The 140,862-nt window shown below is 37.9% G+C and overlaps 31 protein-coding genes across 31 annotated transcripts; 16 read left to right on the top strand and 15 right to left on the bottom strand.

Moving 5' to 3' along the window:
- Positions 1 to 781: 781 nt before the first annotated feature.
- On the top strand, positions 782 to 3,015 carry K444DRAFT_643356 (subtilisin-like protein; the record flags this gene model as incomplete). The annotated part of the gene is made up of 9 exons (XM_024884848.1): positions 782 to 862; positions 910 to 1,125; positions 1,181 to 1,488; positions 1,557 to 1,590; positions 1,639 to 1,813; positions 1,865 to 1,988; positions 2,038 to 2,184; positions 2,243 to 2,426; positions 2,491 to 3,015. The coding sequence occupies 9 exons, from the start codon at positions 782 to 784 to the stop codon at positions 3,013 to 3,015; spliced, it is 1,794 nt and encodes a 597-aa protein (XP_024736472.1).
- A 1,787-nt stretch (positions 3,016 to 4,802) lies between these two features.
- Positions 4,803 to 5,856, bottom strand: K444DRAFT_589937 (aldolase; the record flags this gene model as incomplete). Its single annotated transcript, XM_024878129.1, has 1 exon — positions 4,803 to 5,856. Exon 1 carries the CDS (start codon positions 5,775 to 5,777, stop codon positions 4,803 to 4,805), a length of 975 nt encoding a protein of 324 aa, XP_024736471.1. The 5' UTR covers positions 5,778 to 5,856.
- Positions 5,857 to 6,567: 711 nt separating this feature from the next.
- On the bottom strand, positions 6,568 to 8,224 carry K444DRAFT_529666 (MFS general substrate transporter; the record flags this gene model as incomplete). The annotated part of the gene is made up of 6 exons (XM_024874830.1): positions 6,568 to 7,124; positions 7,175 to 7,339; positions 7,395 to 7,649; positions 7,700 to 7,731; positions 7,858 to 8,068; positions 8,125 to 8,224. Coding segments are annotated over 6 exons (1,320 nt in total), but the record flags the coding sequence as incomplete, so codon positions are not given.
- A 1,562-nt stretch (positions 8,225 to 9,786) lies between these two features.
- On the top strand, positions 9,787 to 12,100 carry K444DRAFT_529600 (uncharacterized protein; the record flags this gene model as incomplete). Its single annotated transcript, XM_024874824.1, has 6 exons — positions 9,787 to 9,974; positions 10,017 to 10,136; positions 10,202 to 10,579; positions 10,661 to 11,098; positions 11,153 to 11,421; positions 11,484 to 12,100. 6 exons carry the CDS (start codon positions 9,787 to 9,789, stop codon positions 12,098 to 12,100), a joined length of 2,010 nt encoding a protein of 669 aa, XP_024736469.1.
- Positions 12,101 to 12,252: 152 nt separating this feature from the next.
- K444DRAFT_613155 (Phosphoenolpyruvate/pyruvate domain-containing protein) lies at positions 12,253 to 13,527 on the bottom strand. The gene is made up of 2 exons (XM_024880294.1): positions 13,059 to 13,527; positions 12,253 to 13,008 (listed from the first exon to the last, which is right to left on the bottom strand). The coding sequence occupies exons 1-2, from the start codon at positions 13,153 to 13,155 to the stop codon at positions 12,386 to 12,388; spliced, it is 720 nt and encodes a 239-aa protein (XP_024736468.1). The 5' UTR covers positions 13,156 to 13,527; the 3' UTR covers positions 12,253 to 12,385.
- A 1,441-nt stretch (positions 13,528 to 14,968) lies between these two features.
- On the bottom strand, positions 14,969 to 15,675 carry K444DRAFT_643352 (uncharacterized protein; the record flags this gene model as incomplete). The annotated part of the gene is made up of 3 exons (XM_024884847.1): positions 14,969 to 15,089; positions 15,138 to 15,373; positions 15,412 to 15,675. 3 exons carry the CDS (start codon positions 15,673 to 15,675, stop codon positions 14,969 to 14,971), a joined length of 621 nt encoding a protein of 206 aa, XP_024736467.1.
- Positions 15,676 to 16,175: 500 nt separating this feature from the next.
- Positions 16,176 to 19,711, top strand: K444DRAFT_589925 (DUF917-domain-containing protein; the record flags this gene model as incomplete). Its single annotated transcript, XM_024878128.1, has 6 exons — positions 16,176 to 16,549; positions 16,602 to 18,114; positions 18,168 to 18,619; positions 18,669 to 18,924; positions 18,974 to 19,414; positions 19,448 to 19,711. Exons 1-6 carry the CDS (start codon positions 16,503 to 16,505, stop codon positions 19,709 to 19,711), a joined length of 2,973 nt encoding a protein of 990 aa, XP_024736466.1. The 5' UTR covers positions 16,176 to 16,502.
- A 1,899-nt stretch (positions 19,712 to 21,610) lies between these two features.
- K444DRAFT_613152 (uncharacterized protein) lies at positions 21,611 to 22,546 on the top strand. The gene has a single exon (XM_024880293.1). The coding sequence runs from the start codon at positions 21,786 to 21,788 to the stop codon at positions 22,488 to 22,490; it is 705 nt and encodes a 234-aa protein (XP_024736465.1). The 5' UTR covers positions 21,611 to 21,785; the 3' UTR covers positions 22,491 to 22,546.
- Positions 22,547 to 23,022: 476 nt separating this feature from the next.
- Positions 23,023 to 23,670, bottom strand: K444DRAFT_629970 (uncharacterized protein; the record flags this gene model as incomplete). The annotated part of the gene is made up of 3 exons (XM_024883135.1): positions 23,023 to 23,060; positions 23,102 to 23,603; positions 23,665 to 23,670. 3 exons carry the CDS (start codon positions 23,668 to 23,670, stop codon positions 23,023 to 23,025), a joined length of 546 nt encoding a protein of 181 aa, XP_024736464.1.
- Positions 23,671 to 25,137: 1,467 nt separating this feature from the next.
- K444DRAFT_643350 (general substrate transporter) lies at positions 25,138 to 27,123 on the top strand (the record flags this gene model as incomplete). The annotated part of the gene is made up of 8 exons (XM_024884846.1): positions 25,138 to 25,355; positions 25,413 to 25,558; positions 25,607 to 25,710; positions 25,763 to 26,194; positions 26,258 to 26,444; positions 26,499 to 26,680; positions 26,737 to 26,827; positions 26,882 to 27,123. The coding sequence occupies 8 exons, from the start codon at positions 25,138 to 25,140 to the stop codon at positions 27,121 to 27,123; spliced, it is 1,602 nt and encodes a 533-aa protein (XP_024736463.1).
- A 3,383-nt stretch (positions 27,124 to 30,506) lies between these two features.
- Positions 30,507 to 32,407, bottom strand: K444DRAFT_643349 (carbohydrate-binding module family 35 protein; the record flags this gene model as incomplete). The annotated part of the gene is made up of 8 exons (XM_024884845.1): positions 30,507 to 30,754; positions 30,813 to 31,111; positions 31,208 to 31,343; positions 31,420 to 31,605; positions 31,662 to 31,714; positions 31,781 to 31,992; positions 32,099 to 32,251; positions 32,345 to 32,407. 8 exons carry the CDS (start codon positions 32,405 to 32,407, stop codon positions 30,507 to 30,509), a joined length of 1,350 nt encoding a protein of 449 aa, XP_024736462.1.
- A 698-nt stretch (positions 32,408 to 33,105) lies between these two features.
- On the bottom strand, positions 33,106 to 33,636 carry K444DRAFT_629967 (uncharacterized protein; the record flags this gene model as incomplete). The annotated part of the gene is made up of 1 exon (XM_024883134.1): positions 33,106 to 33,636. One exon carries the CDS (start codon positions 33,634 to 33,636, stop codon positions 33,106 to 33,108), a length of 531 nt encoding a protein of 176 aa, XP_024736461.1.
- A 1,626-nt stretch (positions 33,637 to 35,262) lies between these two features.
- On the bottom strand, positions 35,263 to 38,207 carry K444DRAFT_629966 (uncharacterized protein; the record flags this gene model as incomplete). The annotated part of the gene is made up of 5 exons (XM_024883133.1): positions 35,263 to 35,360; positions 35,401 to 36,705; positions 36,763 to 36,895; positions 36,949 to 37,548; positions 37,611 to 38,207. 5 exons carry the CDS (start codon positions 38,205 to 38,207, stop codon positions 35,263 to 35,265), a joined length of 2,733 nt encoding a protein of 910 aa, XP_024736460.1.
- Positions 38,208 to 71,497: 33,290 nt separating this feature from the next.
- Positions 71,498 to 73,748, top strand: K444DRAFT_629965 (HET-domain-containing protein; the record flags this gene model as incomplete). Its single annotated transcript, XM_024883132.1, has 3 exons — positions 71,498 to 71,500; positions 71,548 to 71,773; positions 71,827 to 73,748. 3 exons carry the CDS (start codon positions 71,498 to 71,500, stop codon positions 73,746 to 73,748), a joined length of 2,151 nt encoding a protein of 716 aa, XP_024736459.1.
- A 4,821-nt stretch (positions 73,749 to 78,569) lies between these two features.
- K444DRAFT_629963 (uncharacterized protein) lies at positions 78,570 to 80,502 on the top strand (the record flags this gene model as incomplete). The annotated part of the gene is made up of 3 exons (XM_024883131.1): positions 78,570 to 79,403; positions 79,452 to 80,226; positions 80,285 to 80,502. The coding sequence occupies 3 exons, from the start codon at positions 78,570 to 78,572 to the stop codon at positions 80,500 to 80,502; spliced, it is 1,827 nt and encodes a 608-aa protein (XP_024736458.1).
- Positions 80,503 to 82,071: 1,569 nt separating this feature from the next.
- K444DRAFT_405961 (uncharacterized protein) lies at positions 82,072 to 82,949 on the top strand. The gene is made up of 2 exons (XM_024872561.1): positions 82,072 to 82,297; positions 82,377 to 82,949. The coding sequence occupies exons 1-2, from the start codon at positions 82,150 to 82,152 to the stop codon at positions 82,715 to 82,717; spliced, it is 489 nt and encodes a 162-aa protein (XP_024736457.1). The 5' UTR covers positions 82,072 to 82,149; the 3' UTR covers positions 82,718 to 82,949.
- A 232-nt stretch (positions 82,950 to 83,181) lies between these two features.
- On the top strand, positions 83,182 to 86,990 carry K444DRAFT_629962 (uncharacterized protein; the record flags this gene model as incomplete). Its single annotated transcript, XM_024883130.1, has 5 exons — positions 83,182 to 83,763; positions 83,809 to 84,113; positions 84,162 to 84,328; positions 84,374 to 86,220; positions 86,271 to 86,990. 5 exons carry the CDS (start codon positions 83,182 to 83,184, stop codon positions 86,988 to 86,990), a joined length of 3,621 nt encoding a protein of 1,206 aa, XP_024736456.1.
- Positions 86,991 to 88,150: 1,160 nt separating this feature from the next.
- On the bottom strand, positions 88,151 to 90,240 carry K444DRAFT_652910 (alpha/beta-hydrolase; the record flags this gene model as incomplete). Its single annotated transcript, XM_024885843.1, has 5 exons — positions 88,151 to 88,552; positions 88,611 to 89,254; positions 89,322 to 89,690; positions 89,750 to 90,088; positions 90,216 to 90,240. 5 exons carry the CDS (start codon positions 90,238 to 90,240, stop codon positions 88,259 to 88,261), a joined length of 1,671 nt encoding a protein of 556 aa, XP_024736455.1. The 3' UTR covers positions 88,151 to 88,258.
- A 2,336-nt stretch (positions 90,241 to 92,576) lies between these two features.
- On the bottom strand, positions 92,577 to 94,049 carry K444DRAFT_643344 (glycoside hydrolase family 27 protein; the record flags this gene model as incomplete). Its single annotated transcript, XM_024884844.1, has 4 exons — positions 92,577 to 93,064; positions 93,119 to 93,540; positions 93,596 to 93,869; positions 93,974 to 94,049. The coding sequence occupies 4 exons, from the start codon at positions 94,047 to 94,049 to the stop codon at positions 92,577 to 92,579; spliced, it is 1,260 nt and encodes a 419-aa protein (XP_024736454.1).
- A 398-nt stretch (positions 94,050 to 94,447) lies between these two features.
- Positions 94,448 to 95,240, top strand: K444DRAFT_643342 (FAS1 domain-containing protein; the record flags this gene model as incomplete). Its single annotated transcript, XM_024884843.1, has 3 exons — positions 94,448 to 94,652; positions 94,757 to 95,067; positions 95,115 to 95,240. 3 exons carry the CDS (start codon positions 94,448 to 94,450, stop codon positions 95,238 to 95,240), a joined length of 642 nt encoding a protein of 213 aa, XP_024736453.1.
- Positions 95,241 to 95,727: 487 nt separating this feature from the next.
- K444DRAFT_723143 (Aldo/keto reductase) lies at positions 95,728 to 96,887 on the top strand (the record flags this gene model as incomplete). Its single annotated transcript, XM_024888582.1, has 3 exons — positions 95,728 to 95,741; positions 95,801 to 95,951; positions 96,029 to 96,887. 3 exons carry the CDS (start codon positions 95,728 to 95,730, stop codon positions 96,878 to 96,880), a joined length of 1,017 nt encoding a protein of 338 aa, XP_024736452.1. The 3' UTR covers positions 96,881 to 96,887.
- Positions 96,888 to 99,805: 2,918 nt separating this feature from the next.
- K444DRAFT_643340 (kinase-like protein) lies at positions 99,806 to 102,031 on the top strand (the record flags this gene model as incomplete). The annotated part of the gene is made up of 1 exon (XM_024884842.1): positions 99,806 to 102,031. One exon carries the CDS (start codon positions 99,806 to 99,808, stop codon positions 102,029 to 102,031), a length of 2,226 nt encoding a protein of 741 aa, XP_024736451.1.
- Positions 102,032 to 103,120: 1,089 nt separating this feature from the next.
- On the bottom strand, positions 103,121 to 103,426 carry K444DRAFT_629956 (uncharacterized protein; the record flags this gene model as incomplete). The annotated part of the gene is made up of 1 exon (XM_024883129.1): positions 103,121 to 103,426. The coding sequence occupies one exon, from the start codon at positions 103,424 to 103,426 to the stop codon at positions 103,121 to 103,123; it is 306 nt and encodes a 101-aa protein (XP_024736450.1).
- An 8,770-nt stretch (positions 103,427 to 112,196) lies between these two features.
- K444DRAFT_529753 (uncharacterized protein) lies at positions 112,197 to 112,388 on the bottom strand (the record flags this gene model as incomplete). Its single annotated transcript, XM_024874839.1, has 1 exon — positions 112,197 to 112,388. One exon carries the CDS (start codon positions 112,386 to 112,388, stop codon positions 112,197 to 112,199), a length of 192 nt encoding a protein of 63 aa, XP_024736449.1.
- Positions 112,389 to 116,011: 3,623 nt separating this feature from the next.
- K444DRAFT_663646 (uncharacterized protein) lies at positions 116,012 to 117,648 on the top strand (the record flags this gene model as incomplete). The annotated part of the gene is made up of 3 exons (XM_024886851.1): positions 116,012 to 117,027; positions 117,132 to 117,348; positions 117,407 to 117,648. 3 exons carry the CDS (start codon positions 116,012 to 116,014, stop codon positions 117,542 to 117,544), a joined length of 1,371 nt encoding a protein of 456 aa, XP_024736448.1. The 3' UTR covers positions 117,545 to 117,648.
- Positions 117,649 to 118,506: 858 nt separating this feature from the next.
- K444DRAFT_405806 (uncharacterized protein) lies at positions 118,507 to 119,327 on the top strand. Its single transcript, XM_024872560.1, has one exon. It carries the CDS (start codon positions 118,552 to 118,554, stop codon positions 119,023 to 119,025), a length of 474 nt encoding a protein of 157 aa, XP_024736447.1. The 5' UTR covers positions 118,507 to 118,551; the 3' UTR covers positions 119,026 to 119,327.
- A 64-nt stretch (positions 119,328 to 119,391) lies between these two features.
- K444DRAFT_652907 (UPF0187-domain-containing protein) lies at positions 119,392 to 121,575 on the bottom strand (the record flags this gene model as incomplete). Its single annotated transcript, XM_024885842.1, has 7 exons — positions 121,114 to 121,575; positions 120,897 to 121,044; positions 120,759 to 120,843; positions 120,236 to 120,705; positions 119,685 to 120,145; positions 119,587 to 119,626; positions 119,392 to 119,426 (listed from the first exon to the last, which is right to left on the bottom strand). The coding sequence occupies exons 1-7, from the start codon at positions 121,336 to 121,338 to the stop codon at positions 119,392 to 119,394; spliced, it is 1,464 nt and encodes a 487-aa protein (XP_024736446.1). The 5' UTR covers positions 121,339 to 121,575.
- Positions 121,576 to 123,350: 1,775 nt separating this feature from the next.
- Positions 123,351 to 125,931, bottom strand: K444DRAFT_629953 (uncharacterized protein; the record flags this gene model as incomplete). Its single annotated transcript, XM_024883128.1, has 5 exons — positions 123,351 to 124,523; positions 124,577 to 124,869; positions 125,278 to 125,396; positions 125,551 to 125,800; positions 125,835 to 125,931. The coding sequence occupies 5 exons, from the start codon at positions 125,929 to 125,931 to the stop codon at positions 123,351 to 123,353; spliced, it is 1,932 nt and encodes a 643-aa protein (XP_024736445.1).
- Positions 125,932 to 129,140: 3,209 nt separating this feature from the next.
- K444DRAFT_663643 (uncharacterized protein) lies at positions 129,141 to 130,854 on the top strand. The gene is made up of 2 exons (XM_024886850.1): positions 129,141 to 129,340; positions 129,435 to 130,854. Exons 1-2 carry the CDS (start codon positions 129,212 to 129,214, stop codon positions 130,698 to 130,700), a joined length of 1,395 nt encoding a protein of 464 aa, XP_024736444.1. The 5' UTR covers positions 129,141 to 129,211; the 3' UTR covers positions 130,701 to 130,854.
- A 726-nt stretch (positions 130,855 to 131,580) lies between these two features.
- On the top strand, positions 131,581 to 133,303 carry K444DRAFT_613139 (acid protease). The gene has a single exon (XM_024880292.1). The coding sequence runs from the start codon at positions 131,610 to 131,612 to the stop codon at positions 133,029 to 133,031; it is 1,422 nt and encodes a 473-aa protein (XP_024736443.1). The 5' UTR covers positions 131,581 to 131,609; the 3' UTR covers positions 133,032 to 133,303.
- A 912-nt stretch (positions 133,304 to 134,215) lies between these two features.
- On the bottom strand, positions 134,216 to 134,536 carry K444DRAFT_529575 (uncharacterized protein; the record flags this gene model as incomplete). Its single annotated transcript, XM_024874821.1, has 1 exon — positions 134,216 to 134,536. A coding segment is annotated over one exon (321 nt), but the record flags the coding sequence as incomplete, so codon positions are not given.
- Positions 134,537 to 140,862: the final 6,326 nt, after the last annotated feature.

Here is a 140,862-nt window from a genome sequence, read left to right as displayed (position 1 = left end):
TTATAGTTATAGAGTTATTCGCGGAATTATAATATAATAACATATGTAATACGAGCAAAATTGCGTCTTAGTAGTGCCTGCTTAAAAATCACGTTTTCGCACTTGTTTGACATATCGCTTGCACCAATAATCAACCTAAGTAAATGCTTTCCGGGAGAAAGCTGTGTAAATTCTCATTTTGATTCTATAATTCCTATCCATGGAATTTCAGATAGAGATCCATAAATGCTTAAACCATGTATTTCATTCGCGTGATTACATACTTTCTGCACTGACCCCTTTTCGGAATGTCGATTGACAAATGGTGAAGATGACTTGGACCAGCCGTGTCAAGGTCGATGTTCTACAGAGATCATGGGATTAAAGTTTAAACATAGTGAGCTTCCGCCCGTCGCTGGTGACAGCACCAAATTTGAGATTTGATTTTGTACGCCAGCCAATAGATTCTTGCGTTTTACCACATCAGGGACTGAGGCTTGCCGTTTTCAAGCCACTCAATTCTTGGCAATAGAAGTGCCTGTCAGTGGCCACATTTTGATTGGAAAATTAAAGACTTTGCCGTTTTGGGCGAATGAGGAGACCATGTTGGCGCCGATTCATCGTGTAATGTGAGGTTCACAAGTCTGGGATAGAATACTTCAGGCTTTCATTTCTCGTTCTTTTCCGCTACAAGGTCATAAAAGATAGTTGGATCTGGCGATGAGATAAAATCTCTACTATTTCAAGCACAATTTTATTCTCGTCCAGCTGCTCGTTCCCCTGTAGAGCGCTAAAAAGAAAAATGCGTCTTGATGTCTCACTTACTGTAGAATTGGGCCTTTGTTCTCGAGGATCAGAGACACCTCATCCCACACTTCTCCAGGTCCATTTCCACAATATATAGTGTCCATGACCCCTCATTAGCGATAGTTCGGAGAAGCAAGCCCAAATTACGGAAAGCATTGGACCCCACAACAGATTGCAGAAACCTTCGCCCCATCCTCAGAAACCATCCGTGAAGTGACTACATGGCTGTTAGCAAGCGGAAATACAGAGGGGCATATCTCGTTATCTGAAGGCTCGGCATGGATTCGTGTCAATGCAACAGTTGAACAGACTGAGTCTCTCCTCCATACAAAGTATAAGGTGCGTGACTGGGAGCCTCCAGATCAAGCAAAGTTGATGTTGACTCGTTCTGCAGGCATTCGAGCACACTGAATCTGGAAAGCGAACGCTGGCATGCGACGAGTACAGTGTTCCCCAAGCCCTCAGGCATCATATCGATATCATCACACCAACCGTTCACTTCGCTTTGAAGACGAATGGAAAAGAAAAGAGAGATCGTGTTGGAGCAGTTGGGCCTACAACGCAAGTTCAGTGGCGACCAATGGCTATTCAACCTGCTGCTGGAGTCACTGAGGTAAGTTTCAACTACTCGATTTGTGCGAGCATTGTGTATCCTCAGTGCTTGAGGGCACTTTACAAAATGCCAGTTGGGACCATGGACAAGTGAGATGACCCCTTGACCTTCTGCGCCAATGTTGAAAGCGCCGAAAATAACCACTAACTGCCAGCAGGTCATCGTTTGCAGTTGTTGAATACACTCCCTATGTGGTTATCTCTCAGATCTGATCGAATATTCTGCTGACTCGTTCACAGGCCTACAGTCAAACTGATTTGGATTTGTTCTGGGATTTTGCCACTGGCAACGCTGTACCTAAGGGTACTCAGCCAAGCGTAAAACTCATTGATGGTGCTGTGATAGATCAAGTGAATCTACCCATTGACTATTATGTAGAGCCTAACCTTGACCTTGAGGTTGCTATCCCCCTCGGTATTTCTAAGGCAATTTACTCTGTGAGACTTCAGACTGACTCTTTACTAGTATACCCTCAGAAGGTAAACTTATATCAAGTGGGGGATAACTACATGGGAGCTTCATTTGGAGATTTCCTTGATGCGATTGATGGCTCCTATTGCACGTATGCTGGAGGAGATTCTCCTATCTAGTAAGCGTAGAATCTCTTTTTTATGATCTTGAGTTGACCATGCACTCAGCGATGGGACATACCCAGATCCAGATCCTAGAGGTTACCAGCACAAGAAAGCTTGTGGAACTGTGAAGCCAGCTTCAGTGATCAGCACTTCATATGGCTACAACGAAGCTGACCTCTCGCCTGCATATGAGATGAGACAGTGCAATGAGTAAGCTCACGAGTCACCACGATCGGATCCTTGTCCAATACTGACTTGGATTGATTAGATACTTGAAGCTCGGTCTGCAAGGTGTGACGATGTTGTTTTCCAGTGGTGATTCGGGAGTTGCCGGAAATGGAGGCCAATGCTGCACCTCGCCTCAATGCAAGGATGGAGTATATAATGATGGAAAATCCGGTGCTTTCAATCCCAGTTTCCCTTCCACTTGCCCATATGTTACTTCTGTTGGCGTAAGTAATTTTTAATAACAGTCCAAGAAAGTGACACACACATTTAACTGATTCGTCATTTTAGGCAACACAAATTGCACCAGGTGCACCCATTACTGCCCCCGAAACAGCCGCCGAGAAGGTCTTCTGGTCTGGTGGCGGATTTAGCAACGTGTTTTCAGCCCCATCCTACCAAACTTCAGCCTTAAAGTACTACTTCAGCCACAACAGTCCCGATTACACATCTCGCCAGTACAACAACACACAACACGCTCGGGGGTTCCCCGATATCTCCGCCAATGGATTTCAATTTCCTTGCAGTCTTAAAGGCTCATTCTATTACTGCTATGGCACATCTATGTCAACCCCAGTCGTAGGCTCGCTGATCACATTGATCAACGAGGAGAGGATCAAGAAAGGGAAGGGATCCGTGGGATTTTTGAATCCAGTGCTGTATGCCAATGCAGGGGCCATGAATGATATAAAGGTTGGGGGAAATAGAGGTTGCGGGACGAGCGGATTCAGGTCCGTGACAGGATGGGATCCAGTCACGGGGTTAGGGACGCCGGATTATGAGAAGTTGTTGAAGGTTTTCATGGCATTGCCTTGAGATGATTAATGGGAAGTGTTGTGAGTTTAATGATTGCCCGTTTTCGAGAAAGCGAAGACGTGATAATGCGGACCATGGAAAATCAAACATATGTTCTGGTAACCTCGAATCAGTCTATTCGCGAATAAACTACGTCCACTCGTGAATTTCCTATATAAATTTTTACCATTACGACTAGACTGGTCTATTCACAAAGAAAATTACCTCATCTCACTTATTTACTTGTATATAAATTTTCCTTATCATTTAATTATAGTGTTAAGAGACATGTAAAATATTCACAGGTAGAGTAATTTGCAGTTAGACCGGAAAATATCCAATGGCTAATGGTATTACAAATACTAAACTTATAATAGGCATATAAACAGAGTAGTTAGAGACAGAAAAGATTACTTTTCTTGGATCTACTATAGGGGGTCAAGGTGACCTTGCTCCACACGCACATTCACCTTATCTCCGATTACAAGTCAATATCCGAAACGATTTCGATCCAGCCAGGACTTGCTTCGAGTATCGAATAGATGAATAGCGTTACTTGGTGCCGCAATAATTTATTCCGGATGCATTAATAAGAAACCGTCAAGTTGAATGACTATAGAGAGGATGATCTAATTCCCTCGCTCTTGTTAGAACATAGGGCATTCAGTCTTTTATTGTCCAAAAAAATAAAATAAAGAAGAATAAATCTCATCCCGTGTAATATATGTTTTTCCGAGATGCCCTCTTTCCAGTTAGTTCATTCTCAGTCGGCTCTTATAAACGGAAAGGCATCACTAAAACTATGGAGATCGCGGCATAAAGAATTGAGAATACAGGGCATTGGGTAACCTGTAGACCTTCTAGCGTACAAATCAAGGTAGCAAACTCTTGCCCTAAATTCATGCCCTGTAGAGCACCAAGGGTCAAAATGCCCTATATTCCCAATACTTCATGCCGCAATCTCCCTAGTATTACCAACAGCGCGTATGACTGCAATTTTATAGAGCTTAAAAAAAATAGCAGAGATATAGGAGCTGCTTTGTGATGGATTTCTATATGAAGGTTCATGAAGTTTTTAATTTCTGCACCACTTTCTTCTCCTAGTCATACAGGAACACATTGCTAATCTATCTTCAAGCATTACCAACTCTTGTGAAATGCATCGCACATTTCGAGCACATCGGCCACTATACTCACTTCAGATCTATTCCTTTGTACATAAAGGCGTGGAGAGAGTTGGCTTTCTTACATGTTGTCTCTATTCGGCGAACATTGATTATATAAGCTCCGAACAAAGAGATGGCATCTAAAATTGCGATTATTTTGTGAGGAGGAATTTCACTCATCCTTGGCCTGCTCCGCTGACTGCCCATCACTGCAGCACGCCACCGGAACTCCAGGCGGTGGCTAGGGTTCAACTCCTATTGTAATGCTCAGTACTCTTGCCCGCCCTGGGATCATTTAGACTCCTTCATAAATGCGGTCCATAAAAAACTGATAAATTTGTAAATTCTGTCTATCACCAGAGTATCGTCGGTAGCATCAAAGTTTAACAAATAAAAGGTTGGAGGGAAGGAAAGCCGTCAACCAACGGCATTGGAGGTTGACATTGCTGAGGTCCAAGGGTCGGCATTTTTTTACGCACATAACGGGTGTTTTTTTGGGCTAACAAAACAAATGGTGTGCCTCAAACTCAAGCGAGAGAAATTGAAAGACGAAATGAGATGGTGTTTTTTCCATTCGTTTTTATGAAAGCACGCCAATGCTAATAGGAAGATCTACACAAAAATATTGATGAAGCGAGTCTACTATACAACAGCAGCTTCAAAGTTCATCTTGTTCACTTTAACAAGTGCCTCAGCTACTTGTAATTTTACTGCTTCCGTCGGGCCGGTGTACGGCTTGCGCGGTAGCAACTTCTCAGCGGCGTTTTCGATGCCTGCGGCTGAAGCCGAAGAGATAGCAACCCCATATTTTGTTGCTGCAATCCCCAATTTGCAAGGACTTTCAGCCAGCGCGATCTCCTGCTGCAATTTCAATGCCTTCTCAAATTCCCCCACCCGATACAACCTGTACACCTCGGCAGCAGCTCGAGGAGCAATATTTGCAAACGCTGCTATGCACCCAGCCGAACCAGCAGCCAGGCCGCCGATCAGGAAGTCCGATTGCCCGCCGAAGATAGCGAACTCGGAAGGCGGGAATGTGGCAGCTAAGCGCGTAGTCTTGCCCACGCTCCCGCATGTGAGTTTCACTCCAACTATATTCCGGTTCTTCTTCGCTATCGAGGTAATTAGGCCCGAGTCCAAGTCAACACCATTGCAAACGCCAGGGAAATTGTATATTACAAGGGGTAGCTGTGAAGCGGTCGCCACATCATCGAAGAATCCTTCGATGACGGCTGGAGTTGTTGCTTTCCCAAAATATGCGGGCGGGAGACAGAGTACATAGCTGGCGCCAGCTGCTGCTGCATCTTCAACAAATTCTAGTGTTTGCTTTGTCGAGTGCGAACCCACGCCCGCCACCAGAGGAAAGTCGGGTCCAACGGCCTCACGCGCAGCGGCTATAAGTTGGAATCTTTCTTTGGTGGTAAGTATAAAGGCTTCTGCGTTGGTCCCGAGGATAACTAGGCCCGCTAAGCCGGTCGTGGCTAGGTAGGAGAAGTATGATTTTTGTGCAACCCAATCAATTGTGTCTGTGGCTCTGTCGAAGAATGTGATTGCTGGGCACCACACTCCATGTTTTGGGATGTGGGGTTGACATTTCGAATTGCCCATGGAACCCATTGTGCTACGTAGATTGACGGGATATGGAAACTGTTTTTGCAAAGAAGATGTAGTCCTGATGGTAAGAGGGGAAACAAAGAATTGGCTGTATGGAGAGGGTGTGAGTCCGAAACTGTATGAGATTAAAGGTTTTCATTAGTGGGGTGAGCCAGGCGGGGATGACGAGAGGCTTCGGGTCAATTGGGCAAAATCCCCGAGAACATCTCAAGGTTTCAATAGACACCAGTTTAATCTTCGATCCTTTTCCAACTGTTTTTCAAACCGTCCAACAAGAAGAGAGCCTAAGACAGGGTCTTTAAAGTCCAGGCAACAAGGGATAACTGACGGACCGATATAACCCCACTCTTGGTTTGATTAGAACGCATGACCGCGTCCGATTCTTGTCTCCAAAGATTGGACTGGCGATCTTTGCATCTCAACTTTATATGTCGTGACCCTAGCATTCTCCTATTTTCGTCTCGCTTAAGACGCTGTTTGGAAAAGGGGGCTATTTATATCACGTGATATAGATGTTATTCTTTGTACAGAATTTGCCTACAAATGTAAAGCGTTGTAGGTAGGAAAGACGAAGAAAGTATGCGAGGCTTAGGCGTAACTTCAAATGTAATGATGCAAACAGGTTACATGATACAAAAACAAGAGCAAGTGATGTCACATCCCGCTTATTCCCCACGGGAAGCTGCGCCTCGGAGCTCTGCCCGCTCGAGTAACAACCACCGGAGAAGTCCAACTTGATCAGATGACAGTACCTGGAAACACCCCCTCGAGCATTCAACCGCTTTCAACATAGTTAAAGGATGTACCGGAAATTAGGATGGAAGTCCAACAAATCACTCGTGCTCTTCTCAGCCTCAATGTCATTTGTGCCCAGCGTTCGAAACTCTTCAGCTCTCGCATCCCTCTTCCTGTTCTCCCTCTTCATCCAAAGGTAATTGCAGACGATAGCGCAAAGCGCCAGCGTGAAGAATGCCAAGAGGGTTCCGTGTCCGCTCAGATACCGAGGTGGATGCCTGTAAACTTGCGTTCCAATGATGCTCAAGCCTTGGCCCGTGATTTGCGCCATCGCCCACGCGGTGCTCCGCTTGGTGTAGCCAGAATGGTTGATCGTGATCCAAGACACTGTTAGGATGACACCCGGGTAGAGCCCTGCTGTCACAAAACATGTACCGGCAATGAGAGCGACTTTGTTGGTGGTTGACATTAGAATGATGAATCCGGCGGCAGAGGTAGCCATGCAGATGAATAATACTGGGCCTTTGGTATTGATGCGATCTGAGATAAAACATACGGCGAGGAGAGTGACGGTTGCAAATGCATAGGGAATCATGGTGAAGAGTTGAGTTTGCACTGAGTGATATTAGTTAGATGCAAGCGTTTTCAGAATTATGAAGACTTACATTTGTCGAAGCCGAATTGTAAAATGAATGTGGGGAGGAACGAAGTGATTGACGCAATTCCTAGGCACAGTGCGCCGTATATGATAGCGGTGAAATAGGACTTGGGGTCTCTCAGAGCGATCAAAATTTGAGAATACTCGATTTTCTCATTCGTGACACTGTTGGCTGCAAGGGTTTCTTCAGCGTGAATCCAGATTACGTATTTCTAGCTGGGACTTACATTCTGCCATCCGTTGGAGAGCCAGTTCTATCTCTGCGTTGGTAAAATACCTACTCCCACGCTTGGCGATGATGTCTGGGAACGATGGAAGGAAGAAGAGTATTATGAATCCCAAGCCAATAGCAGGGATACCCTCAACGATGTATAGCCACTGCCACGCCTTAAAACCGTGGACACCATCCATATTTTTGTCAACTCCGTACGCAATCAGGCCACTGAAACAACCCGATATTGTTGCAGAAGTATAGTAGACGGCTAGAGGGAAAGTTAGAAGCTGCCAAGGAAGTCTCATGATATTCACCTACCAGCTCGTGTAGCAACCTCGTCTCTTTTGTACCTGATAAATCTCGCAGTCAGCAAAGCCCAATTAACAAGAAATGTGGGTGATGGAAAATGTTTCGGGGGTGTCGCCCCTCTTAAGACATATGGGAGAGGCAATCTGAGCTCAGAGAAGATAACATACCAGAAACTGAAATAGAGCAAGCCAACCTGGACAAAAGCTTCTCCCATGCCAATGAGAACTCGCAGGCCCATGATAGTGCCATAGTTTTTTGAAGCCGATAGACACGTCCCGCACGCACCGAAGAAGATGACTGCGATTCCAAGTTGACGCGGCGGACCAATAATCCGCATTCCGAGATTTGCTGGAAGCATGAATACCATGTACCCAACAACTAATAACATAAGCTTCAACTGGAAAGCAAGGTGCAGAGGCCTTGTTTGAACGTACAAAACATCATCAAACAGTTGAAGAATTGCTCATTTGACAGCTTGAGGTCTGCTTGCATTCCCATGATCCGAGCATTTCCAAGATTGTTTCGATCCTTTTGAAATTAGCAATGTTTGAGCTTCGTTCAAGGTGACTTGCCATATATGCTATGAAGAAACTGCATGCCAGAAGAGGGACAATTGCCAAGTCCATCTTGAGCAACAGACGTTTCTCTTGCTTGGATTTCTTTCTCTTTGGCTCAATCAATTCTGAGGCGGGTACATCATCCGCCCATGTTTGCTCTACCTTTTCTGCCATGATTGTCTTAATTCCCGATGGTACGTGGCTTGGTCGTTGAAGAAATGGCGATGGAAGAGAGAAGTATCTTGCAGCCTTGGCGCTGGCGGGGTAGTAAAGTCTGGAGACTGGAGTCTGGAGTGTGGAGTGTGGAGGAATGCGGGGAGAGAGATGGGGAAGGCATTTTTATATAGAGAGGACCTCCTCAAAGAGCACGCTAAGTTTCAAATGAAGTCTTCTCCGAATTATTTTGTCGTTTCGATATCTATCACCATCGCGCCGACTGCCAATTTCGCGCCGATACAGCTCCCCCATCTCCGGTCCAACCCAATTGGACCGCCCAGGTTGGACCTGCATGCTCTTGCAGCAGTGGCTGCTCTCGGTGGCGCAAGGAAATCCGGGGAGTACCACAGAAGGACAGAGCATAAGTTTCTACGCCTTAGAGTGGCGGTGAATGAAGCCTGGAAATAAGGAGGTTGAAACGGAAAGTTGCTTCCTCAAGTCAGCAACGGAACCATGCTTCCTGAAATCAGAAACCCCGCCGTGCACCAGGTGACTGCGGAAAGCCACCGGGATCACTAATCGTGCGTCAGGACTTGCACCAAAACCTCAGGTCCGGGACGTAGGGGCTTTGGTGCAAGTCCTGACGCACGATTAGTTCAGGTGAACTTTGCGAGAACACGCTTTCATAGTTCACCTTCCCCTCCTCGCCTACCCCTATACTTACATATAAGAATTAAAGAGAGAGGGGAAGATTCAATTTATAGTAGAGCTTAGAGAGGGGGGAGGGGCGTGGTTGTGGGCTTGGGCGTGGGCGTGGGCGTGAGCGTGGTAGGAAAATGGGGGCGATTCTTTTTAGCACGGTGAAGCAGTAAGCCGGATGCGGATTTTGCGTTTCGCGTTGACACGTCACGTTCCTCACGGCTTTCCATGGCGCTGGGCCAGGTGATCCTTACTAGTACGAAGACGAGCGGCATTTGAAATTCGTCCAATACCCTAAGCGAGGACGGGTGCAATTTTGACCTTTACAATACAATACAGTACAGAATTTCTCACCATTCCCCCTTATATTTGACTATCGTAAAAATTTCGCGAAAGTTAGATCTGCTTCTTTTCTCTTACGCAAAGACTTTTAATGAGTTTCGGGAGTTTCGTTGAGATTTGATGTGATTTTCCAAACGTAGCGATTTTGGTGTTCCTCGGGGTTTTCAACACCGCCTGCCTTCGTATACCAGGGGCGCTGAGTCAGCCAAGCCCACACGAACACACCCCAGTGTGGCGTCTTGAAGTCAAACCAAGACCTCGGTAGAACACTTTCTGTAATCTGTACTGTGCCTTGAAGAAGGAAACCCCAAGAGAACACCCACCCAAAGGCCATGTGCTACAATGGACGACCTCGACGCCCATCGAGCTTATGGCCCTCACAACCACCTCTCCGGCGATGATGCTCATGATAGTCCCGTGACCAGGGACGACGCCCCAACAGCGAATAGGAGCAGGGGATACAAGGGATCGCGGAAGCAGGAGGGTATCAAAAGGGCATGTAACGAGTGCAGACAACAGAAGGCAGGCCCGTCCCCCTTGTCGGATTTTACTTGGGTCACTCGCTAATCTAGCTTTTGTGGTCAGCTCCGATGTGACGTTGTGAGAGAACCGTTTTCCTCCTGTTCGAGATGTCGGCGACTTGGGCTCAGTTGCAGAATCGAGGCAACATTTCAGAGAGTGGAGAAGAGGAAGTAACACAACCAACCCACTCTTTGCCAAAAACATCCCTGTTGAGAGCAGTTCTGACCACCTTCAGGAGCAAGCGAGAGCTTCAACGAATGGAGGGTCATCTTCAGACCCATACATCACCCTCACATGCATCTCAGCCCAGTCTGCCATTATTTGCCGACATTCTTGACCCCCGACCGGTTCCTGAGGCTCGTGCCTTCAGCGAACCAGCCACGCCGGCCCCTCCGACACGGCCCGAAGACCTTCCGCTCTCAGAAAACTCGTCGTCCATTCCACCCACCCATCCAACACTAGCCGAAATTTCTGCACTTCATTCACCGTCCACCAATGAAGTGCAGCATTTGAACTGGAGTGTTCCATCGGCTGCAGTTTCAGCAACGCCCGTGACCCGGACATTAGACGCCATAGAGCTATCCGTAAATGAGATTCAAGGTCTTTTCAATGGGTAAGAACTATATACCCTTCTTCACTTCCCTCCTGCCTAACGCTCTTGAATGTGTGCATGCTTACGTGTATTTTTTCATAGATATTTTCAACATTACCACAAATTCTTGCCATTCCTTAACCCCTTGAAGCCTCCCGACTATTATTATCGGTCCTCTCATTTGCTATTTTGGGCTATTATTGCTGTTGCTTCTCGTCGCTACAACGAGGACTTGTCTCTTTTGACCTCTCTGTCGAGAAGTGTACCTCGACTGCTGTGGTCAGTTTTGCAGCCTGTCCCTCAGAGTTACCACGACGTAAAAGCTCTCTGCCTACTTTGTACTTGGCCTTTCCCACTAAGTAGCTCATCTCGAGACCCAACACTCATGCTCAGCGGGACTATGATAAATCTGTGTCTTCATTTTGGGCTCCACAGACCCAATCACGCTCAAGATTTCTCAAAATTCAAGGTCGCCCTTCCTTTCGAAGATCTTCAAGACCGTATGACAACTTGGAATACGTGCAAAATAGTTGCTCAAAGGTTTGTTTACCGTTGCAATTAAACGATGCTGGTTATACTAACTACTGGATTGAGTGTTGCAACAGGATATGGCCAGCCATCTTTTGTTCCGCTCGAAGACGTTCTCATTTCTCAGGCGCACAATGTTCATGCCCAACAAATGTCCCAGGAGCTCAGGGATCGTTTGCAAATTGAATCATTTTGCCAAAGAACCGCTAAAGCCTTAGATTGTATGTCCCATAGTCGTGAAGCTGTCCCAAACGACGAAGTGGTTACAACTATGCAAGCATTGAAGGAAGACTTATCTCAGCTTCAAAAGTGCATGGATAAATCGGAAGCAGGAGGTAGGGAAATTTTTATGCACTTCCTCTATGCTTCTAATGTGCTGAAGCTAATTTAGTCTCAGGCGTCCTAGCCGTGTACCTTTGCTGCACGCAGCTTCATCTGCGCTTATATACTTTGTTCAGCAACACCAATTCTCACGACTACATCGAATCGCTCTTATCGCTCTTCGAAGCTTGCAGAGAACTAATTTCACTGGTCCGCGATCGAGAGGAAGATATCTTGATTCATTGTCCCAATTACATTTTTCAAATGATCCTCGCATCCGGCTTTGCTGTTTTGAGATTGAGTACGAGCCCAATGTCGGAATATATAGACAGTGCATCCAGTCGAACAACATTTAATTCTGCAATTTTCGCTCTAAGAAAGATTAGCGTGTCCAACAATGATCTTCCCGGCCGCCTGGCTGATGTTCTAGCCCAACTCAAGGCTCGAGGAAATAGAGAGAAGAGGGACTGGCAAAATCTTCAGCCCAATGTGCGAAGCAGAATGAGCATGAGTATCACATTTGACTCTCTTTGGGAATGGAGAAAGGGTTTTGAATCTAATGGAAGTAAAACCACAAGTGGTGCGCAATATTTCATATGCCCAATTTATAATTTTGATGTGACTGCTGACGGAGTGCAGAACAAGGGCCGTCTGCCTCAACAGACATCACTCCTAGCCCACGTCAAACCCTAGATAGGAGCCACGGTTCAAGCCCCAGAACAGCACCTCCGCAGGAATTTAACTTCGACTACCTGATGTTCGACGACTTCTACCCATTGAATGGGATAATCCAAAATGTCTCGGATGTTCCAAATGCATACTGGCTAGCTAATGATACGTCATGATATGCCTTTGAGATATCGCCACCAGAAGGTTTTCATAATGGGAAGCGAGGAGAACTACAAATTCAATTCAATTCAATTCCAACAACGACCACGGAATGAAATCTACTGTCTTCTGCTGACCACCCATGGATTCTCACACGCCTCCTGCAAAAGTGGTTCCTCCAGCCTTGGCATCAATCTCCAAGTCCTCTTTGAGCCCGCTCACCTCGAACAATTGTACTGGCGTCATTTGTGCTTCGGCACCAGTGATGCCCTTCGTCTTCAGTCTCTGATATACTTCTTTCATAGCCTTATACGCCGGCGCCAACCCCGCAAACGGGAAAATCACAATCCTGAACCCCATCTCCTGGGCCTCGGAGACACTTATACTTGGCGTGGCTCCATGCTCCACCATATTCAACAAGATCGGCCAAGGAGCCAAATCCTTCACGACAGCCCTCGCTTCCTCCTTACTCGTGATGCCTTCAAGAAAGCCAACATCGGCCCCTGCTTCCTTCGCGAGTCTTAAACGAGCAATGGACTCAGCATATCCAAGAGATTGCAAAGCATCTGTGCGCGCAATGATCACGATATCCGAGCCTACGGCATGGCGCGCAGCAACGGCCGCGCGAATCCGAACCAAGAATTCAGAAGTCGACACGATCTGCTTGCCTTGGAGATGACCGCAGCGTTTCGTCTGGATCTGGTCTTCGATGTGAAAGCCAGCTACTCCGCTACGGGCGTACTGTTGAACTGTTCGTGTGATCATGATGGGACCTATCTCGTTAGAACATGTTAGGATGGAATGGGAATGGCATTGGATTTACCTCCATACCCCGTATCCGCATCCGCAATAAGTGGAACCCTAGCATCGAGGTTGGCAATCATCTCAGCATGCGCTCGCATGTCGTTTAGACCCGCCATCCCCAAATCCGCATGGCCAATTCTTGAGGCACTTGTTCCGGCGCCAGTCTGTCCCCGCCATCAGCCGCCACACCTCAGAACGAAATCTCCCACGAAGAAACATTTGGTGCTCTTACCATGTAGATAGTATCAAACCCCACACTAAGCGCTATTCTAGCGGAGAACCCATCGTAGACGCCCGGAGCCAGAATTATTGGACCGGGAGACGAGATCAAATTGCGCAGCTTGGTGGCTGCGGATTCGTGGGGAGGGGGGCTGATAGAACCCATTTTCAGGATGTTTTAAAATGTCTCGGAAGTACGGCAAGTTCAGGGAACGATGGAGCATGCAAAAATGAAGGTTTGTTTGAGGAATCAAATACACTTCACTGAATCGCAGACCTGTATTTATATAAGTCGATCCCTTTCCGGCACCGACGCCGCACCTGTACATTCCGATCACGGAGCAGCCATTAAATATTCCTTCTCGCGGCATGATTACTGTTTAAATCGTCTGTACAGCGTATTACCAGTGTTAACGTCCGGTTCTGAGAGATGATCTCCGATTCTGTCTGACGACACGTGAGACGCTGGATTTCGGCCCGGTCTGGGAAAATCGGCGCGAATTCCTGCGCCCCTGGCTCCTGGGCGTCAGAACGGCGGGGACCAACCTCGCATTCTTGGAGAGCCAAGAAAGTTGGGGGAAATGGATAGTGAGAATTATGTGAGGATTTCCATTTGAGCGAGATGGGTGACGTTTTTGTCGAGACTCTGAGACATTCGGCGGGAGGAGGTCTTTTATCTCGCCATTATTTTCTCCCCTTTCCCGTCATTCATGGGGATCTGACCAGCTTGTCTCCACTTTCGAACCAAGGATCTTTATACAAATAGACATACTACCACAAATTCCAATTGAAAGGAAGTGAATTAAAACTCAATCCTGCAGCTATAAAACTATAGGGGTATTAACACTCTCGGGTCAGCTATTATTTTGCTTTAATCACCGGGGTCATGCTGTTCCAGTATCACGTGATTCTTATTGCAATGTTTTAGAGGTTGATGACTTGATTTCTCAGCTCACGCGGGGTAAGCACTCTATATATACATCCAGTATATAAACTACTGTGTACCAGCGTACACCTAGTTCCAACACTTCTTGTCTCAAAGGATAATCACGTGACTTGAGACACAACTTGCGCGATTGCAGATATTTAGCTTCACACACACACACACACACACACACACACATTCATTCATTCTCTCTCTCTCTTATCCTTCTCTTTAATTGAAACACCGTTCGTGGGCGGGGGGGGGGGGTTGCCTTGCGGCCGCAGGATTGCTTGTTTTGCTCGACCTCGCTACAAGAAACAAACGAGTTATGTGTATCTTAGCCTTCAACTTAGCAGGGCAGCATGGATAGTCGCAGTGTTCAAGTATTTGAGTAATAAGACATTCGTTGGGAAAGCTTGACATAGGGGCTGCGAGCAGACATCGAAATTATGGGCATTTTTGCGAAGCAAGATGCGGATTGGGGAGGTAAAGCATCAAAGTGCAGATTCTCACTGAAGTAGCTCTTGGACCCCACTCAGCACTCGAAAACCTTTGAGAACTTCATCTAGAAGTAATGAGATGGAGAAGGTCATGTTAGACGCCATTTTTTAAACATGACGTATTATACATACCCCGGAGATCACTGTATCCTGCACCGCTTCCCTGAACGCAAACTGAAACCCCAACACAGGTAGCAGGGACAATCGAATCGTACCAGATGATTGAAACAAGCTGGGGATTGAATGGGATATAAACTGAATATTTTATCTCAACCTGAGTTCGCCTTAATTGAAGCTAGGGGAGGCACTGAGAGCATTAATCTCCACCCTTATCTGCCCCAACCTTCTCTGCTGCTTCTCATACTCCTGATATATCTCTTGACACACACCATCCGCATTTGAATACCTGCCAATACATTAGCATCAAGATCTCTTGCCATAAGATCGCACATACCGCTTCCAGTCTGCTCCACCATACCCTCCATGCTTCTCATACGCAACATATGCTTCTTCTTTTGCAATATACGCCTTCCCACAGTTCAATTGCTTCTCACCTTGCATCTCTCTTATCCTAACTTCTTCCTTCTTCAGCCAAACAATCTTCTCTGAGGTGTTCAATTGTTTATATTCCATCCCCGTCAACTCTCCTCTCCAGTCTTGTCCTTCTCCTTGCCCAGTTGTCCTGTCTTTCTGTCGCCGTTCTGCAGAGTGTAGCTTGCTCCTTGAACCATCCCGACTCGTTTTCCCAGATCGAATAGCCCATATCCAAGAACCATTGATCCCAGCGAGATTGAGGCGAGCTCCCATGGCGAGAATTTGTGGAACCGTGTGCAGAGATCGGTGGCGAGGCCCGTGTAGCCAAGACCTACAACCAAACTATCGAGAAGTCGAGAAGGCACGAGATTATGAGCGGGAGAGATCTCGAGGTGCTTCTGGGCGCAGGTTTGAGTGTGCTTTGTGGCAACTGAGGGACAGCGCTTTGGGTCCGCCATGTTGCTAGTGCTGCTAGCTTGCTGTTGGGGTAAGAGGACGCTTGATCATGGAGGGATGCGCGGACAAAGAGGAACAGAATGAAAATGCAACGATGATTGATGAAGCATTGAGTGTTTAAGAGAATGGAAAGAACTTCAGAGGACGTGAGCTTTTGTAGATATAAATTTATGCAAGGCAACCAGAGATCCACCAAAAACTGTGGGAATAATGACATCAGAAATCACTGAGCATGAGTCGTACACACGAGAAATCAGAGGTTAAGAGATACATTTCAAATTTGCTTGCAAATTTGCAGTGGAATTGGAACCACGGGATATAATAGCAACTCGCCTTTGGATTCGAGATTCGCATATTCAATAAAGAACGTGGGAGCTTGGGGGGGGGGAAGGGCGAAGAAATTACCCTTATTTAGAATTTCAGGGGCACTTACCGAAGATTTGCCGCTTCTCCGCCGACATCCAACATCGCCTCATCGCAAATCTCATTTGTCCACACTATCTTTCAAGTGAATGCCACAGACCCTCCAAGTTCAAGTGAGCCTCCGTACTTGCCGTTGAATCACAGTCTTTTCTTGCCGTGTCCCCCTTCCAGGTTCAGCCTCTAGATCGACCAACTTCAAGCTTATCGTCAGAAGTGGGATAAGTCACAAGTGGGAGTTGCCCGACGGGGTAGCAAGCTCCAACATGTAGTGTTATTCATATCTCATTCAACTTTACATTGCTTTCGTCATTAGACATTGCGGGAGATAATGAATACCCAATAGGGGAGGCAATAATTAGAAGTTGTCTTAAATATTTGCATCCTGTCGAAATTGGTAGACGCCACCATGGCTCGGAGTGTTCGGAATTTCAGAATCGGTGTTGATGTCGGCGGGTCAGTTTCGACATCTAAGTATCAGATTTTCGGCATGTTTACAAGTCAATAGGACAAACACAGATGGAGTAATCCTCGATCCAACGCGATCATCAGAGCGCGATCGAGGGATCGTGGCATGGCACAAAGCATCCACAACCGGAAATCCCAGCGACGGCATCAACAACGCCATCAACACAATGTTCTCAAACTCCAAAATCGACCCAAAAGAAGTGGTCAGTATTACAATTGGCACCACGCATTTCATCAACGCAGTGGTTGAGCGAGACTCAACGCGGCTTGCCAAGGTTGCTGTCATTCGACTTTGTGGACCGTTTTCGAAAGGCGTTCCTCCTTGTATCGATTGGCCTGTGGAGTTGAGGGATTTAATTCTTGGGTACTATTGTTTGGTAGAAGGGGGTCTGGAGGTTGATGGGAATTTGATTGCGGAGATTAATGAGGATGAAATTCGGGACCAGGCGGACATCATCAAGGCGAAAGGTATCAAGAGCATTGTGGTCAACGGCGTTTTCAGTCCTGTTGACGTGTTCTACAATCAAGAGAAATCGGCAGCCGAAACCATAAGGGAAGTATATCCGGAGGCTGATATTGTCATCTCCAAGGACGTTGCGAATCTTGGATTCCTCGAAAGAGAAAATGCTGCGATTCTCAATGCATCAATTCTTCCTTTCGCTCGGAAGACGATCTCGTCCTTTCAAAGTGCAATCTCACGCCTACAACTTCATTGTCCGGTCTTCATCACTCAAAATGATGGAACGACTTTGCTTGCGAGCGCCGCTTCCAAGCTCCCCATCAGAACATTCTCGAGCGGACCAACAAACAGCATGAGAGGGGCTGCTTTCCTGACGCAAAATGACATCAAAGAAGTCATGGTGGTCGTCGATATTGGCGGAACAACAACTGATGTTGGGTTACTGCTTGCAAATGGCTTTCCTCGGCAAGCAGCGGCCTTCAGCGAGATCTCTGGTGTGCGGACCAACTTCTCCTACCCCGACGTCAAAAGCATTGGCCTCGGAGGTGGCTCGATTGTGAGGAGACAGGGAGATGGAAGCCTGACCATTGGTCCTGACAGTGTCGGCTATCAGCTAACTCGGGAAGCCATCGTGTTTGGAGGTGGTGTGGCGACGGCTACAGATTATACTGTTCTGGGCGATCAAAATTCGGACATTGGAGATCGCTCACTGGTTATGAGACCTGAGTTGGAGAACAATTTGGACGATTTCAAAACTGTTGTCAAGAAGATGCTTGAAAGAGCAATCGATACGATGAAGACTTCAGCAGATGATATTCCTGTACTGCTTGTTGGAGGCGGAGCTATCATTGCCCCTGACGAACTTTCTGGAGCGAGCAGAGTAGTGAAGCCCGAGTGGTCAGGAGTTGCAAACGCTATCGGAGCCGCAACTGCGCGAGTGAGTGGGATCATCGACACGATTGAAAGCACGGAAAGCAAGACTTCGAGTCAAATCATGAAAGAGATCTCGAAAAGAGCAATTCAGAAAGCAGTCGAGAATGGTGCGAAAGTAGAGACAGTTCAAGTCGTTGAAATGGATCACCTGCCATTGCAAGTGAGTTGGCGATCTGCGAGAAATTAGATACTGCCCCTGACATTGATATCTAGTATATTGCAAACAAATCCCGATTCATCGTCAAAGCTGTTGGAGACTTCGACTTTGCTCAAGAGGCAGGTACAGAAATTTCAAGTGCGAAAGGAAAACTGGAACGAGATGAGATGACCGAGTTCGAGAAGAACTCCTCCGCAACTAAAGAACAGGAACAAGAAAAGAGAAATCTTGTCAAGATTGATATTCAATCGTACAGGCCAAACATCCATGCCCGAGAGTGGATAATCTCAGAGACTGACCTCGCATGGATCACAATAGGATGTTACATTCTAGGAACTGGTGGAGGAGGTTCACCATACGGCCATATGCTACGACTTCGCGAGATTATGCGAAATGGAGGAGTTGTTCGTGTTATCTCTCCTGATGATTTGAAAGATGGCGATCTCGTCGCGTGCGGTGGAGGGAAAGGGTCTCCAACGGTGTCAATGGAGAAGCTTGCAGGCGATGAGTATGCGGTGCCACTTTTGGGAACTCAAGACACGGCTGACATTCGACAGAATGGTGCAAGCTCAGACCGAACTGTACAATTATATGAAAATTCAACCGAACGCAGTCATTGCACTGGAAATAGGGGGTGGCAATGGTCTTCAAGGAATGATTCTCGGTGCGTCGACGAACATGAACATACCAACAGTTGACGGAGACTGGATGGGTCGAGCATATCCAGTCGCATGGCAGACAACACCTGTTGTTTTTGAAAAGAAGCCAGTCTTCCTGCCATCCACGATCTGCGATGGAAATGGAAATGTTATGGTAGTTCCTTCCTAATCCGATGGAACAGCAGGGAGCTGACTGATCACAGTTTATGACGCAAGCAAAATCTGAAGTGATGGTAGAAAGAGCATTCCGAGCAGCACTTTCCCAAATGGGTTCACACGTAGGCTGTGCTAAGGGACCGGTCACCGGGAAGAACACCAAGAGCTGGGTCGTCGAGCACACGATTTCGCTCTCGTGGCGTATCGGTCGTGCTGTTGCGCTATCACGAAGCTTGAACCAAATCGATACCGTGGCCGAATCGATCATCAGCGAAGTAGGAGGGGACAAATCTGCAAAAGTTCTCTTCAAGGGTAAGATTGTGGGCGTTGAGAGAACCCTGCGAGTGGGTCACGTGTATGGGGAAGTGATCATCCAGGCAATGAACGTGACGGGGAGCGAGGGGCCAGATGGCAAAGGGCGGTACAAGATTCCGTTCAAGAATGAGAATATTCTTGCCATCAGGGAAGAGGAAGATGGTACCGAGACAGTAAGGCTGCTTCCCTATCTCGGCAAGGTTCAGGCTAACAGTATCAAGATCCTTGCCTCGGTCCCAGATTTGATTTGTGTGATCGATGCTCAAAACGGAGAAGCTATCGGCACTCCAGAGTACCGATATGGCTTGCTAGTTATCGTTCTCGGCATTGTTGCTTCAGAGAAATGGACCTCGACTCCAAGAGGTTTGGAAATCGGCGGCCCGACAGGATTTGGCATGGGTGATGTGGAGTACAAGGCTCTCGGAAAGTTCCAAAAACCTAGGAGCGTGATTGATGAATATGGAGCCTAACCCAAAAATGACGGCAGAGTTAGTAAAAAGCTAAACCTCTCCTGTGAATCATTCTTGGATATCTGATCTAGCGCGGCTCACCGTGGACAGAAAAGACGCCACTTCTCTTCAATGTCTCAGATCGGAGTTGGACATTCAAATAAACTTAGAGATGGAAGAGATTTAAGGTTGGCCCCGGTAAGATGTTCGAAGGGGGTGGGCTATGAACGTACCATATCTCGAGGGGATATTGGTTGAGGGCCATTTGCCATGGCCCAGCTAGACCGAGTACATTGAATATAGTACCGCTTTCTGTGCCCATCGCGAAGGCGGTATGGAATGAGGCGTCCCGTGCTTAGTTCCCGCCCACCGGGGGCCGCTGAGCGGTACCCTAGAAATTATATAATTCTAGTTGCCAAATAATAATATAATCTTCTTCAGCTCATATTAATATGGATCGCCCTGATGGATAGCCTTAGTAGCATAATGCAGACCTCGACAGTCGGCTTGAATATTTCTACAACTTCGATCTCCATGACCAAGATCCACCCGAACAAATAGATTATCCAAGAACGAAATGCATTTTTCACTAAAGATGCTCAAGAGGAAACTGGATGCAGCGTTCAAGAAGAGGCTCGGCGAAGAAATTGCATCAGTGTGTTTATTCCCCTCGTTCAAACCTCCCCGCAGCCTCTCGGGCTCTCAGCTAACTCTGGAATGTTACAAGCACAACCTAGACAGCACCCCAGGAAACTTCAAAAGAAGGGATCGAAGAACTGCACCCCAGAACCCGTTCCAAATATGGAAGTAGCTGATGAGGAGTTGAATGTAGAAGCTGAATCAAACTCAGTCAACGCAGAGCCTTTCTCCAGATTATCTATCATCGAAGAAGATGAGGAAGTGCCAGCTCAATGCCAAGTCCCACAAAAAGTTTGCCTCGATGACAACACGCTTCTTCGTCCAATCTCGGGGGTCCGTCTTCCAGCTTACCCATGCCAAGTCCTGCATCCTTCCCTACCGAACAGACGACCCCATGGCCGGGATCACCTGCAAAAAATGGAAGAAGTCCCTTCATACTCAATCATCTCATAGAAATAGAGGAATCCTGCAAGAAGCGTGACTTTGGTCTACAAATGGGACTAGAATGGCTAGAAATGTTCTGGGGTTTCGAAACGCTGCAACGTTGGTTTAAGCGGAGGCATGGCTGGGAGCCTGGTATCGGACGATTTGAAGACTTCGAGGAGAGGGGAAAACAGAATGTTGACTTTTGAATTATGTGGGATTATCCTACGAATTTGATTTGATTCGGCTGTTGGGATGTGAATCGAAGGGCATTGGTGGTGAAATTGTAAGACCGAGATACCATCGTGGTCAATTATAAGTTAGTAAGACTTTTCACTGGAAGAACTTAAAATAACACTGCATATTGTCGTAATGGATATAATACCCTGGCTTGTTGATTCAAAGGTGCTTGCAGGCGCAAAGTCACGGAGGAAAATATCATGTTGCTGACGAAACTTCACATGCGCCGGAAAGGATTTATTTCACTCTGATAACATATGACAGTCTCAAGCAATGCGCTGCTACCCCCGCAACAGCCTAAACACTTGTAGTGGGTCCTTAGTTAACGCCACCCTAAAGTCTCGTCAAAATCCCCGAAAGAGGAAGTATCAGGTGCTTTCAGGATCCTCTATTCGCAGAAGACCCTTGAGTTGGCCAGTGCACGCGTGGTGTTATCCTTGGACCCACTGTACGAAGTAATCCTTTTGTGTTTGGTGGGCATAAAAATCAAGGCTTGCAGGGCGCCTGAAACGGGGCTCAATTGGCCGTTGCGGAAAAGGTCAGACCACTATGAGCCTATGGCAACATCACGTGTTGCTGCGCAAGGAACTTCAACGCCTTTAAATCCAAGATGACTGTCAGACAACACAAAGCATTCACTCTGAGACTTCAAATCCATGAGTCATCGTACTTTTGCGACATCTAGCATAGGAATATCCTGTTGTCATACTCAGACAAGAGCTCAGCGAACACTCAAGCCCGAGCACAGCTAAATTCAAACGCACCGGGAAGGCGAAAAAGGCACACAACACAAATGGTCGACAAGCCTGGAGCATTCATGGCAAGTCGGCCGACGGTCATCGAGCAGAGGTATACTTTCAAAGCCTACCAAGCGGTCTACGCCGTGATCCAAGAGCTTAACCGTAAGGATGCAGAAGCCGTCGTCGAGCTCCTCATCCGGAACGATAAAGGAATGCTCAACGACATCGCAAAATGGTGTTCAACGACCGGATATCAACTGATCTGTTCTGAGCTGGGAAAAGAAGGCGAAATGCGGTGTCTGATTCAGAAAGGAGAGCAGAAGATAAACCATAAAGTCATGACGGTGGTCATATCGACGGCGGATTTGGAGTACATTGCGTATCCGTTTGATAAAGCGATTGGAGGAGCGGTTTCGGGAATGGAGGTCAATCTAATTTTTGAGGGTGCAGGCGTGAGGTTGTTGAAGAGGGGATATCGGGCGTCGCTTTCGGGATTCTGGGGACGGATGTTCACGACGGTTGTGGAGAAGGTGATGAAGGATAAGATTGGATGGCCTTTACCGCAAGAAGCAATTTTATTGTTGGAGGACCTGGGGGCGAAATTTTATGTCTGTGGACCATCATTAGTGGGATATGGAATTACGGAAGAGGAGTTGGTGGTCAAGAATCATGCTCTGGGAGGCGTGATCACTTGGGTTGATCTTTTGGCGAGTAGTAACGTCAGTGTATTCTCGAAATCTGCATTTGAGAAGCCGTAGTGTACAACCATATCAACAGATCTCAAAGCCAACTCTGCTGCTAAGCATTGCCTCAATTCTTTTGGCTCTTCTCGACCATATTGACCGCAATTGAAATCTAACCCCACGCAATTCTCTCGGAACAATTCCAAGCTCATGTGTGCTCGAAGAAGCAGTTTCGACAAGGATATTGGTTCTTAAGCGGAGTTCTAAATGTTGTCAGATGTTGAACATTGTCAAAACACCGGGCAAGTCGAAGGCAGTCCCTCAGCCAACACAACGACCACTTTGTAAGGCTTGTTAGTCTTCCTGATCAAAGCATCGCTGGTAGACTGATTTACGGCCCATATAAGTGATTTTCGGCATCGTCTTTCCCGTATCCGTCCACAGCTTCTCGAACCTTTGTTCCGAGTGCCAATCGTAACGAATACGGCACGCACAGAGGGTGAGATGCGCAAGATTTGGATACCTGGGTAGAAGTAGTGCCGGCGAAAGCTTTGCCGACCCCTGACCCCATCGAATACCACATATAACCAAATTTCGAACATAATTCTCAGTATCCAGCATGTGTTCCAAATCCTTCGCCGTCATCTGGATGCGACGCTCTGTAAGAAGTCGTCCATAGAACGCACGGATTCCCTCAACGTTCGGCAAGTGGAGGGTATCCCGGGTCGCATCGAAATAAACGGGACGCCCTTGGGTCTGTTTCTCGAAGGTCAGACTGTAGTACTTGCTGGCAAATGACCTCGCTTCTTTGTTGACGTGAAGAAGAACTGGGACTGGGCCCGCATTCGCTTTCGCCCTCCAGAATGGACTTGGTCCTGCTCCGATCTCTTGTATCTTGACTGTGGCCATATTTCTGGGATCGTGGGTGATTCTGATGATGCGAGGGCCTGGGAGACTCAGTTTCCATATCTCGTTGCGAAGCTCCGGTGGCAGTTTTGGGAAAAGGCTGAAGGTCCTCTCTGATTGTTTTGGTTGGCCCAATGCTTGCGCCGTCGTCATGGAAATCCGAGGATCGGGAAGCTGAGGTACTGCATCGTTCGTGGATGTCTTGTTTTTGTCTTCTTCGTGTCCTGTGGTCGGGGCCGTCTTTGAAACCTTCCGGGCCCATACCGACAGTCCGGATCGCGTCTAAGCAGTGTCAGAGCGCTACGTTCAATCACGATCTGTGAATAAAATTCCTTTGCCTTACCTTCATGGCTACTGATGATGCTGGTCACCTCCTCACTTAATACGCGCTGTGGAATCAGATGATTGCTGAGCTTGCTTGGGGGAGCCAGCGCGACAGATCGAAGGTGAGGGGATTCGGAGGAAGGAAGAATAAATATACTAAGGGCTGAAATAGAGGCAGCCTTGGCTCGCCTAATGTCGATCACGTGAAAGCACCCCCCTCGCCCCTTTCAGACAAGCCGGTTCACTTTTGAAGTTTGAGCAAAAAGCATTTAAGGTAACCAGAGTGGCACTGATTCCCGATGTCCCAAGTCAAGGTAGACGTTCCATTTAGTGAGACCTTTCAATGTCCCAGAAATTGAAAGGCGTCTAAAGAGACTTGAATTTGAATGGTAGATCTTTACCTTAACTCGAGGACCATTTGGAAACCAATAGCCAAATCCCCACCTGACGTATGAACATTGAAATAAGCGCTAAATTTTCCTATACAGAACAAGCATACCTTACCTGGCAATAACGAAAATTGGTGGAAAAGAAACTGGACGAAACACACCATCATGTCCTGATGGGAAGCACTTTGCTGCTGTAAGATTTTATAAAACGACTTCTGGCTGCTAATTTGCGACCCCGGCTTCTGGAAGTCCGATCCTGTTCAAGATTGCGGTAAGAATGAAACTTATGGATGCCTTATGCCAGCTTTCAATTGGGGTAGTTTCGATTTTTGGCGGTAGAGCCAATTGCGTGCCTCTGTGACAGATTCTGCCAGGCGTGAGCCACAAACGACAGCTAGAACCGCCCTTGAACTGGGTGGCCTCCTGACTCTGAGAACACTGATCATTTCAAAAATCGAGAAATCCTACAGCGCGATTTTCAGCCAAAGGGTGGGATGCGGTGAGTAGATCTGATTATCGGGATCCACAATCTAGGTGGGGTTGCCAAGGATGTGTCGGCGCGTCTCTCCTTTTCGATAAGCGAGAGGCTTCCTCCCCAGAGAATCTTCTGCTCTCAGCAAGTTAACGCAACAGAGACCATTTTCTTTAGACACCTTCTAACAATATCTTCTGCACTTCCCATATATAGACCCGCTTCTGAAGTCTTCCACTCCCGTGACTTCACACGTAAGATCTACTCTAGATGTCCACCTGACTTCCGTCTGTGGAAAAGCTAAATCTTGCTGCAGATCCTTGTTCGGTCCCCCAGTCCCCAAATGCACATCTTCCTTGCAATTCCAACTATTTCGTTCCACTTATGGATCCCTTATATGCGCTCCAATCAACACTTCTCCCAACGAAGTGTGTACCCCCAGAAACAATGAACGTGGGAACTCCAGGGCGATTTAGCTCTCCGCATTTGGAATCCGGGGTGTGACATGTCAAGCTCAATAAGGTTTCCGACAGAGTACAAAGTGTCACAGCATTTCCGTTTTCGCAGTGTATCTCCACAGTACTTGATCTAATTTTGTTCGAGGTTCGTTCCCGACTTAGACATTACAACCATGGCTTCTTCGGCTCCAGTTGACGTTGATGGAGCGCTCGCTGGCAGAAAGGCAGGATGGTTCAACGACAAGGGTATAATGAAGGTTAACCTTATTCTCTTCCTCACTATCCTTTCAGGCTATGCCAACGGGTATGATGGTTCGATGATGAATGGATTACAAAGTTTAGATGAATGGAAGGATTACTTCAATCAACCTACCGCCAGCACTCTTGCACTGTAGGTCACCATTCAAACTATTCACGTTCTACTGTCTAAGATAAACATTCTGTACAGATTGAATGCCATCCAACATGTCGGTCAATTGATTGCATTGCCGTTCTGCGCCTATTCTTGTGATCGATTCGGCAGACGTCTCACACTCATCGTCTCCGCTGGCGTGCTTCTCATTGGCGTTGCCCTCCAAGCAGCTGCTCAAAACAGTGAGATCACAGCCAACCAACTTCACTATTTTTACTGATTCAAGCTAGTTGGAATGTTCGTTTTCGCTCGTGCCCTTATCGGTTTTGCAATTGCTTTCAACTTCACTGCTGCACCACTTCTCATCATGGAACTTGCATTTCCAACCCAGAAGGTTCCGTTTACTTTCCCCCTCGGCGGAAATTCCAACTGACTCAGGACAATAGTCTGCACTCGTCGGATTCTTCAATGCCCAATGGAACTCTGGTGCGATCGTCGCCGCATGGACAACGTATGGAACCTTCCGAATCCAGAGTTCATGGGCATGGAGGATTCCCTCTGCCCTTCAGGCTTTATCAAGCGTGATCCAAATCCTCGGATATTTCACGATTGTCGAATCTCCACGTTGGCTCATCTCCAAAGATCGCGATGATGAAGCTCGTAAGATCATAACAAAGTATCATGCAAATGGCAATCCCAACGATCCACTCGTCAGTGTAGAGATGAACGAGATCCGGGAAGCGCTTCGAATTGACAACGATGTTGCGAAGAATACCTCTTTCTTGTCTTTCCTTCACTCTAAGGGAAATCGACTTCGATTAGTGATTCTCGTGGTTGTGGGATTTTTCTCCCAATGGAGTGGGAACGGTCTGATTTCTGTAAGTTCTTGGAATCCTCCCAGCAGTGTCTGGTGGGATAAATTGTGCTCACACATCATACAGTACTACTTAACATTGATTCTGGATTCCATCGGATATAAAGCTGAAAGCACGCAAACTCTTATAAATGCCGTACTTGCTCTCTGGTCTTTGTTCTCCACTGCCTTTGTTGCGTTTTTCATGGTTGATAGATTCCCTCGACGAACACTATTCCTCGTATCTACTACTGGAATGTTGATCTCTTTCGTTGGTGAGTGAACAGAGTCGAAATAATTCATTTGGTGGAAGTTGACTTGAGCGCCAGTCTGGACTGCCCTCGAAGCTTCATACGAAAAGCAAGTTGACGCTGGCGGAGTCGTGAATACTGGATACGCGAAAGGAGTTCTCGCAATGATCGTTCTGTATAATACATCATTCAACATTGGATGGACACCACTGCAAGTCACTTATGTCTGCGAGATCTTGCCTTACAACCTCAGAGCAAGAGTATACTTCCGTCTCCCTCATTCTACAGTCTTGTCAGCCGTGTTGACAATATCCAGGGTCTTGTTTTGTACAGCTTCGCGGTCGCGCTGGCACTGATCTTCAACCAATACGTCAATCCGATTGCTTTGGCCAAACTTAAGTGGCATTGTTAGTCTCCTCAAGCCTCTTATTTCAGCTTCCAAGGGCTAACAGAAATCTCAGATTACATTGTGTACGACGTGTGGTTGCTGGTCGAGTTGGTTGTCGTTTACTTCCTCTTCATCGAAACCAGCGGCTCTTCACTCGAAGAGATCTCTCTCTTAATCGATGGCCCAGAACTCAAAGCAAAGATGGTTGATAATGTTGCTCAAGCAACGGCAATTAACTTCCCAGAGGAAAAGCAAGCTGGCATGGGAATTGAACACAAGGAGATGAGGGAGGCAGCTGACAGAGAGGTAGCATAGTTGACTAAGTTGACTTGTGGGAGACTCGACTCAAGTCAAGGCTCTCAGAATAGCTTGGAAGGTCGTCAGAGAATGGGATGCGTGAGATGTCGTAGGTTTGGAGGAGGCTTGATGAGTGAACATGAAAAGGAGAGCAGTACATGCAATTTAAACAATTCGAACTTCCTAATATCTTACAAACTCTTCGAGATAGATTCAATGTGTGGGTGCCCCTGCGAACCCCTATAGATCCCTACTCAGCTCGCGTAGCATTCCAAAACCAGGATTGTCCGCCCAAAGTAGTAATTTCCGTGCACGATTAAGGTTAACTCTCTTATATATACATATATATTAGCACCTTTCCAGGGCCTCCCTAAAAGGGTGCTTATGCGAATGAAAATTTGGTTCCATTTTAGCCCTCTTCCCCCTCTCTTGAGGAGGCCAGTTTTTATAATTTTTGTCGTGAAATAAGACTTTCTTTTTCTACTACATTTTAGCCCCTAGAGCGCGTATATAAAAGCGATCAAGAAGCCCGTCCCTCTCAGTTCAAAGGTACTCTCTAGTTCATGAATTCATTGCAAGAAATTGAGGTCTTTGTCTTTAACATTGACTGAATAAGTCAGTGACGAATCCATTGTGCTCTAAAAGGAAACTTAGAAGATCAGGCATTGATATTTCTAATTGGCAGGTGCTACCTACCAGTTAAGGCCACGCATGTATACCTAGTTTCTCTCGTTGCATAGACTCTGCTTTCGTATGGTTTCTATGTGCGACACCGATGTCCTTAGAGGCGGAAACTTCAGAGGCATACATAAGGACCTGTCGTGCCAGCCCGTGGAGGCTGGAGGGTTACTGGAGGTTCTTACCGCCTCTGATTCTGGTTATACAGACCAACAAGGCCAACTCTATTAGTTTCGCCAGAGTCCATCCCTCCCGGCTTCCCACATCGTTCAATCTTTGAGTAATGTTCTCCCACCCCAACCAATATCCTACGCCAAGGGGCCGGCGGTAGTGAGCCCTCTGGTAATAGAGGTCATGGAACGAGTTAATCTCACCATTTGGCCAGTGAACCATTTCTTCTCTTAAGTCGAAGTTGATTGATATCGGTTGGCGAAGAGTCCTTTAAGGAGTAAATATGTTTGAAGTAATGAAAGATGATAGACTGAGAGGGAAAATGAGATTATTCATAATCTCCAGAAGCAGCTATCTTCTTCTCCCTATTTCGGTACATGCGTGATTTAAATTTACAGGTTCGTGGAAAAGTGATTGGCATTCATGTTCTGAAATTAGAAGGATTCACTGCCTGGCTGCAACTCTTCGCAACATTTACTTTTGGCCCCGAGACTCTATATTCGCCTCAGATTTTGCAGGAAAGCTTAGGAGAATATTGAGTCCAACTAGTAGTAATTAATAAAGTATTCTCTACTGCAGTTAGTTACGCACAGCAAAGAATGAAAAGAAGATGAGCTGCTTTTGCAAGTAGTGATTGTCCCGCCGGTAATCGACTCGTTACGGTTTTGTATATGTTAAAGTGTGCTCATGATAGCCATCGTATTTGCAATACTTGCATGTTTTCAAGGTGGACGGTTTCTGACAGTTATGTTCGTGATACACCCTGCGGCTTTGGGCGTGATTGTTACCGGACACGGAGTTCTTATGACGCCGGTCACTACTTATAGTAGACAACTTGCATCGACTTCGCGAGGAAACAATTAGAACCACGGGGAAAAGCATGTTTGCTCAGAATCTCCTCGAGTCCATAACTTCGTACAACTTTGACCACCTACTTTTCCATACTTCCACCGCTAACGTTCAAAGACCCAAACTCAAACTACAACTAAAGCATCTACAGGGAAGAAAAGTACTTGTACACAACCAACCGGAACTCATCAAGAGCCTAGAGAATACCAGGATCCTTCTCCTTTTCAACGAGACTCCAAGAAACATGTGCAAGGTTTACATTATGAGGTTTGGTTGCCGCCACAAAAGCCGCAACCAGGGCGTTGGCAAATACATATATGACATTTGCCCATTCGCGAAGAGTCGAGGATTAGATCCTTCGGAGTGTGGTTACTATACGGGAATCCAATTTCTTGAAAGTCCATATCTGTGCGAGAACTGCATGGTTGCTGAACTTTGATGTAAGTAGAAGTTGAGGACGACTATGTGGATGCGCGGCTAACATTTCAAGGATATCACAGACAGGTTCTGGATAGGCTGGAATGGAGGAACAAGATTTCCTGAGCGAGTTTGGAGTGCCATGGTCCTGCGCTGTCGCGCAACTCCTCGGGACTCCCTCGATGACTCGATCACAGAAACATTTTCCAGGATATATTCTGGTGCACAACTCCTCACACAGCCGTTGCACAAATCACGAATATGTCTGCCAGTCTCCGAAGTGGAGTTTCCGACTCCTATGTTTCAGTCAATAGATCAGGCAAGACAATATTTGCACCTGTTGCTAAGCCACATTTTCCATTTGACCGAGCAGGCAAGGCAGCAGGGGAAATCCACAGCTGGATCTTCTCTAGAACTAGTTGGCCACCAGCGCGGTATTCAAGCAAAGCTTTCTTCCTTGCTCCGTACCTACATTGCTTCCAAAGCTAGTTTCCTTGCTCACCCACCCCCCCCCCCCCCCCCCCCCTTCGAAGTGGCTTCGCTTATGGGCTGCTACGTCTCTACCACACCATGGCCTCCATCAGGGCACACACTTGCCTTTCCTCAGCGGAGGAACGAATCTGCGACTCTCATACCAACGACTTCATCGCCATGATAATGAAGTCCATAAATATTAGAAGCACTGCACGAGCATAACATCGAAAATCGAAAACGACGATAGATGTGGGTTGGATTCTGCCGCTTTATTGCATTGCGATAAAATTACGAATCCACCGGATAAGGCTGCAGGCTGTCAAACTACTTGAATCTACGAGACCTTTGCATAGGGAGGGAATTTTAGATGCTTAAATGGCGACTAATATTGCTCAGAAGGTGATAGAGATTGAGGGGAGCGACTTCTATGAGCATACGCAGACGGCTGATAACTTTGAGTTTCCCAGTCAATCTCAGGAGCAGAACTTCTTATTGCCAGTGCTATCTGGCTCGCGTCGGGCACATGAAGTCCGAGTGGTGTTGCCGGATGACTCAATAGGGAGGATTGTATTGTCTTGCAGGCAGAAGCAAAGCAACGGTCGCGTGCACAGGAGAGGGCATGAGTATGATGAGTTTTCCAAATATTTCATGAAGAAAGGGGGAAAATTAGTACTAAGAGACTGCAAGCGTGTAGAGTAAACAGAAAGAAGAAAAGATCCAAGCCGCTGTCAGCACCATGACACACACTCCCTGCAACCTTCCCTTTTTTCACCCCAGGTTTTCAACCCCACCATTCAACCAAGACTTTCTCTCTATGATACAGGAACCATCAATCTATCGATATCGGGTGCCCAACCTGAATTATACGCTTCAAACACGATCGTATTTCCCGTCCCCGCATTCAGCGGAACTGTCAACGTGCTCGTGCCCGGAACCCCGCCCGTAGTTGGCAAGAAGGCGATGACTTTACTCACTCCGTTGGCGACCACATTTGCATATCGCTGCGTTGAGTCGCCGTTGTTATGGTGGATGCGGATGGTGGTTGTCGTTGAGACCGTGCCTGTACCCGTCATCAGCCTAGAGATGGAGAGGATTGAGTAAACAAAACTACGACGTACTTGAGATCCCCTTAAAAGTTAATGTCCCACCCGGGGAGGGTCCCCCAATATATCCAATATCGCTCGCGTTCGAACAACTCGAGCAAGTCAATATTCTCGCCCCACCAGCCCAGGAATTAGTAGATGATTCAGCCTCGGGCGTTGTTTCAGAGGGACCGGTGGTCCATGTTCCGGCTGCGATGTTGAGGATCCAATTTACTTCATTGTGGAGTGCAGCTGTTGGGCCGGAGATGGTGAGGGGAAGCCAAACATAGGTTGATGTCATAAGGTTTGTAGATTGCCAACGGTCGCCCATGTACCTGGATGAAAGTCAGAATTACTCTGTCTGAGTGAAATACGGATTTGAAATACGGATTTCGATTGTGGCGAGGAGGTGAGAGGAGAGGAATACATACATCACTACACCATTGATGTTTACGATTGCTGCTGTCTGACTTGAGAAGGTGTTCGAACCCGCAGTAGCGAAATCGGCCCACGCTGACCAAGGCCCAGCCAGCGAAGTTGCTGTGCAGTAGATATTATCATTTGGTGCTGTCTGTCATCAGTATCTTTTTTTCCATGATTCAAAAATGCCTGTTAAAGGAGTAGAAGATGAGAATAAACTTACACCATCCACTCTCATGACTAGCAAACATAAAATATGTACTCCCGCTCTTGTACAAAGCTGGGGCTTCATAATCTTGTGCATATAGATAAGTAGCCGATACCACGCTTAAGTAATCGGCAGAGAGAAGGTCGATTCGAAGTCCATTAGCGCGGTCTTCAGTCAAGAGATAACCGGTCCCGTCGGTGTCTGAGGTGATTTCCAGTTAGCAGCTGTTCCGTAGCATCCCGTGACTGAGTTCTCGCCTTTAAACACATTCAAATCTCGACTTTGAAAGCCTAGAGGTTGACTCGCGCCCCTGGATTCATGCATCAGTTTATAAATCGACAATCTTCATTTCCGAGTCTTACTCGAAGAGACTCACAAATAAGTATAGTCCCCACAAATACTAGCAGAGGTTGCAACACCCGCTCTCGCCTCTGCATAGCTCGAATCATCGATGTGCATCCACATGACATATTTGCTCGTTGCATCATTGTAAAGGACGTGTGGACGTTCCACTACACGATTTGGCCCAAGGTCACCGGAGCTTTGGAGGGTTAAGAGTTCGCTCACGAAAGTCCATTGGACAAGATCCTGGGAACATAGAAGGTTAGGCTTGCTGCGCAAGTGTTTGTGCATGTGGGAGTGAAATGAGGGAAGGGGAAGCAAAGGAAATTGCGAGGAGGGTAAACAAACTCACAGTGCTGGAATAGCAATTGATGCTCTGGAAAGCACTACCAGCTAGTTTATTCTCTCCGATAAGGTAGAAAACATTATCGACTTCGACAATGCCTCCGCCGTGGGCTTGCATATGTTGATTTGTTCCCGCAGTGGTTATTGTGGAGCCCGGAATCTAGGAGTTTTCACTCAGCCACCAATTTTATTCGGAGGGGCACACAGCCATATGCTAATGATAAGAGACTTTTCTAATTGGAGAGACTCTCACAATTTGAAGAGATGCTACCGTAAACGTGGCCATGAAGCCGATCTGGAAAAACAAGGACAACATCTTCGAGTTTGAATATAAGGCGCCGAGTGAAAGATTCTGGTAAGAAAACTATTTACCTTAATGCAAGTGGACTTTACTTATGCCATTTCTGAATATCATAGCAAGACCGGATTAGAACATGTGCTGAAAACAGGAATGACTGGATGGAAGAACATATCCCTGGCCAGATCGGACCTCGCCCCACTTGAGCTTAATTCCCCGGATTATCTCCCGGATTTGGGCTTACGACTGATCATGCGCCAATATGAGCATCGCTTGATGGAAATAATGGGTACTAGCTTCCCCGATGCTTTGTCCGAGAATCCGTGGGCCTCCTTTTCTATTATTTTACAGGTTTGGAAGGGCTGACGAACAGGACGGCTTCCCCGTTCATCCCCGGGTGGAATCGCACCAATCAGGAAGCAAGCAGATAGTGGAATCTTATACCTTGACGCAAGTCTTCTGATAGCTGAGATGATCAACAATTCTCTAGGAACTTAGCCTAGGATTCAAGAGCCACCGATCATCAAGGCTAGGTTGTTCAGATTGAGTTTTTTCCCTAAAAGCTAAATAGATTTGAAGGGTTCTTGAGTTAAGAGGCTTTGAATAATCCTTGCTTGATGGCAGTAAAGGCTGAGGATCGGCTGGCTCATCCATGCGTTGTGGCATAGGCTACCATGATATTTTCTTGATACGATTTGAAAGTAGATGCTTTTATTTTAGAGATCCCTCCTCATCGACAGCACATGCCCTGCAGCCCACGAACTCGCCCTCGATAATTCCTCCGGCCACACCACAGCCATATCATCAGATGCGCCACCCATAGAACCAGATTTTGAGCTCAATCTAGTTCTACTGTCTCCAGTCCCATACTGGCTGTGCCGCAGCCTTTGTTCTTTGACTTTCAGCAGTAAATACTCTTGAAAGCTTTGTGCCTCATTCGCGGCGGCTTTTAAGTCTTCCGGACTCATATTACCATCTGCTCCTACTCTCGTGTATGAAATACTTTGTGCGGTGTTGAGGGTGTTCCGGATCTCCCTCCCGTTCATATTAATTTTCGCACATCTGTCTAATTGGGCAAGGAGAGCATTTTTGCTAGAGCGTTTGAGTCCCAGTTTCTCATTGTTGAACCAGTTCTCCCAGATAATTCTACGATGTCCCTCGTCCAGAACGCCCATGTGGATTGCTACTTGAATACGCGACATGAACGCTGCGTCGATGGTACCGATACGGTTGGTCGTCAGAAACATGATGCCTTCGAAGTATTCAAGCTGGCTTAGAAAAGCTAGTGTGGCACATCTCAGTTGCAGGTCATCGATCCAGGGTAATCATACTTACTTGCCACGACTGCATTTCTTTGAAAGTCTTCGATGGATCTTGCTTCTAGAACAACATCTGCTTCATCCATAATAAGATAATATAAGTAACTAAAATAAATAAGCTATAAAGTAATACTTATAAATATAACTAATTTCAAGAAATAATTCTAATAAGAAATTAATTAATATTATTCTTTAAAGCTATATATATCTTTTTATATCTTTTATAATATTTAGCTAAATATATAAAGCTCTTTACTTAATTAAGAAATATAATCCAATATAATTTATATAATTCTAGTATAAATAGTACTTAAAATTTGCTTATATTATATTTATTATATTTATTATATTTATTACTAGCTACTTTCTAAAAAGCATTAAATTAGTTTATTTAAGAATTATAATTCTTTAAAATAATAATCTTTATTATAGCTTCTGCTATAATTGCTATTAAATAATAAGAATAAAGTTTATTAATTAATTAATAATAAAGAAATGCAATTATCGAAGGAGTTAATTAAATAAGCTCTTAAATACTCTTTGCGGCATGTGACGGCAGGAACAAAGCAATGGAATAATGCTCAAAGATCTATGATTCCAATGTCCTACAGAATCTAAAGCTAAGGAGAGAAGGAGTGAGGTGTGGCAGTGGATAAGTAGGTATGGCCAAAACCACTGGAACGCCGAGCTTTGGAAGCGAGCTTGATTTGAACCATAGCTTGGAACCTTAGCTAAAACCAACCCCTTTGGCTGAAACCACCTCCGTATCAATCATGTAACACCAGCCGTTACACGGCATGCCAATTATAAGTATATTAGTGCGAGGCCAGGCTTATAACTAATATATGCAGAATAGGGAATAGTATTTAGAGTAAAAGAGTTAATTAAAGCTAGCTAGAAAAGAGCTTTAGTAAAGTGTCAGAACTCTAGAATATGAGTATATAGAGCTTGACTAAGCGGAGCGATCGCGCTATATCCAAAAGAGAGATTGTACTGCAATATTACTATAACAAAAAATAAGGATATATAGGGATTAGCTTGCTTAGGAACGATTGGATCGTGTAACGGCGGGATTAAGGCAATGGTACAAAGGCTTAAAGATCCGAGAAAATCCCATATTGAGAATACTAAGCTAAAGAGAAGAAGGAGAGAGAGAGGGAAGAAGGAGGGGATAAAGGGAGGGAAATACTAGCTAAAACCACTGAAACGCCGGCTAGCTAGGTGAAACTAGTCATATGACAGCCACCCCCCTTTGGCCCCAGCCAGCGCCGTCACAGATCGATCCATTACTATCCGTTCCTGACCAATACTGACCCCCGGAACATCCTGGAACGCTCTATTCGGTACGGAACCTCGCCAAGCCTGGGGAGAAGGTCGTCTTCATGCACTGTTTCCGTCGGCATAACCACATCGTTCGAAGTCGCCTTGGCGCATGTATCGAAGCTTACAGGTGCATTAAAATTTGCCGTTGCGTGTGCTGGTAGTGCAGTGACAGAAGTCAGCCGTCGAAACTGAATCGGAACTGGACGGTATCGGCTGAAGGGCACGTCGGCACTAATCATCTTCAGCGCCAGTGCATTGAACTTGGGGAACAGAACTACCCACGTTGATCTCCTTCTGGCGACCTTTTGGGCAAGCACCAACTTCCCGAACTTTGGCAACTTCAAGTTTTCTCGCAGCGTAATTACTAACCATCTGAATTCAGTGATCCGGCTGAATCCTGTGAGGATTCCTTGTGCGATGCTATTGTAAGGTCCGATATATCACCGCCCTTCTTCAGCCATAAAATGGCTTTCATAGTGGTGCTTATTCCACGCAAAGCCTCCACAAGCTCACTTGGATTGCTCTTTACCCACTCATTAAACTCAAATAGATCCTTCGTGAGGTCTTTTGTGTCAGTGTAAGCCTCTCCTCTGGATGTAAAAGAGGCATGCATGATTTCGCCAGCTTTTCGAAGCACAGCAAAGAACAGTAACTCTCTGTGAAATCCAGCCTGGGCGAGGAGCTGATCTTGCAATAGTGTGGTGGTTGTAAGGTTGTGGAATTTTTGGCTGAGCTCAATAGCAAACCTCAGACAGGTCCGAAAGGATTGATAAAAGATAGTCATCTTATGTAGCAAGCTCACATTGTCCAGATGCCAGCTTCCCAACATTGTATTCATGATTTTGTGAGCAACCTCAGGAGACAAGACCATGATTCCAGATTCGCTGTGAAAGTAGCGCAAATTTTTTTTTGAGGAAAATCCAAACCAATTTAAGATGCCAGCGGGTATGGTATCGGAGATCCAGCCACAGCAGCAGCGATTTGTATCGTGGTGACGATCAGTACTATTGGAGCGGCTAAGCAGGCACGAGGTAGAATCCAGGCTACTGGGGTCCAGATGTCGCAGTGTTGCTCCTTCTACCTCTTGCAATAAGCCATAAACATAAGAAGAGTCTCGATAATGAGGTGGTAAACAGCAAGATGTCTCCTTGTTATAGCCAATCATCTGCGCCAGCCCCAAATTTTTGAGTTTCTTCCCAGGCTTCTTTGGAGGAAGAAAATCAAGAACACTAGTGCAAAACACCTGCAATCGACTTTTGATAGCCATTTGTAGCTGGTCTGCTAATGTAGCATCCAGTCTTTGTGTCGACCCAAGGCGCTGAACCTCTTCAAATATAAGAATAAGAATAAAGGTGAGACTTCTCTTGTCGACCGACTGCGCATCTTCAAATATCCTGAAAACCATGGCTAGAAATTGCACCTCCCACTTTTCGAAAAGACCAACAGCCTCACGGAGCTCAGGTGCCAAGTAGAGTAAAGACTCTTTCCACTGAACGGTGACGTGAATATAAATCCACAAATCCAAGATGCTATTGCCGCCGGGACGCAACGCTATGAGTCTCATCCTCTGATACTCGAGGCAATCCATGACGGCGACTAGGTTGTTCCGTGACGTTACGCTCTGCGCTCTGAAAATGGACTTGATCTCAGAAACTGATGGATATTGTGACATATCTACAACAGATTCAGCCCGTGTATATAATCTGAAGGGGAAAAAAGGGAAGATCCTACCTAAGGGCGAACTGAATAGGTCATAATCTGTCAACTTCCACCTGATCGTACAAGTCCACCTGAAATTGGTTGAATCGTAACTTCGGTTTTGCCAGTACTGTTGGCACGTGTCGCAAGGGCGTTCACCGGAGCACTAAGAGGTATATGAGCATCGAATAGAAAGGAGGTCCCTAACTAGCAAACTACCTTTCTTCTGTTAACAACGCAATATAGACAAGATCCGCCTGCCTTAATAACATCCTTCCTATTCTCCTTTTGAGATTTCGTACGGTTGCGTTTTATCGGAGGGCCTTCGCAAAATGATAATACACTAAGGTGAGGTTCGGGTACTCCAGAACTCTTCGAAAGTTGGCGAATAACAGATAGTTCTTGGTGCTGGTTTGCCTCAGGAGATCGCTGTCTCTTGCGGTTAGTTTTGCTAAGGTTCTGGCGAGAAGGCCCTTGATAGGGTAAGGATGGAGTAGAGGCCGACTGGGTTGGATCTAGACTCTGTCTGTCTGGCAGCACAGCCGATACTGGATTCATGGAGGGCTGGTCTAAGGAAGAATTCGGTATACTTTGTACTCCGAATTGTGGCTGGCTGGCGATGTCGGAATATGGTGGCCCAAGAACACTGTGGGCCGGAAGATCGGCGGATTCGGACGATAAAAGGTCCACCGGAGTTGCACCAAGCTGGTCATTAGAAACAGGATATAGCATATCAACAAAATCAGCGCTAGAATTGTTGATAGATTGTGTATAAGGTTGACGCGCATATTTGCTGCTTGTGTGTGCTAATTCTGTAGACTATGTTTGAAATGTGAATTAGCGAGCCTTAAATGGTAAACTCTCTAGAACAATGTGCTTACGAAGGTATCACTTGTCTGGCCGTTATCGCTGGTCATTCCACCACGACTAGCTGGACTAGTTCCTAAGACCATACTGCCCCCGAAAGCACCGGGATTCTGGTTGTCTTGAGAAACAAAACAAGTGGAAAGCGGAGTTTGCGGTTTTATCGATGATCTCTGGCGTAGTTCTTGGCGTCTCTGCTTGAGCGCCTCAAGACTAAGTCGGAGCTCGATGTTTTCGATTTGACGGTCGAGTTCTTGTAACTCGTCAGATGGATTGTTGGGATTTGCCAATTCAACTTGTTGCTGGGAAAGGGCATTCCTCGTCTCGATGGGTTGCGATGGCGCCATATGAGGGTCAATCATTGGATTCTCGAAGTCTCTTAGAATATCCGGATCTGGAGGTGGCATGCCAAAATCAGATTCTTGCCCATTGTAAGCCTCCCATGGCGTCACAACATCAGAGTGTCCAGTGCCTGACGATGGCTGCGGCGCCGGCTCGGGGTTGGGTACATCGTTAGAGTTTGGCAATGGCTCAGCGTAATAGTCCCTCCACTCAAAGAATTCATCAAGGTGGCCATTATCGGGATGATCGCCATGGCTCTGTGGATCAGCCATTGCGGTAGATCAGACTGAGAAACTGAAGGAGACGAGGAGTATCGAAAAGGCCTGGCCAGCAAAACTCATGAAGCAGGTAGATAGTGGAAAGTACCCGTATCAAAGAATCGAGGGGAAGTTGATGATCTGTGGTCTGCGATCTGTGTCATTCAACGTTCAAAATTGTTGTTGTTGCGGTTGCAGCTGCAATTGGATGCCTGACGGAAAGCTCTGGTGTCACGTGTGTGCCAAGCCCTTCCCGCAACCCCTTTTGAGTCTTCCACAACTCGAATATGGAATAGTGATTTGATACATATCCTCCCATCCTTGATGTATACACACCTCGCATCCTTTCCGCAAGCCTAATTGAGCTGTCGGCAGCGTCGATAGCGCTGATGATAACAATGTACCGCCACTGTTGAATGAGTTAAAGCTACGGCGAATTGTTGTTTTTGAGCAGGATGTAGCTTACAAATAGTTCCAACGAAAACGACCCAAAAAACACCACGCCTTGGTAGCGACAACGCCATGAAGCCATTTTCCGACCCCTGGTCGCGCTCAGATATTCTCTCTCTGCTCCAGCTGATCACGACGATTATCATATGTATCATCAGTTGTATTTGGCGCTTGATAATTCAACGTAGTAAGTGAAAGCGGTGTTATTGCTTGACCAAAAACTTGTCAAGGTCCTAATTATATCCTAGTGTGTCGTTCTAGCCCGTCGGACAACTCAGCATAGTGAGACGTGCTCAGAGGAGACCTACCTACTTTACCGAGACCGTTCGCCATCTCGGCCCGGCCCAATTCCTTCATGGGTACAGCTCACCCAAACACCGGAGTTGCTCGGGATGCGGTAGAAAGATACAGACTATCCTGGGGAGGGTTCCAGAATATCTTCATTTGAAAGGGGCTAAAGGGTGACAAAAATTGACGGCTGGTTGAGACTAGCTCCAGAAATTGCCAGTTCTCTGATACCTACTTACGGATATCCTCTTCGAAATTTTTGCCCATAGTCAGGTGACTTTCTTATAAAAAAAGCCCCACAGTTCCAATTTTCCTTCGTGATACCGTGGCATCTCGTGGCATCAACTGATCAACGCGCCTCATTCCAATTTGGACGCGTTTGTTTCACAGGCCCTATATGAACTTTCGCAGTTGGGCTGGCAGGGGCGGTTTTGTGCACTCTTTCCCTCTGGTTCTTGTTCCCTTCTCCCTCTCCCAATTCATGAACTGTGCCACTCGCTACATCAACATCGAATTCTTTCACTTCACCACATCGATCTATTAACGTACCTCAAAATGTCCCCATCACTCTCCTCAAACCTCCACCTCGTCGCGCGCAGCATCAGAAAAGCCTTGTTCTTGGACGTTGAGTTGCAAAGTTTTGGGAATGAATAAAGCCACCAAGTCCGGTGGCACATACTTTTGAACTCACAGCGGTGGTTTTGAGTGGCTTTATAAGACACAAACGCTTCTCTATATTTTGAGTGCAACGCAACCAGGCTTGGCAAAAATACTTTTGGTATCAATAAGGTATTAATACTGGATGGTATTAGTCAGGTATCGCAAGTGTGACGGCGGGATCTAGGCAATGGCCAAGGCTCAAAGATCCGAGAATCTCATGTATTGAAAATACTAAGCTAAAAAGAAGAAGGAGAGAGAGAGAGAGAAGGAAAGGGGATAAAAGAAGGGAAATACTAGCTTTAACCACTGAAATGCCGGCTAGCTAGGTGAAACCGGTCATGTAATAGCCACTTCTCTTTGACTCTAGCTAGCACCATTATAGCAAGAATTAATATATATTAATACTAAATTAATTCTTATCCCTTAAATTATTTCTTTCTTTTATTATTTAACTTATATAATGATATATTTATATATAATTCCTTTAATTTCTAGCCTTTCTATTAAAAGAATTACTTATTATTATTAAAAATTAATAATATCTTAAATTTAAAATAGCTCTTATATTTAGAGAATTAAGCTTTATATTCGTATTTCTTATTAAAATGCTTATTATAAGCGAGCCTTACGAAAATCTTAAAAGCTTATTTTTACTTAAAATAGCTATATTAAAATAAGTTTTAGTCTAAAGTATAAGATAAGTAGCTAAATAAAAAGCCTAAATTAAGTAAAATATATATATTATTAAAAGTTTTCTTATAAAAGAAGTAGTTCTAAAGTTAATTATAATTAAAGAGAGAAGTTAGATTTTAGAAATTAATATTTTATAATTCTGGTATTAATATATTTTAATACCGGAAATAAGGTATTTCTATTAAATCTAAATCTATATATATTTCTATAATTATTTTTAATATTTGCTATATTATAATAATAAAATACTTCGAGGCTTTATATAAAATCTTATTAAACTCGAGAATAGTTATCTAATTCTCTTAAGCTTATTATATATGCCTTTTTATATCTTATTAATATTTTCGAAATTATTAAAATTCGCTAGCTAACTTATATTTAGTAAGATATATAAGTATTATAAAATAAGAATTATTTATATTAGATATAAAATGCTTTATAAATAATATTTTACTAAGATATATTTACTTTAAATAAAATATATTCTAGATTAGTAATAAATAAAGCTATATATATATTTATTATTTTAAGCTATTTATTTTTTAATTTAAGATTATAGTTATAATACAAGTTATATATAAAGAAAACTAACTAATACTAAAGTTATAAAAAACGCGTATTTTAATAATTAATTAGAATAAGGCTATAAGCTTACCTTATATAGCTAATTGCCTTTTATTATAAAATATTATTATTATTATATAATTATTTAGGCTTAGTAAAAATTTCTTAATTTCTAATATTAATAAATATTAATATTAGAATTATAAGATATTAATATTATTAATACCGGAATTAATTTTTAGTAAATATTTGCCTTATTTCTAAGGCTCTAGCTAATTTTAATACTATTATCTAAATTATATTAAATAAATATATTAATTATAGCTTTATATATTATAATATAGCTTAATTTAAATTATTTATACTTTTATTTTAATTATTAATAATTTTAATTATTATAAGATATTTATTAATAAATAATAAAATAATAGAATAAATTAGTAAATTATAAAACTATAGTATTAAATTTAGTATAAAACTAATCTCTATTTCTCTTATAAGATTCAGGAAAGCCTTTTCTAAATAAGAGCTTCTAATAATATATATATATATATATTTAGTAATTAATAAGCCTAAAGCTTATAATATAAATAATAATATAATTATAATATTAAAGAGCTATTAATTTTTCTAATTAATTCCCGTAATATTCGAGGTTTATTATATATTCTTAGATTATATATAATTCTATATATATTATAACTATATATTTCTTTTAGTATTTTATTTCTAAAATCTATTAATTTATTCTAGTAAAATAATAATTTATTTATTTAATTAAGATAAACTTCTAGTATTTTGGGAAGTAGTTTTACTAATATAATTTAAATAATAAATATAAAAATTATTTAATTAGATTAGAGCTAAATAAGTAAAAAGAAATAGTAATTATATTTCAGATATAGAATCTGGTTAGTAATTGCAATTTCGTTTAGAAACTAAGTATTCTAATTAGTTTAATCTAAAATACTAAGATATTATTTTATAAAATTAATACTATTTATTAAATCTTGTATTAGAATAATCTAAATAGCTTTATAGAAAGAATTTAATAAAATATTTATATAAGAAACTTATATAAATATTTCTAAGATTCTAGAAATTATTTATAGGCTCTTAGAAGCATATATTAATTAGTTATATTATTTTCTAATTAGAACTAGTATAAAAACTAGTAATTAATTCAAGTAGCTCTTTATTTTTATAAAAGAATTTTTTATATTATTATATACTTTTTTCTTTTCTAATAATTATATATATAATAACTCTTTCTATTATTACCTTCTAGATTTTTTTTCTATTCTTTTTTAAGTCTTTTTTAATTACTTTTAATTATTTTTATAATATTTTTTTGGGCTTTATTATTTACTAATATAATTTCAAATATAAAGATAATCTTATAGCCTTTTTTCTTATTACTATTATAATAAGGGTTCTAAATCTTATATTTTAGTAAGTTCTTTAGCTTTAATATTTATTAAAGCTAATATAATTCTAGATTTCTTATTACTTATTAGAGATTTACTAGTTCTAGGAAAATACTATTATAATTTTTAAGAAATTCCTTGAAATATATTTTAAATAATATTATATTATTAATAATAAGCTTACTAATTAGGTTTTTAATAACTAGAAGAAATTTATTAAACTTTGAAATTTTGCTTCTTGTTTTAATAAGGCTAAAAAAAATACTACTTGAATTAATATTCTAAAAATAAAGTTTTTCTAATATATTTAAATATTTACTAATTATCTAAAGAAATATTATAAAGTTTATTTTCAAGATATTAAGTATAATAGATCGAGACCTGATTTATATATTTGGCTAGAAGCCTTTATTATATAATATATTCTTTTAAATTAATAAAATAATTATATATTATTTAGGGAACTCGAATATTTTAGGGAATATAATTTCGCTTTTTCTTATTTTTCTTTTTCTTTTCTTTTTAGAGAATTCTATTTAGTTAATTAAACTACTAGTTTTCTTTATATAAAGGCCTGGCCTATAATATTAGAATTCTTTTTCTTCTATTTTTACTAACTAGAGATTATATATATATATAACTAGAAATAAGAAATATTTAAACTTATATATAAAAGATAAAGCTAGAAATAGATTTTATTTAAAATTACTTATAAAGCTAATATTTTAGTAAGACTTTAGAATATATAAAAGCTAGTAATAAGAAATACTTAAAACTATATATAGAAGCTAGAATATTAATTTAACTAGTTACTACTAGGAATTATTTGGGTTTTCTTAAACCTAGCTTAAGAAAAGAAAACTACCGAATTCCCTTATTATATAAAGATTTAGAAATAATATTTCTAGTAATTAATTAGATAAATAAATAGTTATATAAAGCTAAGATAGTAAATAAAGCCCTTTAATAACTATAAAAAGCTTTTATAATATAGTTCTAATAGCTATTAGAGCTAGCTATATAATAAGTAAATTTAATAGTAAATCTAGTTATATAGATTAATTTAATTAATAAATATATAATAATCCCGAATTTCTTATAAATATAAATATCTTTTTTATTTTATATATTTCCTTAATCTCTTTTTATAAAATAACTAAAAGCCTACTATTACGAGTATAGTATTTAGGACTTGAAAAGCAAGGTAAAAGGTCTCTTATAAAGACGATTTAAAGCTAAGGAAGGGAAATCTAAAATATAGGAGGCTATAAGAGAATATATATACCCTATAAGATACTAGTCCCGAAAGGGCTTAGCCTTCTAAATATTTCTAGTATATTTCAAATATACTTTTTTAGTAAGGCGGCTATATTATATATATCTAGAAGATATCTATTATCTAGTAAAGTATTTTAGATACCAGATATCTGGAAATTATAATATTACTTTTTCCTTTATAATAAGCTTGTTTCCGAGCTTTATAAAAGCCATTAATCTATCTAATTTTATATTATATTTCTTTCTAAAATAAAACTAGTATCTCGGATATAGATATTATATATAAAAAGCCAGTGCCTTTACTATATAATTTAGAAGAATTTATTATTATTTCTATATAATTCTAGATAAGTATTATTTTTTATATAGTCTAACTAGTATTATAGGTTTTATAAAGGTTCTAATATATTAATATTATTATTATAGAAGCTTTATAAAACCAGAAAGCTATTACTTAGTACTAAAGCTAGATACTATACTAGATCTTTATTCTAATTAATTTACTAAATTTTATACTTTAGTTTATTTCTTACTAGCTTAATTATAATAATTCGTTTAATATTATATTCTTATTTATTATTCTCTAATATTAATAAGGGCAGTTCCGGATTTACTTAATCTAATAAAGAATTCTAGAAGTCTTTTTATAGCTTCTTTATATAGAAAACTAGATATATCTTTATAGTTTCTAGTAGTTTTAGGAGAAATAAATAGCTATATTATTTCAGAATCTTAAATAGGTCCTCTATTTAGTTCTCTAGCTTCTGGCTCAGATAATCGGATTTATAATACTTTATAATAACTTATACTTTATTCCCGATTTTGAAATTAATTAAATAGTAGTATTTATTAGCTTATATTATATATTATTCCTATATTTATTTTATATAGCCTTAGGCAAATTACTATAATTTATATAATTAATTTACTAATACTTTAGCTTTATTTCTATTTAGCTTCTTTTTAAGTAAATTAGCTTTAATAGAGAAGTTCTAGTCCAGAGAAATATAAGGCTTATAGCCCTTTTTAGTTATAAATAAAGATTAGCTAATAGTTTTATATTAAAGAAAGGCTTATTAATAATTAATTATAGTAATATATTTGTTTTAGTTATTCTAATAATAGTTAATATATAGATATAATCTCTAATTAAAGTACTAATTAATAATCTTTATTTATTTGTCCGTTTGGAAGTAATTAGCTATTAAGAGCTTAAGCTTTATACTAATTCTTATATAGAATTCACTTCAAAAATCGGATATAAATTAGAGTTCCTAATCTAATATAATTATTTCTGAAATACCTATTTAATATATTATATAAAGTAAAAACAGAAGTACTAGCTACTTGGCTATAATTATATTTTATACGGGAATTATAATTAGATATTTAAATAAGTAATCTATAAATATAATAACTATATTATAGTCCGATTTGCTTTCTAAATAGCTCTTAAAATTTACGGTAATATATTACTAGAGATAATTAGAAACTAGAAAGAAATAAAGTAAACCAGGCTTCTTATTTCTGGATATATATAATCTCCTATAAATATAGTAATTACTATAGTATTAATTAATATCCTTACTTATAAATAGCTAGTAATATTACTTCTTTAATAGCTAATAGAGCTTTATATATCCAGGATATCTAGAAAAGAGTTTATTATATACTTTATAAATTAGGGCAATCTATAAAGATAGTCCGGGAATTATTTTATTCTCTATAATATAAAGTCTTCTATAATATAAAAGAAGGCCGTTTTATAGTATCCAGATATTACTTTTAGCTTAAGCTATTATATATAACTTCTCTAGATCCGGTAATATATAATTATTCTATAGAATCTTATTTATAAGTTATAAACTACTATATTTAGTAGAAGCTTCTAATAATATTTTTATAGGAGCTACTATAATAGAGTTTATTAATAAAGCTTCTAAGAGAATATCTTTTTCCAGGAAAATTATACCTCTAATAGAAGTATTCTTTTCCGGGAAGTCTTTAGTATATACTTGGGTTTTAGAGCCGAATTCCGGATTAAATAAGCTAACTTTATATAGTATTTTATAAACTATAAGTTATAGATAATCTCCGAATTAATCTTATTTTTAGGAGGAAGTATTTGGGTTTATAGCTTTTCTTTAATCTGGCTCTAAATATCTATTTTGTTTTATTTTTATAATAAAGCATTTATTTACTTATTTGATTTTCTAGAATAATATATAAGCTTAAAATAATAGTAAAATAAGAGCTTAGCCTATCTAGCTTATTAAGAAGAAAGCTTTTTAGTAATTATAAAGTACTCTAAAATACGGTAATTAGAATAGACCTTAAAGAAAGTATTCTAAAAGCCTTCTAGCTTAGTTCTCTATTTTTCTAGTACTTGTATTATAATAAGTATTTCCTTATTATATATATTATAATTAAGCCCTACTAGAAATATAATTTTAGAAAAATAAGCTATAAAATACTAAAGGCCTGTTTCTAGATCTTATTAAGAGAATAGGCTAGTAACTACTTCTTTAGATATATCTATTTCTATTATTATAGTTAGATCTAGATTATAGTATTATAGAACTAGAGTAAAAATTATAGCTTTCTTTAGGTAAGTAAAAGCCTTTTAATACTATTCGAACTATTTAAAGAAAATACTCTTTTTTATAAATAAGGTAAGAGGTCTAGTAATTCGTCTATACTTTCTAATAAAGCATTTATAAAAGTTATAGAAGCCGAGAAAGAACTATATACCCTTAATTATTTTCGGGAATTACTAGTTATATATTATTTCGATTTTATTAGAATCTATTTTAATACTAGATATAGAAATAATAAAGTCTAAATACTTTATATATATAACTTTAAATTCCGATTTCTTAATATTTATTTAAAGGCTAGTAAAATATAAGTAGTCTAATATTTTTTATATATACTATTTATACTTTATTAGATCTTCTAAATAAATAAGAATATTATTAAAGTATATTATATAAAAGTTATTTAGATATTTAAAAAGTATATTATTTATATAGTATTAATATATAACCGGGCTATTTATAAGACTTTCCTAGAGAATATTATATTTATATATTTTATAGTAAATATAAAATATTATTAGCTCCCAAAAGTCCGGATTTATAGCTATATAATAGAAAGCTTAGTAAATATCTAATTTAATATAAATCTTAGCCTTAGATAATTAACTTAAAGTCTTATTAATAAGTAAAAAAAGATATTAATTCTTTTAAATAATATTATTTAGATAGCAGAAATTAATATAAAAGTATAAACTTCTATTTACTTTCTTTATAAAAAGAACTAGTAAAATAAAGGGAATCTAACTAGCTTTAATAAAGCCCTTAACTAGATTATCTTCTAAGAAATACTTGATTTCTAGAAGCTCTTAAATAAACTATTACTAGAAGAATTAATATCTAATACTCTCGGTTTTCTTTAGGCCTTTAATCTAAATCTTATAATTATATAGTCTATAGAAAAGAAGAGTATTAGATTTCTTTTTAGAGAAAACAGAGATATATTTCTTGAGTTCCGGAAGTAATATTCTTTATAACTACTAAAGCTTTATTTCTGCCGGTTATTAATTCTCTGGGCCAGAGATAGCTTCTTTTTTCCGAGCTTTAAGCTCCTTATTAATCTTATAGATAAAGATTTAACTAATAATATTATTTTCTCTCTTAACTATATAATTAAATACTATAGAGGTAAGAATAGCTAAATCTAATATTTGCTTTTTATTAAGAACCTTTTCTTATTTCTTTGGCTTTTATTTAGATATTATATCTTAATTAGGCTATTAAAGCTTCTTTTTTATAGTTTTATATAATTTCCTTTAATTAGTTCGAAAGAAGAAAGACTATTTAAGAATAAAAGATTTCTAGAAATAGCTTATAATAGAATCTTATTAATTAGTATTTTTTTAATACTTTTTATTAGGTTACTTCTCTAGCTATTATTATAAAGTATTAATAATATAATTGAATTATATAGATTTAGGCTTTTTTTTTTTTTTTTAGCTATATAAGCCTATATCTTCTATAATTAACCAGAATATTAATATATATTACCTATTTTTTACTAAGAATAATATTATAATTTTTAAGATTTAGAATAATTATAAATATATTAATACTTTATTTATTAATTAGAAATAAGACTTCTATATATTTCTTAGTAAACTTAGCTAGCTTTCTATTAAAACTATATATAATATAGAATAAGAGAAAGAGTTATAGTTTTATTTCTAAGAATTATTCTATAAGCTAAGTAAGCTTTATATTAATAAAAGTATAACTATTAGCTCTAGTATTAATAAAAGAAAAAGACTTAATTCCTAATTTATTTATATTAATAATATAAAATATTATAAGAATATCTTTTCCTATTAGATAAGTTAAGTTAATCTTTACTAAATTTATATTATAAGCCCCTAAAATAGAGACTTTCTTTAGAAGTACTCGTTTTCCGGTTTTATACTAGAATTAGAGCTCAAATTCTCTAAATATTTTACTAGAATAGTATATTCTAGTAAAATAGAAATTAAGCCTGGCTTAATTCTAGAAAGAGCTATCTTAGTTTCCTTATTATATAGAACTAAATAGTATCTAATATAGTAGCCGAACTCATTATAGTTAAAGTATTTAATAGTCGAGAGATCTTTAGTCTTTATAAGATATTACTTATACTTATAAGGGAATATATACTTAATAAGAATAGTTAATATAAGCTTCTTGGGCTTCTTTTTAGAAGTATATTTCTTAGAAATATATAGAAATATAGTACTAGAAGTAAACTTAACTAGAATAGCTTCTGTTTTCTTATACTTTTTAGTCTTCTTATATATAGCCTTAATCTACTAATTATTAGTAATATAGTACTAAATAAAGTAAGTAATATTAATAGAAGAATTATTATAATATATATATATTAATTCCTAAAGCTTTAATAAAAGCTTCTTATTTAGTTTATATTTAATATCTTAAAAACTAATATTACCTTCTATAAATAATTATAAGAAAAGAATATAGAATTCCTAAAATACTTAACTAGAATATATTTAAAGCTTACTAAAGTTATAGTAAGTATTCTATATTTTATTAGAATTAGAATATAGCTTTTTTAGATAAGAATAAAACTCTAAAAGCTAATAGTACTAATTTAGACTATTTTTATTTATATAAGAATTAGTTAGAATAAGAGTATTACTAGTAAGTTTACTAGAAATATAAATAATCTTGAGATTCTCTAAGAAATATAAATTAGTATTTCCCTATAGCTTATTCTTAATCTAAACTAGCTAGTTATTAAAGATAGTATAATCTCTAGTAAAGAGAGTTAGATCTAGAAGCTTAGTAACTCTAGTATTTTTAAAGAAAATATAAGATATAGGGAATTCTAAATAGAAATAAGTAAGAGATAGTTCGGAATTCTTTTAAGAGAAGTTTAGAATAGCTAGAGCAGATAAAGTAGAAATAGCTAGAGCTACTATAAGCTAATTAATTATAGTTATATAGTATTTAATATTATTCTCGAGTTTAATATTATAGAGCTTAGTATTTTCGAAAATAGCTTTATTATAATTATAGATATTCTTCCGGTAGCTTTTTATAATAATATTAATATCTAAAAGTAAGATATTAGGTTCCTTAGCCTATTTATATAACTCTCCGGTAATAATATAGTTATTAGTTTCTAGAAGCTTTATAATAAAAGTAAAGGGTTCTATTTCTATAAATTTATTTATAAATTCTCCAGAAATACTAATAGAATATTTAGTTCAGGAAGAGCTACTAATAAAATAACCTAAACTAGTAAAAGCTTTACTAGAAGCCTTAATAGAAGTTAATATAATTTCTAGTTATATAATATTCTAGGAAATTAATCTATTATACTTTTCCTTTACTATATTCTCTCTAGTAGTCTTATTACTAGTATATATATAGGGCCTATAAGATTATAGGATAGGGCTTAAGGATAGTAGTTAGATTACTGGCCTATAGGTATCTATTATTCTAGAACTTAATTAAAAAGTAGTCTTTATTTAAGATTCTTTAATTTTCGGGTTTTTAGAAGAAGTTACTAATATATTACTAGTATATATTTATAAAAGTATTAATACCTGATTTCTCTAAGGGTTTTAAAGCTTTTTATTTTTATTATTCTAGAATCTATTATTTGTATTTCTAAGGTTCTATTATCTTAGTAGTACCTATATTTCTGATTTAGTTTATTTAAAATCCTCTATAAGATTAAAGGAAATAAGCTTTAAATACTATTATAGGTATAGTATTTAGGGTTTAGAAAGCAAGGTAAAAGGTCTCTTATAAAGACGATTTAAAGCTAAAGAAAGAAAAACTAGAATATAGGAAATTATAAGGAAATATATATACTTTATAATATACTAGTCCCGAAGGGGCTTAGTTTTCTAAATATTTCTAGTATATTTCAAGTATATTTCTCTAGTAAGGCGGCCGTATTATATATATCTAGGAGATATCTGGTATCTGGCAAGGTATTTTAGATACCGAATATCTGGGAATTATAATACCTGCCTTTTAAACTCTAATAAGTTTAATAGAAATAAGTTTAATTCTATATTTCTAGTTTAAAGAACTCTTATAAATAAAGCTAGAAATTAATAAAAAAGTAATTAGTAAAGAAAAAAAGACAATTTAGTATGGGTTTAGATACTTATTTAGAGAAATAATAAGCCAGATATATTTATAGCTAAAATATATCCGGAAAAAAGAGAAGTTTATAATTAAAGAATTATTTAAATAAATAAATCTGGTATTTTATAATTCTCGGAAATAATAAAAGGCCCTAGAGAAATTAAACTAAATTTAGTAAAAATTAATTTTTTTAAGCGAATTCTTAAATAATTTTAATTATTTAATTCTAGAAATAAAAGAATAGAAATAGTAAAAAAAGATTTAAAAAGAATATTTAAAGCCGCTATTATAACTAAGCTTATAAAAGAAATAATAGAAATAAATAAAAAAGAATTATATAAAAAGTATTATTTCTAGTTATAAATAATTAATAACTAGCTAGCTAAAATTAAGAATATAAAAGCCTATTATCCAAACTAGTTAAATAAGAGGCCTAAAAGTCTTTTTTTATCTAGAGTTACTTTACTTATTTAGCTAATAAAATAGAAGCCTATTATAAGTAATATAAGATAATAATTAAAAAGTATTTCTAATTAGGCCTCTCGGAATAAAATTAATTAATAAAAGAGAAAAAGACTTTGCCTTTAATATAATTAAAATAATTATTTTATATATAATTATTAAATAAAGCTATATTCGAGCTTCTTTTCTCGAACTAGTAAATAAATAAAAAATAAATAAAAATAAATAGCTAAAAATAAAAGTAAAAAATATAAAGATATTAAGAATAGCTTTAAAAAAAGCAAAAATAGCTCGGGAAAAGAATATTAATACCTCAAATAGAAATAGTAATAAAATAAAAAAGAATAAAAATTTATCTAATTCGAGAAAAAACTAGCTTTTAATAAAAATTATTATTAGAAATATATAGAGATAAAATTAGATTAATAAACTTAAAAGCAATTTCGGAAAATTATAATTAGGCTTTTTTTTATATTAATAATAATTAATAAAGAATATTTTATATAAACTTTTATTAATACTAGATATATATTATATAAAATAATTAATTCTTGTTTTACTAGTTAATATAATCTCTAATATATACTAATTATTTCTAAATAAATAAAGGCCTTTAATAAAATAATACTAGATATAATTAGAGAAATAATAGTATTTAATATAAATATTAATAGCTATTATAAACCTTATATTTTTCTTTATATAATTCCCAAAATCTCTAGCTTAAATATAATCTTAGATATATAATAGCTTTATTTATAAAATATATAAATTTATAATTTGAAATTAGAGCTATTTATTTTATTATTAGAAACCTTAGTATAAAATAAAATAAGCAGGTTACTAATTCTTAGCCTGTAAATAATAAACTATATATAGGTCTTAGTAGCTTTATTTTCTTATTTAGTAAAAAAGAATAAAAAGAGAAATATAAAAGTTTTCTTAGCTAGTCTAGTAAATATTTAAAAAGCCCTGGCTCGGATAAAGAAAATTAATTCTTATATAAAATTCCTGAAATAATATAAAAGTTTCTAAAAAGTATTTTATTTAGTTAAGGTAAAGAAGTTATTATTTATTAAAGACTAAAAGACTAACGATTAGATTAAATTAGAAGAAGTTAATAAAAAAGAATTTATTATACTATAGGACTTATTATATAATATATCTCGAGATAAGCTCTTAGTATTATAAAAGATATTTATAAAACTATTAGATAAAGAATTTATTTAAATAAGCTACTTTTCTATTATTATTCTTATTTTTTTTTATATAGAAATCTAATAAAAGATTATAATTTTATATGAATTACTAGAGCCTAAATAAGCTTATAAAAAAGAACTAGTACTTGCTTTTATTAATTTATAAGATTTTTTAAAATATTAGAAAAGTAAAATAATTTATAAAGCTTAATATTATAATAGCTTTTTATAAAATTTATATTATTAAAGAAAATAAATAGAAAACGGTTTTTTATATAAGATATAAACTTTATAAGTAATTAGTAATTTCCTTTAGCCTAATAAATACTTTATATTATAATTCCCAGATATCTAATATCTAAAATACTTAGTTAAATATTAAATACTTCCTAGATATATATAATACGGCTACTTATTAGGAAAGTATATTTAGAATATATTAGAAATATTTAGAAAACTAAGCCTTTTTAGAACTTATATACTATAGGATATATATATTTCTTTATAGTTTCCTATATTCTAGTTTTCTCTTCCTTAGCTTTAAATTATTTTTATAAGGAACTTTTTATTTTACTTTCCAAGCCCTAAATATTATATTTATAATAGTATTTAAAGTTTATTTTCTTTAATTCTATAAAGAATTTTAAATAAACTAATTTAATACTATTAGAAATATAGGCATTACTAAAATAATGAAATCTCAGAATTATAAATAATAGACTCTAAAATAATAAAAATAAAAAGCTTTAGAATTCTTAAAGAATTAGGTATTTATATTTTTATAAATATATATTAGTAATATATTAGAAACTTTCTTGAAAACCCCGAAAATTAAAGAACTTTATATAAAGGCTATTCTTTAACTAAGTTCTAGAATAATAAGTACTTATAGACTATTAATCTAATTACTATTTTTAAGCCCTATTCTATAATTTTATAGGCCCTATATATATACTAATAATAAGATTACTAGAGAGAATATAATAAAGAAAAAGTATAATAGATTAATTTCCTAAAATGTTATATAATCCGGAATAATATTAACTTCTTCTAAGGCTTCTATTAGTTTAGATTATTTTATTAGTAGCCCTTTCTAAACCAAATACTTTATTAATATTTCTAGAAGTTTTTTAGATATATTTATAAAAGAAAAGACTTCCTCTTTTATTAAAAAGCTCTTATATACTAATTAGCCTATTATTACTAAAGAATTATATAAATAAACTAAAAAAGCTAATTATTTACTTTTAGATATTAATTTAATTATTATTAGTTATTAAAAAAATCTCAAGAAAGCTATTTTATATAAGATAAGTTATAAAGATATTAAGGGCTTTTTCGAGAATATTAAGTTCTATAATACTAAACTCGAGAATAATATTAAATATTATATAGCTATAATAGATTAGCTTATAATTACTTTAGCTATAGCTATTTCGAACTTCTTTTAAAAGAATTCCGAACTATTTCCTATTTATTTCTATCTAGAATTCCTTATATCTCACGCTTTCTTTAGAGATATTAGAATTACTAAGCTTCTAGATCTAATTCTCTTTATTAGAGATTATACTATTTTTAATAACTAGTTAGTTTAGATTAAAAATAAGCTTTAAGGAAATATTAATTTATATTTCTTAGAAAATCTCAAGATTATTTATATTTCTAGTAAACTTATAAGTAATATTCTCGCCTTAATTAACTCTTATATAAATAAAGATAGTTTGAATTAGTATTATTAGTTCTTAGAATTATATTTTTATTTAAAGAAACTATATTCTAATTCTAATAAGATATAAAATACTTACTATAACTTTAATAAGCTTTAAATATATTCTAGTTAAATATTTTAGGAATTCTATATTCTTTTTTTATAATTATTTATAAAAAGTAGTATTAGTTTTTAAAATATTAAATATAAACTAAATAAGAAGCTTTTATTAAAGCTTTAGGAATTAATATATATATATTATAATAATTTTTCTATTAATACTATTTGCTTTATTTAGTATTATATTATTAATAATTAGTAAATTAAAGCTATATATAAAAAAACTAAGAAATATAAAAAAAATAAAAGCTATTCTAATCAAGTTTACTTCTAGTATTATATTTCTAAAAAGAAATCCAAGAAGCCTATATTAACTACTTTTATTAAATATATATTTTCTTATAAATATAAGTAATATCTTATAAAAACCGAAAATCTCTTAATTATAAAATATTTTAACTATAATAAGTTTAGCTACTATATTAATTATTATTTAGTTAGATATAATAAGGAAATTAAGATAGCTTTTTCTAAAATTAAGCCAGGCTTAGTTCTTATTCTAATAAAGTATTTAGAGAATTCGAGCTCTAATTCTAGTATAAAACCAGAAAACGAGTACTTCTAAAAAAAAGTCTTTATTTTAGGAACTTATAATATGAATTTAGTAAAGATTAATTTGATTTATTTAATAAAAGGAAATACTCTTATAATACTTTATATTATTAGTATAAATAAATTAGAAATCAAGTTTTTTTTCTTTATTAATACTAGAGCTAATAGTTATACTTTTATTAATATAAAGCTTATTTAGCTTATAAAACAATTTCTAGAAATAGAACTATAACTTCTTTTCTTATTCTATATTATATACGGTTTTTATAAAAAGTTAGCTAAGTTTATTAAGAAATATATAAAAGTCTTATTTCTAATTAATAAATAAAGTATTAATATATCTATAATTATTTTAAACTTTAGAAATTATAATATTATTTTTAATAGAAAATAGGCTATATATATTACTATTCTAGTTAATTATAGAAAATATAGGCTTATATAACTAAAGAATAAGCCTAAATCTATATAATTTAGTTATATTATTAGTATTTCTTAGTAATAACTAGAGAAGTAATTTAATAAGAAATATTAAAAAGATATTAATTAATAAGATTCTATTATAAGCTATTTTTAAAAACCTTTTATTTTCAAGTAGTTCTTTTTCTTTTAGACTAATTAGAAGAAATTATATAAAACTATAGAAAAGAAGCTTCTATAGCCTAATTAAGATATAATATCTAAATAAAAGCTAAAGAAATAAAAAGAAATCCTTAATAAAAAATAAATATTAGATTTAGCTATTTTTATTTTTATAATATTTAATTATATAACTAAAAGAAAAAATAATATTATTAGTTAAATCTCTATTTATAAGATTAATAAAGAGCTTAAAGCTCGGAAAAGAGAAGCTATTTCTGGCCTAGAGAATTAATAACCGGAAAAAACAGAGCTTTAATAGCTCTAGAGAATATTATTTCTAGAATTCAAGAAATATACTTCTACTTTCTTTAAGAAAAAATCTAATATTCTTTTTTCTTATAGATTATATAATTATAAGATTTAGATTAAAGGCCTAAAAAGAAATAAAAATATTATATACTAATCTCTCTAGTAATAATTTATTTAAAAGCTTCTAGAAATTAAGTATTTCTTAGAAAATAGTCTAGCTAAAAGCTTTATTAAAGCTAGTTAAGCTCCCTTTACTTTATTAGTTCTTTTTATAAAAAAAAGTAAATAGAGGTTTATACTTTTATATTAATTTCTACTATCTAAATAATATTATTCGAAAGAATTAATATTTCTTTTTATTTATTAATAAAACTTTAAATTAATTATCTAAAGCTAAGATTTATATTAAATTAGATATTTATTAAACTTTCTATTATATAGCTATAAACTCAAACTCTTAGAAGCTAATAATATTTCGAATTTACTATAAAATATATAAATATAATATTCTCTAAAAAGGCCTTATAAATAGTTCCGCTATATATTAATATTATATAAATAATTTTTTTTTAAATATCTAAATAACTTTTATATAATATATTTTAATAATATTCTTATTTATTTAGAGAATCTAGTAAAATATAAATAATATATATATAAAATACTAGACTATTTATATCTTATTAGCCTCTAAGTAAATATTAAGAAATTAGAATTTAAAGTTATATATATAAAATACTTAAGCTTTATTATCTTTATATCTAGTATTAAAATAATATATAACTAGTAATTATTAAAAATAATTAAGGATATATAGTTCTTTCTCGGCTTTTATAACTTTTATAAATGCTTTATTAGAGAATATAAATAAATTACTAGATCTTTTATCTTATTTATAAAGAAAAATAATTTTTTAAAATAGTCTAAATAATATTAAAAGGCTTTTAATTACCTAAAGAAAGCTATAATTTCTATTCTAATATTATAATATTATAATTCAGATCTATTTATAATAATAGAAAGAAATATATCTAAAGAAGTAATTACTAGTTTACTTTTTTAATAGAACCCAGAAATAGGCCTTTAGTATTTTATAGCTTATTTTTCTAAAATTATATTTCTAGTAAGGCTTAATTATAATATATATAATAAGAAGATATTTATTATAATATAAATATTAGAGAAATAAAAAGCTAAACTAGAGGGTTTTTAAAATACTTTCTTTAAAGTCTATTTTAATTACTATATCTTAGAATACTTTATAACTACTAAAAAACTCTCTTTTTAATAAACTAGAAAAGCTAAGCTCTTATCTTATTATTACTTTAAGCTTATATATTATTTTAGAAAATTAAATAAATAAGTAAATACTTTATTATAAAAACAAGATAAAATAAATACTTAGAGCCAAATAAAAAAGAAACTATAAACTTAAATAATTCTTTCTAAAAATAAAATTAATTCGAAGATTATTTATAACTTATAGCTTATAGTAATACTTTATAGAATTAGTTTATTTAATCCGGAATTTGGTTCTGAAAACCAAATATATACTAAAGACTTTTCAGAGAAATATATTTCTATTAGAGATATAATTTCTTTAAAAAAAGATATTCTTTTAGAAGTTTTACTAATAGACTTTATTATAATTACTTCTATAAAAGTACTATTATAATAGGGATTTGATTATTATATGGATATCGGACTATATATAGGCATTAGATATATAAGTAGAAGTAAAGAGAGTAGGAAGCTAAATAAGTAGAAGTAATAATATTAGAACTCTTAATACTAGTAACGAAATAATACAAATAGTTAAAAATAAGGGGCTCTAAAGGTTAATATATTGGGAAGGCTAATTATATATATAAATAGAGGTCTTATATAACCCCTTAAACTAGCGCTAGTATGCCTGGGAAGCAGAACACGTAATAGTAGTTATAGGATAAGAGAGAAAAAACTCTACTATATTATTAGAAACTTCTATTAAATATAATAACTTATAATTTATAGATAAGATTCTATAAAATAATTATATATTACCGGATCTAGAAAAGCTATATATAATAGCTTAAACTAAAAATAATATCTAAATACTATAAAATGGCCTTCTTTTATATTATAAAAAACGAAATAATTCCCGAACTACTTTTATAAATTATTCTAATTTATAAAATATATAAAGCTTTATTAGCTACTAAAAGAATAATATTACTAGCTATTTATAAGTAAAGATATTAATTAATATTATAGTAATTACTATACTTATAGGAAATCGCATATATCTAGAAATAAAAAGCCTGATTTATTTTATTTCTTTCTAGTTCTTAATTATTTCTAGTAATATATTACTATATATTTTAAGAGCTATTTAGTAAGCAAATCAGGTTATAATATAATTATAATATTCGTGAATTATTTATTCAAGTATCTAATTATAATTCCCGTATAAGATATAATTATAGCCAAATAGCTAGTATTTCTATTTTTACTTTATATAATATATTAAGTAAATATTCTAGAAATAATTATATTAGATTAGAAACCCTAATTTATATTCGATTTTTAAAGCAAATTCTATATAAGAATTAATATAAAGCTTAAACTTTTAATAGCTAATTATTTTTAAATAAATAAATAAACAGAAATTATTAATTAGTACTTTAATTAAAGATTATATTTATATATTAATTATTACTAAAATAACTAGAATAAATAAGTTATTATAATTAATTATTAATAAGTTTTTCTTTAGTATAAAAGTATTAGCTAGTTCCTATTTATAACTAAAAAAGACTATAAGCCTAGTATTTCTCTAGACTAGAATTCTCTTATTAAAGCTAGTTTATTTAAAGAGAAGCTAAATAGAAATAAAGCTAAAGTATTAATAAATTAATTATATGAATTATAGTAACTTGCCTAAAGTTATATAAAGCAAATATTGGAATAATATATAATATAAACTAATAAATATTATTATTTAATTAATTTCAAAGTCGGAAATAAAATATAAGTTATTATAAAGTAATAGAAATCCAATTATTAAGCCAGAAGCTAGAGAACTAAATAAAGGGCCTATTTGAGATTCTAGAATAATATAGCTACTTATTTCTTCTAAAGCTATTAGAAATTATAAAAATATATCTAGTTTTTTATATAAAGAAGCTATAAAAGAACTCCTAGAATTCTTTATTAAATTAAATAAATCCGGAACTGCTTCTATTAGTACTAGTAAATAATAAATAATAATATAGTATTAAATAAATTATTATAATTAAACTAATAAGAAATAAACTAAAGTACAGAATTTAATAAGTTAATTAGAATAAGAATATAATATAATATCTAGCTTTAATATTAAATAATAGCTTTCTGATTTTATTAAAATTTTATAATAATAATATTAATATATTAGAATCTCTATAAAATCTATAATACTAGCTAGATTATATAAAAAATAATACTTATCTAGAACTATATAGAAATAATAATAAATTCTTCTAAGTTATATATTAAAGATATTTGCCTTTTATATATAATATTTATATCCTAAATACTAGTTTATTTTAGGAAAGAGAATAATATAAAATTAAATAAATTAATAGTTTTTATAAAGCTTAGTAATGAGCTTATTTTAAAGAGAGAAATAATATTATAATTCTCAAATATCTAGTATCTGAAATAGCTAGCCAGATATTAGATATCTCTTAAATATATATAATATAACTGCTTTACTATAGAAGTATACTTGAAATATACTAGAGATATTTAGAAAACTAAGCCTTTTCGGAACTAGTATATTATAGGATATATATATTCTCTTATAGCCTCCTATATTCTAGTTTTTCCTTTCTTAGCTTTAAATTATCTTTATAAGAAATCTTTTATTTCACTTTCTAAGCCCTAAATACTATACCTATAATACTTTAAATATATTTTAGAAGTATATTAATTAGATTCTTAGGAATTTCCTAAATAAGTTTTATTTTATTTATATAAATAATATTCTAGTTTATTTATTAAAATTAAGGAAAAAATATTATAAATATATATAAAAGGTTTTCTAATAACTTTAAAAAGCAGGTTTATAGCTAGATATTAATAAATATAAATTTGAAATCGAATTAATAAAATACTTGAGGTTTATTATAGAGGCTAGAAAGAATATTTATATAAACTTAATAAAAATTAAAGTTAGTAAAAAATATATAAAGTTTTCTAGAATTTACTAATTTCTATTAATATTTTATTCGGGAATTTTTAAAGATTATTTAATTTTATATATAAGAATTAGATATTCTTATAATTAAATAAAATAGAGATTATTTTCTAAAAGCTTAAGAAAATATTTATTTTGGCTCTAATATTAGTATAATTTAATTATAATCGAGAAATAATTCTCGAAATAGATTTCTCTAAATAAAATATAAATAATATTCTTATATAAATTAATAGAGAGAAAGTCTTATAATTATTTATTATTTAGAAAAATAAAATATAAAACTAAAAAGTATTTACTAGTTTAAAATCTAAATAAATTATAAAAACTTAAAATACTTTATAATAATACGGAAACTTACTAAATAATAAATAAAGTAATTTCTAATTCTTTTATAATATAATTTCAAGATCTTATATATTCTAGAAAAAAATAATAACTAAATAAATATATTTTTAAGGCAAAAATAAAACTTTTCTATTAAAAAAAGAGATAATTATTATTAGTCTAGAATATTATAACTATTAAAGCTAAAAACCCTTAATAATTTCCCTAAAAATACAACTCTTATAATATTAGTATAAATAAGAAAATAAATTAAAAAGAAGTTTATTCGGTTTCCTAAATCCGGCTTAAAAAATTAAAAGTAAAAAAGAAATATCTAGCTAGAAAACTAGCGGAATATAGAGGCCTAATTTATAAATATAAATTAGTAAAGAAATAAGAAAAAGAAAACGGGACTTTTTTTAGAATAAAAAAATCTTTCTAAGCCAGGTTTAAGAAGCCAAGAATAGAATAAGAGCTATAATAATAATAGGTAAATAAAGTAATAAATAAAAAATAATACCTAAAATATATTATAGAAGCTTTAATATAATATTTAAAAGAAAAACAAGCTATATTAGACTATAATTAAAGCAATATAGAAAGAAAGACAAATATTTCTAATTAATTTAAAGATTAAAATATTAATAGAGAAATATTTATTATTCTAGTTAAGATAGCTTCTTTTCCGGAAATAATAATAAATTCCTAATTTAAAAAAGCTTTATATAAAGCTAATTTAATAAACCCATAACTCGATTTAGTATAGCTATTTAGAACGGGATATTATAAGCGCTTTTCTTATATAATAATTCTTTTAGCCAAATATATTAAAATAAATATATTAGTTTATATAGAACTATAATACTTGCGAGAGAAATAAAATATAAAGAAACTATTATTAGGAATTCCTAAAGCCTTTTCTTATCTCGAATTAAATCTAATAGGAAATCTTAATTAATTTTATAATAGAACTTCTATTAAATAAAGAATATACTAATATAATAATAATTATAAATTATCTAGAAAAAGAAGTAATACTCGAGGCTATAATAAGTATTATAATAGAAATAATAATAAAATAGTTTGCAAGAATCTATTATTACTAATATAGGCTTCCGAAAGTAATAGTTTCTAACTAGAGAAATATTTATAAGAGTATTATAAACTAGAATATATAAGCTACTAGGTATTACTTATTAATTATTTATAATATATTATTCTAAAATAGACGGGTTTATAAAATAAAAAAACTAGATAATTGAGACTTTTTTTAATATTTTTATAAACTATAATTAAATAAACTAGATAACTTTCTTATTATATATTAAGCTAGTAATTAATAACCGGAATATCTTATTTATAGAAATTAGCTTATTTTTCCTATTTTATAAATATTATATTAAGCTAGTATAGCTCTAGAATAAAGTTAATAAAAAAGGCAAAGAACTATTATTTATTTAAATAGTAGATAATATTATATATAAGAATATATATAAGCTATAATAGTAATAGCCTAGTAATTCTAAAAAGAAATAATAAACTAGAAAAGAGATTAGGCCCCGGAATTTAAGATTAGAAATAAAGTCTAATTTAATTTCTAGAATATCCGGATAAATAAACTAACTAAAAAGCTTAATATAAATTATACTAAATATATAGTAATTAAGATAATAGAAAGCTATAGTTTTTAGCTTAATACTTTTCTAGAAATATATAATATATTTTATAGTAAATTACTTTAACTAGCTATAATAGATCTACTATTAAGCTAGTTCTAAAATAATTTATAATTATAACTATAACTTATAAGTAATAAAAACAAATACGAAATTAAACGGATTCTTAATAAAAAGTATATAAGATATAATTAGAAGCTTTTAAAGAAGCTATTTATAAAAGAAAAGAATTATATATATTTTATATAAGAACTATATTTTATATTTAAAGAAATAATGGTATTAGAAGCTTAAAAAGAAGTTATTTAGTAAAAAGAAGCTTTATTTATATATTTATAGAATTGGTATTTATAAACGAGAAAGGAAATAATATAATAAACTAAAATCCGATTTATATACTTGGCTAGAAGCCTTTACTAAGTTATATAATAAAGGCCCTGGCTTTTATTATATAATATACTTTTTTAGATTAATAGAATAATTATATATTATTTAAAGAACTTGAATATTTTAAGAAATATAATTTTACTTTTCTTTACTTTTCTCTTTTTTTTTTTCTTAAAGAACTTTATTTAGTTAATTAAATTATTAGTTTTCTTTATATAAAGGCCTGGCTCGTAATATTAAGATTATTATTAAGATTATTACCGAGATTCCTATATAGTTTATTACTAATATTTCAATTATTAATAATATAATACTTATAGTTATTTAGGATTTAATTTTAGAAGCTCGGGCTTTTTATAAGATATATATAATTATTATAGGTTTCTTCTTTATTTATTTTAATATTTTTAATATTAATATTATTATAATATAACTATATTCTATTAAAAGATAAGCGGATTCCGAAAAGTATTACTTAATTATTTATTAAGTTCTAAATAAAACTAGTATTAAATATTCTTATTTTAAAAATTAGAAATTTATAGAAATTAGAATTTGTTTATTTGAAATATCTATAGCTAGTCTATCTATAATAAATCTTTCTTAATTCTAAATCTTTTTCTAATAATTTGAATATAATTCTTATAAGCCTTAATAAAATTCTTATAAGCTTTAATAAAATTCTAGAAAACCTTTATAAATAAAAAAACCCTAGAAAAAGAATATCTCTATTATTATTTCGGACTCTTTTTTAGCTATTTAGGTTCTTGTTTTTTAAATAGTCTTTTTCTTAATAGTCTAGAATTCTTTTTAATTTTAAGTAATTATTAAAAAATAGTTTTGAATTTCAAGCTATAGTTTTAGTTATATAATTTCAGAAATTTCTTGGAATTTTTAAGATTAAAGAAAGCAAATAACTAGATATTATAATTTTTAGGCCAAGTTTTCTATTTAATTAAATACTATTACTTTTTGCTTTTATTATTTTATTAATAATTAATAATAGCTTCTATTTTCTATTCTTATTTTTTATTATTATTTACTAATTTCAGAAATTCTCTGAAAAAATATAAATATAGCTTCTAATCTTTTTTTATTATATATTTTTTAAAAAGGGAAATATAGAAAATTAAATATAAATAATTATATATATTTAGTAATTCTAATTTATATACTAAATTACTAATATATTTAAGAACCTTAAATAGACTTATATATATTAGCTTAAGATTTCCTGTTTTAAATTTAATATTTTTTATTAATAGTATTATCTAGATTTCTTTAAAATAATATTTAATTAACTAGTATTTATTATAATAGGTTTCTTATTTTATATATAATACTATAAATTCTTAAGCTTTTTCTATTTTATTTTAAAAGTTTTTAGCCTTTTATATATAGCTAATATTTCTTTTAGAATTCTATTTTTAGAATTCTATAAAAATTAAAAATAATATCTATAATATATATAAAATAGATATATCTTATAAAATCTAATATTTTAAATTATTATATACAAATTTTATAAAAGATATCTTTTTAAACTAGTTATTTTTTTAGGTATTATAATAATATCTTAAATAATATTCTAGAGCTTGGTTTTGCCTTTTTATTTAATTATTTATCTGAGAATAATAAACTATATTTAAATACTATTTATATATTAAATAGAAATAAAAAGTAGACTAGAACTAGCTAGTAAATACTATTTTTTAATTAGAAATAATTTTATTAGAAAAGCTAAAAATTAAGAAAATATATTCTTATATAATTTTAGTAAGCTCTAAAAAATTTAATTATTTTATAATATATAATATATTTTATTATTTTAAATTACTAGTTAATAATTATAAGAATTATATTAAATTAGAATCTTTTATTAGATTCTTATATAATAATAAACCTATAATAAAATCTCTAGTAATTTTATTCCAGAATCTTTTAGGCTATAATAAACTATTAAATAAACTATATAGTAAATACCTATTAGCCTTAACTCTCTAGTAAATATTATATTTTTAATAATACTTATAAATATTTCTTTTTATATTTTTCTAATACTAGAATTTTCTAAAAAGATTAAAAGTTTTTTCTATTCTATAATATTCGGCTATTAGGTTATTATAATAAAGCTTTATAATTTTTTAATATAAAGCGGGATTATTAGATATAATAATTCTTAAATAGTATTTAAATAAGCCCGAATTATTTCTCTGAATTTCTTTTCTTTTTATATTTCTCTTATTAAGTCTCTATTTTAAAATATTCTAATATTAAGAATTATTTCTTTAAACTACCTAAATAATATCTAAAAGGAATTTAGATAAAGAAGCTAGTATTATAACTCTTTTAATAGCTATATATATTTATATATGGGGAATTAGATATTTATAATTATCTAATTTAAAAACTCGAGAAATTAAGGAGTTTTTAATTCTATTAAATAATATAATTATAAATATTTCTATTATTTTAGCTATAATAATAGAGCTTTTAAGGTATTTCTCTATATTTTACTTTTTAACTAATTTTATAATTAAGGAATTTATGAGATTATTTATTTATTTATTTTATAGTAAATATTTCTCTTTAGTTATTATAAATATAATAAGTATTAAATAATACTTATTTTAAAAAGAAGACTTTTTAGATATTTATAAGAACCTCTAAATTATAACTTATTCTAAAAAATTAAAAGCCAAGTTATATTAATAGAATCTGTTTTATAATTAGGCTTTTTACTAGATTTATTTACTAGATTTAAGATATTTCTATAATAAATAATATTAAAATTATATATTATAAGATATATTATCTAATATATTTAATAGCTTTTTAGATATTTTATTTCTATAAAATATTAGAAATTATTATAGTCTATAATAACCTGAATTATAAACCTGAATTCTTTAATATAATAATACTAATATTTAAAGGCTTTAATAATTACAAATAGCTTTCTATTATAAGTACTATAATTATATTTGGCTTTAGAAAGTTTCTGGAATTAGAATATTACTAGATATTAGTATTTCTTTAGGCTATTACCAGAATTAACTTATTATAAAATAATACTAGTAATTACAAATTTCGATATATTAGTTTTAATATAAATCTTCTTAAAAGAATTAAAATAAACTAGAATAAATACTATAATAAAAGCTTTTAACTACTTTATTTATTTATATAAAGAAACCGGATTTCCGGCCTTTTTCTATTTCTTTTAAAAGATTTATTAAGTTTATAATTATCTGAAAGTAATAATAAATAAACCTGTAATAGAAATTAGTAAATCTAAGAAATACTTGAATTTTATAAAATAATTTTGGTTCTGGCTATTTAATAATACTATAAACCTATTTAGAATTCGCTTAAATACTTTTTATTTTAATTAAAAAGGCCAAGAATTCGATTTCCTTAATATTAAATTCGTATTTACTAAGTTTATAAAACAGGTTATTTTTATATAGTCTAGTAAGTATTTAGTAAATATAATTATAATATTTATTTTTATTTTAAGAATAAATAAAAATATTATCTAAATAAATAACTATAAAATAATTCAGGAGTTTTATAAATATAATATTAATATATATTTAAAATATAGCTAGTATATTAGTTAGTTCAAAAGATATTATAAAATATTTAAAATAGTTATAATAGGTCCTAAAAGCCGTTTTTTACTTGTATTTTCTATAAATTCTTATCTAATAATATATATTTTTAAGATTTAATTTTATAAAGATTTTGGCTTTTTAGAGTTAATTAAAAGTTTTATTAATAAGAGGAAATAAATACTAATTCTTAATTATTACTTAATTAAATTTATAATAATTAATATAAAGATATAGTTTTTTATTCTTTTTAGAAATAAAAAGAATAGGCATTTTTATTAGGCTTTTATTAGGCCTTATTTAATATTTATAAAATATATTCTATAAATATAAATATAATATTTCTATTTAGATTTCTAATAGATTATATAAGAGTTTATATAGGAGTTTATATAAGACCGTATTATTTATATTAATAAAGTATTTAATATTATTAGGATTAGAAAGTTTTAAAGCTTTATTAGAATTAAAAACCTCTAAGAAATTTTCGTATTTATTATTCCGGAAATATATAAGTATTTCTAAGACTCTTTTCCGGAAAGTATTAATTTACTATATTAAAAACTTCTATTTAATATTATTAGAACTATATAATAAAATAGAAATCTAGTAATTATTATATATATATAAAGCCTATTATCTAGAATAATTATATTTGCCTTTAGTTAAAAATAAGACTTGAAATATTAGTTTAGAATATATATTAAGCTTTTTATTAAACTCTTTTAATATTAGAATCTTAATATTATTAGGCTATATAAATATATATATCTATTATTTCTTAATATAATTTATATATTATATAAGAATTACTTTATAAAATTCTATACTAAAAACGAGGCTATAAGAGCTAATATTCTTATATTTATGAAATTAAAGCTTAAAAAAATACGTTTTATTATAATTATCTATAATAAATATCTTAAGGTTATAGATTTAATAGATCTTAAATTTATTTCTATAAAAGATTATAAATTCTTAATTATATTTAGCTAAAATAATAAAGCCCCGGCTTTAAATCTAATAATTATTAAGAAAGTTATAATCTAATTCGGTATTATTAAATCTATTATATATTTTTAAGACACCTATTTCTAGTTATATTAATTTATTTAAAAAGTTATATAAAGTAATATATCTTTTTTATTATAGCCAAAATTATTAATATTTAAGATTTAGCCTTTTTTTTTCTTTATTTCTTAAGAGAATCTTTTTTAAAGTATTTCTCTATAATAATAATATTAATTTGCTTTTATAAATACCTTGATCTTTCTATAGTTTTAGTCTTATTAGAGTTCTATTAAGTCTATTTATTATACTTGAAATACTTTATATTTCCTAAAAAATGTCTTTTCTAATTATAAGTTTAATAAACTATATCTAAAATAAAACTAGTATTCTAGTAAAGCCTAAAAGAAGCTAAAATATTACCTAAGGATTTCTTATATAATTTTCGGAACTTTTTCTTTCTTTTTTAATAGCTTTATAAATTAGAATTTACTAAATTAGAATTTACTAAATTAGAATTTACCAAATTAGAATTCTTAGAAATAAAGTTATTTTACTAGATTTCCTTATTTTTATTTTTCTTAATTTAGAATAAATAATATATTTTACTTTTTGAGCCTTTTTAAGCTATTCGGAAATAGATATTACCTTATTTCCTAAGAAAATAAATATTAATATTAATATCTAATAAATCTTATAGTTAAATAAAATAATATCGAGAATCCGAATCTAATTTCTCTTAGAATATAAGTTCTAGTTAATTTCGAGACTAATTATTCGAGTATATAATTTAGTAATTATCTTACTATTTTTTTAATAAAGATCTCGAAGTTTCTTAAAGGTATTTTACTAATAAGTTTAAAATACTTGAAATATATTACATAAATAGGCCTTAAATTACTTCTAATAAATCTTATATAATAATAGGATTTATTTTATTATAGCCTTCTAAGTATTATAAGATTCGTTTCTAAAGGCATTTATAATAAAATTAACTCTAGAAAAGTCTCTATTATAAATCTAAAATTAGATTCTAAAAACTATTTTCTAGGAAAATATAAATATTTTCTATTTCTTAAGAAACTTTCTATAATATAAGTTAGGTATTTGGATTTTAAGAAGCTTCTTTTAGTTTAAATATATTTTTAGGAAATTATATAATAGTTCTAGATAAATAGTATTAAGATTATTTTTAAGACTTATTATATTAGGAAAGAAGATAAGTTCTAATCTTATTTTAGAAAGTTCTCTAATAGGAATTACTAAGGAAAATAAAATAAACTTATAAATAAAGTTTTTATAAAATATAGTAAATTATAAGATATCCCGAAAAGTATACTTATATTATTCTAATTATAAGATATATTAATTAATTATATTTACTAATTCTTGCTTTTATTAAAGTACTTTAACTTTAGTATATAAGCCTTATTTTATAGCTTAGGTAATAGTAACTTGAGTATTAATCTCGGTATCTTAATTATTACCGGGATTATTTTTATTATTATTACTAGCTCTTAGAGGCTCCTAAAGAGCCCCGTTAAAAGTATTAGATAAGTCTTTATTATTACTTATATTAAAGTTAATTTAGTTAATTTCCTTTATAGAAATAGCTTTTATAAAAAGTTATATATTTTATAGATTTCGAAATATAATTACTTATTAAACTACTTTTTTTAAGAATAAAAAGATTAGCTTATAAGATATTTATTAGTAGTTAATAAAATAATAGAATAAATTCGTAAGTTATAAAATTATAGTATTAAATTTAATATAGAACTAATCTTTATCTCTTTTATAAAGTCCAGAAAAAAGCCTAAGAATTAGTAATATCTAATATAATATATTACTTATAAGCTTAAGAATATTATTAAATATAAAAATATAAAATAATTAAATAAATAGTAATTAAATAAATAGTAATTAAATAAATAGTAATTAAAAAAATAGTAATTAAAAAAATTATACTTATATTAAAATATATATAAAATAAAGGCACGTGCTTTACTTTTTTTTTTATATAATTTATATAAAGTAATATAATAGTCAAGTTAATATTCGTATTTCTTATATTATTTACTAAAATATTTAAGGTATTTTTAAGAAATATTTAAGGGTTTTTAAAGAAAAGTAATATAAAGTATATAATAATTATATTTATTATAGTTATATAATCTAATATAATATATAAGATATTAATAATAATAAAGAAAAGAGTAATAATAGAAAATAGCCGGATTTTAAGACCTGAACTTTATTTAGCTAATATATTTCTTTTTTATTATAAGTAAATAAAACTACTTTTTTATATTATTTAATTACCTGGCTTTTATATAATATTTAATAAATTATATTAAGCTTTTAATATTTGCTCTTTTTTTAAATTTCTTTTTAGCTAGTTTAAAAAAAAAGTATTTAAAATTTCACTTTTCTTTTAATACTTTAAATACTTTTATATCTTAATTATTTCTAATTTAAATTATATCTTATTTTAGCTTATAATATAATATTTCCTTAAAAATATACTTTTTGTTTTATTATTTATTAATAAAGTTAAAAGTATATTAATAGTTATAAAAAAGAGCTTTAACTAATATTATTTTTATATATTCTAGTATTATTATATAAGAGTTCTCTTTTTATTAGAATTATATAATTTTAATAAATTATAGTTCTTAAACTTGTTTTAACTTATAAACCGAGCTCTTATTATAAGAAATAAGGTAATATAATTATATATATTAAGTTTTAATATTTTATAAAATAAGCTATTATATAAAAAAGCTAGTAAAATAAATATAATAATAGTGCTTTTCTTATATTTCCTTTAAAGCTTTTTAATTTTTTAGCTAAAACTGGCTTTAATTATTTCTTTAATTAATATATTTTAATATATCTTATATAATTACAAGAATTTAAAATTAATATAATAATATAAACTAGAAATATATTAGCTCATATATAATAATTATTTAAAACTTTATATATTACTTTAATTTAATAAAGAAAGTTCCTTTTTTTTATTTCTTTACTTTTTTTGTTTTTGGCCTATTAAAATTAGTATAATTATATAAATAGAAAAAAGAATTCAAGGAATTTCTGAATTATATAAAGCTTTTTCTAATCTTTAGAAATTAAGATATTTTTTTTAAGCTTCTTTTATAATTTTAATAATATCTTTTTATTATAGGCTTTAAATTAAATAATATATAAAATATTTAATACTAGCTATTCTATTTTATATAATTATTTATTAAAATTAGTCTTTTTATAAATATATAAAACTTCTTTATTTTTGTAGCTAATTTATAAATATAAATTATAATATTATATATTTAGCTAAAAGAATTTCTTAATTTAAATTAAGTTCTTATTACTTCTATAAAATTAAAAACTCTAGCTTATTTTTACTTATTATATAAATTAAGGCTCTTTAAATTAATAATATAGCTCAAATAATAAATATATTAGTAATTTGCCTTTTAATTTAAGCTAAGCTTATTCTTGAACTTCTTTTAAACTAATTAATAAAAAATATTATTTATAAAGGCATTATTGCTTATAATAGCTTTAAGCTTATAAATAATATTATAATTTTAAAGAACTAGCCAAAGAATTACTATTTGAGCCTTTAAGCTATAACTAGAGAATTTTTTTAAAGTAAAAAGAGCCTTTTATTACTTTCTATTATATTTAATAAAATAGCTATAAATTATAAGTAAAAGAAATTAATTTAGAGAGATTTAAATATTTTAAAAAATATAAATAAGTATAGATATAATCTAAAGAACTTATTATATAGTATTTTAGTACTACTTTTAAGCTTTTTTAACTAAGCTAGTAATTCCTAAATAAGAAGTTATAATCTTGCCCTTAATAGCTTAATTAAGTATTTAGTAAAAAATATAAAACTTTAGTTATTTAATAAGAGTATAAAATAAATTTATATAATAATAAAAGTAATTAAGGCTTTTATAATAATTAAGATATTTAGATAGGCTTTCGAGATCTCGATATTAAGCTCTTTTTACTTACTTAATTTAGTAGCTTAATAATAATATTACTTTAATTACAAATCAATTATTACTTAATTTTTATTTAAAGTATATTTAATAGTAATTTTATATACTTCTTTATATTCTCTAAAATAGAAGTATTATATAGTAATCTCGTTAAATTAATATAATAAATATAGTAAAGGTTAGTTTGGTTCTCTTTCTTAGTAAGTTTATAATAATGCTTTCAAATAGCGGCTCTCTATTTTCGGCTCTGGAAAGTTATAGTTAATTCTAGCTCTACTAAAGCAGAAGCTATAAAGGAAGAGTCTAGTGTATGCAAGAAAGACATTTTGAGAGTATAATCCAAATAGAATTCTGATATAAGATGAGAGAAGTAAAGAGAGTAAAAATTGAAGCGTGCGGGGTAGAAAGCGGTATAAGGAATCGATTCCGGTATTGATAGTATCAATGCTTAGTAATACCTGAATAATATTATTAGAATTAATACCGGTATTAAATGCCTCAGGTATTTTTGCCGAGCCTGTGATTACCTCTTCCTTTCTCCTCTCCTCTCCCGAGGTCTTTAAGGCCGTATCTTACTCAGGTGTAAAAGAGAGTTTAACCTCAGGCGACAGAGATTAGATAGAAATGAGGTGGGGTGGGGTGGGGATAGAGATAATCACGCAATCCGCGAGCCTCTTACGTAACGGCACGAACATGGCCCTATAAGGAGGCAAGGAGGGAGGTCGAATGCAGTTGAACCGACCTCGGAGCCTCAAGTAATTTCGATTAGGTAAGGAGACGAAGAGTAATCGCTTCTTCGGCCCTCCGCAAAGCCTTAGCTCCTAGGTCACCGAGCACCCTCTTATTGCTCTTAACATACCGGTATCTCAACTAAAACCAGTATCAACAACGCTATTAAGGGTCTCACAACGACCACCACATGGTCCTAGCTAGTAAAAGCTACCTGTCAACCTCATATCGTGTCATCTCCCCAGCCCTACACGTAGCCACTTCTCTGACCCATCAAAATGCTTTGTGAAGCCTGTTTGGCTATATTTCGAACACCACGAAGCACCAGCTTAATCTACCAGCATGGTAAATGGCACTGGCCCCAAACCCATTATTCTATAACTTTCTCGAAGCTATACGAGGCAGCGGCAATTCACTGTCCGATATGTGAGCGCATTTTAGGCGCCGCCCTCGGTAATGCTTATCCTGCTTTGCTAATGAAGGATTCATTCCTATGGGATAAGAAATTGGACATATCATACATAATCTTCGATTATAGCACTGCTTCTGAGTGCAATCTAGAGATCAAGGTCCATGAAGAATCATTTGGTCATTTTTATTTGAGCGTCAAAGAGGATTGTATGAAGCCCCACCGAACTGAAATGCAATGCAACTTACTGGGTATCCTACAGTGTCGAGACTTCCCTCCAGAGACATAATCGATGAATTGGCTACTTATACACCAAGTTCGTGGAATACAAATTCGAATGAATGCTGGGAGCTTATAGGTTATTGGATCCGCAACTGTATACAAAACCATCAGAACTGCCCGAATCTGGTGGCAAGTGATACAAGCTATTGTTATCCAACCCGGCTGATTGATATTGGGGATCGAGGAGCATACCTGGATAGACCTCGTCTTTTGGTTTCTAGTGATTCATTGATGGCTGGGGGATATGCGACATTGAGCCACAGATGGGGCGGCAGCACCCCTACCACTGTGTCTTCAGACACTCTTTCAGAGTTTAAGAATGGATTTATACGATCCAGTCTTCCCCAAACCTTCCAAGATGCTCTTTTAGCCACCAAGCAACTTGGACTTCGGTATCTATGGATTGACTCGCTTTGCATAATTCAGTCTGGCCAGGGCAGCGCTGATGATTGGGCATGCGAATCGAACCGAATGGACCAAGTATACAGGCACGCATACTGCAACATATCAGCTACAGGATCAGAAGATACCAATTACAGCATTTTTCATTACAGACACCCTGAAACCATCTCATGCCCCAGGTTCAGATTGGAGTGGGATTCCAAGAACAAACATAAAATTACATGTAGCAAAGAACACAACCTGGTCGACAACTGGACTTTCCATCACAGACTGGACAGCTCAGCACTACTCAAGCGTGGATGGGTCTTTCAAGAGCGACTTTTGGCGCCGCGCATCATACATCTTGGTACGGATCAGCTCTATTGGGAATGCGATTCTTTGCAAGCCTGTGAAACTATCCCCTTGGGAATAGGGATGACTTTTGGGTCTGTAAAACGCATGGTATCGCCTTCAATCCCTTCCGAAGTTCGCCAAGATCATAAATCTCGAATGGAGAGCACTTGGGACTCTATAATCTTTTCTTACACGGCCTGCGATCTAACCAAGCCCAAAGATAAACTGATTGCACTTTCTGGCGTTGCAAATCGCTATGCTGCAATTCACAATCTGAACTGCAATACGTACTTTGCCGGTCACTGGCGGCATGCGCTACCTCGGAGCTTGCTTTGGCACAGATCCTTGCGGCACGCAGCAACGGAAAATCTAGTCCTAGCATCATCAGCTCCGTACATAGCACCAACTTGGTCTTGGGCATCTGTTATAGGCAGAGTGGTGAGTTTGTGTACTTCCCAGGAATCCCATCGTACAGACCTTGAGGGTACTGTATACCCCAAGCCTGAAAACTTGGCGATCCTTCTTGATGTAGCAACCTCCACAATACCATCTGCTCCTACCGGCCAAGTCAAGTCCGGGGAGATTAAGCTTTATGGAAACTTGTTTTGCCTTGTCCAACATCGGGATCTGGACATCATTGCGGAGCCGGGAATGAACATCAAGGCGGATTACGGTACTCATTTTGACCAGAAGCTATACTGTAGTCTGGATATGCGAGGCATTGCTCTGGATGATTTATGCTGTGTCTGTCTGTTGAAAGAAATTTTGGCAATCGAAGCGCCGTTGGAAGATGACGATTTCTCCGAGGAAGAAGATTCGTCAGACGGAGGATATTCAGGAGAGAAAGAATATTCGTTAGACAGAGGATATTTACGGGAGGAAGATTTACCAGATGAACAAGGCTCATCTGAGGCAAGAGATCTGTCTAAAGGAGAAGCTTCGAGAGTGGAAACAAACCCGTCAGAAAAGGGTAGCCTATCTTTATCATCGCCACATGAACAGCTTAGGGCTGTCGATGTAGTGCACGAGGCTATCTACGGGTTACTGCTTGTTAAAACCTCAGAAGAAGAAGAAGTTTACCAACGAGTGGGAATGTTTTGCCTTGTGTATTGGGACGTAGTTCCAGAGTTCTGCATTGGACATGCGCAAGAACTTAGTATTATATAAGATTCCAATAATAGCACTGAGGGTATAAGTAATATTATTAATCAAATTTAGCTATTAAACTCTACTTTATATTATTAATATAACTATAAGTATTACTACCTTTATTTGCCCTACTACTTATATAATAGCGATTTTCTACTAGAAAACAAATACACGCGCATTATACTAGTCTGTTCTTCTTTAGTACTTCTCTAGATTCTATTAAGAAATATTTTAATAAGAAATAATTTTTATTTTTTTATATTATCTAGTATTATAACCCGTACTCGGGCACTCTGTCTTATATTATTTTTATTTAAGATAAATAGCAAGCTCGTTTATAACTCATTATACTAGAAAGTAATCTATATATAATACTAGACAAATATTATTTCTAGTACTACTAGTATTAAATAATATCTATAAGCTCAAACCCATTATATTATTAGCTAGATACTTAAGACTCACCTAATATATATTCAAGTATTACTTCTGAAAATATCTTAAGAGCTATATATATAAAAGCCTGGAAATAGGGGTCTCTTATTAGATTATCTGAAAGTATATAATAGGTTCTAGTATCTGCTTTATAAAACTTTTCTTATAATTTACTTATCTCAAATATAGTATTATATATATTTATAATCGGAAAATAAAGAAATATATAGTAACTTTATTATAGCAAAACTACTAGCTATAAACCTACTTTATTACTAGTAATAGTATTAATTACTTTATAATAGCTATATATTAAAAGATTTCTAATAAATGAGCTTTTTTAATAATATAATACCCTTAATATAATATAAAAATAATTTATATATTAGGTTTGAGAAGAATTATAGGAATATAAAGAGTAATATTAAAGAGTAAGCAAGTTTTTTAATTTAACTAGTTAATATATTTATTTCATATAATTATATTAAAAAATAAGGAAATCTAGAAATTATATAAGGGCCCGTTTTATATAAATATATGTCTTTTAATTACTAGTATTTAAAAATTTAAAAATATATTATAAAATATAAAAAGTTAATAATTATTATAATTATAAAAGTCTTAAAATAATCTTTAATAATCTTAAATTTTAAGGACTATATTTTTTTAGTAATTACTTTTTATAATTATAAGATATTATAGCCTAATATTTATTTCTTTTCTAAGGCAAAAGTAATTAATTACTTTATTATAGCTTTCTTATTAAGAAAGAATTTATAATAAAAATTATATAATAATTAAGATATTATATTTTAGTAAATATTATAAAAATAATTAGAAAAAGCAAAAAGCTAATATTTAAAAGCTAGTATTTTTAGAATTACTAATTATAAATAATTTTTAAAAAAAACTAGAATTTGTATAAAAGTAATAATTACTAGTATATAAAAAAGTGCGAAATATTTATTTTTATAATAATTAAAATCTAGTATTTAATTACTAATAAATACTAGTATTCGAGATTTATAAAACAGGCCCTAAATTGCCTTAAAGAAAGCACTTAATATAACTAGTAAAAATACCGAGAATTCTAATCTTATTCGAATTTTACTTATAGCTAAAGCTATTTTGAGAAATATATACTAGTTATATAATAATATCTTATTAGACCGGAAAATAATATAATAATAAACTAATATTCTAAACTAATTCTATATTAGGGTTTTAGATAAAGCAAATAAATTCCTGTATTTTAAGAATAAATTAATTCTAGTTACTTACTTTATAATACTAAAGTAATTATTAGTATATTATTATTAAATATAATATTATACTTATAATAATTTCTTTATATTAATCTTTATATTAATTAGTTTATTATTAAACTAGAAAGCTAAATATTCTTATTTTTTTATCTAATAAGACATGTCTAGTACCAGGTATTATAGCTAAAATTATTAAGCAAGTATATATTACTTAGCTATAATACTTGGTACTAGACATGTTTTATTAGACAAAGAAATAATAAGGCTTGCTTAGTAATTGGGCCCACTTTTATTAATAGTATTATTAATTACTATTAACTATTTATTCATTGGCCTCTAATAATTACTAATCGGTAATTATTAATAATAATTTATTATGGCTTATACTATGTAAACAACTACACGCTCAATGTCACCTTGACTGCGCCAAAGCCCGTTGGCACAGTTAAAACCACGGCAAAGGCCAATTCGCGAGTCTATGCCACAGTGACCCAAAATATCCCTTACTACCAATTATTATAATGGGGTTACCACCGACAGCGACAGAGAAGAAGACGACCAATACGAGGAACCCAACAACTACTGTCTTTGGTACTCCATCTAGAATCACAATATTTGACACACAGGCCAAGCCCACTACTGTGTATATCACCACAGACATAGATGATAACGGAGACGACACGAGTACCGGTGATGGAGATTATGGCGGATGGGGGGCTGGGGCAAAGCGCAAGTACCAGGTCTGGCTTAATCCCTTCACCACCACAGAGTACCTAGCCCCGATCCCATGCCCACTATATATGACTGGTGAGGATGATGGTAACCCGCATCCACGACCGCCGACTACGGCTATGATGACGAGACAGTCACCACCACGGTGTACGCAACATCCCGCCATCGCCACCCAACAACAGCGTATTCCCCGCGCACAACATGGTATAGCAAACGGGCCGCCGAACCCCAAGATGAAGAGAGTACTGACGGCTTTGAAATCGAAGTTGAAAACCACTGATGTCGGCGACAGCTAGTCATATGAGGAGAACTCGTTCAACAAACGAGACGCCGCCCCAAAAGTCAAATGGGACACTGAAATTGACGACTTTGAGCCCGAAATCACGGATGGCGGCCCCAATGGACCCTATAGCAGCTAGTGCCCCCAACAAACCGAGCTCAACGCAGCCCTCGCTCTCCCCTTCCACACCTTCTGGAAGAAGCGTTCGCAAAAGACAGCCGACTGCGCCGGTGCCCAACCTACCGGCCTTCTCGCAAACTTAGCTTTCTGGGGTCGTCCTCCTCCGGAATTAGTTACGGTTACAGTCACGGAGATCATTTATAAGCTAAGAATACGTTTCTCACGAGTACCAGGACGAGTAAGCGATTCACCTGTGTGTGGGAGAAAGACCTTGAGCTGACGGCCTTTTAGGATTTGAATTGAGGGATGAATAGCGCCTTGAAGTTCTGTTTGTGAGTGGCGTGGGGTTGGATGAAGAGAGTACCAGAGATCTGGGAACTCATTTCTTTGTGTTGAAGGTGAAGTAAGCATATTCGTTCATGTGCATGAGAAACATTCGCATAAATAATGTTTGTTGAGGAAGTGGTGCTTTTAACAGGATGTAATAACAATACAAACATCGAGCTTATTTGTTGTCTCTCATTTCTTCTTGAATCGTTTCAAGAGGCAAGTGTGTACCCCGCACACGCACCCCTTTCTCTCCAAGAGGGGAATACTAAATATGTCACTTACTTCCAACACTCACTCGTAACACCTCAAAACATAAACACTCCCTTGTCAATCAATCCTCCAGTTAATAGTATTAAGAAATTGAATGCTTCGTAATTTACCCGTTCATTATTTTTCTAATGTTGCGTCTGCTCGTTCGATGGAAATTTTAAAGTTTTGAAAGTAAGCATTTGACATTAGCGAAACAGCCTCCTTCACCAGACACATCTAAACGACAGCGCCGAAAATAGCATATACTTCAAAATAGACACAACACGCACTCGGTGGGTGCTTGATCTGAGCCTTTAAATCAAGTCCTCAGTCTGCTGTCCTCTAATGGCCCAGCAGTGCCAAGCCTGAAACTCCAGGTGGTAATACAGGCCGGGTGCATGGCCCTTACCGCCGTTAACGGGAACAGCCTTCATTCAGACCTACCCGCTTGTCGGGGTGACCGTTCATGACAGCGAACGGATTTAAACTTTGAAACTGGACTTATTGATGGGCTTGACTTGTTTGCCCCCGAAACTATGTTCAACCTTTTAGCTCGATGGCTGAGTTAACTTGGATGGGAGTAATCTTAGGGATTACTTCTCCGGCGTGAAAGGAACTTATGTAGCTACATATTTTTACAGGTTGTTTCTGCCATGCCATCCATGTGTTGTTCTGTGTGCACCTTGTTCTCAAATCCGTCTCTACCTAAAAATACCCCCTTTTATGTTCAAACTCAGCTAACAACGAAGCGAGAGTTTTAGTCCTGTTGAGAATAGAAATCCTAAAATTATTAGAAGTCTTCACAAAGCAACTTGATATTTAAGGCGAGGAAGAATTAATTCCCAATGATGTAGTATCTTTGTAGCAACATAGTGAAAGCAGCTTAGCAGGTGAGTGTGAACTCCACAGAATAATGTTTTTCTCGTAAGGCTGAGACACTGCGGGCAGTTATGCAGCCCACCAACTCAGCCCTTCTCAATACTTCAATTCGATCTGTAGGGCCATTCTACTGATCCTACCTACCAGAATGTTGCAGCAAGCGCTTGGCCGAGCAAAGCCTCGATATGGCATTTGTCAAGCCCAGTCCATCCACGCGGCATCGCTTCTTGACGGAAATAGAATTGCGTAAGAGTGTAGCATATGAGTTTAACTATGCAATTCACTTCATCTCTGAGATCCAATACATAAAAAATGGCTTTCATAATGGTTGCGTCAGTTTCGTGCGTCGTCACTGTTGCAGCAGTTATCAAGCTATTTTAAAAAGAATCCCATCTCTTGTACGACAACCTTCCGTTCCACAGGAATTGTCAGATGGTTAAATATGGCGGCAGCGTCCAACTCAGGGCTTAGCAGCTTGTTTCCACCTCCATTTCTGTTTTTACATCATGGTAGTTGTCTTTGGCTCATTGGCCGACCATTCTACCTACTATGGATGTGAACCTCACAGATGTTGCTCTCAACGCAGCAAATATCGTCATCGGCCTCAATTTCGCCACGAATTGCACGATTGCCATGGACTGGTATGATGTCAACAACCCTTCGCAATACTGGAGAGTGTTGAATTCAACAGCCCTGAACACTAGTCGCCCCACCCATCGCGATAACACTTATGCCTATAAGCCATACGGCAACAGCACTTTAAATCTCGATTTCCTTCAGGCTGCACTTCCTACACAATACACGGACAATTCAGCTGTCCTCAACATTTTGCAAGCGGAAATGTCAACGCTGTGGATAAATGGAGCCAATCTTTCTATGGCAGTCAACCCGAACGGCTTGAGTTCGTACAACTGGACCTTTGTAAACATCACCTGGTACCAGCGTGCGTTGTGGGAAATATATTCAGCCTGCGTCGGGCCGGAAATGTTCACAATCAAACTGTCAGATTTCAACCTTACTAGCAATTGTAGCGCCACGGTCCCTTTCTTACTTACTTTGAATGATACGGCTATCAATCAGTTGGATAGTTCCCTCTTGGATTATCACTGTCCACAATATTCCAAAGAAGAGGTCCAATTCTGGAAAACCTTTTTGGTTCCATTAAATCCCATGCTCGACCTAGGCAAGCTCGGGCCTGGGATGATACCAGCAACCTACTCCGGCTTCATTGATGGAGCAGTTGTTCGGTGGTACCAAAATATCTTTGTTCATTCCGATGTATCGAACGTTACTGAGTTTGCACGCTCCGTATTCGACGCTTGTCGACCGCAAGTGTGTCGCGCAGCGGGTTTCAGTGGGATTCCTGACCTTGATGGCATCGGGGTAAGTATCAACCTGAGCCAGTTTGATTTTACTAACAGAAGTCTTCAGGTCTTTGCCATATATCTGTTCGAGACCGCACTGGTATCTATCCTTTGGCTGTCCTTCGAATTTTCCTGCTTGCGTGGTTGGGGAAAGATTCCTGGAAGGATTTTGAGTTCATTTCAACATGCCTCAGGGAACCTCCTAGATGGTGCCATGTACTATTTGCTCAGCCTTCCTTTGGCCAATCTGTTATTACGGTTCGGCACGGACTGGAGTCAGTACAGCGCGTATGCTTCCGAAATAATCGTTGTCACGTCATTCTTCAACTTCCTCGAATTGCTTTTGATAACGAAGCATGAAGTCGTCCGAAAAAAAAGTCTGCCTATTACTCTCTGCTCTTTTTGCAGCTTCATGCTCTTGTTCATACCCGAACTCATCACTTTTGCGACAACTGGTCAAACCGGAATGAAGGACCAAGTATGCCTCCAAAATCAGCTCAATGCTCTCTCAAACGGGCCCACGGCAGAAACCTATCAGCGGATGTCTTCGGCAACCTACGCGATGATGCTTTTTGTCTTTTTTTGTATTCTATATTCTGTCTACACGCCAAGCTTCGAGGTTCAGCTCTTAACCAAGCGACGGAAGATTTACGTCACCGTCGTGTCATTAATTCCCATCGCGATGGCATGGTTTCATGTCGCGCTGCTCCGAAATTTGCGCGAAGCCATGTTTATAATGGCAGGGAGTGACTGGTCAAGTTCAACATGGGGTTTTGGGCAAGTTGTTGCACTTCTCACATGGCTTCCAGCAGTGACCGCATTCTTTACACGCCTCTGTCAGGGTAAGTAGATCTCCACCTTCTACGAACACTCTCAAGGCTTGGCTAAAATGTGAAATAGGAGAGAAAGAAAAACCTCACTCATGCGACAATTCCACAATGTCGGACGTTTCCTTGGACTTTCCAGAGCCGCCATCGAAAGAGGTCAACTCCTCGATTCACCTAGATGATGAAGAGGCTCAAAAGTCTCCAGAGTTTACGAATGAACGGTCAGTGTATTGGAACAAGAACCCATCAAGTGAGGTTGCTAGCAACCTTCAACATAGTTCTTGCGGATAATATGAGAACCGGCTAAGAAGCCTATTGAGCAGAAACCTTTGCTATTGCTTGTAAAATTTCTTGCGAGGACAGGTTCCTCTTAGCAACATGCGTAAAAACTCACCCTATGGCCTCTCGTGGTGACATTGTTTGTTCTGTATGTGATTCAAAAGACCAAGTGAACTTACGACTTATGACTTACGACTCGGCACTCGCATGCTTCACCCCACCAAAAATCGCCCACATACTACGCCCCCTCTCCCTGTGCCTTTACTATTACTACTTAAAAATATTACTCTCTCTTTAATTTAATTTTTATTTATGCGAATATATATAAGAGAGAGGGGTGAGGAGGGCGAGCGAGCAAGTTATGAAAAGTGAAAAGTGAAGCTTTGGGCATGCGAGTCGCGAGGAGAAGGAAGCTTTATAATTATAGGCTGCTTATTGCTAAATTTTAGGGCAACAATTGCTAAATTAGAAGCTATAAGTACTAAAAATTTAATACTTTGCAATGTAAATTTTTAGCAAGGTCCCCTCCTTACCCTTACCCCCCTTTCCCCCTATACCCCCCCTCTCCTACTATTATACTTATAGAGAGAGTGAGAGAAGAATTAAAGAGAGTAAATATTGTAAGTAGTAATAGAGGCACAGGGAGAGGGGGCGTGGTATGTGGGCGTGGTATGTGGGTTGCGATTTTTGGTAGGGTGAGCCCGTGCTGAGTCGTAAGTCATAAGTCGTAAGCTCACTTGGTCTTTTGATCCTTACGGCTTTCCGTAAACAATACGATGCGCCACCCAACTCCAACTCTTTGTAATCCTTACGCGGTTTCTCGAGCATTAGGTCGTATGTTTCCCATTCAGGGGGCGAGCTATGTTGCACGTGACCTGCAGATAAGCGACTACATAACTGAAGGGAGTTGGGAGATGGCATTGAAGGCAGGGATGCGATGGGGCTCGTGCCTTGGTAAGAGGAAATTCCGCATCTGCTGTTCACCAACGCTGGCCCAGGTTTGGCCAAGACATTCCGGTCAATTATAATGGAGGTTGTCACCAATCACATCTCGGATTTTGAGCAGGTGTTAGGCCATCACCTGTAATAAAGGCAAATGACTCAAAGACTCGTCAAAAGGGGAGATAGCACCAGCGGTGGTTGATACCAGTATGGGTAGGGCTGGGAGTGGGGGACGTGGCGTAGCGGGACCAGGAGAGGTGGGATTGACACTGGAATTCGGCTATTCTATCCTCCTCGCTCCGTGGGCGGTTCCAGAACTATTCTACGATTGTTCCTGCATCGGCAGAACAGCTTGGCTCCACGTTTCCGTCTTCCATCTTGCAGATTTGTTGCGCTTCCCGGGGGAGGGGACGAGCTGGCTTGTGTAGGAAAAAGATTGGGATGACGGGGGAGATGCTGGCACTCCTTTCCCTTTCTGCCTTTGTGGGAATTATGTTTGGCTGTTCCGCTACCATGACAACATACCGTGTCCTTACCCGTTAACGACACTTTCGGGCTCACACTCGATGTTTCCCCTTCAAGGGGAGCGAACTTTAATTCACGTGATCTAAGTTAAGCGAGATTACATAACTTCCCTCACGACGACGGTCAACCTTTCCACTTCTTCATCCTCCACATGTCTCCCTTTCGTCCCGAGCAGCATCCTTTTCCCCATCCATGGGTAAGATTTCGCTGACACGTGAAATTGGGGGAAGATCCTCCCGTCCGCGATGGCGTGTTTTGGCAAGTAGCCTTCGAAGGGCCGACAGTCACCCACGTGCTCAGATGCTCAAAGGAGATTCGTCAGTCAGACAACCTCTCACAAGTGCGTTTCCCACCCCGTTTTTTTTTTTTGGTTTTTCGCCCCCCCAACGTCTGGAACGTGTATCAATGAGGAAGATCAGGAGAAAACGAAAGCAAGAAAAAGCGATGCAAAAAGTCCATGTCTTCGAGAAATACCGGGAGGCAAAGTGATATGGACGCCACGACAGAGACATGTGGAGGAACAGCCAACCAAGGGGCTCAATATCCCACGGACTTGATTGTGGCGCGTCTACCGAGAGTGGCGGAGGCACTCACTCTCTTGCCCAGAGCGCATTGTGGCGTTTTAATGGTTTCCTGGGCCCTGTTGGGAAGGTGGTATCCCCGGCCCTATCAAAACGGCTTTCCTGTATCTTTTTCGAGCACTTCACTTCCACAGGCCCCCATCCATCCAATGTTCAAGGGCCCGTGTCCTGAGTCCTGACTGCAGCACGGCTCGATCTGCGGGGGGGCAAATTCTGAAGGGATGTCTGAAGTCGTCTTGGCCCCCCCTGAACCGACCAATGCCCACCGCCAGAAGAGGGTCGGCATGTCTTCTCCTGTCGTCAAACCACACTTCGCACCCTAGGCGACAGGGTCAGCCGCAGGGCTCACTCACTTGCCGTCGCCAACCCAATGGAACGCCCCACCCCCCGTTGACCAGGTCGGGACGCTCATCACCCCAGTAGGCCACAGCCGGCCCCCTTGCTTTTTCGGTCGAAATGGAGATCTTTCTTTCCCAAAATGCGACCTCGTCCCCTCCTTCGAACATCCCGTGCCTCCAACAACCTACAGCCTTGTGCAGATGATCATCGTCACCAGCACCCGGATTATATCTGCAGCATCCGGTCTGACTTGCGCTCTCAGACCCACGGTGCGGTTCCCGGACGGTCGTCAACTGCCGCCTAAATGTCACAGCCTCGCCAACATGTGGCTCTGGATGCCTTTTTCGAGTGGGAGAATCAATCATGGGTGGAGGTAGTCGAGGATATAGCGGGGGATGGAATGGCCTACTTCATGCCACTGGATACTCTCAAGGCCTATTTCGCCGCTGATGACTGCCAAAAGCTGAACAAGATCCTGTGCGAGGTCTTTGCAACCAGGTATCCACCCGTGGACGCAGAATTTCTTATGCGGGAACACGTCGCAGTGTTTGCCATCCTCCTGCGAATTGGGCGAGGGACCTACATCGAGCATTTTGCCCGGTACGACGAGCTTTCAGATCGGCGGCTCCCCTTTGATGAGACTCACCCACCCGTGGGTTTTCCTCCACCGGACGACGATCCAACGTTTCTACGGCGGTTTTGTGAAAAGCAGAGGATGTACTGCGTTCCTATGTTCGACGCCCATATGCTCCACAAGCATTTCGGAAATCAGCGACTCCTCCCGATCACGTGCAAAGAACCCCGTGGAGGCGATGGAATTTCTAATAAATATGTCATCCAGGTTTATGGACCTCATAACAAGATGATCCCACGTGAGGAAGAAACGGTAAGAGCTTGGTGCTCTGTGGGCATGCTGTGCTAATTGAACAAGGCGAACAATCCTAACGCAAATACCTTCCTGCTCAAGAGGTACCCAACCAAGGATGGCGAGCATCGTTACAACCAGAAAATCAACGGATTTCGAAGTGTAAGGCAGGCGGAGAGCATCATCAAGTTTTATGGCAGCTACATCCATGGAGAAAATTACAATATTCTCCTTGAGTTTGCTGATAAAGGTTCGTTAGAGGATTACTTTAGGAGAGAATCGCCTCCAAGTCGTGGGGGGGATATCATCAACTTCTGGGAGGGCCTCTTTCAACTTATCAAAGGCTTGAAAGCGATCCATTCTGCTCGAGAGTATGTTTTCAATTCCACGTTGCTTGCTTTCACTGCTTATGTATGCAGGGGACACTTCGATGTGAGACCAGATAATATCCTGGTTGTCGGCAATGGTGCAGAGACCTCGGACTGGCTATTCAAGTTTGCTGATTTCGGGGCGAGCAATGTCAGAGGCGAGATTTCCGAGAACAGATTACCAAAGGCCAATGAGATGAAAGATACCCCGACTTATGGTAAGCAGCTCGCTTCAGGGGGAATAATTGCTGACCTTTTTGTAGAAGCTCCCGAGTGCTACTCACCGTACAATTCAGAAGAACAGTCAGCAGGGAGTTCGGGCAAGGTCACCTGGCCGGCCGACATCTGGTCCCTTGGCTGTATATACAGTGAAGCAGCAATGTGGATTGCGGATGGGTTCAAAGGACTCGAAGATTATCGAAAACAACGAATGGCCGATACGGATAGAATTTTGTTCAAGGGTGGGGATTGTTTCCATGATGGCGAGCGAGTGTTGCCATCCGTCGTTGACGCGCACAAAGAGATTGAAGACCGCCTCAGACGTTCCGATTATATTACCCAGGACGTCCTAGATTCCATGGTGGAAGAAATGCTGTGGGAGGAAGACCGGCCGAATGCGAAAGCCTTGTGGAGAAAGGCTGAAGGGGTGCTCGCGAGAGCACGTCAAAGGTTGGGATCAAATGCTGGAGACGAGTTATCAAGGCACAGCAGTGGACACCGATCCTTACCTCCTCTTCGATCTTTGCCTCCGACAAAACCTCTACCAGTCCCTCCACGGCCCCCGCCAGCTGGGCTATCATCCATTGCGGAGCAAGTCAACAATGTGGAGAAATGGCGATCACAAGTCACCACTTCTGTCGTCAGCAGCTCGCAGCCCGCCAGACCACCCAGCGATATGTCCAGCCCGGCGTTGACCCACGCTCAGTTGAGTAGTGCTGCAAGTGTGAAAACGGATCTTGACAGAGAGATAAATGGCTCTCTAGCCAGTTGGCAAGTTGTAGACGACAACTCGCAAGCCTCACCGACCACTCCGTTATCATCGCCACATACCAGCACGTATGAGCCGAGTGTTAACGATGTACCACCTATGAGGCACCGAATGTTTCGCCCCCACCCGCAGTTTGAATACAGGAGACCGCCTCAAGCTATGTCTCATACGTCAAATCTGAGGAACAGTGAGTATGACAACGCATATATAGTCACCTCACCTCTTGAAATTCAACATCGACCGCAACCTCAATTCCAGCCTCTGAGTCAATCTCAAATCCCACCTCAATTTCAATTTCAAACTCAACCACAAACGAATGTGCGTAACGACTATGTCGACCGTGGATTTGTACCTGGTCCAACTCCACCGATGCCGTTGCAGCAAAATGGTTTTGCACCTATCTCAGCTCCACCTACACCCCAGCAGCAAAATCTGCCACCTCTACCTAATAACGGGCCAATCTCCACCAACGGCCCACCTCCCGATGCGCCACGGCGAAAAACAGAGACTGCTCGGATATTCTCGCAAGAAATTACGACGACCTTCCGTACCCAACCGGATTGGGATATTGGAAATGCCATTGTCGATCCCCGAACTGCCAATAGTGAAAAGAGAACAAGTCTCGGCAGAGCGCCCAGTCAAGCAGCAAGTCAAGCCCCAAGCCAAGCTGAAAGTCAAGCCCCAAGCCAAGCTGCAAGTCGAGCACCAAGTCGAGCCGGCAGCCAACATTCATCGAGCGTCTACTCCGGAAGCATCCAGCCCGATTCAGTCTCATTCACGACCATGATCCAAGAAGGACAGCAATCCAAGCTCTCCCCGAAACCATCGACGAAACGAGGGTTCGGGTTTTCTCTTTTCCCAACCAAATTTCGAAATGATTCAAATTCGCCCCATGAGATCTCCCGCCCCTCTACCCAGCAGGACTCTAATCCGCCACCATACTCTAGCTCCGACACAGCAAGTTCAGTGTCGTACCTCCCCGAACATGGTCCATCCATAGAATACCTTTCTCTCAACACCTGCCTTGAATGGAAACGCGCCAATAAGAAGATTAAAAAGAACCAGAGATTACCACCGCTACCAGGAGCCCACCGACTCAGGGGGCTCAGCGATCGAGATCATGTAATCATCCCCCTTTCCCTCCCAAACTTTATCCGCTGATCCTTCAACAGGTCTTCATAATCGACGACTCCGCATCCATGGCATCCGTCTGGCCCGACGTAAAGCGCCTCTTCGAAGCCCTCTCCTACACCGTAAAGGGCATGTCCCCGGACGGCACCGAGCTCTTCTTCACCGTCTCCTACGACACCTGGCGCCGCAAAGACACCTTTGATCTCTGCCAATACCTGGAAAAGAAAACCACGCAGCTCAAAGCCGCAACCGACATCTCCAAGCGCCTCTCCCTGCAGTTTGAGACCTACCGCCACAGATACCAGCAGCAGAAATCCGCCGAGGAAAAAGGCATCGACAGGAAGAAGCGCGAGAAGATCGCCGGCGTGGCACCGAAGATAGTTCGCCCAATGAGCTTCTACATTCTTACGAACGGCGAGTGGAAGGCCGGCAGCGACCCGAAAGCCGTGCTCACCGAGATGGCGGATTGGCTGGTAGCGCAAAGCCTCCCGAAAGGGCAGGTCACGGTCGAGTTTATCAGTTTTGCGAACTCGGGCCCCGCGATGCAGAAACTGAGTGATCTGAGCAGAATGGAGTTCGGCGTTGATATCGTGGATTGTACGAGGTGGACGGGGAATGTGCTGAAGATGTTGGGTGGGCCGCTTGATAAGGCTTTTTATGCCAGTCAGGAGGGAGGTGAGGCTGGTGGGGGTGGGAGTTTGGTGGCGCATGCGGGTCCTCCCGGGACGGCGCAGAGTGTTATCAGTGAGATGGCTGCGTAAGGCTAAGTTTCTTTCCGGTTTCAGGATGGAGGTTGGGATTGGGATTATATATATCTAGGGAAAGGTATGGCTCGGGGTTTGGGGCTGGGGTGGGAGCAATGTGGCATGAGGTGAGGGATCTGGGTACATGGAGAATCTCCCTGAGAGCAGGGATTTCCTGGGTCATTGTATATTACCATTCAATTTCTCCAGCTCTATAAGTCACGGTTGGATAGGTAATTGTACCAGAGTAGGGCTGGTCAACGGAAGCAGACTCTTTTGCGAGATACCACTTAGAGCTATTATATCCATATCTTTCAAGATCTAGATCTCGAGGGAATTAGTATTTAAAAATGTTTATTTTAATTCATCTTTCCTGTTCTGGTAGATGCTTTAGTGGGTAAGATGTGTCTATTTAGGAAATGCAGAGATCATCTTGTGGAACCGAGCATTTGATCTCAGAGCAATATCACTTGTTTCTCTAATATAAGCTGAAAATCGGTTCAAGCTCATAGCTGAGATGATATAGAGTACTTCGCTCCTTTACTCTTTACTGGTAAGATATATCAACCCCTCTCTATGGGCTAACGACAGTATCAAGACAACGCTCAACCAATCCAGCATGACATGGAGTTTACTACCTACTTTATTCTTCTCGAAAACGGGAGCGCGATTTCTTTTCTTCGGCACAGAGTTCAAAACTTTGTATTGCGATTCCTTTGCGCTCAACTCCTGCCATATGTTCGTAAAGTGGATAAATAGGTCACCCTTTGTTTGTTGTCCAGGGGGTGCGTTTTCGTTATCTGGTTTCGATGATGAGGAATTGGCTGTTTCTTAGATCGATGACTCGGTTTTGTCTTAAGGAGAGAAACTATTGTTGTATACGTAAACGGGTAGGTTGTTACGTTGAATGCTCAGAGATACAGTACACGCGAGGATGTCTTATGCTGGGAAAACCCTTGGTGTTGTAGATAACTCGCTATCACCTGGTCGATAGTCCGCAGGGTGAGGAGTGCGTAGAGCGCCGATACTAGTACTAGGAATCAGGGAGCGCATGCTATTCACCACACGGCTTATACGACGATATTGTAGCCCCTTGGCAATAACGACAATTCTGATCTCCTAGAGCATCTTTAAAATCCGAGTTTGGAAACATTAAATCACATAGCAAAAGCATGTTTAGGCGATAGAGTATTCTCGGATAAGTCATTTGGGATACAGTGCCATTGAGCAATTGATCTCAAGCGCGTATTGTGCATCGACCGAACCTCTTATGAAGAGAGCAACGGTTAAGTCTTCAAACGCGCAAAATTCCTCATCCAGAATTCCAATTGCTCGGTTCGCCACGTATCTGGCTCTACCATCGTGTTCCCAACGGCAAACACGATGTTTTTGTGGCTTTTGCTGTACTCGGGCCAGAGAGGCGCGTGCGGGACTCCATGGTTGTTGGGGTCCAGGTCATGGACGAAGGAGATCCAGGAGCGGGAGATTAAAGTGGAAAGATCGTGGTAGCTTTGGTAGGGGCCGATCCAGTTTGTATTATTGGCACTAATGCTAGGACTGATGTTGAACACGAAGCAGATCTGTGCGAACAAGCGAATTAGCATAGATTTATGCTTCGAGGGGGGTTGGGGGACGTACCTCGGCATAATGGGTAGAATACACTGGTGCTTCGGTGGCAACCAGCTCTTCGATGCCGTTCCAGGGCGGTTGGTCAAAGCGGTAACTGTAGACGGGTTTGCGACACGATGGAGAGGTGCTGGAGTAGTACTGCGTGGTGCGCCTCCGACCGGCGTGGATGACTTCGTCGCCGATGACAGCTGCGCCGCGCTTGTACATGTACCCGTTCCGGGCAAACCGCTCGCTGCCGGTTCCGAATGGGCAACCTAGCGCCGGATCATCAGGATACAAAGCCATGGCCTCACTAACGGTGGCGTTATCCAGACCATTACCCATCCCTGCCAGAAGAGCATGGACGTCGGCATCTGTATTGAGACTATTTCGCGGCCCGAAGAATGTCGCGGTCCCCTCGTCCGTATTCGAGCCAGCGAGCACTGCAACGTTAGCAACCAGCCCGGCAGAGAATGATGCGGACGGGAGCCTGGTGAGGAATTCTCCGTCAAGAATAGGCGTCATGACGAATGGTTCGAACGCGGCAAAAAGCTTCGAGTATGGGACTGTACGCAGACAACCCAGAGTGTCGCTTGCGTTACCGCATCCTACCGTCTCTGTAACGTTATCATAGACGGGCTGGTACGTAGTGTTTAACTGAGCGATCGAGTTGACTGCCTCGAATTAGCATCAGTATATCTTTGAATCCGGCCAAGGGTATTAAAAAATGGATGAACGCACTTCCTGGACCTAGAGCAGTCCCGCTCTGCAGAATTGCGGCTCGGAAGAGGCCATTATGCTTCCCATCAAAGGCAGTCAAGTGATATCCGACGCTGAAGGCTCCCGCGCTCTCCCCGGAAATAGTCACCTTCTCTCGGTTTCCCCCAAACGCCGCAATGTTTTCTTGAATCCACTGTAGAGCGAGTCGCTGGTCAAATAGACCGATGTTCAGTGCACCAGCTGCTGCCATTTCTTTCGAGCCCAGGAAGCCCCACCCTCCTACGCGGTAGTTGATGCTCACTACAATGATAGGCTTGTGGATCGCGACGGAAGCATTGACAAGGTACGATGTGTTATACCTAGGGTCCGCACTCCCACCAGCATCAAAACCTGGACCTTACGGTCAGCGTGGAAAATTTAGGAACGGTTGAAAAAAAACCCCCACTTACCACCGCCATAGATCCAGACCAAGACGGGCAGCCTGTCTTTATGCGAAGTGCCAGCGGGTCGTACAATATCAACCGTCAAGCAATCTTCCCCCAGCACGAGACCAACATCGAAGCCTGCATATCCGGGGCAGGAAGGGCTTCTGCGCGTAGCATCGCGTACTTGTTGCCAGTGCTCATCGTAGGGAGCGGGATGGCGAAGGCGAAGGTCGCCAATTGGCGGAGAAGCAAAAGGCACGCCAAGGAAAAGGTCCTCGTGAAAGGCGGGCAGATACAGCCCGCGAAGAGTGCCATTCTTTATCTCGACCTGGGGATTGTGAGGAGGTGATGTGGTCGGCTTCGCTAAGGCTACCCTAGCAGCCCCTGCGAGCAAGGCCAGGACAGCGGTGGTGAGTTTGAGCAACATATCTCAGCACGTGGCGAAAATTGACAACCCACGAAAATGAGAAGTCTCCAGGGATTGACATACCCAGAATGCGATTTGGTGCGGGCATCCGGTGATTCTAAGGCTGCTTCCAAACAGATGGACAAGAGGTAGTGTGTGCAGAATTGCTAGAGGGGCCCGGATGGTTAGCCGAGAGTTGTTCCGCAGAACCCGTGGCTGGGATGCTTGGCGAGATAGGGGCAATGGTAACATCGATCTGGCAACCGGCCAATCGCCGGAATCCGGACGAGGCCAAGGCAACGCCACTTCGGGCATCTCTTGGACAGCGTAGGGAGCCCGTACTGTTCAATCGCAAGGCGGGGATCTCTATGGGATGGGTGACAAATTTGATTCTCCCCCCAAGAGCCGAATACTCAGAGAAATACCACTTGGGGGCATGACGTGCCGTATGGTGCGAAGCGATCCTTATCAACGGCCCGTGGTCTGAAATCTCCAATATTCCTCACGGGATTGGTGTCGCCAATCGAAAACCTACCGAGCCGATATGAGACTTCACTTATGAAGTACTGTCTGTATGCTGACAAGAGGGGACTCCCGTCGCCTGGACAACCCAAGCGAAGAAGACGTATGACGCGGCAACAAGCGGTGGGAAGGGACACCAGACGATTAATGACCAACCTAGTAGGTGAGATCTATTCTGGTCGTATGATGCACCAGGTTTGTATCGGAATAATGATAGGAGAACAATCTGGGGTGGGGGAATTCTAAGATCTGATGAACTTGGTAACCAAAATGAGTGAGTGCTTATCCACTTCAGAGCATATCCACGCTAACTGGTTATTCATTATAGCTTAATATCTCCACTTAGGGTTAGTGTCAGGAGTTCTTGTTTGCCTTTTCTTGGTACTTCTATTGCCCTGGTATCAATGATTGTCAGCTGAATATTTGACATGATCTAATCCAGCCTTAGAACTGAGAACGTAATAGAAACTTGGCAGATGTGGACAAGGTTCGTGTATTAAAGAGGGTAGATAGATCAACCAGTCAAAAATAAATGTAGTCAGTGAGGACTGACTTCTCTTGCGAGCTGGCCCCGGCTGCAACGCACGATGACCAACATTTATTCGCAGATACATTAAAACAAGCAGAAGGATATCTGCATAAACAAGTAAGGGAAAAATCGATCGGAAAGCTGCATGTTGGATTTTCGATTCTCGGCGACTCTGAGCCTCGGATCAAATGCGGAGGTGGAGGGATATGTACTCCTTGTTTTCTCAGGGGCTCGCTAAATATTAGCGAGCTCACATTTCTTCATTTTGCTCAACCCCAAGTACTAGAAAATCAATTATCTGGTCTCGAAGGGGGCTCGCGGGGACAGAAACATGTTAACGAACTCGGATTTAAACACTGATAGGGGTGCATGGCACTTCGACTGCTTGTCAAAACCGCATTTGAACCAGAGGCGCAGGCATCACGGACACCGGACAAAGTCTCGGGGGTCCTCCGGTGCAGTGGCTTTCTCACTATGGTATTCTGCCAGCGAGGTGACTGATTTCTATAATCGCCATCATATTCATATTCTACCTATTCTACCTGGAGAACCTTGATTCCGATGTGGATGTGGATTCTCTTCAGTGACGTCTCGCGATTCGTTACGAAGATCACGGCATAAAGTGACGGGATTACATCGCATTTGTGCTTTAAAGCACTTCAGTATCTGTTTCTAGCGCACTCGGTTACTAATTTGCCCTATAATTCTAGGCCATTGCCCTTAAAACACGCTACAAGACGAGGGCGAGGAGTACCACACATTTTTAGGGCTTCTCCCTTATACTTACAAGAGGTACCTCGCTGAAGAGCCCTATAGTACCTACCTTTTTAGTGTCCAAGCGCTATTTATCACTAAAGATCTTCTCATACCTTACGAGTATCTCATAGCGCCTCTTGAGAGCTGCTTGGGGCGTATGACCTGAGGTTGTAGGGCCTTACAGCGGGCTCAACCCCCTAAATTGTGCCCTGGGGGATGCCAAGAGCCCAAATGGCTTGTAATCCCGTCACTCTATGCCGTGATCTTTGTGCTGCGAATACGGCCGAGGCGTGGCTAGCAGACAGCACCTCACCATTGATTCTCTTCTGGGCTGCTAGGCTTGGTTGATGCTTCGAGTCATTACTTCTCTCCACCGCCGAAGTACTGGCAGCATGTCAACTGTAGATGCAATCTTATCCAAGATCCGAGTGCCACGAGTTCTTCCGATGACCGTTGCTCGGAAGAGCGATCTGTGTCCACTTCCACTCCCAAATGCCGATATCAGTTCTTGTAACTTGGGAAGTCTAGACTTTCCTTTCGGTTCCAAATCACATTATAATCGTAGTTACATCGTGAAAATGATTCCACAGGTCAATTGAGAGACACATTAGAGTGTGCTTTCAGCGTACTTCACATTGTTATCTCTGAATTGCCGACAATACCAGTAATTTTGTCTGGTGACTACTGACATTGAGCAACTTGATCTCCATTCCAGTAGTCTTTAGATTCTGCTCAGCCCATACATCTCTGATTTTCAACTGTGCACTCTTGAAATTCTGCAAAGTAGGAATTTGGCCCCATGGTATTGTTATGTCGGTGCTGTTGTTCCCATAGTTTAACGCAAGGATGACACATTTGGAGTTTTGGCTGCTCAAAGGTCCTGCCCAGACTTGAACTGATCCCTCGACGGAGATATTTGGCAGAAAAGTAGGAGCAATCCCAGCATCGTCCTGAGAGATTGCGATCACCTCCTTGTTAAGGAGAATAGCAAGCGAAGTGCTCGAGATTTTCGTAATGTCGGCACCAATGATGAGGGGAGACTTCAAGGCCGCCCAAAAAGAAAAGTGCGTCCGCTCTTCAAATTCAGTCATCGTGCCCGTACCGATTTCTAACATGTCCATATCCGCTGTAATCTGTCAGTACGGCATTTCCCAAACTGTGTTGAATCGGGATGAAGTACCCCAAGATCCAGGTGCTTGAAACGCAGATATCTCCCGCATTTTCCTAATCATGGTCAAAACGCTAACTCCGGCATATCCTGTATTCAAACAATAGGCTGTCTTGCAGACACCACTGCTATCGGAGTTGAAAGAAGACTTGATGTCCCCAGACATCCTGTATGAGTCGCTGAACTGGTCCGCCCAAAACCAAGGGAATTGATTTCCCCATTGACATAGTGAGTAGAATATGTCGCGACCCGTGTTTTTAAGTGCATAGCTCATCGTCAGAAATCTTTCCTGGGGAGAAACGGTATTGGCGTAGAATCCACCGCAATTGTCATACTTAAGGTAGTCTACGCCCCAGGTCGCATAAGTATCCGCATCGACTTCTTCAAAACCGTAACTCCCGGGATAGAATCCGCAGTCATATATCCCCGCATCACTGAATCTCCAATTTAGCGAGAAAAGGTCTTAAGGTGTTTAGAGATATTATTTACCTGTAAATACCAAGTTTTAGCCCCAGCCTATGAACATAGTCCGCCAAATATGATATCCCCGAAGGGAACTTGGTTGCATTTGGTTGTTGGCGCCCATGCGAGTCCCGTGTCAGAGCTTGCCAACCTTCATCTAGAACAACATAATTGTACCCTGCGCGAGCTAATCCGGTTGACACCAATGTCGATGCTGTATCTTCGATTGTACTTTGATTGAAGTTGGTCTTGAAAGTGTTCCAACTATTCCATCCTATCGCCTCGGTGTTAGCACTCGTTTCTCAACTTTTAAGAGGTTTTCGTTGTCGAATATAAACTCACTCCCGGGTCAACCAAGAATCTGACCCACCGGTCTAGTTGAGGAAAAAATTTGAAACCACTAACCCATTTGAGGTTTGACTGCAAGGCGACTGGCAACACATAGGGAATTGATTATCAGGCAAAGAGCGATTAGCTCCATGGCTTTGAAACTATTCTCGTCGATGGCATAAATCCTCTCTTCATTTTCATTCAACTCGAGAACGAAATTGCCAGCTATGTATATTGTTTGGTATTAGCTTTTGTATAGAATGTGGTTCTCGGGTAGTTTATCTGTGCCGAAAATCCCACCAATTAAACTTGGTCAACCTGGCGGACGAAGGCTCGGGGTGTGGAGGTGCGGGGAAATGCCCGTGGAAAGATCACCGGAGTTGCTCCGCGAACAACTAAAAAACCCCGTAACTTCTTGTTACTTGGGTCCGACCACTGAAATTACACAACCTGTGCATTCCAAGTCTCAAGTGATCTTAACATTAAAAGGCACCTCGAATTGCAGTGCTCGTCTTTGTTCCATTGACCAAACTTTCGTGATTCTCTGCCATGAAATTTTCTCGTCTTATCTTTACCTTCTTGCTAGCTTCTACTGGGCTAGCTGACAGGAGTGATCGTCAAGCTCTCACTTATGCTGCGCTTCCCGAAGGCATATATACGCCATCGGTAAATGCCAGTATTACCACCCTGTTAGACTTTATTAAGTCACGCAGCGACCTTTCTATTCTTGCCAATTTAATAACAGAATGCGGCGGTAAATGTGCCTTTCCTCACTTTCTCTAGGGATATAAAGGCATAATCTATATCTCTCATTGCTACAGCCTACAAATTTGAACCAAGTGCTAACGGAACTTACAGGCTTCTCGCAGGCTTTCCATACCATTCCAACTTGGTCTTTCACCTTTTTTGCACCCTCTAACGCGGCTTTCAACAACACTGGCGCCTACTTTTCGACCTATGCAGCCACCTTCAAGGGAAAGTGGTGGCTAGGAAACTTGTTCCAGCACCATTATATTCCCAATACCCAGCTCAAAAGCTCTGCGTTCAATAGTTCATACACCCGCATCCAAACTGGGAGTTTTTTGTATGTGGGAACGCAGGCACTTAACGGCCAGTTGATTCTAAATAACGTCTCCGCGGTCACGAGCGCTGACTTACCGGTCACGAGTGTAAGTACTCCAATCGCTAGATCTCGACTGAAGCTGAGTCGATCAAGGGCCTTGTGCATATAATAGATCATATTCTAGATCCGTCAGCACAGGTCTTCGAGCCAGATGTGACTAAGACTAGTCAGAGTTTCATTCCCGGAAGTTGTTCAAACCCTCTGTTGCCATATTGTTGATACATGCTAGCGAAAAGAGGCCTGATTGTAGGACTTCTAGCTCTAGCAGTCCTTTACCATCCCAAAATAATAAAACCTTGCGCTTTTACAATCTCTGAGCCTTTGAATAACGACCAGATGTTCTTGCCGATCTCGAGTTGGAATATGTAGTACCAGGCACGTGAGTAATTACCGTGTACGGATGTAGGCGGAAGTTGTAGCCTGGATCTGCCCAGTTTGGAATTTCCAAGCTACTATGGTCACGCTGATTTTCCTACAATCAAGTTACATACCCTCGAAATCCCCTGTGATTCCCTCTAGGTATCTCGGTTCTTAGCAAGGCTACTAGTGTACTCTTAGCGAACGTATCGCGGCTTCTCGCCAGACCACTCCGAGAGATATCCCGCTCCACTTTCCTTCTATGCCTGCAGATCCTTATATAGGAAGCTTTGTTCTCAATTATATGTAATTTTCAGAAAGCAACTCAATCGGAAGGTTTGGTTTCATCATGGAGTACACCAGGTACTGAACCCTAAATGTTCATGCGGAATGATTGCTGATGCTTCGATGTATTGGAATAGATTGGGAAACTCTGGACTTTACATTTCCAAGATTATCATGGGAACTGCCGGGTTTGGATCTTCGAACTGGCAAGAATGGATCCTGGAAGAGCAAGACGCGTTGCCGTTACTTAAGTACGCTTTTGAATGCGGAATCAATACCTGGGACACTGTCAGCTCAAACCCCTTTCCTTCTCCCTTTCCCCACCGACCCCAAAAGATTTCAAAGAATTTAATCAGTTCCTACAGGCAGATGTCTACTCGAATGGACGGTCAGAGGAGATCATCGGGAAAGCCCTCACGAAATATGACATACCGCGTGCCCAGGTAGTCATCCTCAGTAAGGTGTATTACGCTCTAGACCCTGTTGGACAATCTCCCATAGCCCAACTCGGCTTTAAGGACAAGCAGGGGTTTGTGAACAGGGTTGGGCTCTCCAGAAAGCATATTTTTGACGCCGTCGAAGCCAGCTGCAAAAGGCTTGGAACCTACATCGACGTACTCCAAATTCATCGGTTGGATCGAGAGGCGCCACCTGAAGAGATCATGAGGGCTTTGCATGACGTTGTGGAAAGTGGACAGGTCCGATATATTGGCGCAAGCTCAATGGCGGCATGGGAGTTTCAAAAGCTTCAGAATATCGCTGCGAGAAATGGCTGGCACTCATTTATCTCTATGCAAAATTATTACAATGTTCTGTACCGTGAAGAAGAGCGGGAGATGATACCATACTGTCAAGACAGCGGAGTGGGTATCATTCCATGGAGTCCCTTGGCAAGGGGTGTCCTGGCGCACCCGTGGAGGGAAAGATCATCGAAAAGAGAGCAAACTGATAAGCTGCTAGCCTCTCTGGTGAGAAGTGCTACTAATGGTGTGGATGAGCTCATTGTGGGTCGTGTGGAGGAGATTGCGAAGAAGCGCGGAGTCAACATGGCAACGGTAGCGCTTGCTTGGTTCTTCAAGAAGCATGTTTATCCCATCGCTGGAATGAATAGTACGGCACGGATTGATGAAGCGGTCGCGTCAGTTCGTTTTGAGCTGGAAGAAGAGGAGGTTGCTTATATTGAGGAATTGTATATTCCGAGAGAGGTTATCTACTAATTCGAACCAATATTTAATATTACAGATTCGATCTTTCTTACTCCGTATACCGCTTGGACAAATTCACATCCAGTGATGTCACAGCTATTTTCGATTCCTTTCAGATTTCAGATGTCTCCAGTTTTGAAACTAAGTGGTATATAGCTTAATTCAGTACTAGCTAACAGTGGAAAAGGCCCTGTTTGTATAGGCTAAGGAACAAAGAACCATCTTAACTTCAACATCCGAAAATATGCAAAAATTCAATGCTAAAATGTTCATTCCGTGTCCTGCAAGAGCTATAAACTCATCAAAAGCTATTCTGAACCTAACCTCTACTCAAGCTTCTCATTTAATGCCTGTTATCGCTGTCATTGCCAAATTGCACATGTTGCTTCTCTACATAATAAGAGGTTGAGTATGCTTCGAGGAAGCAGAGCCGCGGCCAGGGCGCAATGAGAAAGAGCGAACCACAGGCCTAATGGCAGAGGCACGAGAGAACGGCTAAGTCACAGCTCTTTGTAACTAGTATAGGGACTTCGAATACTAGAGTATCACAGATTCTAGCCCCTTGGATGCAGCGCTGCAAAAGATTATACTTTATACACCCTTTAGCACTATTCTTCGAGGCACTGGACTGCATATTATAAGGGAGCAACCACAAGACACATCTTTGATTGCGGACTCAACCCCAAAAACTTGAATCATCCTTCTTTTAGTTGTCATTCATTTCACGTTACAATAGCCCGTTTTCTCATTCAAAAAGCCCAACATCGAGCTCTTTACCCCTGAAATACCAATCTCAAACTCAATCATTATCTTCTCACTATGCAGCTCACTACGCTTCCGCTCCTTAGCGTTGTCCTTAATTCTCTGGCATTCGCTATTTCCCACGCCTAAAATACAACCCGTAGCACTTGTGGCTTGACAGGGTTGTGATTTCGGTGCATATGGCTGCGCGAGCAATTTAGTAGTAAGTCGACTAGACCCAAAAAGAAAAACACCCTGCCCGGCTTGTGAAATAAAAAAAACATTCTAATAATAAGATAGAGGCCCAATGCATGTTGGATGGATGGAATATCATTTCTAAATATCCAGGAGAACTTACTTGCCACATGCTGGTCGCGACTCATTACTATTAGCGGTACGTTCTGTCCTTATCTTTGCACAAAATTCAGGAATTAACCTGGTAATCAAAACAACATGCCCTCCTCACAGGCAACTGCGGGGTACAGCGCAACAGAAGTGACTTGATATTTTGGGGTAAAGGGTGTTTAGCTGTATACGAGTTTTTCAGCCCCGGACTCGTTTCTTGTACAGTACATGCTCAGGAGATGTTTTGCAACCTTCTATCAATCAATTATTATGGAACGGAGAAACTCTCGGTATACCGTTCAGGATTGCGAGCGCACGTTTCAAACCCACACTAGACGACAAAATTTTGGTTCTATTAAGAGCAATACGATGATAAGTGAGAAATGTTACCGTAATTTGCCTCGGGAAATTACCCTTTTTCGCATCTCGGTTAGGCTGCAAGCTTAACTCCTAAAACAATTCTCCTATCACGGCCTCGCAACACCTCAAGCTCACTGTACACGATTGCTCCCCTCCACTTCTAGTCGCCTAGCCTCAATCCCCAGTACCCTCGCTTCCCTCCACCCAGGACCCCAAATCCGAACCGAGCACCACAGCAGGCTCCCGTCACCCAAACCGCCGAGCTTAGATCGCTGTACTGTCCATACCCTACCCATAGTTCTGAGGAGTGGCTCAGCGACTGCAGCACAACCAGCACCGAGCATACATCGAATGAAATTTTCAGCTGCTGTGTGTCTTCAGCGGGTTTTCGTCTTCTCCGAACGAAAATCAAGGCTCATTGTAAGAAAGCTAGACTGGCTCATGGCTCATTCTTCTTCGCCGGTACCGCAGATGGGTCGGTCTCTGTAGTTGTGTCCTCAGAAAGCTTTAAACGGCGTTCCTACTTCAAGCTATGGAAGCTGGCTGTTAGCAGGGACATAGAATTTCACATGACGGAGGCTGGGGTGACCGCAGCCTTAGCGAGCCGCTTACTAGTGAGACCATCAATCGAGCAGCCTTATTTCGACCACTCTCCCAGCCTTGCATCTTTTCTGGTCACTACTTTTCACCTTTCAATATTGCAAGTACCTTCCAGCCTTACCTCTCGAGTCGTGCCACGTACTCGTGATTCCGGCCTGCATTATCACGCGCTTTACGGAATCTATACACCGAGATGGTGTGCTGGCGCTCTCGAGTCAGAATTCTGCCTTACCTGCCGCGAAAGTTCGATTGGTAGCCTCCAAGGCAGAATGAAACGCCTATCATGCAAGATACATTATTGGCTCCAGTGTGTGGCTGAGTGATTGATTCTATGAACGCCAAGGCGTGCGCGACTTGGGAAGAACCGTGGGCGACCGAGCTTGGTGTAGTCGAAGCCTCGAAGGAAGAGGGACAACCTTCCCGCTTTGACACTTTTATTTAAACCCCCGTTAGGCCCCATATACGTTGTCACATTACCTTCCCACCCTCTCCATAACCATGCCCTCGAGACCCCCCACATATCACAGCGGCGCCAATATGCCCGCCCTGCCTCCATACCTCGTGTCGAGCTCCATGTCTCGCTCCCGCGCCTCGCCCGATGACATCCGGTCCGTGGCGGAAGAAATGCTGCGCTCTTCGCTCTCCCAGAATCCTTCATCTAATTCGTCAAGTGAAAACACCGTCCTGCCGTACTCCAACACACCACAATCCTCCACCAGAGAAAGATCCGGAGCAGGGACTTTGTCTTCCTCGTCCCGTCGTGCAAGCCTCCGATCCGAGGCTTCGATGATGAGAGGAGGCCCCATGTCGAGTCCTTCTTTGTCGTCCTCCTCCACCTTGGCAACCAGATCCACATCCTCAGCAACCCGGGAGCGACTTCGCAAAGCTGAGATGAAGGTCGCTGAGTTGAGTCGAGATGTGGAGAAAGAGCGCGCCGTCGCAGATCGGCTGAAACGTGAGGCGGACTTATCTGCCACGGAGGCCAAGTTCCGGGAGCTCCAGCTTAAACGGGAAGTGCGTGCATCTGGTGTCAATTCCGGAAGGCGTTCCGCGGCTGGAATGTTCAAAGCCGTCTGCTCAACCGACCTGCTCTTCCTCATGGACACCACAGGCTCAATGTTGAATCACATCAAGGCAGCCAAGGATCAAGTCAGGAGTATTATGAAAGACATCAAACTGGCGTTTTTGAATGAAGCCGAAATACGCTTCGCGGTGGTGGGGTACAAAGATCATGGGGACACACCCAATATCCAGTTTCTCGACTTTACTTCGAATGTCGATCGAGTGCACGCCTTCCTCAACGGTCTGGCAGCAACTGGTGGTAATGATGAGCCCGAAGACGTTCTAGGCGGGCTTCGACAAGCGCTCAACGCGTCGTGGAAGCAACAGACGCGGTGCATTGTCCATATCGCGGATGCCCCACCACACGGCCACAAGTTGCAGAACAAGCCCTGCAAGGACGATCGCTACCCCAATGTCGGATATTGTCCGCACGGGATCACCCTCGAGCCGATGCTCAAGCAGATGATTGGCCTCAGCATCAACTACGCTCTTCTCCGAATCAATAGTAGCACTGATCGCATGGCCCTTGCCTTCCACGAAGCTTACTCCGCAGCGTCCGCAGACTGTGTGCTACTCAGCTCCAACCAATTTTACAGCGACGCCTCTAACTACTCTTATCCGGGTGGCGGACTCTCCAAGGGTAACGTCAAAGGGAGCCTACTATTTGAAGAGACGGAGCTTGGTACGACTTTCAGCGCCTTGCGGCATCTGATTGTCAATATGGTCACCAGCTCGGCATCGCGCACTGCGGTCCGGGTGTCAACTGCTCGAGCGAAGTCAACTGGCAAGAAGTTATGGTCAGACCTGGCTACGACCCTTGGAGCCATTGGTGAGGACCACGACGAGGGCGACGCCGAGGACACTCGGCTGGAAACTGTGCCCCCAATGTGGCACCTCCGCGACTGGTTCAACGAAACCCTGATGGTGGAGGGTTTCTCCCCCGACGTGGTCCGGCATGATGCTAACACGCTGAATGACATGATGGCCCACGACGACAATATCACCATGGGCATCACAGAGCTCACTGTCCACAAGCGAGACCACCCGTTTGCCCAAGGTGCATTACGTGTGGCATTCTATGCCCGCACTGCTGCCTCTGCCAATCGTTACGTGGTCAAGTCGTTCAAGCGCGGTGGGAAGCGGCTCGCTCACCTAGCTGAGGACATGCGGTGTCAAGCACTGTGCAAGGCATTTGCACTCGATTTTAACGCCTTACTTGGGGAAGAGCACTCAATCGACTTCATCGTGACGACATGCCTGAAAGGTAAATCGGGGACTGACTCTGGCGATGAATGCCTATCCCTCGAGCCCTTCATCGAAGGGACCTACGTCAAGTACAACAACAACTGCGGCTTTGTCAACAAAGACAACCCCTCCGATCGCTTCAGCCAAGCCGCGCAGGCCTTCTCGCACTTCACTTTCGAGCGTTCCCGGGGCCGCTTCCTCGTCAGCGACATCCAAGGCGTCGAAAACATCATGACCGACCCTGTAATCCACACACTCGATCCTGAGCGCTTCAAGCTCGCCGATGCAAACCTCGGTAAGGAGGGCTTCAAGTTCTTCTTCGCCACACATACTTGCAACAGCATCTGCGCCAAGCTCGGCCTCAAGACCAACGCCGCAATGATCATGTCCGGCAAATACCAGTTCCGGGAGTCCTGGCCAAGTATCTACAATAACGTGTGCTGCTCCAACAAGCTGTGCGGCAAGATCATGCGTCTCAGCAGTTCCAAAACCTCGGAGAAATTTTCAGGGTACCATTGGTGCGATATATGTTGGTCGCAGCTGCGGAGCTCAGTCGCCAAATTGGTTTGTTTGGATCCGGGACCGCACCATGAGTTTGAGGTGAGCAGATTCTTTTACGAGTCTCAGGGAAGGAGCACGCCAAGGAGATGTGCGACGCATCGGGGGGGAGAGGGGGAGGATATCACGATGGCGGATTCGAGGACGAGGACGAGGACGAGGACGAGGACGGAGGTTGTGGGTGAGAATTTTTGGGCGAGGTTGAAGAGCGCAAAGAGGGAGAAGAGTGTGGTGTCTTTGAGGGGTCGCTAAAGAGGAGGATTTCAGTGACGTCCATCCATTGTCATAGTCGTTGTCATGAATCTCTTTGTTGTCAGTGCGGTAAGGTTCTATACGGAGTCGAATACTCAAGTACGAGCTGCTAATAAATGTTTATATCTCTAAGTAAAGTCAAGGTTGCAGGCTTCGCAACAGACTGTTATGTGAAAGCAGTGTCGACACTTCATTGCCATCGATGTTTTGAAGTAGCTGGATGCTTGATCGTACGGGTAGACATCTTGGAAGACGTGGTATTTGCACTCCGAAGGGTTTGGGGGTGCGATTATTGGGAGGTGGCGTTTCAGCTACTTCGGAGTCGACATGCAAATCCCGCAACTCAGCTATAATCCCTTAATTTCAAAGCATCTATTTGTAAGAGGGCTCATTTTTAGCTATTTTATTTATAATAATTCGATTTATAAGGTGGCGAGGAATTACCAGAAATCGAGGAGGTTCCAGCTCCTTCGGCTTCGCTTACCAATTGGCGCTAGGCCTGGTTTAATAAAGACCGCCCCTAGCGATACCGAATGAGGTCAGCCCAACCTTATTTCAGCCTCATCTCGGCTTCCGAAGCTCTGGAGTCATGTGCGTAGTCACGTAATAATCTAAGTAAATATAATTAATTATCTTTGATTATCTTTGATTATAATTAAGTATGATTTGATTAGCTTGATTTTGACTCGATTTGATTTGAGTAGGGGGGTCTAATCAAATCAAACCTAATCATTTGACACACTGGAGACGATTACAGATGCAGAGATTAGAGAGAAAATAAGAACAATGCACCAGCGCTGTTTAAATGTAATTGCAGCTGATTGAATGGAGACGAAGTGGTGAAAATAGTCTGAATAGCTTCAATTGCAGTGATTAGCCACAGCGAGATGTGCATAAAGCGGCAATTGTTGCGTAATTTAATCCTTAAAGACCCCTGTACGGAGTGAATGAGTGAATGAAACCAAACAAGTCCTCGACCATTGAAGTCGCGCCCCAAGCATTCCCCGCTACCCACACCCAACCCAGCCTGACAGCCAGTCCCAGTCGAACGAGACCACCCGATCGTCTTAGACACAGGTGCAGAGTAATTCATGGAAAATAGCAACCCCAGTCGTAGGCACCACCGCCCTGAGGGTCCGCGTAGGCGCTACCACCGTAGGTGAATTGGCAATACTCGTCCACATTGACCCCTCCTGGCTTTCCCGTGTTTGGGTCATAACAAGACCAGTCATAGGCTCCGGAATTATTGAGGATGGCTTGCTCTGAACCGTTTGCGTATTGCTCTTGGCATGCTGCCTGCATATTGACGCCGCCGGCCCAAGTGCGGGCGGAAGCTGGGACAGCAAGCATGACGAGACCAGCGACGACGCCGAAGATACCAGAGGGAGCGAGCATGATGATGACTTTGGGGATTTGCGGCTGCTCTAAGTTAGCGACGGAAAGGGTTAGAAAGAAGTTGCTGCAATGACTAGAGAATTCTCACCTGATAGGTAGTCGTAAGAACGATAGGGACAGGTGAGTAGATAGCTAGGTAAAGAAGAGAAGTGAGAGCGGATGACTAGTGGTGAGAAAAAAATCAACTACTTGGGAGCTTCTGACAGCATATTTATAGAGAAATACTCAGTTGTTGGACTCAAATTTACCCGGCTTGTGCCTCCCCCTTCCTGCTATCCCCCTCTTGGTTTATTTGCTAGTGCGTATGTTTTGAGTATAGGTGCGGGTAGGAATCCAGGGGGTTAGGCCAGTGAGGAAGTCCCTTTCGCTGCATTATCGTTGATTTTTGGTTCCTAGTGCTTGATAAGCACTAGAGCAGTATATCGGGAGTTGAACCCAACCTACAAGCCACCCTACGGTAAGTTGTTTCGGTGAGGAAGTCCCTTTTGAGCTGGCTGAGAGCCATTGCCAGGGTAAACCGTCTTCGTGAACCTTCTACGCACACCCCTGGCTTAATTCAAAGACCACTTTTTGCTCCGTGTAATAGATCCAAAAGCCTTCTGACCAGGCTTATAACCACTCAAAATAGGAACTCTGCTCCTCTAATCCACATTAGGTGCGCTACCAGGGGTGGGTTGGTGCTCGTATTCCTAGACCCTGTGCGTGGCGGAGTAAATAACTCTAAATAGTGGACCGTTGTGATTTTGTTTCGCCTGTAAATCTACAGACCAATACTCCTAGTCCTCATATAATAATCATATTCGAAACGATCTAGGGTCTCGGGGAACCCGAATTCCTTCTATGGCGAAGCAGGCAAAGGAATACCAAGAATGGTTACAGTGGTAGAGAAAAAGATGGGCCCTTTTACCTCGCCGTGCTATAGCCCCGCAAGATTGGACTCATTGGAGAGATCAATATTCTTGCTATCGTCCAAGATCCAAAGTTTCCAAACCAACCTTACGGACCAGCCCTGGCTACCTGACATCAGGCTGGGAGACTCGCAACGGCGGTGTTGTTAATTTTACTTGACTCGGTACTTCGCGCGTTGGACTGGGGGAGCGCTGGCGAGTTGATGGTGACGTTAGGTGTAAGATGGACCCGTTTTGAACAGGCTTGGCGATGATCCACCCTGGAACGTTCCGGCCCGTATTAGTAAGTATTAGATAATACCAGGGTAGGGAATAGTCCGACCTTAGCCTAGAGAATTAGCTCTGCTTAGATATACGGCCTCTTTTTAAACTTATAAGATTCTAAACTCGGTACTAATAACTTATTATATAACTATTTAAAGATATAATTAAGTATTAAATTATACTTAATTTTTAAATAATAACCTTTACTCTTATATAAACTTTATTATTTATATAAATATTAAAAATAATAAGCTTTGATTTTTATAAAAAGCTCTTTAAGGGAATTCCAAGATTAAAAAAATTACATATAAACTAAATATATTATTATAATAGGTATACGTAATAGTATATAGATAGATATTAGATATTATAAATCTAGTTTCCTATTTTAGGTAAAGCTTGCGATCGGAATTATACAGGTAATCAGAATTATACGAATTATATGGGATTATATTTCCTAGTTAAGTAAAGTGCTTTGCAGGCTTGGCTAAGTACTAGAAAATATATAGGGAGATACTTCTAGCTTTAAAAAGAAGTATTAATTAGTCTTTTACTAGAATTAATTCTTGGAATTAGTTATATTTACAAGTATTATTCTATAGCTTACTTATTTTAATTACTTATATATTACCCTACTATTATATATCTTATATTCTAATTAATCTAACCTTTAGGAAATAGTTTATTATAAGATAATTAAGTTATTAATAGATAAAAATATTAATAGCTAGAGTATTAACTAAAAGAAGTGCCTCTACTACTACTAGAGTAATCTAACCGGGTATCCAGAGAAGTGCCTAGTTAAGTACTCTTTATACTATCTAATTAGAAGAAGGAAATAGAACTCAGATACCTCTAGAACTAGCTAGTAGAATAATAATAACAGAGAAATTAGTAGTAGCTTACTATTATATTACTGAGTTAGAAACAGAGATATAATAGAGAGAAGATCTAAAGAAGCTAGAAGCTTAGATCTATTATCTTAAAAATATTTAAATACCCGGTATAGAACCCGTTATATCCCTAGTAGTACTCTTGGTTTAAAGGGCTTTAAAAACCCGAGAACTGCCTACTTACCGGAAAAAGAATATTAAAGAAGCCTAGAACTTCTTTTATTAGATAGAGTTAAAGTAATATAAAGATAATAAAATTACCTAGACTATTAATATAATAAAGGTTATATATTATATTTTTTATTTTAAGAATATAACTAGAAATATCTAGAAGTATAGAAAGTAATTAGTAGATATTAATATTATAAATTAAAAGAGTTTTATTAAGTTTATAAAGAATTCTATTTTAGATTTAAAGAACTATAATAATAATATCCTTATTAAGTTCAAGAATATTAAATAATAGCTAGGCTAAAGTATTTAAAGCTTTATATTTTATTTAGATAGTCTATTAAATAACTTATAATATACGGGTTTATTATAAAAGCGGAATAACTTATTTAATAGCTTGAGATAGAAGATCCGGAATAAGATTAATTATTAAGGAAATACTTTATAAGAGAGAAAGAAGCTTATCTTTATTACTATAAGAATTAAGAATAATTTAAATCTATTTATTTAACAGAAATATAATAATAAACTAATAGAATAGTAAAAGAAAAAAAAAATAGAAAAAAAAAGGAGAGATAATAAAGAGAAATAGAAGAAAAGTATATTCTTATTATAAGATTTATAAAACCGGAATAATAAAGATATAATAACGGGATCTAATATAGTACTTATATTAGAATTTATAAAACTAGATATAATTTGCTTTACTTATTAGAAGAAGGATTATTATACTACTACTTGCCTTAATTAAAAGAAACCGACTTATTATAACTATAATAAGTCTGGCTATAAATTATATAAGTATCTAGAACTAAAGAAGCCGAGAAACAGATATATCTTATAGTAATTATACTCGTTTATATTATAGAGAATAAGGCCCTTAAAATAAGAATAGTAATTAAAATTACTATTAAGACAAGAAAAAAGTAATAAAGGGTTAGAGTATTAGTAGATTCGAGTATAGAGACTAATTATATAAAGAGAAAATTAGCTTTAGATATAGGTATTTCGTTAATATTAAAGGTAACTCTCTTATCTTTACTAGAGAGAAAGAGAGTTTATTTATATAAAGATTATATTTTTAGAATTACTATTAAGAATATACTAAAGAACTAAAAAAAGGCTAATATATACTTTATATTATATAATTTTAATCTAAACTATATTAATATAATACTTGAATTTTTATAGCTCTATTAGATTAATTCTCTAATTTCTTTTAGAGAGATAATATAGAAATACTAGATTTAATTATAGAAGATTAAAGTTCTAAATATTAGGAAGTTTACTAAAGTAATAAAGTATAAGATATATATTTTTCTATTAACTACTTATTCTATAACGAATAGCTAAAGAATTACTACTATTATTACTAATAAAATAGTTATATTTCCTAAAAAGTATTAAAACTTTTTCCGAGTATTCTTTATAGAAGCTACTAGTATATTACCCGACTATTATATAATAGAGTATTATATGGATCTGGAACTAGAGTTCTAACTATTATATAGTTCTATATATACTTTATTAGAAAAGAAGCTTGAAGTTCTTTAGAAATATCTTAATACTAGCCTAGAAAAGAAATAAATTCGTTATTCTACTAGTCTAGCTAGTATTCTAATTATATTTATTCTAAAAAAAGAAGGCAGCCTATAGTTATATATTAATTACCGGAATCTAAATAGAATTACTATTAAGAACCAAATACTATTACTATTTATTAGTAAAACTATAAATAGATTTTATAGAGTAAAGATATATATAAAACTAGATTTAAAGAATACTTACTATTAATTATAAATACAGGAAAGTAATAAGTAAAAGATAGTATTTCGAATATACTATAGATATTTCAAATATTATATTATATCTTTTAGGCTATCTAATACTCTAATAATATTTCAGGTATATATTAACTATATACTAGTAGGCCTTATAAATATTATTTATATAGTTTATCTAGATAATATTTTAATTTATTTAGAGAACCTAGAATAGTATATAGTAATAATCTAATATATACTCAAATAGCTATAATAATATTAGCTTTTTAAAAACTTATTAAAATACAAGTTTAATATAGAAAAAATAGAGTTTCTAGGGTTTATAATTAGCTTAAATAGTATAGAAATAGAGGCTAGCTAGATTATAGCTATTAGGGAATAGCCGGCCCTAAAGAATAATATCCGAGAAGTCTAAGTATTTCTGGATTTTACTAACTTTTACTAGAAGTTTATTTATTAATATTTCAGGATAATAAAGGAATTAATTAATTTATTAAAAACTAGTAAAAACATATAATATTATTTTAGCTATATAAATAAGGCAGATAAGACTTTTAAAAAGCTATAAATTATATTTATAATAGTACTAATTCTTTATTATTTTAATCTAGCTTTAAAGATTTATATAAAAACAGATACTTTAGGATTTATAATTATAGATATAATTTCCTAGCTTTTTAGTAAGAGAGCAGAAGTCAGGTAGTACTTTATTGCCTTTTATTTAAAGAAAATAACTATAATTAAAAATAGATATAAGATATATAACTCTAAACTCTTATATATTATTCTAGTATTTCATATCTAGTAATATTACCTAATATATATCTAATATATTATTATTATTAAAATAGATTATAATAACTTGAAATACTTTATAACTAAGAGAAAATTAAATAGTTAATAAATAAGATAAGTAAAAAAGCTAGCTATTTTTAATTTTGTCTTAAAGTATTAGCTAGAGTATAATAACTTTACTAATAGGCTATTAAGATAGCTAGACTTTATAATAAATATAGATAAAGATACTTTACTATCTATATTTTATAATAAGCTATAGAATATAGAATAAAAAACCCTATAGATAATAGTAATAGAATACTATATTATTTCTATAATACTATAATTTAAGGTCTAGAAAAGAAAAAGTAAATATTTCTTAATTAGTAAAATACTAAGAAATTCCGAAAAGGAAGTCTATTTTAGTAATAAAATAATACTAGAAATATTACTATTTGAGCCTATTATTAGTATAGCTAGTTATAAATAATATATATTATAGATTCTAGCTATATAAGTAACTGAATCCGAAATAGTATATAAGGAAAATAGAGAGATATTATTTAAACTACTATTATAGTACTAAAAGCTCGATTTATTAGTATAATACTAGTAATATAAATAGTTCTTAAAAGAGACCTTTACTAGAGCTATTAAGACTTAAAGATTTAATATATCTGGGTTATTAAAATATTAGAATACTATTTATATACTAAATAAGCCGGCTCTTAAAGAAGAATTACTATAAGCTAATTATAATAACTCTATAGATAGATATTTTAGTATTAGTAAAATACTAGAGATTTTTTAAAGGAAGTATTTCTAATAAAATATAAGAAAGAATATAAAAGACTATATTAGAACTTATTTTATATATTAATAAACTAAAGTAAAAAGATATTTACTATATAGTATATTTAATTCGTTTCTTCTTTCCTTTAAGCTATAGTAAGAAATTACTATAGACTTTATTATAGGGCTGTCTTTTTCTAGGTTTTATAATAAGATATATAATTCTATATTTATTATTATTAATAGATATATAAAAATAATATAATATATTCTAATTACTAAAGAGATCTCGGCTTCTAAATTAGCGGAGCTATTTATATATTATATTATTAAAGACTTTAGTATATTTATAAATATAATCTCTAATAGAGAATCTATTTTTATAAATAAGTTCTAGTTAAATCTATATTTCTATTTAAAGATTTAATAATAATTAAGTATAGTATTTTACTTATAAACTAATAAATAAATAGAGAATCTAAACCAAACTCTAGAATAGTATTTAAGGTATTATACTAGCTACTAATAAAATAATTAGATAATAAAACTTGCTCTTATAGAATTCATATATAATAATTTTATATATTTAATAATAGAAATTTCTTTATTTTATATATTATACGGATTTTATTCTAGTATTAAACTATATATTAAGGATAATGTTTTAGAAAAAGAAGTACTAGTAATATAGAAAAGAATATAGAGAATTTAAGTAAAATAGGAAGTACTAGAGAAGTAATAGTAAAAAGTAGTAAATATATAAAAAAAGTACTATAATACGAAATATATTAATAAAAAGTTTAATATATATAATAAAGTTATATTTTATATAAAGAATATTTAATAGCTATAATCTAGTATAAAGCTAATAAATAAATATCTCGGCCCTTTTAAAGTTCTAGAAGTTATAGAAATATATAAATAGATATATTACTTGAAATTATTACTACTATATTAGATTTATAATATTTTCTATATTTCTCTTTTAGAACTATAATATCTGTAAACTAGTACTATAATAGAACTAGAACTAGTTAAGATTAAGAATAAAAAAGAATTCGAGGTGAAATCTATTATAGTTTATAAAAAGAGTAGAAAAGAAAGAAAGAATCTTATTTATTAGAAAAACTATTTACTAGTAAATAATATATAGGAACTATTAAGTAATCTAGAAAATATAGCTTAAGAATTATAAGAATACTTGAAAAAGAATAATATTATAATACTATTAGCTAAATAAAAATATAAAAAATAAATACTTTTATTAGAAAACTATTAAAACCTATATAATTATTCTTAGAAAAACTATATAAAGATTATTAAGAACTCTAAAAACTTCAATTTCTATATCCTATAAATACCCTATTTTTATAACTACTTTCTATTATTTTTATTATTATTCTTATTAGAATTCTTTTAAGAAATAAATAATAAATTAGCCTATAAAGCTATTAGCTATTAGTAAGAATTAAGAAAGAAGTAAGCTTACTTAATACTAAAGAATATTAACTATATTATTAAAAGTACTTTATATTTATACTAAGCTAGTAAAAATTACTTAACTTATTTCTTAGATTATTAGAGGAATTTATTAGCCTCGAATAATAGTTTTAATATAAGAAGTATATATAGTTTAATATAAAAGAAACATAGTAATAGCTTTCTTTCTTTTAGATAAAGAATAAAAAAGATACTTATATATATTAATAGCTTAAAAAAGGCAGTTTAGCTATATTATATATATTTAAGGAATTTTAGATAATATTAGAATAAGAAATAAAAGAAGGAATTTATTATTTTTAGAATAGTAATAATTATATATTAAGTAATTATTACTCTTAATATAATAGCCGGTGCCCCTCCCACGTACTTCGCTTGTGGTCGGGATAAGCAAGTGTCTCGTTTAACCAAGTGTCCTATCGAGATTTTAGCCGATTCTTGATTTTTGGTATATATTGCATATAAAATCAAGCATATTTGCAATGGAATTTAAGGATACTAGTTACAAAAAATATAAAGCTACCTAGAACTATACAAAATCGGCATTCGCTTATATACTATTAATTGAGCCCGTATTACTCTCTATATCTGAAGAGTCTGGAATAATAAGGGGGGGTGGACTTGAGTCTATATACTCTCCCACCCTCTTCTTTTAATGCTTCCGTTCAGTAGTATTAATTACTATATCCTTATCCCCGTTAATATTAATAAAGGTATTTAGTACCTCTAGCTAATCGGGGGCTAGATTACTGAGGGATACTATAAGCTGGCGAACTACGAGCTATAAATCAGGGTAAAAGTCCTCCTTATAGCGAGCTCGTTCAATAATTATAGGGTATTTATTAGGTTTGCGAATTGGTACCATATCCTTTACTAGAATTAGCTTATCCTTTAGTTAATACTTCACGATTCTAGCTAGTCTAGCTTTCTTATCCTTGCGAGCTTGAATCCCGGTGTCCTTGAGCTGATTTTTAGCTCGATTTACGGCAGTGGCGAGCTTCTTTTTAGCCTTGTAAAGAGCTTCTTTATTATCTTTCTCCTTTTTCTCTTTAATCTCTATACGAAGCTCTGCTATACTAGCAGATGGCCCTCCCTTATATGAGCTTTTACGGGACTTCGCCTTATGATTATACTCCTTACGAAGCTTTATTTAGAGAGCCTGGTACTCTATTATCTGGAGATAACTTTTTTGCAGTTAAATATTAACCTTTTTGACTATAGCTATCCAAGTTTCCTTCGAATTTTCTGAAAAAGTTATAGGATCGCGATCTGCAAGTATCCTAAGGATTGCGGCTATATTCTATACTTTATCGGGGCGAGTAGGTAATAAAGGGGGAAGATCTAAGCTCTCCTCTTCCTTAACCTCCTTAATTAATCTCTTCTTCTTTCCGTATAATCGTATCTTTTTAATTCTAGCTTTGCAACTAACGGGCTATATACCAGAGCTCTCAAAGGCGTTCTTAATTATATATTTTTGTATTATTTATATACGAATCAGGGTAAGATTACGGAAAAAGGAGGTAATCGTATATTCAAAATCGAGGGAACGGAGGGCTATATGAATTACCATTTTATAATAGTACTTCCAGGGGCGAAATATACTAACGTTAAGTGGTTAAAGGACATGTGTCAAGTGAGAGGGAAACCAGAATAGCTTAATATTATATTCCCCGGCCTTTAATTAAAATGATTTATAGACGTGTAATTCGTAACCGTCTAGGAGAAGGATTTTCCAAGGTTTGTCTGGCCTAGCTCTTGAATACTTAATTAAATAATCGAGGTATTTCATAGCTACGTTATTATTTATATATCCGGTAAGTATATACTTAATATGCTCTGTCCCGATCAGGTTTTCTAATACCCAATTATCCATAATCTTCTTTCCAGGAGCAATTACAAATGGCGGAAGAGGTTTACGACTATCTGTATAAATAGTCTCGATTATCGTAACTGATTTGCGATTCTCAGGGCTGGCCATATATAGCTCTTTTACCTCTATAGGTATAATTACGTACTTACTAGTAGGGCAACCAATACGTGCTCCTGACTTATCTATATTTAGAACGTTCTTCCTCTTTATAATATAAAGCTCCTCTAGAATATCGTAATATTTCTGAAACCATATTCTAATATCCTTTTCTATATGGGACTCGAGTCGTATGTATGTAATTGGCTTCGTTTTAATCATGTGAAGTGTCTTGTGGTTCCGTATCCAGAGGCTAAACCAAGTGGCCAAAGGGGGTGGTTTTGGGGGAGATTCAGCCTAATTACGTTAGATATATTATTAGATTTAAAAGAAGTACTTATAGCCTTCAAGTGGGCAATTGCGGCTTGAACCATGTAATATGTAGCACCCAAACCAGCCTCCCATTGCTCGTAGCAATATTGCCGAATCGCCTCCTCCTGTGCCTCGTTCAGGATCTTATTATTGCTACTATACGTATTATAGAGTCCTTGGGAGTTCCTCTTCTTATTGCGTTTGCGGAGTACCGATTTTCGCAAAGAAGCTTCCTTAACGTGATATATCCTCGCAGTAGTAATTACTGAATTATCGTCGTTCTCAAGGTACCATTCGCAGGCCTTATTAAAGATACGGTAGTAATCAGCTTCCGTAGTATATGAATAATAGAAATACTCCCAGGACATCTTCCCAATCCTAGTAGAATCAAATAAAGGTATATCCATTTTTGGAATCTTTATACATAAATTGAATAATGAATTAGTTAATAAGTTGGGCCAAATGCGCAATTACAAGACGCGTTTTTTGGTGAGGATCATACGTAAATTTTAGGGCATATATTTTCTCGATAGGACACTTGGTTAAACGAGATACTTGCTTATCCCGACCACAAGCGAAGCGCGTGGGAGGGGCACCGGCTATTAAGTAAAATCAGGAAACTTAGTAATATTCTTGAAATATTAAAGATAATAAGAGCGAATTAAGGATATAGAAATATTAGCCAAATAAATAGTAATAGGCTAATAAATATTAAGAGAAGTATTTATCTTAATAAATAAAGAAATAAAAAAGAAAATTAGAAAAGAACTTAAATAAAGCTTAAATAAAGCTTAAAAAAGCTTAACAGAGCTTAAAGAAGGCTTAAAGAAAGAGGGCAAGGGACAAGAAGGAGCTAGATATAGTATTATAGTTAAGGAAAGAGAAGATTAGTTAGTAGAAAAGAAAATGCCTTTTTATAATACCCTTTTCTTAAATAGTAATTACAAATTCGGAATTAGCTCTATACTAGAAATACCCAGAAAGTTCTAAAGAAAAAATTTATAAACGAACTAGAAGATTAGATTAACTTTTCTAAGCTCTTAGGCCTATAGAATAATAATTTATTTAGAAATAGAGGCTAAGTTAGGATTTATAAACTAATTAGAAGACCGGAAGAGCTTTATATCTAATAGTATATACTATATCTGTACTACTTTTATAAGAGGGAATTACTAGAGGCGATTTGCAAGTTAACCGGATAGGATTAGTAAACTATATCTTTAATTCTATTACCTGGCGTAATAATAAGATAATTATAAGAAGTTTTTAGAAAGAACTAGTAGTCGGAAAAGTTTTAGAGAATTATCTATAAAGCTATTTGCAGTTCTCTCAGGCCTTTTAGAGACAAGGGCCTAGAGGGGGGATTAATATAATAGATATATGTAATAGTATATAGATAGATATTAGATATTATAAATCTAGTTTCCTATTTTAGGTAAAGCTTGCGATCGGAATTATACAGGTAATCAGAATTATACGGATTGCATGGGATTATATTTCCTAGTTAAGTAAAGTGCTTTGCAGGCTTGGCTAAGTACTAGGGAATATATAGGAAGACGCTTCTAGCTTTGGAAAGAGGTATTAATTAGTCTTTTGCTAGAATCAATTCTTGGAATTAGTTACACTTGCAAGCGTCACTCTGCAGCTTACTTACCTTGACTACTTGTGCATTACCCTGCTATTACGTGCCTCACAATTATGATCTAAATTATAGTCTGGATATTTTTATTACAGTCTAGTCTAGTTCTGAGTACCCTTAGTCTAGTTCATTTAAATGAGATCGCATTCTGATTTTTTTTTTTAATTAAACTATAGTCTCAGACTGTAGTCTAGACTATTCCTTATTCTGGATAATACCGGTATTAGATCGTTCTAATTATTTCAAAATGGCAGGTATAGGGCGAAAATAACAGGGGTAGGCGAATCTGACCGCTATTTACCCTACTATTTCTTCGTCCGGTGAGACATTGCTGTCACGGATATGGTATTCAGGGCTTGGAAAGCAAGGTGGAAGGTCCCTTACGAAGACGGTATTCAAAGCTCGCCTTTAGCGCCCGATCCTCCATTCGAGTCCTACAAGGTATCATACAACCTCGAATCGACCAGCATTGGGGCCTCCCCCTCCCTAGCCTCCTGATCCTCCTCCATTCGAGTCCCTACGAGGTATTATACGACCTCGAACCGACTAGCATTAGGACTTCCTCCTAGCTCTTGGTTACCTTCCATACGAGCCTCTACAAGGCATCGTATAGCCTCGGATCGACCGACATCAAGATCTCTCCCGCTTTACCTTCAAAGCAAGACCGTTCAATCCTGTGAAGGATATCAAATAAACCAACCCTCAAAAGCGAAAGCTTCAGAAAGCTTGCACCTTACTGCTATTCTCAAGAGCAAAAAAGCTCCAGACCTTTATAGCGGGCGCAGTACGTTAAACCACACCCTGGAGTCCGCTAAGACCCCTACGCGAGCGTAAATGCCCTGTAATCCCGTTACTTTATGCCGCAATCTTCGTACACGTGAATCACCTTCCGGTTCGTGGACCAATTTTTCGGCCCAACGACCGAGAGCAATCTACGTGAACTGTAACTCCAGGCTTTGAACACGAGCTCGACCTTTCAACCCTCACGACCCATGGCATGATGGCGCTGAATAAGATGAGACCGTGCAGGTTCTTCGCTCAGGGATCTTGTCGGATCGGATGCTCTTGCAACTTCATTTATGAGGAAATCAAAAGCTCTCCTCAAGCGCCTTTAGACTCCCGCGCAAAAGTTCCGTGCAAATTTCTCTCGCGTCCTGGAGGTTGTCAAAACGGTTCAAATATCCCCTCTAGCTCTCGGGGAGCATGTTCATAAGGTCTGAAAATAGCCAGATTATTTTAGCACAGGGACCACTTCATAAGCTTATTATACTAAAAAGTATTATTGGACCTAATAGCTCGTCCAATTTCTCTTCTTAAGCAAGTGTTCCACTGAGAAGGGAATTTCTACTTTGAAACCCTCATTATTTAGCTTTTTCTGTCCAAATTAAGTTGTAAACTTCTACTTTATGAGGCTGAAAACTGGTGATGGCTGATTCGTGGGAGTGACGTGGCTTGCAGGAGCTGAAAACTTCGCCACCTCAAACTAATATTTTTCTTAGAGTCGTCGTCTGTCTGTCTTCCATCCCCATCCTCATCCTTTCCCTATGCTCATGATTACTTGCTTGCAGTGCTTATTGCCATGGACCAAGACATGCAACAGTGTGGTTTCTCCGGTAATTTGGCCCTCTACGGCTTGGGCATAAGATTGGGTGTCTATTTCCAGTGGATCACTTCGCAAATCGCAGTTTACTTTCACCTAAAAGGCTCTAACGATTTATCTAACGCCTACATTATTTTCTCTTTTGCGCTCATGATCGCAGTCTTCGTCCTCACATTCGATCATGTACAATCATATCCCGTCGAAGTTGTTATCATACTCTATATGTTATTTGGTGGGTTCTTCAGTGTGCGAGGCTACCGACCGAGGAGCAAGAAGCCACGGGCTTCCAGGCTCTGGCGACGACTATTTGCGAACGGTATAGTTCTCGCGGTAGAAATATACGGCTTCTGGTTTTGGATCCACGGAAAATCTGGAAATCGATTCAATCCTAGTCCTTGCGGTACCACCGTCTTTCTATTTACGAAAATACCGGCAAAAGACTTTCAAAGAGCCAGTATATTTTGCGCTGCGTTCTTAATCTATATGGCTGCTGTCGGATTATACATGATGGCTTATACGCACAGAAAACCTATTCTCAATCTTGCGCGGACGATATGGAATTACAAGACACAGAGGGCAAGCGCTGAAGATATTGCTCTACCTTCGATCTCCCCAGAGCTAGCTTGCAAGAACACAATCAACCGAGAGCAGCAGGAAGCACTTCGACAGGTTTTAAGATACCATTGCTCCGTCCCTTCCTCCGAGGTCGTCTCCGCCTATATCGAGGAGATCACTATTGACCATATGATCGTTAGAGCAGAGCCCACTATAAAGAGACATCAGATATCGTTTCGGCCTCCCTTGAACAGTTATGCGGAATTTGGACGCAGGTTTGACGAGTTGTATGCTGAATCACAAGAGAATTTGCGTGCTGAAGATTCAATGTCGGGAGCGTCAGTATCAGATGTTGCCTCAATCAGGGGCCGCATCAAGATCAGCTATAGGTATCTACTTTTGGTTTGGGATGCTCTTATCTCTGTAGAAACACCCGGGAGGTCAGTCATAGATATTTCCCACTCGCCAGCGTATCTTTTATTGCCTCTCCGACATTCTGAGAAATTTGGAAAATGAAGAAGTAACTGATCCTTGGTCTTGCTAGTCCATCGCCATATCGCCGAGCATGGTCGGAACAAGCTTTTGCTTCGCTTTTCCACTTGATCGCCCTGATCTACTCAATTTTGGCAATTGAACTCACCCTGAAATGGAATAATGTCTCTGATGTTTACACTATCAAGTCCACCGGCCAGCTCATTCCATTCATCATTGGGATTGCGGGGATTCTAAAGGTATGGTATGACGTTAGGATGAAGTACTCGGTGAGTCATCATAAATTGAATGCAGGGAACTGTTCTGTGCTTGCTAATGCTTAAGTAGGAGAGGAGACAAGCGATGGCACATCATCAAGTGAATCAAAGTGGCCAAAGTGATCGGATGGAAGCGATCAAAGTCAGCAATTTTGTAGAGCCGTACAAAATGGTCAGTATGCAAGGCGAAGATGGGAGATGGGTTTGATCAGCAGATGATATAGCAGAATAATATCAATGGCAGGCGAATAGGGTTAAGTTTATGAAGGTTCTTGTCACCGCCTGGACAAGCTGTGGGGGTGGAATGTGGTGTGTATTGTATAAATATGTAAGAATGATGGTGCCCTAAGGGCGGTAAAGAAGCTATATGTACGCCTGTGCGCAGCACGTGACAGTTCTCTTGAATGAGGGATGGTTTTAATGCTCAACAGTTAAGATAATTAATGAGAGTGATGACAATTCAAAAGATATAATCTTATATGTTCCAATTTCAAGATAAATATGAATTTGACAGAAGTCGCTAGGATACACGAAGCATCAAATTGGAAGCCTGATCTCAATTCTCCATTAACGATTTATGAATTTTGGTCCAGCCTAGACTATACCAGGTAAATAAATGCAGAAATATCGGTCAGTCGGAGAGGGTCCCTTGCGATGGTAAGACGGAAAGATACCTCCTTGCCTCCTTTCTTTACTTCCCCTGAAAAGTCCCTGTCCCCCTCGCTAAACACCCCAGATTTCGGCACATGCTCGGCATACAGTGGGTGGCCACATGTCTGTCCGATTGGGCTGTTTTACACCAAAACGCCTATATTGCCCTGGGCAGTTTTGGCCGGAGGGCGTTCTTATATTTACCTTAGATTCTTGGATTTAAGCCAGATTTACTAAATACACACTTCTACTTACTTAGAATTTTGCATTTTATCCCTTTTCAGGCTATAAAATCAAATAATACCGAGCACTTTTATAACTTCGCGGATTTACTATGTAAATAAGCGAGAAAATCGAGAAAATCAAAAAGTGAAAATTAATAAGTTACATTATACATAGAGATAAACCTCAAAGAGACCTATATTTGAGTATATGTAATAAAAAGTAATTATTGATCGTGGGTTAAAAGTATTATTATTTTAATTTAAGAAGGCGCTAGATTTTTGAAAAATTATAGGAGGCGTTTTGGCCGTTTTTGGTGTGATTTTCGCGAGTCGGACAGACATGTGGCCACTCACTGTAGGCATCGCAAAAGAAACTTCACTTCGCGACCCACTCTCACTCTCACACACCTCACCTCCTCACATCTCTAATCACTCAAACCCTCTCCAACAGGGCGTACCAAAATTTATTCTTCCTCGCCTCATATCTCATCACCCACCCTCCTTCAACAAATCTCAAATCTTCAAGCACTGCTTGCTCTCCTCCAAAACCCCACCATCATACCTCTCCTTCACGTCCTTCTCCCTCCTCCTTTCCTACAACGCAGAACCCAGAACCTCACACAAAAATGGAAATAGCATCATCCCAGCCCTTCCAGAACACCCTAAGAACATGTTCCTCATCGCTGCATCTCCCTCAGGCCCTAAAATTGCTCTATACCCCTCTATCGCAAAGGGGGAATTTCTATTACGTCTTAGTCTCGGCTCCCCGCACATGCTTCCCTCAAACACCCTGAAAAAAATTCTCTGCTTTTAGACTGCACGCTCTCATCGACTCCAATGAATTGAAAATGTGCGCAAGATCCAGCGCTGGAAATGTGCTGTCATAGTATGCGTTCGTTGGATGGAACAAGGTTGTGGGAGGGAGAAGTACGGTAAGGTACCTGGATGGAGGGGATGTGCAAAGCGAGTTTCTATTATCACATATATACATTGTGTTACGTGCGAGCCTTAAATAGCTCAGCCTTGGGCTTGCTTTTAGTTTTGCTTTGCTTTATGAGGGGAGTCTGCTTCCCTTCTTCAGTTTTCTTGCTTGAGAGATTTCTCATTGCAATTGTTTGTGGGACGCGCCTTCCTGTGTCACGGTTCACAAACGAGGAGCACAAATACAATCGCACCTTCCTCACTTCCCACTTTCTCTCTTTCGCGTTGAACTTTCTGAGTTTTGGGCACGTTTCCTCTCGTGTTATATTTGCGGCAAATCATGCAGTTATGCCAGCCGTCACACTCTACAAATTTCCAAATCATGTCTTCTCAAACATTACAAAACGCCCACGCTATATGCCCCGCTCCTGATTATGCTATCAATTTAACTAACCCATGCTTTTTCCACTCCCAAGACCACGGAATTCTCTCCCCTTTTCACGCGCCCAAAGTCTGCCCATCAATCGAGCCACTCCCACTGCCCATCCCCACGTTGACCATAACCTTCGCCCTCAACGCACTCCTAATATCCTTCTCGCTCCTCTCCCGCCAATCCGCCGCCCCACTCTGACTCAGCGGCCACAGCACCAAGTTCTCTCCTCCACCCCTCCCCATAACCACGTCCCCAAACTTAGGCGCCGGTACCGACGTCAACGTATCCAGCTCCCTCTTCAGCTCCGCACAGTAGCTATCAAGCGGCAAATCGTTGACATCGTTGCCGAACGGGTTCTCGAGCTCGTTCCCGATGGCCGCGAGCCCGATGATGATGTATGCCGCGGCCAGGGTGCCGGGGATGGTGATCCAGTCCAGCGTGTTGAAGAGCTGGAAGGGGAGCAGGTAGATGTAGAGGAGTACGATTTGGGAGATCAGGATGTTGTAGCCGACGGGGAGGGGCGTGGTGAGGACGCGCTCGGCAGAGGATTGGGTGTCGGTGAGCGCTGCGAGCGAGGTCACTATACCCAAAGTCAGCCCATCCAAACTCCCAAAATTTTGACAGCACATCCGAGCAGAAAAGAAAGGGGGGGGATTGGGGGAAGACTTACTGATTTGCCCACAGACAATCGGACTCTTGAGCGTCCCATTCGCATTCGCTTCCTCGATGTAGCAAGAAAGATAGGTCAGGATCTCAAGCGGCAGGTTTCCGAGCGGCTTATCAGCCCTCTTGATCGCCTTCCGCGGATTACTCTGCGCCATGCTCATGCCGAGATAATTGCCCACTCGTTTCCACGGCGTCATCTTGCCCTCGTCCAAGTGCTCTTTCGTTGCGCCCTTCGCGTATGTATCCAGATGTCCGATCAGGCTCGCCAGGTCCTGATAATGGGCAAAGGGCTCGAAGCGGAGCTTGTGCTTGAGCGAGACGGCGAAGGCGAGGATGAGGTTAATGGCTGTGACTTTTGAGAGGAGGTCGTCTTTGGAGTTTTCGGGGCGTTCGCTGATGTGGACCCAGATGTAGCGGGCGAGGTTTCGAGACTGGACGGAGAGGGTGGCCCACGATTTGCGGCCGTCGGAGTAACTGTTTTAAGTATCAGCTCCTACTCCCAACCCTCGACAAAGCTTTCAGCTTACCGTTCATAAGCAGAACTACTCCTAAACGACAGCGCCAAACCGACCACAAAACCGAGGATGGTAAGGAGAACGGGATTGACGACCACTGGAATAATTAGCCGGCCGGAGTTGGGCTGAGTTGAGGAAGAGGAGACGAACGAGGTTTAACGAATTTCGAAATGCAGGTAATACATGTCGCCCAGCCTCCTACAAGGAACAGCGGCAGTATCATCCTCGGCATAACACTGCCATGCAATCGCAGGAAATACGGCAGTTTCGAGTGGGCGTCCATATCTCGGGGTCCGACCTGTCCTTTTCATCAGCACCGCTCTCCGCAAAGCTTCCTGCACTGAAATTGCAGGTTGGAGAAACACACGAAGTAATTCTCCAGAGCAATGTCCCCCATATGTGAGTGCCGATTGACACTATGCGGCGTCGTCGTGCCCCTGACATTGACATCGAGGTAGCTTTTCGAAAGGGTCGATCTGCGAGATGCATTGTTTAATGGGACAGGCGCTGGTCCTTCCTGGTGGGATGTGAACTCGTGGTCTGTAGCTGCCGGAGGGGCGCCAGAGGCGGGAGCAGCCATTTCCTCTGCCATCTTGAGCTTCTTTCTTCCTGTTCTTTCCCTCTTGGAGTCTCGAACGAATGTAACGTGCACGGTGAAAAGAGAGAATAGTGAACTGAGAGATGCAAGATCGAACCCCACAATCAAGTGTCCGGAGGAAATCGAGAAACAAAACCAAACAGAAAGGAAGAGTGGACTGCAGAGAAATATATACAAGAGATGAATGAGCCCAGACCGTTCAAACGCGAGCTTCAGGAGATCCAGCCCGACGTACGCCAAGAGTCCCAAGACACCCTGCCGCGAAACTGCAGCCAGCGTGGACCCACCCCGTTTCCAAAACGTCTGAACCACGCCTGTCACCACCGTTTCCGGAGAAAGATAGTCCTGGCCCCTGTCAAAGACCCTTCAAAAGGTTTGTCAACGCGCGAGCACATGCTTGCGAGTGGCTGCTTGGCGGGCGGCGCTGAGGGCACTGAGGGGCGTGGCGTTCGGCGGCGTCCCGAATCGGCGTCGGGGATGCAGGGGCAACAGCAGCCTCTCAGCGGCTCGGCCCACTAGGAACACCACACGTTGAGGGCTCAGGGCTTGGGTTTTCAGCCCTGGCACGAGAAAAGACGCGGCTTCGCTGCAGTGAGATATTTGATGAGATGAGAAATTGGAAATCCCCGCTCCTTGCAACGCTTCTGCCCTTCAATCACATCTCAACACCCACAACCCTCCATAAGCAATTCCATTGGCGTGCTGCTCGTGCTCTATGAATCTCGTCTTTTGCTGCCCAAAACCCCCCAATAGAGAAAAAGAACGCAGCATTCCTGCCCCTGAATGCGCCATAGCCGAGTCTCGTCCCCGTTTCACAGCTCCGTCCAAGCAGCCCCTGCACGCCAAGGTTTGTCCCGTACCTGAACACTATGCTATTTCCGTCCACGTGAAACAATCAGCAAATCACATCTCGTAAAAGAATCGAACCTTTCGAGATCTGAATCTGAGGAAAAGGAACGTTTAATCATGCCTTGAACCCTAACTCGCATCAATGTACGCAATGCAGAGTTTACGGTGAAGTGCCCGGTATTCTTGGCGGAGATCATACTTGTCCTCCTGGTGCGGGTGTCGTCTTGAAGATGACGATCCCCCGTGTCGCCACCGATTCTTTGAATCGGCCTGAGCGCAGGTAGGTGGACGTGCAAAATGAACAGACAGACGTTCGTTCCAGAACACCTCAGGTACAACGTCTTATGGGAATTAAATGTAGCGAGGCCCGGGGGAGGGTTCCGGGCTGGCACAGACCAGAAAAGTCAACAACACGAGCTTTTCATTTAGCTTTCACACCCTGCCTGTGGCGGTCTCGCTACAAGTACATTTGATTCCCATAACACCTTGTAATTCTGACAGCTGCAGCCGCAGCTCCACTCCAAACCCAAACCTCAGACCTCGTCCGCCACTTCCAACGAATGGGAGCGTGGCTGAGACATCCGCATCTCCACCCACCACCGCGAGCCAAGAATCCCGAGCCGAATGACAACCTGGAGATCAGAATCTGTCTTCGAAAAGCAAAGAGGAATCACAGGGTTAAGGACTTGAGCTGATTTAAATCGCTAAGATCTGTCCTTCAAGACGTTTTTGCCCGGTGTTGCTCGAATCCATCGCAAGCACAGAGAAATTTGATACGCACAATGAGGGAACGTCAATAAACGCAAACGCAATGGGACAACGAAAAGTCAAGATCAGCCTCAAAACACGAGGCTGAACGCAATCCCGAGGACGAAAAGATTGAAGCCGGGACGGATGACGTCTTGTCCGAAGGGCTGCATCGAGGCCGAAGAGCTGCAGTCGTGGCTTGCTGGCTTGCGCCACAATCTTGACTTCACTTGAGCTCCCTCCTGCCCCTCCCCTCAGCACGAAAGTATATTGTGCTAGGAAATTGACGCCCTATCGCGCTATTTATTCGCATCTACGTATAGCCCGTGTAGCTTTGCAACGTCGGACATTCAATATCATCTCTGTGTCATCTTGAAGCAATGCAAGCTATGCAACTCCCAATGTACCATCTAAGAATCAAAGATCGGTCCATAGGCAGCAACACCACGACTCTCCATCGCATAAATGACTAACTTCGTAACCTTCGGATTGCTGATGCAGAAGACAGCTTCCGCCCCTGACTCCTTCAGCAACTGCCACGTCACTGCAGCCATGTCAGGTCGGCCAAACTGCCTGGTGTCCCAAATAACGGCGTTAGGATCTGCTGCTCGGACGTTGCCAACGATCTCCGCGCCGAAGGTCTTGAGCGGGTTTGGCGTCGACCAGAAAACGCGGACAGATGGGCGGGTGGAGGGGTTCATGGCAAGGAGGTTGAGGCAGGGTCCGATGCCGCTTCCGGTAGTGACCAAGACAACACTTCTGAATATGAGCGACATGTAGAGAACACCTCTTGTTGGCAAGCCACGGGTCCAGTAGAAGGGCTTGGGGTCGGCGATTGTCTTTGCCGTCCAATCTCCAGCACGAGAGATGACCACGGAGTTCGTGCTCCCATTTCGGGGCCTGGCGTCGACGAAGCACGCGAACGAGTGCCATTCGCTAAGAGGACTGTCAGAAATGCGAATGGTGTAGAAATCTGCAATATTGGCCTTGAGGTGGAGACGAAGGGCGTGAGGTGACATCACTTCCGGTGTAGCTTCCCATCTGCGCAGGCGAAGCCAGGGGACCACACTGTGTATGGTGTTGAGAGAGAGCAACCAGAACGAAGGCAGGCGGATGAGGATGTAGATGGGTGTATGCTCGGCGCCTGGCGCTTCTGACAGCGCTTTCGCAGTGAGAACGATCAGTGTCCAGAAGATCATGCTACACATCCAACCAGCGAAGCGATGGATGCGTTCGAAGGTGTTGTGGTTCTTTTGGCGAATCTTTGGATGGGCGAAAACGACAATGGCAGTGAAGAGTAGCAGGAGAACGTAAGCAAGTGCGAGGACTGGAATGTTGCGTAGGTTGCCGTTCTCAAAGCTCACGGTGAGATGGATTGCGAGGCGTACGAACCACGCAGTGGAGCAGATCGCAGCACTTGAGTGGACGCCACCGAATTCAAAGACTTTAGCCAGGATGCGACGAATCCGGAGTGGTGTGCTCTTGGGAGTTGCAGCGAAGACCTCACAGAGGAAGTTGATAATGTAGTCCTGACGCATGGCAACGGCGACGAAGAGATTACCAGAAGCAGCAGACGAGATAATCTTGGTGTCCGCATTAGTAAAGAATAGGTATGAAGACGCACGCTAGAACTGACCTTGACATATGAAGTATTGTCACGGTGACGGTGGTCGATGAATACAAGTCCGATGATGTTGGCCACGATAACGAGCGTGAAGAGGCGGTAGTACACGGTGAGGATGGCATGTCGAAGCTTCCGGAAAGGCTTCTCATCGACCCTCTCTGCCGGAAGAGGGCACGTGATGAGGAGAGGTTGAGATTTTTCTTCTGCGAGTGACGTGACTTGGGATGGTAGAGAAGCAGTACTAGTTGCGTTGCTCTCGAGGCCCTTTTCCAGTAGCGTGGCAAGACAACGAGATTCCATTATAACTGGCTAATGCAGTATTAAGTGTGAAAGAGCAGGGTTGAGGACTCCGAGATGTTCAGGTTGTGATTGTGCTTGTTGATTTTGGGTGATTGTGAGGATTTTGCAATCATAGGAGAACGAAATTCGGAGCCTAGGCGGCACCGTCCGGTGTCGGTCCCAAGGAAAGAGCAATAACAACTAGCAAGTAACAGCCGCAACAACACAATTCACTGATTCTTTGTACTTGTGCCTCGCTCGCGTGGGCTCCTGAAAAAATCTTTTTCAACTTGTGCCCTCGTCAATACAGTCAAGATGCACTGCAACGGATGCGTGGATATTTGGCCTGCAACTCGCGGGTCATGAGAGGCACATGGAGCCAAAAGTTTCTTCGGTCGAACCTGCCAAGGGAGCCCAACGGTGAGTTAACACACGAAGCGGCAATCCTTCAAGAGGATTGTAGCCCGAAGGAATAGAGGGAGATCCAAATTTGGTGGTTGATCCCTTGAACTTGCGCAGCCCAAAGTCTATATCAGAGCTGAAATCCTTCTGCCTAGGGAAATGCGAGCACACCAAAAATAGAAGCAATCTGCCATGACCATGCGCTGCAGGACACAGCCACGCCACTCAGAGGCCCGTTTTGCTTTGTGGGAGACGACAATGATATACTTGGGTGGACTACTTGAGTGCTTGGCTACCTCGCGTACCGATGCCTCGGAAGCGTTATGTTCTTCTCAACCGACCGTCCACTGTGTTGCTGGATGCTTATTGTTGCACGCCATTCCTTTGCAGAGCTACACATAAAAGCATGGAAGGAAGTCCGCGAACTGCTGCTCTCACATCGGGATTGTGGCACTTGACAGATCTGGCGGGACTCGGGCGTGGCGCAATCAGCCTCATCCACGGAACCGAAGCAAAACGCTGTATCATCATAGCCGCTGCCGTACTTCGATCCATCTGTTCCTGTGGGAAGCAACACAGCAGCACGTACCTGACGTGGATCTTGAGGTCACTTGTTCACTTGGTCCACGAGCGGTATTTCCGACTTCCTGTATTCGAACATAGAACCCGTGTACGGCGTGGCTCATGTTCGCGCAAGGAGAGGCGAGATAGGAGACATCTTTAGGTTATACGAAACAGAACGCATAGCAATCAAACGCCAATGCGTTCTCTTCCTCGCAACAAGGTTGCAGTGGTGAAAACGGCCGCAACTATTGGGGTTTCTTGTGCACGTGCAACAATATGAATCCTCAGAACCCGGCCGCACTAGTTTGTTCTACATCCCCAAAAAATTTGGTACGAGCAGCCAAAATCTGCGGTGCAACTGGTTCGATCTTAGCTTCCGTATGTGGTTGCTGACGGCAGTGTGCAGGGTCTGATGTCCGCCTCCTGGAGCGCAATGATCGTCATGCTTGTACTTCGTATAACGCGGCATTACCGCCCAAATAAGCACTCAGCCTTAAGTTGCGTACGGTTGTACTGTTACTCAGGTGAGCTGTCAAAGTTCTCCGATCCTCGACAGAATAGCTGAAAACAACGGTTTGACTCATTTGACTCATTTGTCTATCTCCCTCTCACCGCGAGTGGTATAGAACCACCGACATGGACCCCAGGAAGGGCAGTTTACTCGCCTCAGAACTCAAAGCAAAGTACCGAAGGATCCAGAACAAGGAACGGATCATCTCCTCACTTGATGATTCCCCTCTAACGTCGCAAATCCGACCGAGCGATTGAGGAGTACTCCCACGAGCTACACTGTACTGCGGTCGAGGTCCTATTCATGGCTCTCAATGACCCAACCACTGCTTGTACTCTCTGGTCGAATTGTCACTTATCAAAAGGATCTGATACCCACGAACAGCCCAAGGTATTCGAAAAGAGGGGTACCCACTCTAATACCACGGGTAAAGAAACGAAGAAGACGACACTTGTTTTCCAACACAAAGTGCCAAGCGGCCTAAAGCTTTGATGTTCACGAGCCGCAGGACAGCGATGGAAAAGTGTATCGTAAGTATCTCGAGTTCGGAACGATGATTCTGGCACCAAAGAGATGTCAGTATTGTAAGCATGAAGTACAAGGCAGAAAGGGTGGGCAGGCCTGCCCAATGTTTGCTCAATATGCCATCTGCAAGTCTGTTGCGAAATCTACATCGGTGAAGTTGAATTGAATCCTTTGTTGAATTTTCCAAAGTTGTTTCCTCACGGCGTTTCCCTCGAAATGTGCTTGCTTAGGCATCTCAAAGCCGTAGGAAAGGTCGTAAAGGATAGTGGCACGGAGGCGGATCTCTGGACAACTGATCACAGCAGTGGAATCGGAATGTGGGTGCTGCCGCCTTCACCGTGCTCTTTGTCAGCGGCAGCTGCAGGTAGGAAACTCAGTATAGTCATTGTGAACCTTGCGCACCTGATGAGCCATTCAGTGGCTGCTGAGATGCAAAGCATGCATGCGGTGGGTGAGGTTTGATCTCGGAAGATAGTGAGGTGGTGGGATCGACGCGGTTGAGGTTGGGCAAAGAGGTTGTGACCAGGGTACTCTGTCCTTCTCACCTTCGCATCCGCTTCTGTCGATTGTACGCATCAAAAATCGACCAAGGGATAACTGGAAGCCGGTGTATCTCAGAAGTTGAAGGAAGAGGAAGGTGGAAAGGTGGGGAGTTGAAGCAGAAGGTATGTCAAGCTAATCGCTGCCAGTCGCAACTTCTTTCTATGAGGGCGAAACAAAGCCAGCACCACACCTCGGTTTCCATTACCCCTTACTCAGCTCACTATGTGAAGTTGAAGGGGAAGAAGGAAGAGAGGTTGTGGTTTGAAGTGGAAGGTGTATCAAGCAGATTGACACTAGCGCTCCAGCCGCAATTGCCTTTTTCGGGGCCAGGCAAAGATACACCTTGTTTCCCATTACCCCTTGCTCAAATGCCTAGCCGAGGTCGAATGGAGTGGAAAGAGGAGTAGTTGTGGGGTTGGTTATTAATGACTAGACTGCGGCAGTTATTAATCGTTATTTTTGTGGCGGTATTAAAATTGCGGCTGCTCTATTTCACTGTCTACTATTTTAGCGCTTGTAAACACGGCATTAAAGGGCCTTTTCCAACCCCGCTAGATACTGAGGCCCACAGCTAGCTAGCGGACAAATCCGAGGAGCGAAAAGTGATTTTCTGATTTTTTGATTTTCGTACTGGCGCCCCGTATATCCCCCCTCCCCAAGGCAGAATTCCTAATTAGAGGATATAGCATCCATACGTGAGTTTCGGCTTGGATAATACAATAATAGTAAGGTTGCTGGCTTGTCTAATTAACGAAGTGAGAACCTATACTACTATGTAAAATCGTACCAAAATTGGGCCGGATAATATAATATAAAATTAAGTATTTATTGCAAATTACTATAATCAGGTAACTATAGGCTATAAGCCCTTCTAGGATAATGTAATTAATAGGGTCTAATAACTTCCTCAATATTCCCAAGGTTAGAAATAAGAAAATTAAACTATTAAACTAATTGAGAAGCCGGCTAATTACTTTTTTTTTAGTAATTAATTAATAAAATTATATAAAAGTACTATTACTCGAGTAATTTAGTATTTATATTACTAAGAAATATATCGCAATAATCTCGTAATTTATAGGATTTGCCTTACGGACCATACAAGCTAAGGGGGGGTTAGAAGTAGTCGAGGATAAGGCGTATATACTGTACTTTTTTTTTTAGTAAGGTGTGGTGGGGGGGTGTGGGCGCGAAAATCAGAAAATCAGAAAATCACTTTTCGCTTCTCGGTTTTGTCCGCTAGCCGGCTAATGGCCTCAGTACACCCTCTTCGCACAGCGTAACTCCCGGACTGCATTATCTTCCTCTCTGAATGTCTTCAAAAATTGGAGCCATATTCTTTCTTCATGGAACCTTCCCCCAAGTGCTCCGAATTTTAAGAGACTCTAACGGTCGCGATTAAGCAGGGGGGAACAGCCGAGTAGGCTCCCTAAAATAGGGTCTACTCAAACTGCCCCTTTCCCAATTAGGTCTCCTGCTCGCTGCAGCACTTCGTTCAGCCGAAACAGGAATAGGGCTCGGCAGTTGCTAAAACGAGGTCGACATTAGGTTTAAGCGAGGAATTGGGCTGACATCTGCTGCGCCGTGTTTACCTAGTTGGGTTAACTCCTACACCATGTAAGACCAGCGGGTAAGCTGCAGCAGCGAATTTTATTGGTCAGAACCAGGAGCAGAGACCCTCAGTGATCTTCGGTGTAGGAGTTAACCCACCTCGTACCTCGTTCGGAGGCGTCCAAAACGCAATTAAGCCACCTCGTACCTCGTTCAGAGATTCACTCTCGCATGCCAACAGATACTCCACGAGTGGATCGCACTTGAGCGGGATGTCCAACATCATGCCCGTCTTCGTGGATGGTCTGAATGCAGAGGGCCTTATCCGGGTGGGCAACTCGAGAGTGCACCATAAGAAATCTCGAACAGGCTGCCAGAGGTGCAGGTCACGTAGGGTCAAGGTAAGGCGCACTTCCAGCTCTTCAGATTCCTTACTCGCCATCGGACTCTGGCGAAAACAACCAATCCTGGTATTAACAGATTCCTTCTTTATAGTGCAACGAAGCGAAGCCCATTTGCCGCAACTGTGAGCGACATGGCGTATGCTGCATATACGATCGTTATGATCCCGCGACCGAGAGCCGCACCAAGTCTGGACCCAATACTGCTATCGAACCGCCCCAAAGTCTCGCAGAGGCAGACGAGCATCCGGCCTCCACTCTACCCCAGCAGAAATCCAGAGACGGGGACTCTTCTAGGTTATGGAACGCAAATTGTACTGATACTCAAGAGCAGTCTCCCCGGCATAGCCCCAGCGAACCCTCAGAGTCGAGGCGACGGCGGATGCTGGAGCTGGAGCTAATGCATTTCTATATTACGGAGACTGGCCCGTCGATCGCCTTTGACAAGAACACTTCTTTCGACCTGTTTGTCAAGGCGATCCCCCGTGCCGCGCTTAAGTCAGACTCCCTGCTGTACAGTGTCTACGCAATTGCCACCCTTCACCAGACCAAGACGACAGGAGGCGCAGACCCTTCCATCCCCTCACCTACGGCTGTGGCCACGGCACGCGACCTTCACCAGCTCTATCTGCAGCTAGTTTTCCAGCATCACCACCAGGAGCTAGCACAGCTCTCGCGCGACAATGTAGATATGGTAATCATGACCGCCAACATCATTCGGCTCATTGCTTTTGTCGTGCTCTCGGAGCGCCCCCTGGATCCTTACCTACCGCCCCTAGAGTGGCTTAGGATAACAAAAAGTCACGCGCAAATCTTTCGCACCGCCTGGGATCTGGTTGGCGATGACAGCTCCACTCAGACTGCCAGGCTCATCCGAGCCACCCCTGTGGTGTGGGATCACGACGAGCGCGAAGGCACCGACAAGCGCGAGGGCCTGCAGCACCTCCTTCTAGCTGGTACTAGTGTGGATGGGTGCCGCGAGAACGAACCGGGACAGTGGGACGATGGGGTTCGACGGGCGTACGAGTCAACTCTTAGCTACATTGGTGGCATTTGGCACTCGGTGCAGAAGGGCGATCCGCTGGGCCCGATAGGACGCCGGTTGATGCTCTTCCCCGTGCTTGTCGACCAGCGCTTCATTGAGCTTGTGGGCGAGGCCAAGCCACGGGCACTCGTGATAATGGCCCACTACTTTGCACTGGTCGTGGTCCTCAAGCCCTTCTGGCTTGTCGGGAACACTGGCCCGCGTGAGGTCAGAGCTATTGCCGCACAAGTGCCTGCAGATTGGCAAGGCATGATGGCGTTGCCCCTGCGCCTTGTCAACGAAGGTGTGGCATATTCCCCGGCGGCAGCGACCTAAGGGGGAAGGTAGCAATGCTGTTTATTCTCAAAGACGAAGTAGATATCTGAGGCTTGGCGATGATCCTGGAACGATCCGGATCGTTCCTAAGCGAGATTGTACCTTAGGCCTTAAACTGCCCTATAATTATAGGGAGCTTATAGCGTACTTCCACTTAGACTTATAAATAACTTTATAACTACTAATCGTATAAAAAAACTTTTAGTTAAGTAATTACTCTATTTGAACCTAGCTTTCTATTTATATTATATATAGGAAATTTAGATTTAAGCTTATCTCGATGCGGCAAAAAGAAGTATTTTGAGTTTTCGTGAGGCTCGTTTAATTAGGAAGTACCTCCTATACAAATTTACTATGTAAGGTACTTTGCCCTGGATCGTTCCAACCGTTCCAGGATCATCGCCAAGCCTGCCCACAGCGGTGAAAGAGCCCCAGCCCCCAAAGTAGAAATGGTAAGTTTTCGCTAGCTCTCGTATATTATATCCCGTAATCATGCAGCTTCCCGTGTACAAGAATTTCCTCCTCGCTTACCATCCCCTCCTTTGGCACAAACTGCCTAGTCCACGTATCCCATGTAAACCCGAGGAAGCTGCCGTAATGCTCCCCTTCTAAACAAGAATGGGGCGGCTGATCCTCGTAAATCTTGCACGAGTCAAATAGCCTTGTCTTGGATCTAGATACACTTACTGGCTCGACACTCTCTAGAACGAAAATAGATTTGGCATGATCTGCTACACTTTGTCTACGCTGAGCCTCGTCATCACGGAATACAAGGATCATCGGCCAAGGAAGATGTAACAATGTCAGCCGGTTGTAGCGGCAAAAGTATAAGTAGTCACTCTAAGCCTCTCCACGAAATCCGTCTTTGAGAGAGCCACTCTAGAAATTTATCGTCTGCTTCTATTCACCATGCACTCGTCTATTTTCCCTTTCATTTCCCTTTGTATATCTACATGTGCAATTAAGGCATCGGAGCTGTCCCACCCACGTACTCTCCACCTTCAACGAAAAGCATCTTTCAACACAACGCAACTCCCATCTTACAGCACTCAGCTCACATCATGGCATACGGGATACGAGCTAACGTTCCAGACGGAAGTAACATTCGGCAACCAAACCCTCTCAGTCTTGGTCGACACCGGGAGCAGCGACATATGGGTTCTCGGCCCCAACTGGGTCTGCATCAACGATACCAGCAATGCGACTCTTCCTCAAGAAGCATGTACCTATGGATCACAGACCTACACACCCAGCACCACCTTCCACGAAATTTCCGATATGTACTTCGGCGAACTACTCGGAGCGGGTAGGGTCAGCGGGCTCTTTGGGCTGGAGGACGTGACGCTCGGAGGAATAACAGTCACAAGTCAACATATCGGCGTCGTCAACACATCCTCGAATTTTGGAGACGGCGTTTACACCGGGATAGTAGGTTTCGGGTATCCATCCATGACGTCGAGCCACAACGGCTCAATAGTCAATGCCGACAATACGACATACTCTGTCAACGCCAGCACGTACAATCCCTTGTTCAATAGCATGGCTCAGGAAGGCTTGGTGGAGGAGGCGTACTTCAGTATTGCGCTCGAGAGAACACCTTTCAATGCCACCACCGGTCCAGGCGGATATCTCACCCTCGGAGGCCTCCCCCCGGTATCCTATAACCCCAAATTCGCCACCGTCCCCGTAGAAATCGCACCCCTACCCACAGAAATCACCGGCGGTATTGCAAATTCCCGCTCATGGTGGGCTATAAACATCTCCGGCATAATATTCAGTCCTGCCTCAAACCCACACAACACAACCACGAACTCTACCACCGCACTCGCTGTCGTCGATACAGGAAACTGGTTTAACTACGTCGATCCAGAGACCGCGAGCGGTATTAATGATTTGTTCGAGCCGCCTGGACAGTGGAATATGGAAACTAGTCCCATTACATATACCATCGACTGTAATGCACGAGCGCCAAACCTAGGCTTTACTATAGGGGGCCAAACTTTCTTTCACAATGGTATGGATCTGGTGTATCGTGTGGGTGATGGGACTTGTGTTTCGGCTGTGGTGTCGAATGAGGGTGTCCAGCTCTATGGATTGACGGGCGTTATTCTCGGCGACACTTTTCTTAAGAATGTGGTGGCGGTTTTCGATTTCGGTAATAATGAGATGAGATTTGCGGAGAGAACGGAGGGTAGGAGTAATACATCCTCTATCTCTCCGCCTTCGCCTGTTTCTTTAATGAGCGCAGCGTCATCAGTTACTTGGCATTTGTTATCCTTAATTGTTATCGCCACGACGAGTAGTGTTTTTTTTTTAGTTTCTTTTATTTAGCGCTTTAAATATATCGGAAATGTCGATTTACCGGTATTATAGTTTTGGAGGTGTGGGATGTTTTGGGTAGTGATGGGTTTGGCTTTGTTGGCCAGGTTGGGTAGTCGTGGTCTGATTCTGTGTATGGCAGTAGCTTGCTTGAACTTCAACACTTGCTGGCAAACCAAATACTGCGTAACATCGCTCATCCCTTCTATCTAAAGACCCACCTTTTAAATTGCTACTGCTGTAGGTGTAAATGAGGTTGTCGTGTTCGAGTTGTGACATCAACTTATCTCTTCCTACGAACGGGAAGCCTTTTCGGCTGCAGAATTCTCAATTTCAGACGGTTTCAGTGGAGGAGTATGAACGGTTCACAATATACTCCTTTCGCTGTGAATCCAGATGATCAGACGAGGAGCTCTTCAGAGGCGAGTTTCTTGCAGCAAAGTTGAGTAATCCTCGCTTGAACTTGAGAGTTTATCAGAGTACACAGGTGATGAATATATTGTTTAGTGGGAGCAAAACTGCAAATGGGGTTAATGTGACAACGATGGAGATGCCGTATACTCTCAGTGAGAGGAAAGGAATTATTGTGAGAAGTTGGTGCAGTAAGTATTTCAACCGAACACTTGAGTCGATGTCTAATTTGAAGAATGTTGCATTTTACATGCATTGTGAAAAGGTCCAAAGTGAAAGGGGCTTCGCAAACAGGGGAGCAGTCGCAATAACGACATGGATAGCTGTGGTTGCAGCATTGACGGTTGCATGCTTAGACAAGTAATCTGACAGAAACTCGATTTGACTTTACTTAAGAAATCATCCCGTACACTAGGTTCATGGGAAAGACATCCTCCATCAAGTACTAGCATGGATCATTATAGCCTGGCCGAAGCCAGTGGCCGCTGACCGATCCCCCCGCCTTTTGCATAAGAAGTCCTTCTCCAAAAGTTTCTTTGAAGATATACCTTATCCTGAGTTTAGCGAACCGATCGATATCGTGGTCATTCAAGCCAAATGTCAAGGGTCCGTTAAGACTTCCCAGTCGGCGTAATAATGGAGCACAAAATTGCCATGCCCGAGATCTAATCTGGTAGAATTCTGCTTCTTTATACTATTCTACTCTCTGGTCCTAAACGAAGATTGGTATTACCATCCTTGTAGCCCAGTAAGCCGGGGAAGTACTTGAACGGCTGTTCCAGTATTCACTCTAATGTCTTGGGGATATAATAGGACGAAGACGCATGAATTACCCCATAACTACCTAAATAAGCGTATTGAAGCAAAATGTTCACAACTAAATCCAGCCGAATCTTATTAAGGATATTACTACTATAGGTTGGTGCGTACCGGATTCTCTTTCCTTCTATTGGCTGCATTAAGCGGATATAGAGTATAGAGATAGGGCATAATCCTTGCGGGCCGTATATTTTATAGGATTGAGTAATAGCAGGTCCGATGCTAGTAGGTCGCAAGAGTAGAATTGGCAGGCTGGGAAACCATAATATTATTAATTGCTCTATTAATTACTTAGAATATATATAGGCCCAAGGAAAGCGTTATAAATGCCTCGTTATACCGGTCTATAGAATCTTCTCTAGCTTTCCTTTCGCATTATTAGGGCTAGACAAATAATATATCTTTATTAGAGAGGAAAGAGTTCGCATATATACTAGAAACTTGAATAAAATACTAAAGTCGAGTTATTTTAATAGCCCAAGCCACTAATTGAAGTACAAGTAAGTAGTTATCTAAAATAACTTTTTATAGAAGAGCTCGAAAGCTAATATTCGCAGCTATATAAATAATTATTATAACTTCTTTCTTAATTTTATAAAAAGTTTTAGTAATAATACCAAAGTATTCCTTTATTATATTACTTGAAATAAAAATAATCTTTTTGGCTCTTATTTAATTCTTAATATATTAGTATTACTAAAGTATAATATATTTCTATTATTTTAATATTAAGTTCTTTAATTCACGAATTGAAATATATAGCTGCTATATATTAAATATAATACAGAACTTATATAAAAAACAGTTTTCTAAGCTACTAGTTCCTCTAATTAAGAAAGCAACTTATTCTTTATAAAAATTATAGATTAAAATTATATTTAATAATAGGAAATAATATAAAATATCTAAAGTAATTAAGAAAAATATAATATATAGTATCTTTCTCTATATCTAAATAAAAGCCTTTAATTTATCTTAAGCTATATATTATATCTTTAATTAAATCTTACTTTTAACTAAAAGTTAGTATTTATAAAAAAGTTTAATTAATTAATTACTTTATTTATACTTTTGTATTACGAATTACTAAATTATTAATATTAGTAAATCAAATTCATTACCTAATTATTAGTACTAGTCTTTACCTCTTATTTCTATATCCGGCTACTATTTCTTACTTTTGCCTCTAGTTACTATTCTTAGCTATCTAATTTATTTATTATTAGTAGCTTTATATTTTCTTAAATATCTTTAGATATTTGATTTCTTATTTAATAAAACACTTCTAATAAAAGAATTCTATTATTTGGGCTAAAATATAGCTTTATAATTTTACTAGTTGCCTTCTTATTCAAATATTAGTTAATAATAATTAAATTACTATAATTTATTCTTTATAAACTTCTCTTTATTTATTTGAGTTTATATAAATTAATCCGATATAATATTGAATATTTAAAAGTTTTACTTATAATAAAATTTAATAATTTTTTTTGGCAAGCTATAAAATATATAAGATAAAGAAATATATATACTAATCTTGAATTTATAGTTCTTATAATCTAATACTAATAAGTTAAGATTATAATTAGAATAATAATAATTCAAATTATTCTAAAAATATAAACTTATTATTTTATTTCTTAATAAAAGAGTTATAAGATCTAATTCTTAAAAGCAATTATATTAAAACTTCTTTAATTTATTATAATATTCTAGAAATAAGTAATAAAGAAGAAATAACTAGTAAGGCAATTACTAAGAAAAGTAAGCTAATAATTTTAAATAAACTTAAATAGTTTAAAAAAATAAAATAAATCATATAATACTTATTAAAAAATAAAATTAATTTAAATATTTCAGATATAATAAAATTGGGTTTATTCTTTTATAAAGATTTCAATTATTATAAATTATAAATTATATTTTATAGCTATATATAACTAGAATTAATAATAGCTTATTACTTTTTTCTTATAAAGCTTATATAAATCTAATACTTATTTATATAATAGAAATAGAAATATTATTTATATTTATAATACTAAAATTTAATTAAGCCCAAATTTTTAACTTAATTTATATAATATAATTAGTATTAAGCTTATTTCTAAATAAGCCTATAATAAAGTTTAGAGCTTATTTTTCTTTAATAATAAGAAATTACTTTTTATATAATAAGTATTAGTTTTACTTTTATTTTAATAATTCGAATTAAATTATAAAACTCTAATTCTAGTATAGTTTAGTAATTATAAGCTAGAATAGCCAAATAATTAAAAATAATTATAGGAACTTCTTTTAGCCCTAAAATAAATAAGTACTTATAAGAAAACTTTAAATTCTAATACTATATTATTATTTTTATTAAAATATATATAAGATTATTTTTAGTTCTAAAGTCTTATTTTTATATTATTATTATTATTATTATTATTATTATTATTATTATTATTATTATTATTATTATTATTATTATTATTATTATTATTATTATTATTATTATTATTATTATTATTATTATTATTATTAATATTATATTATTATTATTATTATTATTATTATTATTATTATTATTATTATTATTATTATTATTATTATTATTATTATTATTATTATTATTATTATTATAGAATTGTATTTATATAATAACTTTATTTAATTATAATTTTTATATTAACTCATTTTATAAGCTTATTAAAGAATTAAATCTAAAGAATAATTCTATTTTAAAGATTATAAAACTATTATATAATATACTAGAAACTGAGAATTACTAGTTTAAAACTTATTATTTCTATTATATTAATAAGCTTTTTATAGAATAGTTAATTTATAATTCTTATTTCCTTTATAATAAATAACTTTTTAGAATTATTAGCTTTTAAACTAATAATATTTTATTTATTAGAACTAATAATTTTATAAAGGCAAAGTAATTAAAGCTTTAAAAAACTAAATTCTTAATTAAGAAATATAAATGCCTTATTTTTAATTATAATCTTAAGTTTAATAAAAGTATTATTTATATAAATATTTACTAGAATTATTTTTATATGGAAATACTAATATAAAAACCTTTAAATTATTTCTATAAAAAATATTATTATTATAAATAATAAGGATATTATTTATTAAAATCTCTTTATTAAGAATTAATATATTATCTAATATACTAAAGAAATATATATTATCTAATATATTAAAGAAATATATGTTATATTAGTCTATTAACTAGAAGCTTTATATAATTTATTAATTACTATTTAAATTATTAAATTCTCGGAAACTAATATAAAGGCATTTAATAAATATATTTAATAGTAAATTAAAAATATTATTAGAGAATTGAGATTTATAAAGCTAATAAAGAAATTCTTATATTTAATTATTTTTATAAATACTTTTATTAGTATAGCTATTTCTTTAGAAATCACGTATATAGTTACGGGATATAGAATACGGGATATAAGTAATAGGATATAAGTAATAAGACATGAGTAATAGGATATAGGATACGGGATATAGTTATATGACCTCGTGTCCCATTAGTAACTCGACTAGTAAACTAGACCCTTTTAGGCTTAGTAGATTTAGGGATTACATATTAATATTATAATACTATAATTTCTACTTCTAAATATAACTTTACTAACCTTATATAAATAGTACTTTCATACCTATATAATAGTATTATATATTACTAGTAAACTAATACTAATTAGTTTATATATATAGATCAGGAAAAATTAAGCTATACTTATATAAGATTCGGTTATTTAGGGGCAAAGCTATTATTCTAGTTAAAGAGGGAATAACTATTAATTCTATTACCTATAATTCGGTTATATAGGTAGGAAAGACACTTAATCTTACTAAGGTCCAATTATACTATATTAAAGAAAGAAATATTTATTAGTCCTATTACCTATAATTTGGTTATATAGGTAGGAAGGGCACTTAATCTTACTAAATACTAAAATAATTAGCTATTTAACTATCCTATTTCATTTCTATTTAATTCCTATAAAACTCTTTTAAAAACTACTTTCTTTTAAATTCCTGGAGCTCTTAAGCTTTAGAATTATTAAGTCCTCCCGGAATCTTAATATTTTACTTCCTTAGTATTTCTCTCCTTAAATTTCACTTCCTAAATTTCTTGTTATAGACGAAATTTTTACCTTAAATATAATACTTTCTATAAATTACCTATTTTATAAACTACCTTTTTATAAATCTACTCTTCTTATAAACTACTATATCTTAAACTAGGCACGAGCCTATAGAATATATAATAGCAGAATATACTATAATAGATAATTTCTTTATTAGATTTATCTAATCTAATTACTTTATATATAATAATAATTATAAGAAATTAGTAAGAAAGTAGAAATATGAAATTAATCTAAATTCTATTAAAGTAGACGAGATAACTAAGTTCTTAGATACTAAGCTATTTTAATATATTCTCTATAAAATAATTAATAATAATCTTTGGGAGCTATTTAGATATAACTTCAAGAATTTCACTTATTAAGGGAACTTTAATAAATTTGAACTCCCGGAGATATTATATCTATATAAGACTCTTTAATATAGCGGTATATTTATATAATAAAATAGTAATACTAATACTATTATAAATATTTTATATACTATTATAAAGAAAAATATATAATATATATAATTAAATAAGAATATATTAGTGGCTAGACTAGACCTTATTAAAGAACTAATCCTATTAGGCTTTATTACCCTTATAAAAAATAAGTATCTAGAACCTATTATCTTTAATATTCCTATACTATTACTTTCTCTATTACTTCCTCTATTATTATATCTTATATCTTTACCAGATTTATATACTAATATAAAAGCTCTAGAAATAAATAATATATTTCTACTAGTCCTATTACTATTACTATAACCATATCCGAATAACTCCTAATTCCCTTTAATTATAAGACTTATTAGGGAAGTTACTAAGATCTATACTAAAGAATAAAAGTATAATAGATCTAATAATAATTTTAACTATAAACTTACTATTTTTCTCGATATTTACTAATATATAAAGCTTTTATAAGAGATACTAATATGAGCTTTTCCTACTATACTAAAGGAACTAGCTCAAGACTACTTCTATAGTAACTAGCTCTTTTAATATATATATAAAGAAGCTTATATTAATATTTATAGCTTCTTTAAAGGCCCTAAATTCGAATATCGAAATTTGAATATATGAAATACTACTATATTAGCTTTTATAATAGCTAAATTCCTGGAAAAGATAATCTTTAAGACTATTTAATTACTAATTAATAAATTATATTAATTATAGTATAGTTTTATACTTAACTTGCGAAATACCGAATTTCTTTATAATAAAATCATTATCTCTTACTAAGGCTTCCGGATATATAAATACGTAATCTCAGATTCTCCTATAAATCTCGGCTAGCTTATTAATAAGCTTTAGTTATTTATTATTATATATGAGAGCAAATAATAAACTAATCCAGAAATCTTTTTTACTAATTAATAATACTATTCTTAGAATTCTCTAAGCTATTATTTCTCCGGAAATTATTAATACGAATCTAATTATAATTTCGGAACCCGTAATAACTATTTTAAGCTTTATAATTATAATAATTATATACCCAAGTCGTGTTTTATATATAAGAAGCCCGAATACCGCTTATAGAAGTATATACCGGAGAAATAAGAGGCTAAGAAGGCTTAATTTAGAAGTAGAAATATTTATTAGTTTAGATCCCGAAATACCTGTAACTTTAATAAATGCTTTAATAATACTTATATATAGTATATTACTAAAGCTAAAGGTAAAGAGAATAGTAAGTATAATAAGAACAAACTAGTAAATAATGCTTTTGAGGCTTTATTAGCGAAAATAAATAAAGAAAAGAAATATTACTTAGATTCCTACTTTACTTTAGTCGAGAGCTTTTTAGCTACTCCTGCCGCTCCTACTTTACTAATAACTATAGCTAATATTCTTATAGATAACCTTACTTTTCTTTCCCTTATATACTAGATAATAGGCGAAAATCACGCCTTAAAGCCTATTAAACCCTTAATAAAAGATGCCTAGACTTTTATAGTTAATAGTATATTAAGATATAATACTTACTATTTTTATAAAGTTATAATTAATACCGGAGCTTCTAAATACTTAATTACTAGTTTTAACTAATTCCAAGCTTTCTAGTAAACTAATAATAGTATTAAACTTAATAAAAATACTAAAGGTTAAGTTAATATCTAGTTTAGTATTAGATTTATATCTTCTATTAGATCTATAATAATAAGTATACTAATTAAGCAAGTATAATTTCATATTATACCTTTAAAGACTTTATTTCTACTTAGTTTGGCTAATATAGATAAGCTAGGAGTCTATTTTAATAATCTTACTAATTATCTTATTATCTCTATTAGAAAATATATACTTATAATATAACGTTTCAGATACTCTTTCTTATTTTAAAATACTATATTATAAGGCTTTATTTCCGAATTATTTACTTATAATACCTGCTTTCTTATAGAGGTCAAATTATAATATCTATATTATTATTTTGGTTAT

The sequence above is a fragment of the Hyaloscypha bicolor genome (genome assembly GCF_002865645.1).
Source record: "Hyaloscypha bicolor E unplaced genomic scaffold K444scaffold_83, whole genome shotgun sequence".
Taxonomy (NCBI): Eukaryota; Fungi; Ascomycota; class Leotiomycetes; order Helotiales; family Hyaloscyphaceae; genus Hyaloscypha; species Hyaloscypha bicolor.
Note: the sequence above shows the minus strand (reverse complement) of the source record. Positions and strands in the feature narration are given on the sequence as shown.

Bases quoted from the DNA above. Each gene is read 5' to 3' on its own strand.
- K444DRAFT_613155 (XM_024880294.1), bottom strand. From the start codon at position 13,155: ATGGCGGGTCTAAACGACATGCGAGCGCATGCTGAGATGATTGCCAAC. The intron at 13,009-13,058 runs GTAAATCCAATG...CTAACGAGATAG, and splicing joins TGCGGATACGGGGTATGGAG to GTCCCATCATGATCACACGA.
- K444DRAFT_613152 (XM_024880293.1), top strand. From the start codon at position 21,786: ATGGTCGACAAGCCTGGAGCATTCATGGCAAGTCGGCCGACGGTCATC.
- K444DRAFT_405961 (XM_024872561.1), top strand. From the start codon at position 82,150: ATGGGTAAGATTTCGCTGACACGTGAAATTGGGGGAAGATCCTCCCGT. The intron at 82,298-82,376 runs GTGCGTTTCCCA...GAGGAAGATCAG, and splicing joins AGTCAGACAACCTCTCACAA to GAGAAAACGAAAGCAAGAAA.
- K444DRAFT_405806 (XM_024872560.1), top strand. From the start codon at position 118,552: ATGTGGCCACTCACTGTAGGCATCGCAAAAGAAACTTCACTTCGCGAC.
- K444DRAFT_663643 (XM_024886850.1), top strand. From the start codon at position 129,212: ATGTCCAACATCATGCCCGTCTTCGTGGATGGTCTGAATGCAGAGGGC. The intron at 129,341-129,434 runs GTAAGGCGCACT...CCTTCTTTATAG, and splicing joins GCAGGTCACGTAGGGTCAAG to TGCAACGAAGCGAAGCCCAT.
- K444DRAFT_613139 (XM_024880292.1), top strand. From the start codon at position 131,610: ATGCACTCGTCTATTTTCCCTTTCATTTCCCTTTGTATATCTACATGT.